At 33.0% G+C, this 139,329-nt stretch overlaps 1 protein-coding gene across 1 annotated transcript; it reads left to right on the forward strand.

Annotated features, from left to right (window-relative positions):
- The first annotated feature begins 53,236 nt into the window (after window positions 1-53,236).
- On the forward strand, window positions 53,237-118,373 carry LOC129223081 (neurogenic locus Notch protein-like). The gene is made up of 32 exons (XM_054857647.1): window positions 53,237-53,253; window positions 55,157-55,288; window positions 90,338-90,612; window positions 91,090-91,285; window positions 91,366-91,499; window positions 91,616-91,738; window positions 92,117-92,350; window positions 92,693-92,848; window positions 92,968-93,150; window positions 95,713-95,940; window positions 97,078-97,425; window positions 97,980-98,198; window positions 99,231-99,587; window positions 99,703-99,858; window positions 100,436-100,664; window positions 101,270-101,471; window positions 102,206-102,359; window positions 103,162-103,365; window positions 104,569-104,803; window positions 105,478-105,697; window positions 106,238-106,442; window positions 107,971-108,210; window positions 108,746-108,884; window positions 108,991-109,150; window positions 109,843-110,000; window positions 110,272-110,350; window positions 110,709-111,013; window positions 112,813-113,135; window positions 114,102-114,248; window positions 115,249-115,400; window positions 115,607-115,754; window positions 116,373-118,373. The coding sequence occupies exons 1-32, from the start codon at window positions 53,237-53,239 to the stop codon at window positions 117,761-117,763; spliced, it is 7,449 nt and encodes a 2,482-aa protein (XP_054713622.1). The 3' UTR covers window positions 117,764-118,373.
- The last annotated feature ends 20,956 nt before the right edge of the window (window positions 118,374-139,329 follow it).

Raw genomic sequence — 139,329 nt, forward strand, 5'->3', positions numbered from 1 at the left:
AAAACTCAGATGGATTTCAGCTGAGAAAAAACGTTGCTAGGTACTGTACTTTCTTATCATTTGGTTAGGAAAACCTAAAGCACCGATCCGGTCACATGGTTCAATTACGAAGACAGAGCACACGTTTTGCGTGAACTTTCTAGTACTTTATATACTTTAAAATATATCACGAGACCTAAAATCGTTTATTTCAAGAAATGAAGGCTTCGCTCTCTCCCAATCTCTACGTTTTATCTATTCGCAACTCCAACGAACTATAGGGGGCACTGTAACCACTTTCTAATGGCGGACGAAAATGGTAAAACAAACGCACATGGTAACGAAGAAAATGCTAATAAGTCTAGTAAATTTTGTTCGTATGCATGATTTTTTTCGCTTTATTCCTTTTAAATTAATTTCCAAAGTCTTGTTGATATTCTGGCCCACGTAGAAAGAAATGAGAATTCAAGAAGCATTACTAAACGTCAGAAATGAATGCAAACTACGTAGTTCGTAGTTCTAAGCAGTCATTTCCACGACGTTGAATTCGATATTTATCAATTCTTGGTAAAACTAAATAATAATTGTGGCCTGACAAGAATAACAATTAATGCTAGAAAATTTAATATGACATTACGAATTATTATCAAAAGAAGATGATACTTCTTTGCCTTGCTTGGCTAGCGCTTATTGTTTTGCATTTGTAGCTGAGTTATTTTTCTCAAATTGCCGAATCGGTTAATTTTAAATTTTTCTGTTTCAATGTTTCTAATTTCTGAGTTATGATTTAATTATGTCATGCTATGCAAACCATTAACAAAATTCTCACGGATATATGGTGGTAGTTTTCTTTTCAGTTGATCTACCATTATTTCTTTTTACTTATCGAATTCTGTTAATCTTTCTACCATTTTATTCCACTCATGATAAAAATTAAAAATGGTTTGACCAACATGCGGAATCTCGCTAAGGCTACTTTGCTCGCACAATACTAAAACTATAACCCTAAACAAATTTGGCGAAACCTTTCAGCTGAGAATAAAAGCAATAAAGTAAATTCTTTCTCGGATAAAAATTTTTCATTTTGTTCTACGATAGTATATTCAAGAAAATATTTTGCATACTGTCCATTCCAACTAAATGCTGCTGTAAAATATGGATAGTTAAATTTATTTAAGATTAAAAAAAAAAACCCGTATTCTTACAAATTCACACAAAACAATTTTTTTTACCTGGTATAAAGTTATCCAAGTTTGTTAATCCAGAGTTTTCTTCTGTTTAAACTTTCACCATTTCTCAATCAACTATCGTTTTAGAAGGAAATAAGGAAGACTAACATTATTTTGAGGAGCTCGAGAATACTATTAAGGGGCGAAACAATTTTTGTACCTGAAAGCAATCAAAGACACATCGATTGCGTTAAAAAATACTCAAAACAAACTGCCTGTGTTTACGTCACAAGTGGAACGCAGTGTGGCAATGTTTTAGTTTTTTCGGCAGTTTTGTAAATCACCGCAAGGTAGCGTATTCGAGCTCTGGAGTTGCGAATTCTCAATCGACACATCACAGTAGGAAAATTCATTACAAAAAACAGAGCTGGCTTTCCTTTGTCCTTTGGCAACGAGTTAAATAGTTCAGTTCTCTCTCAACAATAGGTTAAAATAAATGTACATTTGGGAGATATAACCATCCAATGTTTAAATTAATTAATTAATTAACAAAAACTTTTCCGATTCGATCCATCGCGCTTCGAAACCATGCTTGCCACAACTTAATTACACACAAAAAATTTGATCAAAATCGGTCCAGCCGTTTAAAAGCCTTTTGGTGATAAAAATCCGCACAAAAGATTTTTATATCTTAAGATTGTTTTCACTCTTTCTGTTTAGGAAGCATCCCTTTACCCTTTTTAGTAAAGAATGGTAACGAGCTCAAATTATAGTTTCTTAATAAATTAATAAAAAAAATAAATAAATAAACTAATAACATTAATAGGTTTTCAAGCTACGTGCGTATGAAAATAATAATAATAATAATAATAATAATGATAATAATAAAGAAAAGAAAAAGAAAGAAAGAAAAAAAATGTTGAGCTCTGAAGGATTTTTGTTATGGCTATTTTCGCTCTCTTGATACTATCAACATCAAATTAGGCAATTATTACTGCGGCTTCATTTAAAATACTTCTAATGATGTATATAACCATTTAGGGGCCATTCATTAATTGCGTACGGATGATTTTAGCAATTTTTGAGCCCGCCCCCTCTTTCCAAGTAAGGAGGGTACGTAAGATTTTTCAAACCCTTCCCCCCTATTCTTACGTAAGATTGCATTTCGTTTTTCAAAATAATAAAAGAACTAATCTTATGTACATCACTGGAACTAGAATTTACTAAATTCACTATTATTAAATTAAACCTTTTTATGTAAAGAAATATTTATTAAAAAGTTGGAATCTATACTGAATGTTTTTTCGACATTTTTTCGGTATATGATGCGATACTAATTAAAAATAAAACATGCCATACAAACTGCGATTCTTTTGTAATATTTTACACTATTCATTTTTTGTAAAACAAATAAAAAAACAGCTCATCCTAATATGTTTTTTACCTTCAAGACGCAAATGACATATGATCTCTGTCAAATAACTTGACCGCGCGATTTCTGATATAAAACATCAACTTGGAAAATATTACGTAAGAGTGGGTTCCCCCCCCCCCCCAAATTAAAGACATGTAAAGATTTTTCCACCCCTCTCCCCCTTGGGACCCTTACGTAATTAATGAATGGACCCTAACCACTTACACACAAATATTTTGTTACAGCAAAATGATAATCGATTCAGAAACTTTAAATCAAAAATTATATTGTATTAAATCGTTAACGATAGTTTTTCTTCGTAAATATCAGGAAGGAGAAGAAAAAAAAAAAGTTTTTTTTTTCTTTTTGGTCTGATATATAATGCTAATACATTTCATTACTTGTATAGCAAACAATCTACTTTCAAACTTGTAGCAACACACATTTACTTGGAGCTAGGGGAGAGAGTTAATTAACTTTACGCTAGAGAGATTTCAGAGAGACCTATGCATCAAACGAGCATGCCTTAAATTGCTAATTTCCTTTTCAATGCATTTTCATTTGACACTTACTGAAATTGAGACCCGTCATGCATTTTCTTTACAACAATAGAAAAATTTCTTGACTTGTGTTCATAAAACAATAAGCATTCATGCGCTAAAGTTAAATTGTGTTATTTGTGCCAAATATTGGAAAGAATTTATCTGAAGAAATGTTAAAGCATAGCCAGAATTGAGCTTCGGGAGGTGGCAGGGGGGGGGGAGAGGTTGCTCAAAACATTCTGTAAATGGAAAAATGGAAAAACCAATCGTACTAGGATTGGCAATATACGAGCATGTCAATATATATGAAAACTAAGAAATCTTGGGGAGTGATTTTGGGAGTCCCCCTCCTCCCCATCTCCACCTGTATCATTGAAGAGGAGCGAACCATTTTGTTTTCTCAACTTCATATCAAGCTATGAAACGGTTTCAAACTGCCTAAAACAAATAAAATCCAATTTCCAACTCACAATTTTGTCATTTTAAGGTATCCCCCCGCCACTCAAATTAATATTATAGCATTTTCATTCTTTTCAACGGGTCAAACTAAACAAATCACATCAAATCAACCAAAAATATTCGTATAAGCACGTTTTTTCTGAACTTTTAAGATGCTACTTTATTTTCTCGTAAAATTTTTCTCAGCTGGTTTTATTTACAGTCAAGCATTGAATTCCCCCAAATACAGTTCTTAAAAGTTTCAAAAGATATTGCTGTTAATCGCAAAACGTAACTGTTTCTCAATCTCAATTAATTTATGCTTAATCCACAAAAAGGTGTGGAGATATCATTTCAGAAGCGTGAAAAAGCGAAGGGTGGAAAAGCTCAAAAGTGCGGTTTCTGCAGCACTGCGAACCAGTGCAGGAAAGATGGTTTTACAGAGAGAGCCAGAGATCGAATGGTTGGGATCTTCACGAAATGATGTTTAGTTCACACAACGTCTCTTAACTTCTTTGATAAATAAAACCCGTTTTAATGTCCCTTTTTTTCACGGAGTCTCGTGATTTTCAACAATATTAGGGGAGTGTGAGGCAAAGTGAGGGAGTTAAGATAAGTTGCTTTTTTTAAAACGAACAAATTGAAAATTTGCTCTGAAACATATGATACATAAAAAAAGAACAAAAATTTTTAAAATAAAACTTGTAATAAAACATTATTTTTTATTTTTGGCAGTAAATTTGTACCTTCAAGAAAAAGGTGGAAGTTTTTCACTTCCTTTTTTACAGGCAAAGTGAAAAATAAAATATTTTTCTAATGAAATATTTTATATTCATTTGTCAAAGATATTTTTGATCAAATAAATGATTAAGTACAGGAATGAACTAATGAATGAAAATGAAATGAAACAATAAATAAATAAATAAATAAGTTAATGCATGAGAAAAATAAAGGAGTAAACAAAATAGTGAATGAATAAGAAAATAAGTGAATGAACAAATAAAAAAGGGAATTATTAAATGAAGGAATGTAAATGAGAAAAAAATAATAAATGAATACGTAAGTGATTTGATAAAGGATTGAATAAGGAAATTGACCCCAGAATATTTATTTAGTTTGGCAGTACAGATTTTTTTTTCTTTTTCTTTTATGTTTTCATCCTCCCCCCCCCCTCCTTGCGAGGAGGATTTTTTGACCATTTTGTTATATTCACTTTTTTTATATCTGCTCTGCGATCCCAGTACTTGGCGTTTCTGGTCATTTTCCCAAGTCTAAAAAGACTATGCCTGAAGAAAATAAAACGAAGGAAGAAATTTCTTGCCCTTGACCACAGAATGACATACCACGTGTTTTCAGCTCCTTGAAAAAAATTTTTTATCACTTATCTAAAAATTCTCATCGCTGAAATTTCACGATTTCCGTACATTGGCATTAATACATCAGTCACAAAGCACACTTTCCAGCTTTCCATCATGTCGCCCACGCTGTTAAAGCGCAAACGATCTCCGCTGCCCCACCCCTTCCTGGTGTTCTCACGCGCCAACACCTGTCTCGTTTTCCCATGGCCGCGGTATCGAGAGCCACTGATGATCGTCCCCGAGGAATTTAGCCGAAGCACTTCCCACGCAATATTCCTGCATCGAATCGAAAGTTGCTTTCAAATGCGATTTGTGGTTGAAAAGGATCACAGAGGCACGTGCCGTTGAAGAGTATGAATGGAGCGAACTACCAGAGTCCCAGCCAATTAAATATGGTAGAAACAAAAAAAAAATATCTTGTTCTGGAAACGGACTAATACGATACATCAAACAGAACAATTTTTTTTTTGTTGTTTTTCTAATATTTAATTTTCTAACAAACTTTTTAAAAGAAGAATTAAAATATGTTTCTGTCTAATAATAGTTGTAAAATTACTAGAAACCGGTTTCCATGGCATCAAGCACCGTCTGTACTTTGCTGAACGAGCTTTTCTCGTAAACGACAAGCAGTATTTCAAGCTAATTTTTTTATCCCGATCTCAAAAAACACCATCGAAATAAAACCTTTCTTTGAAGGGAAAAAAAATCTATTCTTTCATTAATTAACGAAAAGAAGCTGCAAGGTGAGCACTTGAGCTACCGCGCTTTGAAAATAGGGTATTTTTTACTTGAAAGATTTTGATAGCCACTTTGGATAACAATATCTTTTAGAAAATCAATAATAACGCTCTGCAACTGTAACCCATTGAAATCAAGTATTTTGACAATGGAACCATGAAGTACGATCTTTTGAATTATTTTCGTTCAGATTTTATGGCGACAACTAAAATCCAGGAAAAAATGTCCCCACCGCGCTTTTTCACGTGTTTAGATGCGTGCTACACAAAATCTAATGAACTCTAACTCACAAAATACTTGAATGTATTAACAGCCAAACGCACTTTAAGCTCCAAAAATTTTTTGTTCTCAATGTGATAAATTGTCTGCAAAATTGGCAATTTGTCACAAAAAGTTAATCCGCCGTTTTGAATCACTTTTTTCGGAGATCCTAGATTCTCAGGATTTGGATCTTGGAAACAGAGAATTTACATAGGTTAGTTTCAAAGGCATCTCTACACCTTTACAAAATTTCCTCCAATTGAGAGATGGTCGAGCGGGGACGACTTGAAGGAAAAATTAGGTCATTTGACGTGGAATGACTCTTATATGTAAAAATGGATGGATGCATTCTTGTATGTTTTTTCGCTATACAAATCCAGTTTGCTTCGGATTTCTGCCAAATTCGGCACAGAGGTCTTTGAGCGTCAAAAATTCACATAGGAGGAGTTTTCCTTACGCAAATCCACATTTTCCGTCAAATTTTTGCTAGGACCGACGAGAGGTCATGTCAGTCGGTTCTTTTTGGTTTCGACTTTTAAAGTGAGGCATGGTTAAATTTCGGACGGGGATACGGTTAGTTTTAATGCTTTCTATGGTCAAAAGGGACATTTTTTTTTTTTTTTTTTGAGTATCGTGGCGAGATAAATCCCATCTCTTGGCCGGGGCCTGGTCAAGCCAAGGTGATGCCCAGGTATAGAAAACGTTTGATGCCACTCTGACAAGAAAATCCACACATTTTCCGCAGTAGTAGTTTCAGAAAAAGGAGGGAAAATAGAGAAATTTACCCCATTTCGGTGTTCTTGAAATTGTGGTGCCCAGTTGCATGGACCTGTAGGACCGTGCGTTAATCTAACTTGTCCTTGGCTACGCCCATGCAGAGATTTGCCAAGGGGAAAAGCTCATTATAGCAACGCTTTCTAAATACTAAATGCCTATCACATTTGCCGCAAAAAGTGATCTTCCGCCGGTACATCTTTCAACGCTACCTGGCAGCAATACAAGGATGTCGTGGCTATTGCAATGGATCCAAACAATTCAAATCAAATTGTTAATTGGTTAATTTCTAAGTTTAAATTTAGAAGTTAACCAATTGTGTTCTCCGCAATTAACTTCTAATACGTTCGACCTTCGACAGATGGCAGTAGCAGGTGTACCGAAATTTACTTATGAGATAACTTTTGCTCTGGGGCCGTGGTATCCCGATCGGTAGAGTGTCGGATTCGGGGTCGGAGGGTCCTGGGTTCGAACCTCGATGGTCGAAGACCCACCGTCGTCATTAAAGGGGACTGGGCGAAGTTAAAAATGCTCGTGGTCTCAATGTCCTCCAAGTGAAACGATACCTCTGGGGGTGCTAGCACTAGGTAGCTATTAGCTCCTGGACTAGTTCTAAATTCTCATGAACTGTTCGATCCAGTGATGGTGCTGCCATCTATCGGTATATAAAATAATGGAAGCAAGGCACTTAGTATGCAGTCCTCGACATAAATACAGTTGTAGTCAGTTGTGACTCTGAATAGGAATGACTTTTGCTCTATGTTAAAAAGCGAGAAATCGACAGACATCCTGATATAAATAATAGCCGATGATCGAGTAACCCACGTGTTTCAACAATAAAACTCACGCCACGGCATGGTAATTTAATAATATGTTTTTATAATGTTTAACATGCAGGGAAAGGCTTTATTACGACAAGGCTGAACTCGATCCGGTAACTTTACTGTTTTACTGGTAAGACTGTGTCATTTCAGGGGAGTGAAAAAACGAAAAAGCGGTTAACAATTACCGCTATCAACTGGAGTTTTGGGTTAATCCACTGGAGTTAGGGTTAAAATTTCAACAACCAAAATATCACCAAACAGGCAATTGCTTCGTTAAAATGTAGAAGAAGAGAAGCAATTTTTCACCCGTCATACTGCGACGGGCGACTTTCTAGTATAGTATTAAGGAGGTGTTGGTTATTGTCAAGCACTGGGTAGTGGATATCCAAATCAGGGCGTGGTGGTTCGATCGGTAAGGCATCGGACACGTAACCTAGCCAGGTTCGATCATTGCCGGTCGAAGATCCACCGTCTTCATTTATAGTGACTGGGGGACGTTAAATATGCTCGTGGTCCCGAAGACCTCCAAATGAAACGATACCTCTGGGGGTGCTGGACAAGGGATTGCTGGGCTTCTGGTCTAGATCAAAAAATCAGAGCTGTCTTCAGGGTCTCATTCTACTGGTTAAACCACAAATAGTGGTACGTACCACGGTAGGTACGGGTACCCTGGAGTGAAAAGTTCAAATCAAAACAAAATTAACTTTCTACCTATCAATCAAGGTTTGAAGAGACTCTTTTCGATTTCATGAAACAATCCCAAATCTGAGATTAAACGTTAAGGATTCGCTACGATTGTGCTTGGAGATGTTTCCTTTTTAAACCAGTTTGTGTCTACTTGAGCGCTTTTGCCGATCAACAAGGACACGCCGTGAGAAAAGGCGAACGTGGGAAAAGAGACAGCGACAAGGGTAAGAAAGTAAAGAAGATGTTCGGCTCAACCTTCCGTGATTTTTATCTGCGAAGGACAACACAATTTAATGTCCAGGCTTATAAATAGACAACTACGGGCTAGTGTGTCGTTATGGGCCAAGGAACAGTGGGCAGAGGACTCATAAAACAATCGAGTTTTGCTTTCCAAAACGGAAATTCGATGAACATTGTCATGCATTTTGAGCAACGGAAATTCAAAACATTAGAAAAGATTGAAAGCATTTAAACCCGGTTATCTACGCTTCTTTTTGGAATTCAGCTAGTGACAGGTCCGACGAGAGGCTGTGTCAGCCTAGTCGAAAACTAGGGGCCCGGCCGTTGAGGGGGAGGGGCGGCGACACTAACGCAAAAAGAAAAAAAGGAAGAATTTAAAAAGGGGGGGGGGATAAATGAAAACCTTTTAAACTTATTGTTATGGCATAGAAAATAGAGTGAACTGTTTTTTAGTCAGCCAGTTTTAAACTTTTTTTTCTTTTTTTGGGGGGGGGAGGGGGAGGGGGGCGGCAACATATCTGACAAAGGGCTTGCCTTGGCTCTCGGCGACCCTGGCTAGTGATCGGCATACTGAATTCCAATATTTCGAGCTATTTGCAATTTCGTAATACCAGCATTAGTTAAGGTAAAATTCCGGTATTTTCGGTATGAGTTGCAAATAAGAAATAGTTTTTAATTTAAGAGTTTTCAGATACTTAACTTATGAAATACGGGTACATACTGCCATTTTAAATGTAATTTCTTTTCAATGAGATAGTACCAAAATCAATCTATTGGTGTAAAAATTTAGCTTCAAAGACCCCAATTAGTTGAATATCAATGAACAAAAGTAGCGGAAAAAATACAAAATGATATTTTCATCACTATATGGTATGATGAATTGTATTTTCGTACGTTTATATGCACGCATAATTTTTATTTTCTTGCAAGACAGTTATTTTATTTCTAGAAATGAGTTCTAAAAGTTTAAAGGGTGCATTAGAAATTATACGCAACCTTAGCTAATTGAGAGAATATTCTTCTGATTCATGAAAGTCGATGTTGATATACGATTAAGTAGGCTCGTTTAGTTCTGGACAGAACGTCTTGTTATTTCATACTATATTTCAGGATTTTTGTAATTTTGTTACATTGCATAGAATATTACTAGTGATTGCAATACCGGTATACCGAATACCGGTATTTCGAGCTGTTTTGCAATTTCAGAATTCCCGTATTAGCTGAGGTTAAATATCGGTATTTTCGGTATTAGCTGAAAATATTAAATTTCTTCAAATTAAAGATTGTTCAATTTAACTTATGTGGTATTTAACATTATTTTAAAGATACATATATTTTTCAATGAGACAGTATGAAAATCAATCTATTGATGTAAAAATGTGGCTTCACACAAGCACAAATTAATAAAATATCAATGAATAAAAGTGTTTCGTGCGTTTACGCGCACCATGTTTTTATTTTTTAAACATACATGATTGCAAACTTGCCGTTTTGTGAAAGTTAATTTCAAGTGCAATGACGAATGTATATGTGCCATGAAATATGTGTTCCAACCAGTACTTGGAAAAACTACATTTTTTTTTTTTTTTGTAGCGAACTACTCCTACAACTACTTTGTTACAAATGTAGTTAACTACAACTAGAACTACCTTTTTTTTTAAATGTAGCAACTACAAACTACTTTTAAAATGTAATTCCTACTTCGCTACTTTTCAAAAAATAAATAAATATTGAGCATACATACTAGGGTTTCCCACAAAAAATGAAAGTCGTTTTTCAAGTCGCATAACCTCTTATATTTTTCCTCTAGTCAAAACAATTGTGAAAAAAAGTTTCATATAATTTGAACAATGGTAACTCATGCCGACTTGCTTCTAAAAGTGTAAACCAGCACTTGTATGCTAGGCAATATCGAAAAATCCCCCCTTTTTTTTAAACTCGAAGTTTTTGCTGATAAAACGTTGCCCCTATACCCACAAAAATATTTATTCAAATTTAAAAAAAAAAAACATTTAAGTATCCCACACTTGGCATAAAAATTATAATTTTCTTCAAAAAATTGATTTTTTTTCCTATTTATTTTTAAAAAAACTACGTATAAATTTACAACAATTCAATATCATCCACTTCTATAACATTTACAGTAGCTTCTTTATTTGGTATGGTGAATACTGTAAAAGCAGTTATTTTCGCGATACTTTAATTTTCGCGTGCCCGTCATAATCACGAAAACTTAAGCCTCGCGAAATATTTTTGTTTTTCAACTTTCGGACTGTTTATATAAAAGTTACGAAATTTTCAATTCGCGAAATCTCCGATATCTTTATTTTCGCGAAAATAAGTGCTTTTACCGAATTGGAACAATAATCTGTTTGAAATCTAAAACGTTCATCCACGGGACATTCTCGGCAGCCAGAAGAAAACAAGAAGTAGCTAAATTGGCGGTTTTTGTTAATTCATGTACTTTTCTTTTTAAGTTAAGTTCTATTCAATACAAACATTGGCAAAATATGAAAATTACGATGGCAAACAAACTAACGGAGTCAAACAGATATGCAGGCCCGGATCTACGTACTCACAGACCCCGCAGTGCAGGAGGGCCCACGCCCCCACGGTCTTAAGGGGTCCAACGGTCCAAGAAATTTAAAAAAAAAAAAATTGAGGGGAAAAAAAACCTAGCACTAAGACCCATTAACGGTGCAAATATACACTGATGGCTTCTGGGGAGGGACCCTACAGATTATCAAATCATACAGCATATTTTCAAATATTTCCATTATTGTAAAGAAATTTGAAAAGAAAACGATAAAGAGAAACTAACAAAAAAGATCAAATTTAGTTAAGTTCATTATGAATTTCAAACCAAAGGGTTAATAAAACACAAACACAAGTCTATCCTGATCAAGAGAAAATTATTGAAGATGATGTCAATATTTGAAAAAAAAAAAAAAAATGCACAAATAGAAAAAAAAAACACAAGCGACGAAATGCGATTTATCTAGCGACAAGTAGACGAAATGCGATTTATCTAGCGCGAATTCAGAAGGAGTATTTTCAAAGGAAACTGCCACACGAAAACGAGATCCAGACTTAGTTACAATTCCATATATGTATTATGTTTCTTATTATCATTGATTTCTTATTATAACATTTGTTCCTCCATTTTATACTTGTTCAAAAAAATGTTCTTAAATAATGCACTTTTTGCCAGGGTTGGCAGGTTTCTGCCGAGGCGATAAAAACCGCTGGTAGAAACCGGTTAAAACCGGCATGGCAAAAACCCCTTTCTGCCACATTTATGGCAGAAACTGGCAGAAACTCGAAAAATGACATAAATGCAACTCCTGATATACAATAGAAAATGTATAAGAAATTGTTTTCCCACTGCAGCAGCCTGTAACAAAATAAAAGTTTTGACGCTGTTTCTAAATCTAACCAATTTCCCTATTTGTCGTGCACAAAGGAGAAATTTGAGAAGATTCTTTCAATCCCAGTAGAACTAGCTGGCATTATCCTCAAAGAACAAGCAAGATTCACTTAACTTTCATCTATAGCACATTTTTTCAAACTGGACCACCATGCGGTAGCTGGCGTAGTTGTTATAACTTGATTGGAAAAATAGGTTTCAGGAAAAGGGGCCAATTTGTTTTGTAATACTATGGTATAAGATACATAATCAGGGTTAATATTTGTGAGTAAAGTTCGGGCACATTCTTCTTGATTACATGATAAATTTACTCCCAAATACTTTGGATGGAGCATATAGGCGAGTAAATGATTATCAGTAACTGCTTGATTAAGCTCTTTGAGAATAGCTTTGTTCAGTTATATTAAGTGTAAAATGAGAAGTTCTTGAATTTTAGAGTTTAATGAAATAAAACAAATCTTTATTTATTTAAATATTTGATATATATACATTACACTTTATATTAAATGCAAACAAAATAATTATAAACAACAAACTGAAAAATTTGTTACTTTACAACATTACAAGGCTAAAATTTCTAACTCATAGCAATTTCAACTATGATAAATTTTACTTTGCTTTGGAAATGTCAGTCTTGTTATTTAACATATTTTTACACTAATTATTAAATAACTATTTTATTAAGTTTTTGCAATCACGAAATGGAGTTATATTTTTTATTTTACTTAATTGCCTGTCATTAAGTAATTACTAGAGCTATTAATAACGTTTTCTAGTTTTTGCCAGTTTCTACCAGTTTCTGCCGGTTTTTACCGGTTATAACCAGTTTCTGCCACTGGCAGGGCAAAAACCAGTTTCTGCCGGCAAAAAGCCAATCCTGCTTTTTGCACAAAATTATGAAATATGGCAAGGAAGCAATATTCTTTTGCTCATTTATTGAGAAATTCCAAATACCTGTATTAACACCGGTATTCCGGTATCACGTTTTAAAAATACTTAATACCGGTATTGCATGTTTGATCCGGTATTGCAATCTCTAAGTATTAAAGTGTAGGAACCGAGAGATTTCAACGAATTCAAAGCAGCATCCAAGTGTAGCTTTTAAACCGTAATTTCAGAATTATTGGATTATACGTGAACAAAATGATTATTATTTACTATTTTTTCATTTATGTATTTATTATTTTCTAGTTTTGATAGTACACCTTTCTCTAAACTAACTATAATCTATAGGTTTAAGAATGTTTTATTAGAATTAAGAAAAAAAAAACATCAATAAGCTAATGCATTTAAGAAGAATAACTTCTAACGCTCTCTCTCTATTTTTTTTTTTTTTTTGGTAATTCAAAAATATAGATTACATAAAATATGCGATGCGTTGATGAGTATTAGGAAGTTTAGTAGTGTGCGTCAGATGTTTTAAATTTTTATTCAAGAATGTAATGAGTTTTATTTCAGGTTCAGCTTCAGCTGTTATGCATAATCTCTCTCGGGATCTCAGACGAAAACATTCCGGAGATAAGACCGAATGGTAGATACAATTATGTAGTTAAAATTCTTTAGATATTCGTAGGATAGCTAATAAAATAAATCCAAGCACTACTCACTCCCTTCTCTTTCAAAACTTTCGTGACTGGCGCCACATAGATAACTATTTTAACTTACTGGGCGCCATAGATAAATGTTTAACTTTCCTCAATGTAGGCAATATCTTTAGACGTAAACAACTTCGCGGAACTGATTTTGGTCAGTCATTCCATTTGACCATTCGTACATTGAATGTTATCGGCACTTGTGCCGGAACACACATCTCAAACAAGAGTACAGGATTCCAAAGCGCTGTGCTGTACGAATTCATGTTCGTATTTAAATCTGACACTCTGACAGATTGCCTAAGTTTCAGGGGTGCCCACGGGGGGATTTTGGCGCAAGTTTCGCCGTCTAAATTTTTGGGGAGGATTTTTTAAAATTGTTTTATTTATTTATTTAAATTGATTTATTGATTTATTTTTAATTTAAATTGATTTATTGATTTAGTTTTAATTTAAATTATTTATTTTATTTTATCACAGTTCATTCTGTTTGTATTTTATTTTATTTTATTTCAGTTTATTCTGTTTGTATTTAATTTCCTTTATTTTTTTAGTTTGTGTGTGTGTTATTGGCGTAGCACAGAACTTTTCGAATAAAATATCAATAATAACAATACTTAAAAATAAATAAATAAATAAATAAATAATATTTTTAAAGAAATAAAAATATATTAATTTTTTTTAATATTAAAAAAAACATATTTAAAAAATAAAATTAAAAAAGCGAGCTGAAAATAAAAAATAAAAGGTGGGGGAGATTTTTGAGGGGAGATTTGCGCGACTGAACTTGGGGGGGGGGGATAGGCACCCCTGCTTAGTTTTACAGTGTAATGTGTAACTTTTTATGCGGTTGCTTTGAGGTTTTGATCCGCAAGCTTTTTGTGTGACGGAAGTGACGTAGTTGATTTTTAACTGTTGCCAAAATACAGTAAGCAAATTCTGCAATTCGGTAAGCAAGAGCATCTAAGTGGTAAATTAGTAGGGTAGCAGCAATTTTTAATCATATACTACAAATTAAAACATAAAACATAAAACAATATCTAACAGTGGTTTATACAAGGGGAGGCGTTTTAGGACATATCCCCTTCCAAAACTCAGAAGCTTTCCTTTTTCATCATGGAAAATGACTAAATAAAACTAACTAATCCCCCTCCGAAATGTAACCATATCTACTTCTATTTTTTTTTCTTGCTACGCCACTGATACTAAGTAATAAGTTGATAATAACATTTCACAAACTCCTTCAATACGTGCGTTACTATTCTAAGTTTCTGAAATATGTGATTTTAAAAACATATCTCATGTATTAATTGAGATTCTAAAATTTGGGGCTCGGACCAGTGGCGTAGCTACACTTTTTGCTGTCCAGGGCGATTCCTCAATTTGCCGCCTTTTTGATCGTAATACATTAAAGAGTCAAAAGTATTTAAAGTAATAATAAGATTTTAACTAAAAACTTTTTTTTTTCCTTCATATTTTTCTTGCAGAAGAAAAAAAAAATAGAATTCAGAGCCCCGCCGAAAAATTCCAAAAGTTTACGAACAATTCGGAATTTTAGTCATTCTTTAGTAACGCTAATAGAAAAGAGGCGTGGAGCTCCCTCCATTTTTTTTTTAAATTAAAATCGGTATTATGCATTTTTGTTCACGTTAACTAGCGGTACTTCTCAAGGAAATTTTCCAAAATTGAAGTGTTAAAATAGCAATTTTAGGCTATCTTTGAATGCGTGAAGAGATTGGGGAAGCTTCGGGGGCACTGTCGGATAGTTTTTTAACTAAACTGAAAAACACGCGTATGTAGGCTGTATCTAGTGGTGTAAAGGCTTCTCCTAACTCCAACAAAGACTGGATTTTCCTCCCGAAACATTTTCAAACTTGAAATCAGTTTTAGGCTATCTTGGATGACGTTAAAGAGAATAGGGAACTTTCGGAAACTCTCTGGAAATTTCGATGCCGAAGTTTCAAAAACGGAATTGTAGGCTATCTTTGGTGGCGTAAACGTGTGGCCAAATGTTTCCAAAAATGTTGAGAAGTTAGACGACTCTGCCGTCTGCTTTGGAATGTTTTTGAAAATGATGTTGATTGACGGACAACGTTATGAGAGAAAGAGTTCGGAGGGGGATTTCCCACCAGAAATTTTTTTCGAAACTGTTGCTCATTTTAAGCTCTTCATCATTGAGACAAAAAGACTTTGCGGGCTTCCCTCAAAAATGTCTAAAAACGAAATTTGGAGCCAACTGTGATGACATTAGGTGATTTCGTGGACATTTGAAGTCCTTTCCTTACAATTTTTCTGAAATTGAAGTTTCAAAAGCCCAATTTGAAGCTCTTTTCGGAGACATTGGATGAGATGGAAACTTTGAAGTTCGAAGTTGATGTCCTAAATAAACATTTTAGAATATCTTTAATCACATTACAGGAAGGGTCAGGGTCTGACTGCTCTCATGAATTTGTTAGTATTGAAGTTTTACAAGCCCAATATTATGCTAAAAGATGAGATGTGAAGGATTTTTTTTTTTTTTTTTTTTTTTTTGCCTCCTGTAATATATCAAAAGTGCGATTTTCTTATTGAGGAAATGCGTTGAATTATTTCTCATCAAAAGTGTCAAATTGCCGTCCCCCCCCCTCCAATAAGTGCCGCCCGGGTCAGATCGCCCCCTCCGCCGCACCCACGCTACGCCACTGTTCTAAAGTTCACAGAGCTCAAAACTTACGCAATAATTAGGCCATAAACATTACAAATTGCAATGTGAAGATTGCAATTATTGCTAGAGCTTTCCTACAGGGGCGCTCCGAATTAAAATTTTTGGCAGAGAGAAAAATCTTTATTTGCCACCAATTTTAATTTTACCGAATGATAAAATACAAACGTGCAAACATATCATACATACGTAACATCAAAGGAGAAGGAACATTAGACATAGTTAAAAAACAATTTTAAAAAACTTAAAAAAGGAAAATAATAACGATGTTGAAACATTGTTCCCAAATTCGCCGAATCAGTGGCAAAAGTTTTCCGAATAAGGAAATTTTTGGGAAGTCACAGTGACTTCCCATCTCTAAAATACATTGTTATAATTCCAAAAGAAAAATCAATGCACATTGAAATTACTTAAAAAATTAAAGTAAAGAAGGTAGGAATACATAGACGCCCATATAGGGGCAGGGGGAGAGAAGTGGGGGCTCAAGCCCACCTTAGAAATTAGAACTTCCGTGCTCTTAGTACTTTTTCCTTTGCAAAAATGTAAAAACATTTCTTCTCCAACCATTAATGAGTAAGTTATTTAAAATGTCAACTTTTAATAACTCTAATCCGAATTGAAATCGGTTTCCATGGGGAAAATATCCAGCTAAACCATGTGGAAAAATATCTGAGCCTCCTCTAAAATTTTGCATATCGGCGGCCATGTAGGAATATGTATATTAGTATTGTTTAAGGAAAAGGATTCTGGGGGTGCTGATTCTGTTGATCGCCATCATGTTTGATTCATAAACAAAAACCTCCCAACGGGGCGCCCCTGTTTCCCTTGCTATATATTTCCAGGAACGGATAAAGGATTTTGTTGAGCTGTTGTGACTGATTTGCTGGAGAGAAGTTGTGATTTTATTTATCTTCCTGAAAACACATTCTAAAGTTAAAAAGTAAAATTAATAATCTATCGTTTGTTATTAAAGGTTATAAGAATAACGAACTAAAACTTGATAACTGCTTTTAAAGGCAACTGTCTCCCAATGCCTGGCTGCTGTAACCATGCGTGTGCCTGTCTGTTTTTTCTCTAAATGGTGAAGACTTTTTTGCGCTAAAAAATTAATGAAATAAATAGAACCATTCCGTTGGTTAATTATTTATAGTTTTCTTAGTATAACATATCTAGACGAATACGGTCTACAGAGGTCTTAAAAATCAATTTTAAAATTTTGCTCAAATTATTTCAAAGTACAGTAAGAAGCCAACATATATAGCCAGGTATCTTTTCCAAGGCATGAGAATGCGCCTTTACATTTTTTTAGAGGAGTGAAATTCGTTTTTGAGGAGTAAAGTATCCGAAAACTGGAGATCAGACTAATAGGGATTAATCTCCACTCCAACTAACTTTCTAATAATGAAATGGAAGACGACAAAGAAAAAAGAGCTGGGTACTATTTCAACTTTTGATTAAAATATAGAATGTTTGACAGTTTAAATAAGAAGTTCCATCTAGAACTAAACGTACCTAAATAATGAATAAATACCTTTGTGCTGAAAATTAAATGAATCAATTAACTAACGTTTTGATGCAATTTTTGTGCTTCAAAGCGTTGGCTAATTGATTCATTTAAACGTACCTACTTTCCTGTATACCAACATCGGTTTTCCAGCATCAGAGCAGTATGTTTTTAACTAGTTAAAATTGCAAATTATGTCAAGCGTGCCTTTTTAACATTTAAAACTGATTTTAAACACTAACATATGCCTTTCTTGCGCAAAAAAATAAAATGAAACAAAATAATGATGTAGAATTCATTTCAAAGTCAGTTTCTCAAACTGTTAGGGTTTGTTTTCCGGTAAATTTCAACTGTTTATGAGTTTTCTATCAGGAACACATTAAATTAAGCTCTTTTGTTTAATATTGAAGCGCATAGTTTAATGATAGGTGAATTGAAAAACAGAATTACAAGAACAATATTTATCCCAACATATAATTTTGAATCTGAATATGTAAAACATTTATAAATACACAAATTACAGTGACAGAACTTTTATACAATACAAAGGCAGCTAATATATTAGTTTTTTTAATAAAAAAATTTTTGGTTCTCTGCAAAACGAAACAGAAAAAAACGAAAAATTAAATGAACAGCAAAGTAAATAATTTTAATCAAAAACAAAGTCGTTTGTAGATTATCGTTTTGAGTTTAAGAAAAATAAATAAATTAATTAGTTAAAAAAATATACATTGACACAGATTTTTTCCCGTTATACCAAAACTTAATTATAATAATATTAACAACAACAACAACAATTAAAATAATGATAATACTAATAATCAAAACTTTAGAAAAAATAAATTACAAAATAAACAGTTTTTGTTAATAGTACATCTAAATAAACAATTTTTATCAAAAATACAACCGTTAGCAGCTCTTCCTTTATCGGATAAAAAAGCGCTACAAATTTTTGTCAAGAGCTTTTTCCAACAAAGTTTGTTTCAAACAAAAGTTTGGGATCTAGATTTGCCTTTAATTTCCCCGTTGGCGTTAATGTTAATTTTGTTTCTTAATTTTTAATTTTGAACTTTCGTATTGGAGCACATTCTGTGTCGAGATTTTTTTCCAACAAAGTTTATTTCAAGTTAAATACACTTTTCTATATAAAAGTTCGAGATCTATGTTTTTCTTAGATTTCCTGTGGGTGCTAAAGTTAAGTTTGTTTTACAATTGGACGAAAAATTGTTCATATCAAAAAATAAAATGTGGAAATAAGGTGTGTTTCCGTCGAACATTTTCGATCGAAAAAAACTTCAGGGTCATTCCATGTCAAGTGATCCAAAATTTGGGAAATTTTTTCCCTCACCCTTTTGTATTTCTTTGAAATTTGGCTCATCGATTGTACCCTTCGAGGTAATCAAAAGTCCAAATTTTTAGATTTTTATCTCTATTATTTTTTTATTTATGACACTTTGATTTTTCGAAAAACCCTCTTTTTTTCATGGATGTTTGAACATAAAATGAACGATAACTCAGCACCAAATATAGATAGAAAGATTTGGTAAAAAGCATTTTAAAGTACATTAGTTGCTGTTTAATTGGGTATGCAACATGACTAATTTCAAAAAAATTTTAATTTTTAAAAAATGAAATTTAAATTTTAAATTTAAATTTCTCAGAAAAGGTATAATGAATTTTTTTAAAAAAATTCTTTAAAATGTGTGTGTGTATTTTATCTTCATTTGTGCAAAGTTTCAAGTTGGGATCTCAATGGGATCATATTTTTATGAATTTTTAAATAAAATTTGATTTATGAAATAATGACATTTTTCAGATTCTAACTAGTTAAATATGGGGTTTTCTTACTGGAGATGGTCAAGTAAGTAGTAAATGATCATGATTGTGCTTGAAATGAGCTGACATGAATTTGTAGATTGGTAAGCCCCCCCCCCCCACCACTTTTAATTTTTTTTTCAAAACATTTCGAAAATTAAAATTAAATAAATAAATAAATAAAACAAAATAAATAGCAAACTTATTAAAAGTTGGTAAATAATCTTCTTTAAAGCAAAAAAAAAAGCCCCCCCCCCCCCAGAACCACCACTTTTTTTTTTCAAAACTATTTTCGAAACACAAAAAATAAATTAATAAAATAAAACAAAATGAATAGAAAGCATATAAAAAGCTGGTAAATGTTCTTCTTTAAAGCAAGACGAAGTACATTCCCCCCCCCCCCCACCCACACATACGATTAACACTATAATAGTATCACGCCTCACCTGACGCTTTTTTTTTTCGGACCAAGTGTTTCTTTTTCAATCCGAACTTCACAAAATTTACTTGATTAATTCACTATATGATAAGGAAAGTTATGATTCATTTCATCCCCTACCCCTGCGCCAACTTTCAATTTTGGAGGGAGGAAAGAAATAGTTTGCCCCAAGATCATAGCAAAATAGGAGTGTTTCCCTCCATTTTGTTTCATTCTTTTCACACTAAACTAAAAATCAATCTAAGTATCAGATCATATGTATCTCCGCATAAAACTGTCTTTCTACAACATTTGGAGTGCGGCGGTCTTCTTTTCTTTAATGCTAGTTTTCTTTTTAGTTTCAGTTGTAAAGGAGAGCAATGCAGCGAGATCTATTTATGCATATATTAAAAGCAGTTATAGATCAAACGAATTTTGCTAGTTTGAGCATAACCTTCCATGTTGTTAAATTTCATTCCAGATTGCTCTTCCCCCTTCCTTTCCCCCTCCCCCTATCGTCCCACTTTTCAAAAGAAAAAAAAAAAGCTGCAAATGAGTGGTTCTATTTGTCTGTTAAAGTTTTTCTGACTTTTAGTTTTTATGACCCCCCCCCCCCATTTATAAGCCTTAGTCACTGCTGATGTTTAGCAGCGTGCATCCCAGTTTATTATGATTATAACTCTTACGTGCCAGCTTTTTTTTTTTTTTTTAAATACAGTTTTGAAAAAAAAAAAAAAAAAGATAAAAAGTGGTTGTGTGGCAGGGGGGGGGGTACCAATCTACAAATTCATGTCAGCTCATTTCAAGCATAGTCATGATCAATTACTACTTACTAACCATCCTTAGTAAGAGAACCCTATATTTAACTAGTTAGAATCTGAAAAATGTCATTATTTCATAAGTCAAATTTTTTTAAAAAATTCATAAAAATATGATCCCATTGAGATCCCAACTTGAAACTTTGCACAAATGAAGATAACATACACACAAATTTTTGAGAATTTTTTAAAAAAAAATTCATTATACCTTTTCTGAAAAATTTAAATTTAAAACTTTAATTTCATTTTTTAAAAATTAAAAATTTTCTGAAATTAGTCATGTTGCATATCCAATTAAACAGCAACTAATGTACTTTAAAATGCTTTTTACCAAATCTTTCTATCTATATTTGGTGCTGAGTTATTGTCCATTTTATGTTCAAACATCCATGAAAAAAAAGAGGATTTTTCGAATAGTCAAAGTGTCATAAATAAAAAAATAATAGAGATAAAAATCTAAAAATTTGGACTTTTGATTACCTTAAAGGGTACATACAATTGATGAGCCAAATTTCAAAGAAATACAAAAAGGTGAGGGAAAAAACTTTGGATCACTTGACATGGAATGACCCTTCATTCGAATTGAACTATTCGCTCAAAAGCTATTTCGGACGGACCGACAGACAGTGGCGGATACAACCGGCGGGCAACCGGGCATTTGCCCGGTGGGCCGGTCATGTTTCGGGCCCCGATCGGGCCCTGTCTACAAATAGTAAAATGTAAATACCGCTACGTAAATTCTCTAGCTTCAATCCCTCGTTACGCATGGGCTCAAGCCCGCGGATGGAGAGTGCAAGACCGTCGCTAAGGGGGCCGTGGGGGGTGCTACACCAGCCCAGTTTTTCAGAAATGGGGCCGCCAATTTTATTCTAATAATGTAATAAAAAACAGAAAAACAAGGGCAGTATTTAAAAGTTAAAATACTTTTGTCTGTTTTTCAATTTCATCTATGAATTGCAATTCACATTTACTTTACTTATGAATGGTAATTTACAATTGTTATGAATTGTAGTTCATAACAATTGCAATAAAAGTGACAAAAAGTATTTTTTCAATAAAGCTTTAACAGAAAATGCAATCTTAAAACACAATTTGGAGCTATCCAAAATTCTGTATTATGAAGATTATTCAAGTAAAGACCTCCTAAATGTGTGCGTTTCTAAAAAATTTTTGCGAAAAATAAAATATTCAGTTTCTTTCACTCAATATCCCTCAAAGGGTTCAACCCACGGTTGAAGACCCTTCAGTTTAAAAATGATTATGTAAAAAAAAAATATGATTCTCAGGGGCCGCTGGCACACCGACCTTTTCTACCATTTACCTTTCCTATTTTTTAAAAATGAAAAATAACATCCTGAAAATCAGAGTTATGTACACAAAAAAAATACACAGGTCCCAGAAATATGGTTTATCTAGGAGAAAAATTAAAGCATAGCGAGAGAGACTGAAAATATATTGAAATTAATAGTCACACCAGTAGTTCTAAATGTTTGAATGAAAAAAATCATGTATGAATCAAAAATTTATAAACTTTATCAAGAGGTGAAGAAGGAATGATATTTAAAATAAAATCGAGTAAAAAAAAAGGTCAAAGATCATTAAGGTTATTTAAGGTCACCAAAGCACCAGATCAGTTCAAGAATTTTTTTTTTTTTACCTGAGACCGCAGATGGGTTGTATTTCAAGCAAATAAAAACACTGGGCTGTAAATTGAAAATTTTATTATAGAAAATGTAAATGTAAATGGTTTTGAAGGAGAACACTGTTAGAGGGTGTTTCATATTTTTTATCAATAAAATAAATAAAAGAAGATTGGGACGTAGCCAAAAGGGATGAAGAGAGGGAACCAAAAGCTTATATCTTCCTTTTTAGTCACTAAAGCTTGCCCAAAGTGCGTTTTTGAAACTTAGCTTTTAAAGGAATTCCTGGGAAAAACTCCGGAACCCCATTCCTTAGTTTAACGTCATTAAAGAAGGCCTACAATAGCGTATTTGGGATTTCAGTTTCGAAAAACTTCGAGGAGAGTATTTCCGCCGCAATTCACCTAGAAACGTCCCCACCCCATTATTAAAGAGCGTCATAAATCAGTGTCGAAAAAATTTCGGAGGCCCCTTAAGCATCTCCTTCCCATAATATCATAGAAGATTGTCTAAAATTACCTTTTTAGGGCTTCAATCTCAAAAAAGGGAATAAAAACCCCCAAATCCCCACTTTTCTCATTACATCATGACAGAAGATTTTTTTTACCTATTCCCAAAAATTTAATTAAAACCACAAATTTAAATCTAAACACCACACACCAAGCAATTTTTGTAACTGGCCATAGTCCTTTACTTATCAATCTACTGCGTTTCCGAATCTATAGCATCGAAAAATTTCAAAGAAAGTCTCCCCCCCCCCCTCCCTCCTCCTTCGTCATCAACAGTAAAGCACGTCAGAAATCCCGTTTTTAATGCTTTAATTTTGAAAAAATTCCAAGGAGAACCTCGCAATAACTCCTCCTCCTAAAATCATAGAAGGTCGGTAAAAGTTTCGTTTTTGGAACGTAACTTTTGAATAACTGTCGATGTCCTAGTTTTTATCAAAAAAAAAAAAAAAAGCTTACAGTTACCTTTTTACGATTTCAATTCAAAAAAAAACTCTTGGTGGATGTTGCTCGAATCTCTCCTTTCCCTAGCATCACCCAAAATCTTTTAAAACTGCGCTTTCAGAGCTAATATTTTAAACTCTTCCCGGACCCCATCTTCCTAACATAATTGAAGATAATATATCAATGCAAGTTCGGAGTTTCACTTCCAAAAAATTGCCGGAAGAGGACTCTAGAACCTCCGCTCCACCTAACATCACCAGAGATCATCTAAAATTGCGTTTTTTAGGACTACAACTTGAAAAAAATTCCGGGGGAGAGACCCTAGCACCTTATATTTCTGACTCAATGTTAAACTTACAATTAGGTTTTTAATGCTAATGTTTAATAACTTCCATATGCAAGAAAATCAATCTACTCCCTATCTCTCTCTGTATTGGTACATGTGTTTGAAAAAAATTAAGGGTTCGCACACACCCCTCGCCTCCCTAATAACCTCCCTATTCTAACTGAAGTAATGTTAGAAGATATTATTACGGAAATAATCAATACAGCACCAGGCAACTTAAAAGTACTTGAATAGATTATTACAATCACCTTTCTTTTTACACACAAAGGTTTAGCTTACACTGTTAAAAATTCCGGAAAATTTACGGTAATTGTTACTGGCATCCATGTTGCCAGTAACTATTACCGTAAAAATCAAATGTTACTGTAAAATTTTACGGTTTCCTCGGTAGGCCACAGCAACCAGTTGGCGCTGGGATCGCTTATTTCTCCGGTATAAATTACCGTAAAAATCAGCGATGCGTCGGCGATGCAATTTTACAGTAACAATTACCAGAAAATCTTCCTGAATTTTTAACAGTGTATTGTGTATCAATTGTTCACCATTAAAACACAGAAAAGAATCTCATCTGTTAAATTTGTTTAAAGGAAAGTAGTTATTTTTTTTTTGAATAATTTCCTCATATTTAAGTGATTTCGTATCCCAATCATTTTTGTAAAAATTAGTATCTATAGAAGCTACGGGGCCGCGACATCCCTTTATGCCTGGGCCGATTTCTTTAACCAATCCGCCACTGCCGACAGACGCAAATTTTCAACGTCTCAAAACTCTATTTTCCAATTTTAATTTTATGAATATTTATTTGTTTTTGTTGTTGTTGTTAGTTTGTTCTAAACCAGTTGTGCCCAACTTGCATACAACTTACATATGTCGCCCGCGAAGCTGATCCACGAGACCCGTTGTTAGTTCAATATTACAAATCAAAAAAATACTTTAAAACCTTTCGAAACACTCAATAATCTTAATCCGGTTATCCGGTATCATGAAAAGTAGTCGCAAATTTGACGCTAAATTTTGAATGGTCAGAAATTCGTTTGAAAGAAAAATTTGCTTGCCTTTTCGACTTTTTTTTCTATCGTTGTCTAAAAAGATTTAAATATATTTAAATTGTGGATGTGTTCAGGCGATCCCGTGAGATTCATTTTAGTGGCCCGTGAGCAAAAAAGTTTAGGCAGCACTATTCTAAGCGATATTTTTACTAATTCAAGGATCAATTTTGGGCCCACTGTTATTTATCATTTTTCTAAACGACATTTTCTCTATTTCAAATAACTCATTAATACAGTCTTTTGCTGATGACACATCTTTTTTTATTGGAGAAAAAGATGTACTTTCCTTATATAATAAATGTCAGGTAATTTTAGAGCAAGTCATATATATATGACATGGTTTATCACTAATAAATTATTTATTAATTACGAAAAAAGTAACTTTACTGTTTTTCATTGTAAAAATAAAAAAAATGATGATTTTGAACTAAAATTGATTGGAAAAACTTATCAACATGTTGAGAATTATTATTTTTTTTGGGGGGGGGGGATAAATCTTCAAAATAACTGACGTTGGGACAATCACATTGAGTTTGTCTCAAAAAAGATTTCTCGTAATTTAGGTTTAATTAATTTTGTGTCTAATTTCCTTCTTGCTGATGTTCTGTTTATTTTATATTTTTCTTTGATATATTCAGTTCTTAACTATGGTGTTCTTGCTTGGGACCAAACAACTTAAACTAATCTAAACAGAATAAGTATTTGATTAAAAAGATTTCACAGAATAATTAATAGAGATAATATTGTGTGTAACAGTAATAGACGCTTTTTGAAGACCGTGGAACAAATTTATAAATATAATGTTGGTATTTTTATGCATGATTTAGTAATAAATGGTTTGAATTCGGAAATAGTAACAATCCGTGAAATGGTTCACAATTACCCCACTGGAAACCGTGAAAATATTTTACCTATTAACGCAAGAATAAATATATTGTTTAATGGCATTAACTCTTATGGACCAAGATTGTGGAACACCTTACCCAATTGTTTTTAAAAACCATTAATAGTCGAAATTTGTTTAAGAAAAAGCTAAAAAAAATTTATACTCAACTCTACTGTAGTTAATTTAGGATAAAGTAGCATATTTGTAATAGTATACCATGATTTTGATATAAAATTCTACATACTTTATTGCATTACTTGTGTTGTGTTTATGTGTTCTTTGTATGATTATGCATTTACTTTTGTTATTACTATCTTATGTTATGAACTGGCCCTAAATTAAGTTCTTTTCTGAGGGGTGGGAGCTACACTGTAAAAAATCTCGGAAAACTCTCTGAATATACAAAAAAGTTTTCCGTAATACACAGATTCGTACGCCCTCCGCAGTTTTCTGCTATAATCAAAAACGTTTCCCGTTTAGCAAGAAAGTAAGAGTCGACGCATGCGCAGCTCTCACGGCAATTTTATAGTCCAGCAGCAAAACTAAACTGAAACTTTCGAAAGCACGCAATGAAAACAAGTGCTGACTCATGTATGCGAAGTAACACTCATCAAGGGGATTAGTAGAAGTTTTGTTCCTCGCATGAATTCACTGAAGATAATTTTAAAGTCTTATATTTTCTTGCATATGTATCGTCATGAGATTGAATTTGAAGCTATGTCACTTATTTTTAAGTACGAAGTGCAAATTCTCGACGCATGCTCGCGGAAGGAATACAAACTGAAATTAAAAACCAAATAACTGCCGAGGAGGACGCCATCTAAATTCATTGCGTCGCATAACTTGTGTGGGTAATTCACTTTTTTCTTGGATACTTTTCTTCTTTCTACACCAAATGGGTAATTTTTGTTGACAGAATTTTATTCTGTCATAAAAATCACCTTTTTGGTGACCAAAGCCTGCAAAAGACCACCACCGACGAATAGGTAAGTCGCTTTGCAACTCTATTACTTTAAAGAGATTTAGTTCATATAAATCTCGTTAAAAAAAAAAAACTATTTTCTTCAGTATTATTTTTTTGTTGTGAACTATTGCAATTTGAAAATATTTTACATTATATAGAACACATATTTAAAGTGCAAGTGTGTCTAGTTTTATTCTGTAAAATTTCTGAATTGAAGATTATAAAAAAATTTAAATAAGTGTTATTGTGTACTTTGTTTTTATGTGTCAATCTCAGTTAATAGTTGGCTGAACATTTATGTATCAAGCATTATGAATTAAATGTTATAATATGCAAATTGTCAGGTTTGATAGTTCGCCTTTAAGGTTGCATGTTTTCCTTCTCTTGTAAACAGTGTAGCTAGATTGTATGAGGGGCATTCCATGGTATTTTGGACATTATGTAGAGTCCGTAACGTGACCTTTTTTTGCCATAACTTTTTAATTTACCGTTAGATTTGCAAATTATTTTAATTTGAGCTGGTGTGTTGGTAGGAAAAGATCAAAATAAAATAATATACTAATCAAACAGTAAATTAAAACGTTATGGCAAAAAAGGTCACGTTACGGACTCTATATAAATGTCAAAAATACCTTGGAGTGCCCCATGAAGTAAAAAAAAAAAACTATCTCTTGTAATTAGGAACATAGTGCTTCAGTATTATCTAAATGACGATATCTCTTTAAATATTTGCATTAGCGAAACGCTTTAAATTAGTTAAATGTGTATTAATTTATTTAACAAATAGATAAATATATGTATTTAAAAGTGTCTTCATTTTTTTCGTTTTACGAGCCTCAATTTTACCAAAAGCAAAAAAAAAAAAAAAAAGACTGAATAAAATAATTTTGTATTTTTACACCATATTAAAATATTTGACTTATAATTTATATGATACTTTGATTTATAATGTATATGATACTTTGATTTATAATGTATATGATGTTGCTTTTTCAAGGGGGGGGGCGCTTCATAGCATTTTATGGGTGCACCATCACTCTTATGGTGGGGGGGGGGGGGTATTCTTGTATATATGAAATGGAATAATCATGTAATAGAGTTCAATGTTTTAATAAATAAAATATATAATGCATTTTGCGCACACTAAAAATAAAATCAGTAACCTATTTTGAATAAGTATTTATATTTGTGATGAGATGGAAAAGGGCAAGAACAGAAGAATCAACCCGAATGGTTCCAGCCGGGGGACTTGGTGTCATATTTAAATTCATCAATTTCTCTGTTGGTACTTTTCGGTACACTTTGTTCGTCAGAGAAATTGACTTGAGGTGAACGAATTTAGGAACGCGAAGGGTAGGTAAGTCCTGTCAAATTTTATCCGAAGATAAAAGCTATCAAGTTTGATACAAGATATGTTTTTAAGTTCTGCATTAAAAATACAATATGTTGATAGTTTTGTCTTGAAAATATTGAGAGAAAAACTGAAGTTTAAGATTGTTTAACAAACAATCCCCACTTTTCAGAAGGTACCCCCACTCCAATTCCCCGACGATTTTGTGATTAGGAATGAAACTACTAGATTATTTCATAATTTTTCAAAAATTTATAACTGTGCATACGTTATGCTGTTAACCATGCTATTTGTCATTAGAAATTCCAAAAAAAAAAAATCCACGAATGATTCTAAAATTGCTTGTATTATTGCTCTTAGATATGAAAGAATTGAAACTGATATGGTATGCAATACTATAATAAAGAATTATATTTTAGAAAAAATAACGGAAAAAGGATTCCGAAATTCTCGGAAACGTTTTTGAAAATTGTTTGGAGAATTCCGAAATACTCGGAAACGTTTTCGAAACTTTCATGAACCACAGCTGCACAGAATACTCAGAAACATTTCTGGAAATTACGGAAAGAGGATTCCGAAATACTCAGAAACGTTTCTGAAAATTACAGAAAGAGGATTCCGAAATACTCAGACACGTTCTGGACATTACAGAAAGAGGATTCCGAAATACTCAGAAACGTTTCTGAAAATTACAGAAAGAGGATTCCGAAATACTCAGACACGTTTCTGGACATTACAGAAAGAGGATTCCGAAATACTCAGAAACGTTTTTGAAACTTTCATGAACCACAGCTGCACGATATACTCAGAAACGTTTCCGGATTTTTTTTACAGTGTAGTCAGGCTATTGTTATAGTCTTTACTCCCACCTAATCAATCAGGGATTTGGGTGAAATATATTTCTGTAATTTCTTTTTCTTTTATTTATATGTGAAATGCATATTTGTAAAAAAAATATTACCCTGATTGAAATAAAACGAATTGAACTGAATTAAAGCCTTCATTCATGTTTTTCTTCATCTTTTTTTATATTAAAAAAGAACAAACAAACAAACAAAAACGAAAGTAGGCTGAATAAGGAAAGACATTTAAATATAATTTTGAAGAGTTCCAATTGCTCCCCCCCCCCTTCCATGCTACAAGATGCTTATTATAATTATTATTTTCCAAATACAAAACGTCAAAATATACTTAACTAAGTTTTAGTGGGTATTTCGGATTTGCAATGTACTTGAAATGAGTTCGCATGGGCTTTAAAAATGTCTCTGAAGTTAGCTGCAGGGCGAAGTTCGATATAATAAAAAAAAGAAGAAAAAGAAGAGAAGAAGATGAAGGGAAGACAAGAGTGCATTAAAAAAAATTTCTTTTGCATCCTTTTGTATTCTATTTTTCAAAGAACTTCCGAGGGCTAATCCTGTTCCGAGAGGTCATCAGTAACCTAGTACATAATTAACCCAGTGTCACATAAGCTACTGTTTAGTAAACAACCCTATCTAATCAGGTTTAGTGTTAAGCGGCTGAGTAATCAAGTCAGACGTTTGGGCAACTCAAGATTTCTCTGTGAGAAAAAAGCTTCTTTATGAAAACCACATGTATGAAATCATATTAGTGCCTTGGGTAGTTTTGGGTAGTTTTTCCCCTTTTGGTTAACAATTGGGGAAAAAAAAACAGGAAGTCTTCCATCAAGTAGATAGTTGTCATTTACCTGCTAAAAAAGACTCAAGGTGTCGATTTCCGTTCAAAATTTGAGAAGTCCAGATAAATACCACGTGTTGTTTAATTTCCCTAATTGGCTTGTGAGCGCAAATTTGCGAGTGATTAACTTTTTCCTTAGAGTCTATTGAAGGGCTATCGGAAAGTAGGGGAAAAGATTGAAATTTCCCCTCGGCATAGGAGTCAAGTCAAAAAGCTAAAAAAAAAAAGTTTTTATATCTGAACTAATTGCGGAATAGAATTAGTATGCAAAATATATTAAGTTAATTGCTGGTTAAAATGAGAATTTAATTAAACCAATTAGAAGTTCTTTTTGTCGAGTACAGGCCTTCAGAAGTATTTTAGATTTATAGAGAATCGTATTTGTCATGTCAGTTAGTATCACACTTATGTAACGTTACGCTTTTCCATATATATATGTATATATATATTAAAAACGTTTAATGAAAAGCTTGTTTCATGTTTTTTTCAGAGAAGCATTTATTCCAAACTCTTATTGATAAAAATGATTTTATTTTCGGGCAAATAACTATTGCGTAGAATTTTTTTAACAATGAACTTTATAATTACTACTAGTGGTACCCGCACGGCTTTGCCCATAGTAGAAAATTAAAAGGTCATTTGGTTCTCCTTCATATTTATAAATATTGGATGACGATTTTCTCGCCAATTTGCTATATTCCTTTGCTTGCCCGTGTTACGGTTTCATGTTATGATAATTTTGTAATTTAGTCGGCCACGTTGTGATAATTTGCTCGGTAAATGTTCTTAAAATTTGAATAAAAAAAGAACAAAATCGAATTTTTGAAAAATTACTTCGAGGTGCACACACCCATGCTACAAACTAACTTTGTACCAAATTTCACGAAAATGGACCGAACGGTCAAGGCGCTATGCGCGTCACAAACATCCAGACAGAGATCCAGATATCCAGACAGAGAGACTTTCAGCTTTATTATTAGTAATGATTACTTTTTTCTGCGTTTTGGCAACGATTGAAAAGCTTTTCCCAAATCGCCAGAACAGAGCAAGTATAGCAAAAGCCTTAAAAATATAATTTAAAATTTAACAAAGATTTAATTAAAAAGGAAATCTCTTCCGATTACCTCTTTTGAGAGAAAACAAAAAGTACACAAGTGATTCCAATCAGTCATTTATTTTCGTCAAAATAAAGTTAAAGGTGAATTTTCTTTTTTTACTAATTTTTCCTATCCTTTCCTATCAAAGAAAAAGAGAGAGAGAGAGAGAAATTAAAAGAAAAACAAGATTTTTTATTTGTTCGGTGCAAAAATATAATTTTTGGATTTTTGGACTGTCTTTAAATTTTTTCCTAGCACTATTTTTTTTTATTTTAATTTACTTATTTTTTTTTTCATTGTTCAACTTAGTGTAAAACTTATAAAATATTTATTTATTTGAATACATTTTATGCATAAAGATTTAAATTTCTGTGACGAGCCTTTCTAGACGATTTGAGACCCTCTTCATAATTAAACGAAAAACTGCATGTCAGTCAGAATTATTGAAAATTAATAAACATTGAAAACTGATTTTTATTCTATTATTGTTTGTTATTTAGCAAATTTAAGTTGTTTTATCATTGATAAAACCCTTTAAAATTTCTGTTGGAAAAGTATTGATTTTTCCATGCGATCCGCAGTTGAAGTTAGAGCCATAACAATGAAAGGGATGATTGGTCGAAAGGAACGTCTGCGGAGCGATATCTACTTGATACGAGCAAAACCGATTCACACAGTTTCCATTTTCATTTAAATATCCTTTTGAAGAAAGATTTTAAACTTGAGTAAGATATTTCACTTTTGAGAGAAAGTTCCAATGCTGTGAATGCTAAAACTAGATCAAAAAATAAGTTTATCAAACGAACTACTTTCTGCTCAGAGGGCGGAGCTAAACTTTCTCTTCTCCTCTCCATTCACTCATAACCGGAACTAGGACTTTTGTTTTATCGCCAGCTTGGCGAGTAGCGCAGTTCCAATTTTCGCGAGCAAACTCCTTTTAGAAATGCAGTTTACATTTATCAATTAAAACTAATTATACGAGATAACAAGATATTTATGTTTCTTCCATTTTCTTCCACTAAAAAAAAGTGTCTTGTACTGAATTGCAGTTTTAAACACTGTTGTAAGCATTAAGTTTTAAGATGTGTAAAACAAAATTTCGATTTTAAATTAATTTGAGCAGGCAAGAGTAAAAAAATCATCTCTAAAATATCACTTAATATTGTGCAGCACTTTCAAGCTGCAGTGTAAATTGGAAATCAGGTAAGAGTAAATTTGTGATTAGATGGGGAAAAAAAAAATGTTTCAAACATTCTACGCGCTTTTAGCCGTTTGAGAATCATAAACATAACTGCATAAGTAAAAAAAAATTAATCAAAAAGAAATTGAAATAAATAAATTAATTAATCGATTGATAGATAAAAGAAAGAGTGGGAAACCCGCCTCCCTCCCCTCCCCCAAATAAATTTTTTCGGACAATGACTTTTTTTGAGCAATCACGAGTTGCTTATTGTTTTCATTTGACTCTTTAATGATGTCTTTTGATTTTTTCCCCGTATTCCTCTGCAGCACCAACGTCGATCGGCCCTCCCGATGCTGCTCCTCTAGCGAACAAAGTCTCCAGGTTGCGTCCACATCCTACACACACACACACACACAAGCCTTTATACACACACAGGCCTGCGCCACACGAGCATACGCACATGCTCGCGCGTACATACATACAAACGTGCGCGTTAACCCACACACACACGCTCGTGATTGTGAAAAATATTATTTGAATTCAAGATGCCAAAAATTCTAATTTATTTTTATTTTATTTATTTATTTATTTATTTATTTATTTTTGGTAATACGTAACATATTGTCTTCAACAAATATTTAATGTTGAAATGCTTCTCAACTCCACAAATTAAAAAAGGGGACACTTTATTAATCACCACTAACTTTTGTTGACTTCAGAGTGTCGAAGGAATTTTTCTGAGAAAGGATAAGCTGAGCTGGAAGTCAGCCTATCCTTTCGAGAAACTAATTTATCGATCTCAATTTTAAATCACAAAAATATTGCTCGTTTTAAAGGGATTTGCTCCTTAAAAGCGAGTTATGCTCCCATAGATTTAACATTGAACATTGAACCAACCAAAGTTTTCGGATTTTCTCGCTAAATCCGGGTCCTTGTTAAATCAGGACTTTTTATGTATTAAGAGTTCGATATCTCAATAACGCAAATTATTTGTTTTCGATAATTCTGAACTAAATTTTGAATTTACGCAGCACTTGTGTCCCATAAAGGACCATTTTAAAAATAAAGGAATCATTAGCGGCCCAACCAGAATTTTTTGCTCTCTATTACATCTATTATACTGAAGAAAGGTATGGATCAGAGATGCCCACGGGAGGAGGGGGGGGGGGAATTATGGCGCAAATTGGTGACATCAAAATTGTTGGTGGGGCCATCAAAGTTGCTGGGGGGGGGGGGTAATTTTTTTAATTTGGTTATTGATTTATTTTTAATTTGAATTATTTATTTTATTTTATTGTGTTTATACAGTGATCTCTCGCTTATTTGCGACCTCTGTTATAAGCGTTTTTCACTTATGCGCGTTTTTCTCACGGGCCCGGCCAGCGATATAGGAAAACAATGTTAACTCGTGTTCATTTATACGCGAAACCTAAAATGCACTTTTCACTTATGCGCGATAATTTTTTTTCAATTTTAGTTAAATCGCCTAATTCACGCTTTGCTTATCGGAGGATTTGTACCCTTCTTGTTCTTTCTCTTGAAATACATTCACACGACGTTATTCCATTGTTCGGATTCTTCAAAAAACGTGTTTTTTTTTTTTTTTTTTTTTTTGCATAAGTGTGCAATAGGGGTGTAATTAGTCTTGTGATTGACTTCGAGAGGGGAGAAGAGGTTACATACAAAAAGGTTGACGTCACTAAAAATCGTGCTCAAGCGGTACGCGTTGACATAGCCTATCGAAAATCTTTTGCATCCTCGTAGACTATAGCACTGATCACGCGACATTTTTTTAGGTTTTGGGGAAATCACTTGCGTACTGTACAGTGCATAAAAAATGACAAAACGTACAACTTCAAATTTGGCTTTTTTATTAAATCACAATGTATAAATGGAAGTTATGTGCGAATTTATTCATTAGTATTAGTAGTATACTATTAGTATTACTATAACTGATGTTAATGCATTTAAGCTAATTTTTGGGTTTTTCACTTATACGCGAATTTTACTTGTGCGCGAAAACTTCGTTGTCCCGGTTGGTCGCGTATAAGTGAGAGATCACTGTAGTTTATTTCATTTATTTATTTAGTTTGTGTGTGTGTGTGTCATTGGCGTTGCACACAGAACTTTTCTGATAAAATAATAATAACAATAATAAGAATAAATGAATGAGTAAATGAATAAATAAAAGTATTTAAAAAAAATGAAACAGAAAAGAGAGCTAAAAAAATAAAAAGGGAAGCAGGGTCGAAAAAATGAGGGGGAGGGGGGAATTTCGGCATTAAACTTGGGGGGGGGGGAGCACCCCTGATATGGATTCATGAAAATTTTCGAATTTTGGCGTATTTACAATTTCATAGTGAGTTGAATCCATTTTGACCTTTTTTTGAAAATTCTGCTGTCTTCTGTCAGTATGTACGAAGGTGAGTGAGTGATTATTTTCCTTTGACTTTTTTCACTAAAAAACGTAATAAATGGAATCGAAAAAATTTGGTGACATTATGCACTCCATCAAAATTGGCGTTAATTGATTATTTGACACCAATCACTCCGTTGGAGAAGAAGAAATCGAACATTTTTTTCGTTCAATATTATTGATTACCTATATCTCATGAAATAATTCGAGGATTCAGACAGCGATATGCCTCCTAGGTTTAGTATATACAAGATGTAGGAAGATCAAATGGAAAACATCTGCTGTTGTCAACCGATGGGGGCGGGGCGCGAGGAGGGGGTTGCAAATAAACATTTCTTTCGGTAACCACGACTTCTACACCACGTCTCATTTAAAGTAAATCGAATTGAAACAGAGGTTTTTACTCTTTTATAGGCCAGTCATTTAAAGGGGCCAGGGGAGCAGTTACTCTGACCCCCCTCTTTGAGATTTTAATGTTCTTACATGTAAGTGGGCGTGGTTTTTGCTGCTTTTTGGTATAACTTGCATTGGAGTATATACCTTTTCCCCCCACCCCCACCCTCTCTGTAACAATTCGAAGTGGCGAACCTGCTTTTTTATTGTTTAATCTGTTGAAAATACACTAAGTTTCATTTATTTATTCATCTATTTTGTCCATTTGTGTCGTTCGTTCTTTATCCATTATGACCCAAATTCCTTTTATTTTGAAAAAACTTTTTTTTTTTAACTTTTTTTTCTTTTTTACATATTTTTATTCGTTAGAAACACTTCACTAATTTTTTTATTAAAAAACGGGAGATGAGACATAAATTTAAGGTGAGGTTATCAGGACATGAAAAAGTCTTGATTACTGAAAATTAAAGTATTTTTTTATGGGACATTTGAGTCTCGTCGCGGTCACAAAGGGTAAACAAGCCGATACATATATATATATATATATATATATATATATTTATTTATTTATTTATTTATTTATTTATTTCTGAAATCGTGCCAAGACAATGTTAGGCAATTTTTATAGCTAAATTCTTTGAAACAATTTCGATCAATATCTCTCCATCGTAATCCACATGTCACAAATCATCTCTGTTTTTCAGCAGTTTTTAATCCTAATCATTTGTTATTTAGGCGTCATGTGATGTTCTGATTACAGTTTTATCGCCCAAGATCGCAACAATTTTCTTTTCAGCATTAAATGCGGTTTTCCTTTCGAATTGCCCGAAATTTCCTCGTTTCATTCAGGGTTTGTTTCCTCTTTTTCCTTTGATCGCTCAGAATTGAAACACGTTTCTTTATGCGGTTTTCTTTAGAGATAGAGCCTGTGAAGGACATGACATTATTGATACCAATACCGTGTATTTCGAAACAGATATAAAACTGTTAAAACTTTTGAGATAGACTATATTGACAGCATTCACTATTGAAATTGCTTTGATATTCATATCTTTAAGAAAAGCAGAAAAGCTGACGCGTATTTATATTTTGAGCTTTGACCAACTAACCTTTCGCGCCCACCATTTATGTATTTTTCTAAGTTCCAAATTTTTTATTTCAAACTCCTGTATTTTTTACATCCCTTGCTTTGACCCTTGAAAGGGAAGGTGAAAGATTTTTCACATTTTTAATTGTGTGAGTTTCTGTTATTTTAGTTGTCAAATTTCAAGCTCAGTATCTACCATTTTTCATATTCCCCCTTCACCCCCCCCCACAAATACATTAAAAAAAAAGGTATTTGAAAATAGAAAAAGTGCAGAAACAGAGATAACAATAAAAAAATTCATTTCTGGGGTCAAAATGGAAAAACTAGGGCCTGTTCCTTGAAATTTAGTACGTTTGGTTACCTTAGTACATCAGACGTTCTTTAGACATATTTCCGACAAAATACTATGTTCACAATAGTTATTATGGGCGATATCACTTTTAACTATTTTACCGAACGTACTTTTTTGGATGGGCAGACATTCTCAATTTGCCGATTGGAACTCTAAATTCTGTCGAATGATAATATACGTATATGCACTCATAAGTACATCTAATGAAAGTTTACTTTGGCATTTAAAAATTGCAATTATGTCTCCGAATTCGCCGAATCGTCGGACAAAATTTGCCAAATTAGGAAAGTTTTTTGGGAGGTCACGGTGACCTACCATCCCGCACTAGTGGCATTAATATCGTAATAATATTCCATTAATGTTGTATTTTAAACATCTATGTATTTTTGATTATTTTTTTGTGATTTTTTTAAAATGAAGTAAAACTATCAATGCTCTCAATATACACTATAGTAAAAATAATGTAACAAAATATATTTTGGTGCATACAAACTATATAAAATGTTACATTCAGGTTATCACAAAAATTTAAAAAAGGAGGGGCCACACACACACACACACAAAAAAAGAATTTTTGTGGGAAAAAAAGGGGTCTTAAGTTAAGAAACCACTGCTTTTTCGCATACTAACGATAGAAGCGCTCAGATCTTTGAAAAGTAAAAACTAGGATTGAGAGAGAGTGATATATTTTACATTTTCTTGCTTCAAATTTATTTGCTGAGATAATAAAAAAAAAAAAAGAAAGAAAGAAAGAAAAAGGGGGGGGGGAACAGAATACACATTTACATGCTTAACGTAAGTTTTCAACGTTGATCTGAGGATAGATTCATTTGGAATGAAAACAATTTAATATTTGCATCGAAAACTTGCTCCCTGAATTCTACTGATTATTAAATTCGCTTCACATGACCAGGTCCTTCAAATCGAATTTTTCCGAACGGGGGGGGGGGCAAAGGGTTTATACTCAACTCCAATTTTATCCGAAAACAGCAAAAATCACGCCCATATCTGTGTAAAAACATTAATTTTTTAAATCCAGAGGAGAATATAGCCCCCCTGAACCCATTAAAAATTTGGCGAGTATAGGACTTCTCTATGAACGGGAGCGACTGCATTTGTTTTTTCAATTCCTCGAAGTGTGATGCACATGTAGGCTTGCCAGATTTTTGAAATGTTCAACCGGGACCCCCCCTCCCGCCAACTTTGCCAATATTCAAAAGGGAAAAGTACCCTGTCTGGTTTGTAGGGTGTTTTATACGGGCAGTTCATTCTTAATGCTATGAATAAATTGTTAGTAATTATGAACCTAAAACAAGGGTACTTCGAAATGACAAAAGCAGATACATTTCTTATATTTTAATATTTGGGTCATTCCGACGAAAATGGTACATTTCATGTCCGGAACTTTTGGATTTTTTACAGAAAATTTGATAGTTAATATGAATTAATCATATTTATTTCTTTATTCTTCATGCAATTCTGTATCATGAGGTATTTTTTGTTTTTAATATTTTGATTTAGGAATTTTTTAAAAAATAATTATGTTAGTCAAAAAGGCAAAATCTTGATGTCCCAGCTTCAAAACAGTGACAGTTAAAAAGTGATTTAAGTAATTGTTTAGATGCAATAACAAAAAAAAAAAAAAATCCAGTTATATTGCAACACCTTTACTGTAACAATTTAAACAATAGTTTTTTTTTTTTAGAAAAATATTTTTTCAATGAAAATGCAGGGAATTTACAATTGTCCCTACAGTTTACAAATTTTGAAATGTCCACTGTGTTACAGTCATTAAAGAATAAAAAAATATTTTTACAAAAAAACTAGCATTACTTTTGAGATGACCAGATGGTAAAAACTCCATGTTTAGCTAACCCTAGTGGATTCAACAATCAACAAGCAAGGAAAGACTCATTCTTTGTCTCTCATAGTAAATTTGAGCAACAAAATGTCCACTATGTTACATTAATTTTGCTAGTTAAAATTTAAAAATAAAATCTAAATTACATATAAAATATTAATTTTATAGTTACTCTTTGCTTTTGTATTACTATTTTAACTGTTACTTTATGTTTAGGTTTAGAAAAAAAATTTTAACTAATTATTTTTCCACTCTGTTACATGTCCACTCTGTTACACTTTTTGTCTAACAGAGTGGTCAATATTTATGGAAATAGTAAACAAGTTCCATATGCTATTGATGTTTGAAAAATTGAATTAAATACAAAATTTTACAAAATGAAACATTGTCTATTTTCTCTGCTTAAACATAGAGATTACTTCTATCTTGAATAATAGTGTCCACTCTGTTACAGGAATACTTGAACTAATTTGATTGCAATTTTTTTTTCAATATTTAATTTAAAGGTTAATTTGCATAGAACTACACAAATACTAACTAGAATAATCCAACTTAAATCTTTTTTCAAGTTTGTTTCATATAATAAGCTAACTTTTGCAAATTGTTTTTTAAATTTTTGTATTTTTGTGTAAGATAATTAGCAATAAAACTTAAATGTGCCTTTTACAATGACATTTTAAGCGTTTGTGTGAAAAATATGTTCCATTTGTTTATATTAAACAAAAAAAAAAAAAATTCAAAAAATAATTGAAAAGTTTGAATTTGTTGTTGTTTTTAAATGTGTAACAGAGTGGACAAACTCTTTCATTTCTGATGAAAGAACTGAGAAAATTAGATATTAATACCAAGTTGAGCCAATTAAGTTTTATAGTTCAGATAAATTAAACCCTTTTGCCATTATTGAGCAATCACGATTGTTTATTGTTCTCATTTGACCGTTTTTGATGTTCCGTGCCTTTTTCAGCTTGAACCAGGGGCCTCTACAGCACCACCGCCCACCGGCCTCTGCAGGCGGCGCGGCGGGGCTGCTCCGGCCCTGAGCTATCCGCTTCTCCTGCTCGGAGGCGTCCATGTCCTACACACACGCACACTCACACACATACACAAGCCTACGTGCATACACACAGGTCTACACACGCACACGAACGCCTACACACACACATGCGCATACACACACAGCACTGCATACACAACACACATACACACGCACCCACACACAAGCTCCTACACAAACACACACGCGCATTTATACAAACACACGCTCGTGATTGCGAAAAACATAATTTGAATTCAAGATGCCAAAAATTCAAATCAATATAATTTTTTTGACATTAATTTTTGTTGGATTAGATGACTTTGAAAAAAAAAGTTTTGAAAACTGAAATGTACCATGTTCACCGGAATGACCCATTTGCAAGTTATTTTAGTAAAAAGAAACGCTGAACGAGGAAAAAAATGTTGAACAACATTTACATATACTTTTTACTGACTAGAACGTTTTTTAGAAAGTCTTTTTTGGTTTTAATCTTGTTGAAAAAAATCTTTACAAGCTAGTCCGATATCAATTTTAATTATCAATGTTCAAATGAGAAAGTAGTTATCATAAATATTTCTTCACAGTTAATTACTTTTAGATTTGTTTTTTTCTTTTTGTTCTTCTATAATCAAATTTCTCTTTTCCGGGACGCGAAGTAAAAGGCCGGGACACCGGGATTTTGTTTGAAAACCGGACGTCTGGTAAGCCTATATACGTCGCCAAGTTTTCCCCAGCTTTCAATGATATTTGGCGCTACTATCTCTACTCCCTACAACTTCTTTTCCGAAGCAACCCTATATTGTGAAGAGGGGAGGGAAACCAATGGGGGACGTCGCCGCAAAATCGGCTCCACAACAGGTCACTGAATCAACGGCATAGCCACGGCGAGAATGTGAGAGGAAGGTTGTGTGTGTGTGTATTGCGAAAACGGTAATAATAGTTATGAGTGCCTGACACTAAAACCGAAAAAGAAAAGGGTAAAATTTTCAATTTTTACTCAGTGCTCTTCTACAGAAAACTCATTGGATTACCTCGTGAATTCGGATTATCGGATTAAAAAATATCGTCTCCTATCTTTATCCATGTGCTCTCGGACTTGAATCCAACCGGTGTTTCGTGCCTATTTTTGGGACACAAAATGCGGTATCGCTTGGTGTGCGGTATGATGCTTTGGATGTTTTCAGTTTTGGTGTTTTTACCAGTGAATGTTGAAAGTGAGTCATTCTTATTTATTTTTAATTTTTTAATCACTCCCCCCCCCTCCCAATGTTGTGATCGTAGAATAAAAAAAAAGGTTTTAAAATTATCTGTTAATGGGGATGAAAAAGCCTTGCAATTTGAAGCCTCAATTTTTAAAATTTAAAATTGTGCGAAAGAAAAAAAGTTTCATTGTAGGGCTCTCTCTAACAAAAATAATTAACTACATACCGTCATTTTTAAAATCAATTTGTTAATGTATATGAACTGTATTGCGCACTGTGCACTGTATTGCAGCAAGCAATAAAAAGTGTCCCTCTTCGAAAAAATAGATAAATAAACTAGGAAGGATAGAAATGATTAGAAATCGTGAGCTGAAAATTTTAAATTAGACATAATAAATCTTCGCTCATTTTAATTACTTGTGATGCCCTTTGTCAGGAAATTAATGGTCTTATTTTTATGTTGGATGACTTAAATAGGTGCCATTTAAATTTGCCCACATCAAGATCAGGACTTCCTCTGCACAAAGGGGGGGGGGGGGGGGTACTTTCACTTGTTTTCCATTAAAAATAGTATTGATACTCTTCTACCCTTCGGAAAAAAAATGATAAAGGCCTAAAAGATGTCACTATAAAGATGTCAAAGAATTTGTTTTCAAAACATCATACCTAGTTTTAAATTGATTTTTGATTTTAGTGTAGGATTAAAATTAAATAAATAAGACATACTAAAACTAAATACCAAAAGGATAAAGAAAAATACAAAGAAACAAATTAGCTTTCGATTGTGTAACTCAGAAGTGCTCCCCCCCCTAAGGTCAAGGGCGCATCCCCTCTAAATATCGCGAGACCCCGTCAGAAGCAAGACCCCCCTACAAAGGAGTAAAATACCTCTCAACCCCCCCCCCCCCCCCCCATTTCAATGGCGCAGTTTGCGCCGTGACCCCCCCCCCCCCCAGATGAGCACCCCTGTGTAACTCCTAGCGTATTTACATTTTGTAGAAGTAGTTTTAGTTGTTTTTGACATAATAAGCATTGAGTTAAACTTTTGCTCCTTCCTCCCGAAAAAATTTTAAATGACGGGGCCTTAGCTCCTGTTTAGTATTCAAAACTAAAATTGGATCATGTTGAAAACATAATTCTTTTTGACCTAGAAAGAATTTTAAGAAATTTATTTGCTTTACTAATTATTATTACTGTATTTTGATCATTACGTAATTAGCATGTACTGAGATTGGAAACAAATTTTCCAAGATTATTTGTTATGCACAAATAAATTTTGTTTTGATCATGTTGCCGAGTAAAAGATATCACTGGTAAGGTCTGTTGTGTAAAATACTTTAACATTAAATTTCAACATTTCATTACTTGCACATGATCGGTATGATCGGTAAAATTTAACTCTAATTTACTATCGCAATGTTGTAGTATTCATAATATGCTATGCTTTTTAAAATATGAGCTTTCTCCGTTTGTCTTAAAATTTTATACTGATTAAAATATTTCCTGACCATTTGTTATAAAAATGGTTAATTCTTTTTAATAAATCTTCCGAAATGAAAAATAAAATGTCTTTTAAAAATGCATTGTAAATATATTTACAACAAATTTTACCATAGGTAATGGTAGCATCCTGTAACAGAGAAGTTGCGTACCTCTTACCTCCTGTTGTCAGTTGACAAAGCGTTTTCTGAAACTAAGTTACCATTTTACATCCTTAAAAAACTTACCATGAAATTAATACTGTATCATAAAAACGCACAACATCAAGGGCGCCCATATGCAACATTTTAATGGGGGGGGGGGGGGCTCAGATATTTTCTCCATGGTTTAGCAGGATATTTTCCCCATAGAAACCGATTTCCGTACAGATTCGAGTTATTAAAATTTGACATTTTTAATAACTTATTCATTAATTGCTGGAGAAGAAATGTTTTTATATTTTTGCTAAAAGCAAGGAAGTTCTAATTTTAAAGGGAGGGGGGGGGGAGCTTGAGCCCCCACTTGCCCCTCCCATTTGGGCGCCTTTGCATAACATCTTTGTTTATTGATTTTTAGGACACTTTTTTCTAGAATACAGAAAAAAAGGGGGTGAGAGGGGGGGAATGTTAAAACTATAAAGAAGAGTATGTGCCATTGTAGCACCTCCCATATTTTCCGACGAAGGAAGATGCATTGTTTTCATCAATACTACTTCAAAATTCATACTAATTGTAATTTGGAAATGTTTTGTAAATTTCAATTAATTTTAAAGCTTTTTTTGTTAACTCATAACGCAATTTAAAGAACACGCAATATGGATGCTTGCTATTTTTTTTATTTATTTATTTTTTTGGTCGAACCCATTTTGCACCAAACTTACTGCATCGCAATTCATTTTAACTTCATCCAAACATTAATTACAATTTCAGCAGCACAAATTTGAAGATCGTTTCGTAATTTGTTGGAAACGAAGGAAAAGCTCGGACTTCAACAGTAGGTAAAAAGCATTTCTAGTACGAACCAGCAGAGCGGGAAATAAATTATATTTAAATTGTTACTAAGAGTGAGAAATTTTTCTGATTGCCAGCCGTTAGTTGTTTATTGGTTGCAAATCTTTTTTTTTTAGTCCCCACTTTTTTACTAAGCAAAAACAAGGGTGCCCCCCCCCCCCCACCCCCAGAGGACGATGGCTTGCCCTGTCCTTAGATTCTTTCAGAGCACCCGCCAAGAACGCGACCGCCCTAATAAGTTCAAAAATCCTTTAAAACGCCTCCCCCCTCCCTTTCGTGAGCATTTTTATAAAAAGGTAATTAAACAACAACTCAGTTTTTCAATTGCTTTTAAAAATATAAAAAATATCAGTTGAAATCAAAATCAAATTTTTACTAATTAGGGGCGTTGACGTTAGTGGAAAACTCTGGTGAGGGTTGAGGAAAATGACTTTGGTAGTCGCCGCTTCTTTTTGTTTAGTCGCATGTGGCGGCGTGGTGACCGCTAGTCTGGTTTTTTAATTGTTATAAAAATCGTTAGGAACCAGAATTTCTGATTTTGCTTGTTTTAATTGTTAGTACTAGATATACAGGTAATTAATTATGTAGTACTTGTAAAAAGTAAGTACCTACTTCAAGAGGGCAAATATAATCGCAAGATAAAATTTTTTATGGAAAACTGCTGACAATGACGCAAGTAAAATTTTCTCCTGTCGGGGTGGGGGGGGGGGGGGGGGTCAAAGCAAATATCTCTTTACAAAAGTAAGCGGATATTGGGGGCGGGGGGGGGGGGCAAGAGAGGGCCGTGACCCTCCTAAAGAGGACAAAAATAAATCAACCTAATTACATATTTAACGATTTTTTAATTTATTTCTCTTGCTGTAAGAGACAGTGATGTTCCCATGAATTTTTCTGATTCCGTTATCCACAATATGTGTATGCGCTAATAAGGAGATCAAAATCGTTGATTTATTAAGTGTTAAAAATAAAGAAATAAGGTTACGTGTGAGAATATGTATTTAACATAAATACATTATTTTTGCTTTAGAAAAATTAAAAAATGCCATGATAGCATCTGAATTATAAATAAACATTTTTGAAGCTTGAGGGTATAACGCCATAATTCTAAAAAATGTTTGAGAGCACACGGCGTATAAATATTGCAATCGGCGGTCAGATTGAAAAAGTACATAAAGCTCAGCAGTTTCGAATTCAAGGGTACACAATATCGCGATTTGCTCACTAATTCTTTGACAGAAAAAAAGTAGGTGTTTATTCTGTTTTATTAACCTCGTTTTAATCATTAAGACAATGTTTCTAAGTAATACGTGCATTATTGTACGATTTTGGCGAAATTATATAAGGTTTAGTTGTTTCTTGGATTAAAATGTTAAAAATAATATTTTACAACCATATTAGAAATAAATTAGTAGGTATATGATATTTCTGTATTAGTAGATTAATTTGCTTTGAGGGTTCTTTAAAAGCATTTCAAAGAACTCTCATAAGTACTACTTCACCTTAAATCCTCACCTTTGCTAGAGACCTAACTGGCGTACACTAGTTGCAGAATTACTATAAACCTCAAGTTTAATGCCAGGAATTGAGCAATGCTATAAAAATAACTAAATGGAAGCCAAAAATATATATCCTAAATATCATCAAATAATAATTGGATCCACGTAAAAATGATCACAATGTGTGCTACTACTATTGTTAGGAACGTTTTTTATTATTTTTATTTTCTTCAAAATTTTCCATTGTTATAAAAAGTCAGCATGATTTATTGCATTTATGTATTTGTTGCTAAAAACGATCAAAGCAGAAGTAAATGTGTAAATAATAATAAAAAAATAATAATAATAACATTCTTAAAAAAATTAAATATATAACCATTTCTTCATTTTAATTTTAAGAGATATGCTTGCATAATCTATGTATTCTTTTCGGAAACTTTTGCCCCGATCAAGAAAAAAAATTTGCGGACACTCATTGCGGGTTCATTCATTCGCTTTAGTTGATTTTCGTTTTTAGCAGCTTTTCTCAGTCACTTGCAACTTTCAATGCTACAGATTGTTTCGCGTAAAATTCATTTTACTCAAATATTTTTTGAGTTCATTTTTAACTTAGACTGCAGGTTGGATTTTTCAAAGCTCCTTTTACAAGTTTTATGCTACTAGGCTTAATTTGCTCGGGTACTCAGCTCCAGTCTTTTGTCAATGTCATGTGAATTTTTACATCTTAACCGAGCTTAGGTTATTAACGTGTGAACAAAGTTTTGAAGACTAAGGGACTCATGAACCTTTGTTACAAATTAAATTCTGGCTAACAATTAAAAAGAGAGAGAGAGAGAAAAATAAAAAGGGGCGTTTCGAGATGCGTTTAAGTCGATAAATAAAATTGAGGTTTAAAAATTTAACATGCTTTCAGTCGTATCCTGGAACGATATCATTTTCTTTGTGAATGATCAGCAAATGGTGGGCTTGGTTATGAAGTGCTTGCTCGTGTGGGCAACTATTATATTTAATGTCGGTTGATGATAGTAGAGTATTTGCGAGGCCGACTTAATTCTCATTGCAATTAATTCAATCACGTGATCTCGTTAACGCGCTTCCACCAGGCCGGTGGTCTTCAATGTGTGATTGGTGTAGAGGTTTTTCCCTTCCTGCTTCACAAAATAGTTTTGAAATTCTTTCACTGTGCCTGAAATTGAATAAGCATTCTCTAAAGCAGATTTTAAGATATATTCTTGATAAATTTTTAATTCAAAATATTTGCGTCATCAAAATTCCTTTTCCCACAGAGATATTAAAAAATTTCATGTTGATTAGTGCGTTAAAAGTGGCAACCGAGTATCGCTTCCTACGAGAATGAGAAATTGTTTTGTACAAGTCATAAATATTTTTTTAACATAAGAATGGGGTTGTTTCCTTCAGTAAAAAGTACTACTTTTAGTCACTGAAGTTGATAGAATGAGTAAAAAAAAAAAAAAATGGACCCAGAAAATACTTTTATTTTCCCAACATTTAATTTTTTTTAAATGTCCGATTTTTCAAACAAGGCGTGGTCTTTATGGCGTCACAAGCAGCGCTGTGGAGTCGGAGTCGAAGAGTCGGAGTCGGACTGATTTTGGGGTAAAAGAGTCGGAGTCGGAGTCGTTATAAAACATGCCGACTCCGACTCCCGACTCCGGGCTTCTTTTTTTCTTTCATTTTCACTGACTCTCCTTGCATTTTTTAAAAACTGACTACCAATTGAAATGTTAGGCAATAAAATATGTATAAAAAGCTACTAATGAGAAAATAACTGCCATTATGGCAATCATCTAGCTTGAACTTTCTGTAGCCGTCCCTCAGTTTGCTTGCTTCCACTCTGAAATTAACTTTTGGTGTCACCTACCAGATGAGTATCACACGGACCAAACCACTCCCTCTCAAGAACTTGAACTTTGAAAAAAAGCTTTTTTTCTCTCAAGTTACAGCTTTCAAAAATTGAAAGCACAAGATATGATCAATATATTTTTGTTAAACATTAAAGGGGGGGGGGAGGCAAATTATAGCTAATCCTTTTCAATTTTTTTAAAGGGATTTTTAAGTCATCTCACATTTAAACTCGTAACTATTGGAAAATTTGATTTTTGAATTGAATTTATAACGTTGGGTTTACAATAAAAAACAAAATGCGAAATTTTCTTAAAAAAGAAATGATATTTCAATCTCTGTTTAAAGGTTTTCCCCCTTCCCCTGAAGGGAGAGAGAGAAATGAAAAAATACAATTAAAAAAATATTTTTTAATCTGGAGTCGGAGTCGGAGTTGGAGTCGGAGTCGGGCGTTTCAAAAATCCAGGAGTCGGAGTCGGTCATTTTCCTTCCGACTCCGCAGCCCTGGTCACAAGTGATGTACTTCGACGCTCACTCCACTGGCGCGTTGGATGTTTACGCTTGTTGTTTAACGCGTTTCCAGGTTATGATAATACAGAAGCGAATTAAATATTGTGCTCAGCCCTAATGGCATTAATGAATGGCATTAGGGAACATCTCTTGTGATGTCATGTGCAGAAGCGTAAAAAATGACACTGAATCTGCGCACCAATTTAAGTAATTGTCAAAAAATACTGAACTTTGTCAATTAAAAAAAAAAAAAAAAAAATCAAATCCTATGTTTTTAAGTATGCCTTTTCAGAAAAAAAAAAAAAAAAACTTTTAACATTTCAGAAACGACCTCTTTACTAATCAGTAAGTTACTTGAGGCGTGTATTTATCAGTACGCACGTATTAAAAATCGAACTGCAGAAAAATAAGTTTTGTTATTACAACAATGCTAAAAAGATAGATAACACATTTTACCCCTGAAGCACTGTATACATCATCTAATAATTACATGAGGTATCAAGTAAAATTTATAGTTGAAGTTTTTACTTTTCCACTTTCAACTCTTAATTACGTCCATAACACATTCTTTCTATAAATGGGGGGGTAGGGAGTAGTTCGTCACAAAATAAACTCCATCTTCCACTACCATGTGCATGTCTTAACTACTGCAACAAATGTTTTTCGCATAGATCACATCTATTAATTAACAATAAGAAAATCAACTATTTTCATTGCGAGGCTATTTGAAAGACTTTTCAAACACTACATTAACATTTCTTTATGTTTGATTCTTTCACTAGGAACAGATAGTTTCTTAAAAATACTTGACTAAATAAAAAGTACGATTTATTAATATTGTGCAGGATGAGACACTTTTTAAAAAACTCATAGAAAAGCAAGAAATTGTCAGATCATTTTGTGATTAGCGTCATAATGCTTCAGTTCAAGAATTTTATAAAAGAAAAAAAAATCATATACAGTGGCTCCCAAAAGTGTTCGCACACTTTGAAATTTTTTAGTAAAACCAAAATAACTCGAAACTGAATTCGAATATAAAGTCCAATATTTTTTCACATCATTCCTATGTCATTCTAAATACAACCCGTTGGTTTTTTTCAAAATATTGACGAATCTTCTTTTTGAAATGGGTCAGAAAACGAAGAGACAAAGAAATAACACGCCACAGAAGTCATCGTACACTCAAATATTTTCGAATAAATTCATGATTAAAATTATCATATGCCGTTTTATTAATATTTTTGCACTGTGTTGACCCTTATAAGTCATTTGGCTTTAATTTTTCGTTTATTTATTCTTCAATATTGTGCTTATTACTGTAAAACGACTGGTATTCGTAAAAAACCGCAAAAACCATTCAAAATTTGAATTTTTTTTTCTCACAGTAGTGGTAAATTGGTTTGAAATGTCTCTAAATTAGTTAATTTATTTGTTTGTATAGTAAAGTGCTTGATAAAATGCTTTAAAGAAAGGAATCGGGCCGAAAACAAGGTAAGAAAAGGTCAACCAGCAAAGTTGACAATACGTGATCGTAGATTTAAAGTTAAAAAAATTATGAAAAATACACATTTGAGTACTGTAAAAGTTTCTGCAGAGTTAAATGAAACATTTTACATTTAATTTTCACCTAAAACTGTTCGCCAAGTTCTCTGATTAGCTGGATTAAATGAGCCCTCTTCCTGCAGAAATTTTCTTGGACGTGCGAAAAACAGAAAACTTACGCTTTTCGTCGCAAAATCAATGATAAATAAGCTAAAAACGTTTTAGAATCACGTCTAAATTACAGATAAAAATTAATTCTACATTTTTGGTTAAATTGCCGTATAACTGTAAGTAGAAAAAAAAATTAGGAACTTAATCTTAGGAACTTAGTTGGATCAGTTAATCAGGACGGTGGAGGTGTTTTAGTGTGAGGGTGCATATCAGCATCAGAACTTAGTAGTTTGTAATTTTTTGATGAAATAATGAATCATGCTGTTCCTTTAAATATTTTAAAAACCAAGTTTGAACTCTTAGCCAAAAATTTGGTTATTGGAAACAACTTTGTTTTTTATCAAGATAACGATAAGATGCACACGGTTTTCAACGTTTGCGTCTAGTGCCTCGAAAATTGTCCTAAAGTTTAGAAAATACCCCCTCAATCTCCAGATTTGAACTTAATGTAACATATTTAGAGATATCTGGAGGCTAGATTACGAAAATACTGCTTTGAAACGAAAATAGAGCTAGAAACAGTAACACTCGAAGTGTGGTTGAACACTTACTCAGAAATTACGCTAAAAAAAGAAAGAAAAAGAATGAAATCTATTCCCAGACGTTTAAAAGGTGTTATGAATACTCTATGACATTCTACTAATTAATAACTTAATCAAAAGTTAGATTATACAATAATATGTAGACATTTTACAAAGTGTACGAAGACTTTTGTGAGATAAAATTTCCGGCACTTTTCAGTTTTTCATTTTTAAAAAATTAAATTTTAATATTTTTTAAAACTTTTCATGCAGTTTTGCTAAAAAATGATCATAAATCTTATAATTAAATACCTATTCCGAAATATTAAATCTAACCAATGGATTGGGGCCTATTTCGATGAAAGTCGTAGGTGTACGAAGACTTTTGAGAGCCACTGTATAAGTAATCGCTGTATCATCGTCACGGTAAGAATTTATTTTTCTTATTGTGACGATACAACCGCCAATGTTAATTAAACAATTATAAAAAAAAAATGAACACCGTGTTTATAGTTATGTGAAAAAAGGCAGACGATAATATAAAATTCTAGCGATCGAATTTCATTGATTTTTTTACAGTATAAAATAATACATATGACTATTTTATATTATAAAAATTTTTCTAAAATTTTTTATACTGTCTACTTTTTTTTTTTTTTTGCATAAAATCCTATCTGATCAGAAAATTTCTGAATAGGACTACAATGATCAAAGTGAAAAACCAACGAAAATAAAACACAAATTTTGAAGAAAATACATCATATAGCTATTTCAAGTCTACAATGGAGCCTCTTCATCAGTGAGACTAAAATATTGAATATTATCATGTTCATTCTGTTGAAGTAAAAAATAGAGTTTTTAGGTAAAACATGGGTAAACCTTAACAGGATGTACGTAAATCCTTGTGCGGAAAAGAAGAAAATTAGGAATAGGGAGCACATGATATTCAACTTGATATAACCCCTTGTCTATTCAAAAAGGTCACCCTCCCTATACCTGTACACTTCTCAAAAAATGTAGGAGAAATCCCTATCGTTATCAAAGACTTCAGAAGAATCGAACCACGAAAAAAATGCGTGCATGCTTTGGGGGGGGGGATCGGGGGATTAAAAATCTTTACGAAACGTTTCCCACGGTTCCCCCAGTCATGCAATGTTCTGCCTTTTTGCTCTGCTCCGCTGGGTCGTTTCTGGCGCGAATGCCCTCCCTCCCTTCTCTTCGTTTCCGCTCGGCACCCCTCGAAGTAAGTTCCACGATCTTATGAAATGTACCTTGGTTTGCCCCTGCACAGCCTTGATCGAATTCGGAAAAATGATAAATCTATATTCCGGATTTGATTCTTACTTTTTATTCTCTCCGAAAATGACCGACAATATGAATGTTAAAATAGTTTCCCTTTGAAAAAACTAGGTAGAAAGCGACTAAATCGATTTTGACTCAAAAATATTTGCTGTAATTTTTTTTTTCCATTTTTTAAAATAACCTGTTAAATTATAAGTTATCAATATTAATTATATAATACCATATGCGGAGCATCATTTAAAGATTTAAACTAGGATTTCTGTATGGTAGCCACTGGCAACCACCGACCAGAGTCACAAAATATGGTAGCCACTTTAACACTTTTGGTAGCTATTTTTTAACGCAAAAAGTGAACAACTTATTGGTTTATTCAGTAAATTATTTCATGAACTTATTGGTTGTTTGTAATATTAACAACAAAAAATTCGTTGATAATAGAATTTGCGGCTCGGTAAGTCTTGATTTTAAATGAAAATAAAAGTGGGGACATCTTAGCAGTAGAATAAACTAATGTGACGTGGCTTTTTAAAATTTTTTGAAAAAGTACGTTCATGAAAGTCCCCCCCCCCCCTTAAAAATAGTCTGCAGGTCCCCCCCCCCTTATTTTCAAAAAAAGTTACTAAAAGAATTGATTATATTTTTTTCATTACGAAACTTTTATAAGAACCGGTTTTTTTTTTTTTTTTTTGTTAGGATGCTTAAAAAAAAAAATATATCTGATTTTTCAAACAAGGCGTGATCATAGTCATAATTTTAACATAACCCATAACAGTAATTTGTATTTATAACTCGGCAAACTTCATGCTCTCTCAAAATACTCGAAAAAGATCTTGAAAAGTGTTTGAAAAACAGGATTACCATTTGCAGCTCTATTTCTTAGAAATTGGTTCACAACAATTACATTGAAATTTTTTCCTTTGCGCCTTTTTTTTTATTGCAACCTTCAAATCTCATCTGTCAAGACAAAAGATTCGGCTTCTGTTCATCTTTTTTCTCAGTTGAACCCCGTTTTGTTTTCTTTTCTTTTTTTTTTTTAACTTTTGCTTATATAGTGTAATTTTTAGTAAATTATTTATTTTTCATGCCATCAAACGGGTCTGTAATTTTAGTTTACCATGAAAATTTGCCTTTACCCGTTGTTCTTCTCAAATTTCCTATTTCTTTAATCATTTTATCATTCTGAAAAGGATTTCAATATTATTGTTGCAAAGATTTATTGTATTAGATTTTGTTCAACATAATATTAAATACCAAGGGTCTGGCCAGAGGAAATGGAAGTCCTTTTAAAGACCCTTCATAAAAATCTAATTCGTTAAGAAAGGACCCTTCAAAAAATTATAATTAGTTTAAAAGGACCCTTCACAAAATTCTGATTAACCAAAAGGACCCTTTACAAAATCTCGGCTGACCAAATCGAATTCATTATGGACTCATTTTTTAATAAATGAGTACGCACATCAGAAATCTAATCTATATTGATAGATAACTTTTGGTTTACATTTTGAAACTTCAGAAAAAGATCTTATTTTTCACAATATTTTTTTTAATTCACAAAAATAGGACCCTGTGAAAAATCCTGGATAGACCTCTGAATACAAATAGGAATTCCCTATATTTTTAGCAAACATGCTAAGGAACTTGCTGTAAAAATCCAGTAGAAATTTACCACTCAAAGAATTCATCCCTAATACCATACCACAATCAAGAAAATGCAATTATCCACACTAACTTCATCCGTCACTGTCTGTTCTGTGGTGTGGCCAAACAGAATCCGCCAATACTTCAGAAAGGATCTGTAGAAAGAGGGGACGAAACAGGAAAATGAAGATGAAATTACCTCCCACTAAAATCATGATGAGCCTCACTCTTCACAACTCTCGTATTTCTTTTAAAAAATATAATAAAAAATGGCAACGCGAGTATGAACGGGTGGGAAAATGTCAGTGGAAGCTCTCTTTTTTTACACTATTATTTTTTTTACAAGGCGAGGATGGAATTCTGCTTTCAGATTATTTACCGTTCCGTTAAGTTTTATCTATTTCCTTCTTTGTTTTTAATATTTTTTTTTTCCGCATTTCATCCCCTTGTGGGGGTGGAGGAGCGAGAAGAAGTATCACAGCTGTTAACTTTTATCAACACATTCGGATGGGTCGGGTCTGTCTGAAGGGAAGGGAAAGTTCTTCGGCTCGGAATGTCAGCACAGGTCGCGAAATCTGGAGAACAGATGTGTTGGAAATGTGGTTTTAATTTTTAGTGGCGTGAAAAAATATGTATGGAGGAAAAAGCCACTTACTCAAAGATAATGTTTCTTCTTGACATCGGTTCGATGTTATGAGGAAAATTTTTCGTAATCAACTTGTATCTCAAATTTAATTATTATTATTGTTTGTCACGTGAAGATGCTGCGTTTAAAAGTTAAGCGACCCGTGTTTTAGTTTTAGTAGTATGAGAAGTGGTTTGTTCAAATTCTCTGTAAACGGGTTCTCAAGACGGACAATTTTATAAAAATAACACAGAAAGTGTTTTATTTCTTTAACATATCATTCATGGTGTTCTAACATTTCCTCAATACTTATTGTTAAAACTAATCACATTTTCACAAAAATAATCACAATTTACAAAACACAGACCATGGAAAATGTTCGAGCATGGGTGGATAAAAGTATTTAGCGTCAGTGAAGTTTTTTGACTGCTTGCACCAGAGAAGTTTACATTACTCGATCAATGCGTATTTTTATTATTGTACATGCTTTTAAACGTTAGTATATTTAAATTTGGGGAAAAAGTTAAATAAAATAATTAGTACAGTAAAACCCCTCTAAACGGACACCCCTCTTATGCGGACTATTTTTAATTCCCCGGTTCCAAGGCAAATAACATTATTAAATCCCTCTCCTGCGGACATCCCTCTATTGCGGACAAAAAAAAAAAAAAAAAAAAATTCCCGCTAGTGTCCGCATTAGAGGGATTTTACTGTATTTTAATTTTAAAGCATCACATATAAAAAATGTAATACGAAGTAAAATAAGTTTTAAAAGAAAAAGGAAAAAGCTATCTCTACCATAGAAAAATCAAGTCTTTTCAAAGTTAAAGTAAGATTAAAAAGGTTTCCAAAATGGCATCGCATCTAGATAAATGGCTTTGATCTTCCCGTAATGATGTAAAATATACAGATGAAGGGCGTTAATGACCGACAGAACGCTCATTGTCCAAGAGAATATACTTAAATCTTGAAGAACTCCATTCAGCATCTACATTTAATTATTGGGGCATGTTTAGAATAGCGTTCAACTTTCAATAAATGAATTTTGCTTGCACTATTTTACAATGCTTTTAAAATGCAAAATATTGTTCAAAAAATTCATTGAAAGATCAAAAGTTAGTTACTAAAACATCTTTAAAACGTAACAACCTAAAAATGAACGTTTAAGAAAATTTAAGAAAAACTCTTAAGAAGGGGGGGGGGGGGTAGGGCAAAAATGCAAACACACATACGTACAAAATCATCCTGGATCACATAGGTACTTTGTTATCTCCAACTTTGCGGTGCTTAATTTTCCAGCAAACTGGTTGATAATAAAGGACAAATCAAGAAATGTGTTTGGTTTGGGCATTTCTTTTACGTTTTTTGCAAGTAATGTTCCTTTTGAACCCAAGATGTATCCTGCTCAATTTTGCCGATAATTTTCTTTTCATTTGCGAAATAATTGTAGTATGCAAATTAATGTAAATCAGTTAAAGCACTTTAACTAAACTTTGCATTGGGACGTTGCTAATAAAAACAACCCTGGAACTATCCATGTTTCGTGTTCAAAGAATATCATGTCAATCTTAAATCTAGATTGCAAAGCAAAAAAAAAAAAAAAAAAAGTTCTCTGTTTCTTGTTTCAACTACTTGTTACTTTGTTCTGAAACGCTGTTACAGAATGTATAAATAGAATCTTTTCCTTCTCCTTCGCTTCTTTTCCCAGGCGGACTACCTGTTGATTACGACAACAGGAAAACTTCCTCGCCAAAATAATATGAGCTTATGAACGAAGTTCCTTTGCGGCTTGTCGTTCCATGCAGTTGAAAATTGGTCATTAGCACAATTATTTTCATCAAATTAAATGCTGTTAGCCTTCAATTGAATCTTTCTTTGAAGAATCACGCGAGGCTCGCTTTGTTCAAATAATTAAAATAGGGTTCACTTATTTATTAATATAACAATTTGTTATTAAAGGAAGTAGTTCTACAGTCATGGTTATGCATTTGTTATGTTAAATAGCATATTTGTACACGATATTCTTGGTCAGTTCGTTGGCCGTGAACCTTTTTTTTTCTCTTCGCTTCATTTCACGATAAGTAATTTTTATTTCAATGTAAGACAAAGTATACGTATACTCACTATGCATAAGTTTTATTTTCTAGCATTTGTTTTAGTTTTCAAACAAGATTTTTGATTTGGTGCTATTACGTTCTTAAAACTAAAATACAATTTATGGTCTATCTACCGGAATCAATTACCAATTAATTTAAACCATGTTGGTTTATTAAAGCTTTGCAAGAGGAAATTAAAACTAAAATATGAATTTATTTTTGCTTGTTCTAGAAGAACAAAAATTTTCAGTCATAAAATAAATGATTTTTGTTTATAGTAAATATCTTTTGAGTTCATAATAAAACTTCATATTATCTAATTTTTCCACGTTGTCTTTTGAACTTAAAAATCTTAACCTTTACTCTTCACATGCATGGCTAAATTATGCATTCATTTAACATTTGAAGCTTTTCTTAATTTCTATACATAACTATAGTCATAATTTAAATTACATACTACTTACCAAATAGTAAAATTTTCACAACTACGCGGCATAGGCCGAGTACATAGTCAAAATCTGGCTGAGGCGCAAACAGTTTAACCGCAACTACAATTGACACATGCCAGTTCAGACAAGTGACACATTGATCACTTAAACTGGCTTTTACTGCACTTAAATCAATGTTTTGCTGAAGTATTCAAGATATATATTTACTGAGGTTCATATTTACAGTGTACAAGCACTTGTTTCACAGGCGTGAGGGAAATGCATTATATTTAATAATTTGGTTTGTTTCTATATTTGCAGGCCTCGTATCTTGTTCTCCAAACCCTTGCAAAAATGGCGCATCTTGTGTTTCCAATCCTAGAGGTGAACCATATTGCAAGTAAGTGCTTGTTTTATTTTTTCATGTAGTTCTTCGCAATGATTGACGATTTAATTATTATGTTGTACTACTAATGTTTTCAAATGATACTATACGATCTGCAAAACAGGAAAAACGATGAATCACCGTGGAAACTTATTGTAAAGTAGAAAATCAGAGAAAAATTGATTTCAGTGTCTGCGTTCACTGATGGAAGGTCACTGTGACCTCCCAAAACATTTTTTTTTATTCGGCAAGTTTTATGTAACGATTCGGAAAAATTGAAGGAACTATTGCAAATCAAATTGCTAACTTTTTCTTTTCCTTTCTTTTTTTCCTCTTTTATTTTCTTCATCTTTTTTTGATCTGTTTTTTTCTCCCCTCATGAACTGTATATTTAGGCGTATTACATATGCATACTCATTTATCTGGGTGAAATTCGGAGTTTCATTCAGTAAGTTTTATTTAGAATGTAAAATATCAGGGCATTCAGGGGAATCCTTTTCAGCTAGAAACCGCGGAGAAGGCAGATTAAAAATGGCAATAAATTAATTAAAATTGTACGATACCTCGTGTGTAAAGAAGTACAACAAACTTAAAGAAAAAAAGAATTGAAAAGCCGTGTTAGAAATAAGTAGACGAATTCAAAAAATGAATTGTATTTAACCTTGCTAATTAGTAAAAAGAAACAATAATGTGAAAAAGTAGTTAATCATTAAATTAAAATTAAAAAAAAAAAGTATATACTACTGCTTAAAACGAATCTACCTACCTAGTGAATATTAAACGAACGTAGATCAAAGAGAAATATTGTATTATCTATCTGTGGCATATTGTTACAATTAAGTCACACAAGAGACGCGTAATTCAAAACAAGTTGAACGATTGTTTTACATTGAATGATGATCAATTGAAGTTGCAGAAAAATCCCATTAACTTATTTGAACGCATTAAAACTGAATTGTTTTGTATGGCAAATGTGTATTCGCTAGCTCTCAGTTATAAATACATGTTGCATTTTTTAAGATACAAATTAAGAAATCTATAGTATTTGAATGACTAGAAAGGGAAACGAATAAACCTATAGTTTTACATAATGATAAATACATTAAAAATTCCACAGATATTCTGTGAAAACTTAGAATTCGAAACATTATCATCAATTTGGATATTGAGGATAAAGTCCTATTATTTTAAGTGGAATTTAATTAAATTCGGCACATTTTGTCAATAGTAATGGTGATAGAATTAAAGAATTAAAGAATGCACAAACGATTTGAAAAGTTGAAAAGTTAAAAATAGAAATGTCTTCTTTATAAATTGCTTTACGAAGAGACGCCTTACTCATTTATTTTCCTTTATTATTTGTCGCAAATATATTGAATTGCAAACCTCAAACTCTGTGAGAAATGTCTTGAAAAACCAAGCGATCAGTGTAATATTTAAAGGGACTTCTATGGATCTTTAAAAGCCACTGTAGCTGGGGGTCTGTTGTGGGTGGAAATTGATTAGACTGCTGGGCTCTAGTCGCTTCTCATGCGGGGCTGTTAGCATAGGCTTTTGAACACATCTGCCTGCATCGACTGAAAACGGTTCCGTTGCAGATCACGTGATTGGGTTTACTATTGTTGGAAGTCTAACGGTTTTTCTTGTGGTAACGTCATCTGGATGACGTCTCCTCTCTGCCACTACTAGCTCTGCAGATGAGAGACATTTAATAACCCCCTGGACAATTTTTTAAACATTTGCTCAATAACTTTTCGATTAAACGATATTGATTTTTTTAAATTTAATTCTTAGTATTTATTGATGAACAAACAATATGAAAATTAATGGTTAGCTTAGAAAATGTACTTCAGTGTTTATTAAGCTGAAATATTTGTTATTTCAATCATAGGCGTTTTTTGAACAAGCAGTCGACGTTTTTCATTCACTACGTTGATTCTATGTCTTTTGTCGTCTTTCACTCTCTTCTCTCTCTAAGTACTTATATAGGTTTTTTGCGGGATTTCGTCTGGAGTAGCAAAATGTTTTTCTTTTGCTCTACTTTTTGAAATATTCCCAACAGTTTGCTAAGCAACTTAAAAACACATTTTTTACATGTTTTCCATGTGAATGTTCAGCATAGCAGAAAAAAAGTTCTTTCGGCGTACTAATTTTGTAGTAAAATTTAATTACTTGTCAAGCAAATAAAAAGTAGATATTTTTCTAATGTTTTCAATGCGATTTAATGAACAAAATTTTGTTAATTGCGCACGATTTTCGCCATTGCCTTAATTACTTATCAGGCCAAAAAAAAAAAAAAAGATAATTTTTTTACTAATGTTTTTTTCATGCATTCATTTTTGCAACACACGTTAAGTACCTGTAAACATGGTGCGAAAATATCCGATATTTTGATATATATCGGATATCCGATATTTTCAATTAGCACAAACTAAAGTCTTCGAAATAGTAAATGCATCCTCAAATCACTCTTTATTTTCTTATATTAGAATTACAATATGTAGACTTAAAATTAATGTTTCTTTCATTATTTAAATCTAATATTTCATTTTTCAATTCTATCAATTTTAATGGAGTTAATTTAGCATTAGCTGTTTTACTCATTTTTCTTCTGTTAGCTACTTTTACAATTATATGATTCAGACATAAATAATATGCATCAGTCGGTGCACATTGATAAGATATTTTCTTTTTTTTTGAGCAATGTTTTATATTTAATTAGGCACTTTTAAAATGCATTAAAATAGTTACATTACTATTAATTTTATGAATATAAAATACAAGAAAAGAAGGAATTATATTACTTTGGTATATTAATGATGTATTATACATCATAGAAATACAGTACATTACTTTTTGGTTATTTTTAATAATATATGGACAATATTACTATGATTAATATACTTTTTATATCGAAAATACCATAGTTGAAAAAATAAATATCGAAAATATCAAAATATCATGATATTTTCAAAATAAATATCGTCATATATATATCATGATATATATTGACTGATATATATCCGCGAACGCTGCCTGTAAAGCAAATGAAAAAATAGAAAGTAAAAAGTCATATGATCGAGTATTAACAAATTATCATTAGTTATGAATTTAATTGGTGGTAAATTTTTTTTAACGTCTCATGCGATTTGACAATCTCAAAATAGAATCAACCCTGTTTACATAATGCGGTTATAATTCAGTTTTCATTTTAATTCCTCAATCACAATTACTATAGTTTTTTTTCTTTTTCGAAAGGAGTTAATTAGGACAAATGATTATTTTAGTTACATGTTAAACATAACAATTAAGAAGCCAAATAATCAGCCGTGTTTACATAATATTACCCACTTCCCAATACACTTCACAACCCTTATCAAAATTACTGTAGTTTTTTTTTCTTCAAAAGTGGAGATAATAAGGAAAAAAGAGTAATTTAGTTACATGTTAAACATAAACAATTAAAAAGAAAGAGAATATTTATCCACCATGTTTATATAATATGAGTTTCAATCTGCATTAAAATCCTCAATCGTAATTGCTGTACTCCCCTTGCCCCAATAAGGTGAAATGATTGCTTTAATTACATGGTAAACATAAACAAATGAAAAGTTTCATAGTATTTTCCCTCCGCGTTCATATAATACGAACTCAATTCTCTTTATTCGTTTTCAATCCTAAATTACAATTGCTAAAGATTTCTGTATTTTAACAAGACATCATTCATTATTTTTCTTCGAAAGAAGAGTTAATAAGGACAAATGATTTCCCAGGATTCTCCCTTTACTCAGCTTCCTCGCATCATTTTTTTTTTTTTTTTTCATTGGAGCAGAGGGATGCGCGACCTGTTTGAACAGGTGACGAACTGGAGAAAGAAAGTCGATCCCTTCTTCTTTCGAGGAATAAACTTAACACCTGTGCTATTTGTTTCCCATCTGCCAAATCAGGTTGGTTTTTAATGCTAGGGAAAAAGCTAGTACAGTAAAACCTGTAAAGTTGACCACCCTTGTAAGTTGACCACCTGTCTATGTTGACCACTTTTGTCAGGAACGGAATTTGTCCTATCTCATATAATGAAGGAAAACCTCTGTAACTTGACCACCTCTCTATCTTGACCACCTGTCTATCTTGACCACTAATGTACGCCGAATTTGGTTTGAAGTATTGTAAAAAAACCCTTTGTAAGTTGACCACTTGGTTTATTTTTTAAAACTTTCTTCAGCAAATTATTTTATTTTATTATTTATTAATTATTATTATTATTATTTGATAGCTTTCCAAGAATGTTTTTAATGCTTTGATGACGGACTAGCATTTTACTAACTAAACAGCAGCATAAAGCTTAAGCTGCTCTTTATTCTCTAAACTTGTTTTTCATTTGTTGTTCTATTTGAGATAGCTTTTTGTTCTTTGTTCAATGAAAATAGGTGTCAGTAGAAAAGTTCAAAATCTTTTCTTTCAGTTGCAATATGTTATGGCAACATAGGAATTGTGCAAAAAGAGCTGGCACGGATCTAGATATTTTGGGCCTCCCTGCAACAAAATGTGTTGGGCCCCTCCCTAGTGGCCAGCAGTGTCTATTTGTAAAATGCATAAGTCTTAGTGCTAGTTTTTTTCTATTTTATCTTCAATTTCTAGGGTCAGTAGCCACTTTAAGGACGCGGGCCCCTCGCACTGCGGTTACACAGATCTGGGCTGCTAATGAGTAAAGTTACATGTTTCTGGTGCAGGGGATTAAGAGATAGGACATTTTAGTTTTGCCTTTATGAACTGGGAGAGTCGATCTTGTTACTCTTTGTGCTATACATAAAAAGGCTTCAAAAAGAAAGTTAGTTGAACTTGAGATGAATAAAAAGTATCAAATATTAAAATTAATTGAAAATGGAGAAATCCAGAGGAAATTAGCTGGCATATATGGAATTTCTAAACCTACAGTGTCTAATATAGTTAAAAACAAGGAAAAAATAACGAAATTATTTTTTGCTTTTTATTAAAAATACTGATAGGTATTTTTAATTATTGTTTCACTTTCAATAATGTTAAACACTGAAAGTGAGTTTAACAGAAAGAGTAAGGGTGAACTCCTCAAAAAATGAATACATGATGCAAGAAATGCCAAAAAAAAAACATTACCGCCCTTTATAAGTTGACCACCTGTCTAAGTTGACCGCCAAAGTGCTGAACCGCAAGTGGTCAACTTACACAGGTTTCACTGTACTACTATTCTTATTTTCATCCGTGAAATGTTAGTTAGAAGTTATCATTTAGAAAGCAATTGTAGTTATTTAAAAATTTTCTAGGTTTCTTCAACAACTGGGCTTTACCTTTATTTCATTTTTATTTGAATTATATTTAATTTTATATGAATTGTTACATGTTTTTAAATAGTTATTTTTAAAAATTATAAATTGTTACGACGCAACTTATTGTTCATGGATAGTGCTCACATTTTGAAAATTCAAGCACTTCAGTGTTTTATACCTTACTCATCCACTATCCGAAATACATAAATAAATTAATTAACTAAAAGAATCTTCTGTTTCTTACCTGATAAACTTTGCGTACGTATGATGGAAATAAATACACGTATGATGGAATGATACCTGTCAAAAGGTTGATTTTTGACTAGTAAATCTAAATTTTGTCAGACTGAGTATAATTAAAACTGAACTACGTTGAATTCCCTCATAAAATTATTTAAAAAAGAATCGAAAACTTCATCGCAATTACTTTACCTTCTGTACTTTAATCAAATTGTCCCTTATGTTTACTCCGAAGTTTCTAAACCAATAGCGTCAAACGGATGCATTTATTCCTTTGAAGTGCAAGTAATTCTTCTAAAAAAACCTTTAAAATAATTTGCTTACAAAGTTCTTAAATGTTTTAGTCTATGACTTCTTTAATTCAAGTTAATTTTGTATGTTTTTAATTATTGCGTTAAAAGTAATTCGTTACTTTATTAAAAATAGAGTTTTTCAATTTATTCTGATAAGTACTGTTTGATTTGTCTTCAGTTCAGTTTAAAACTGACAAAATAATTTTTTCGCTCCCGTTCAGTCCGTTAAAGATTACAAACACAGAATTCGGCCTTAAAAGCTTTTATAAACACAGAAATTCTTTAAATAAATTTCAGGACCTCTAGAAAGTAATCCAAAATGGGCAAAAATAATTTCTTGAACTATCTCCCATACGTTTTTCTAGATTATTTTAATAAGTAATTGCGATATGTTAAGGATTATTAACATTTAAAAGGATTATTTTTTTACTGATCTTTATCCTGAAATAATTTTTATGTAGTATAAAATTATGCTATGATAAAAAATGACTTATTAGTTTCGTTTTATTTCTAACCAAAAAAAAAAAAAGTGCGGAAGTCCTACCGTCCTCAGAAAATATTTTCGTTCGTAAATAGTCTGAATTTTGTCTAAAATTGACATAAAATTGAAAAGCTATCGTTAGCTCCCATGCAAATTAAAGCCTCCGTATTAGGATATTAAAAGCTTCGGGGATAATGAGGAATTTCTCCGTTGCTTCGACAAGTGGAAGCATTTTTGTTGAAAAATGTGCCATTTCTTTTTCCCATATTAATTGTTAAAAAGACATTAATTTAGCAATTACTGCCAGAGTAGCTCCCAGTTTCGTATATAATACTCGTTAATTGAATTACTAATAATCATCTTTCGACTGTAAAAAACATAAAATGAATAAAAAATAGCGCAAGGTCTCTTCCCGGAAAGATTGAACTCATCTCTTCTTACTGGCTATAAAGTTCTAATTGCGGTTTTTGTTTTTGTTAGGAGATCCCAGAAGATAACTAGGAGCATCTATTCATAGCTGCTCTTGGCCAATCAGGTTTTTAAAAATCGGACTTCGTTGGCCCCTCCTACCATCGCTACCGCTTCGGGGTCTGTTCCTGCTACAGCTGCTAACATAACTCAGACATAGTTTTTATCTTTTTTTTCTCCTTCGTATTTCTGTAGCCGCTGTCTCAGGGAACAATTACTAATTAATTTAGAGATAAACTGATTTTTTTCTCTCTTATATAAAGTAGCTTCATATAGCAACAAGTTTCAATATTAATTTTGGAGTGGCAAAGTTTTTTTTCTTTCAAATGTAAGGAAAAAAAAATTAATGTTTTAAAATTGTTTATATTTTACGGTTTGGTTCTGGTTCCTTCGGCTAAGTATCGATTGCCATTCTAGTCAACGACTACATCATCTTTATATAACTAATAATAATAAAGCTGAAACTCTCACTGTCTGGATCTCTGTGACGCGCATAGCGCCTAGACCGTTCGGCCGATTTTCATGAAATTTGGCACAAAATTAGTTTGTAGCATGGGAGTGTGCACCTCGAAGCGATTTTTCGAAAATTCGATTTTGTTCTTTTTCTATTCCAATTTTAAGAACATTTACCCGAGCAAATTATCATAACGTGGACGATTAAAATACCAAATTATCATAACGTGTAAAATGGGCGAGCAAATTGGCGAGAAATTCACCATCCATTATTTGTAAATATACAGGAGAACCAAATGATCTTTTAATTTTCTACTACGGGCAAAGCCATGCGGGTACCACTAGTATTTTAATATTTTGAATGATAGCTAATACGTATAACACATCAGAATCGATAAATATCTCCATCGGTAGCTGCTAAAAAGTCTAGGTCAGTGTTTCCCAAAGTGGGAGGCATGCTCTACTGGGGGACATTTCCTTTATTTTTTCAGGGGACAATCCTAGAATAATATATTAATTGTTTTAATTTAGAATGATCTCCTTTTTTTGCATCACCAGCCGTTGTTTCTTCGTTCTTTTAAGTCACATGTTCGAAAGCTTGTTTGAACCAAGTTAACGGTATTTTAGAGCTTTTCAAACTGAAAAACAAGTATGTTTTCTGCAACATGAATTATATATATCAACAGGGGCATCGGCATAATAGATGGAAGGTACAGGCAAAAAAAAAAAAAAAAAAATGTTGGGAAACACTCGTCTGGATGAAACTGATATTTTTATTTTGACTTCGACCGCAGTAAATAGCTTTGAAGACCGCAATTTTTGAGCTGTTTCTTTCTTAATAAAACAGTGCATTCTTGTTTTTTTTTTTTTGTTTCCATTGAATGGTTGTTATTTAATGCATAAAAGTGTTCATTATGTACAAGAGCTGAACTTGTACATAGGTTTTCTATTGTGTATGTTAGCTTCACTACAGTCGTTTTTTTTTAACTACAGGATTTCCACTTTAAAGAGCTCCCACGCTCCTTAAGAGTTCTTTTTTTTAAATTAAGAGTACTTAATTTCTGTTCGAGACCCTTAAAAGTCCCTAATTTCTGTTCAAGGCTCTAAAAATCTCAATTTCTGCAGGCGACAAGACATATGTATAATACTTTCACTTTCTCCTGTGAATTTTTAGTTTTGTGGAATTCCTCATGGCATTGTGTGTGGTTGAATGCCTACAATTTTCACATTGTTTGTCTTTCCATCAACCAGTATCTCAAAAACAGCCGACCCACCCTTTATTTAGTGCGATATTAATGATATTTCTAAGCAATATTGTTATGTGGTCATATTGGCTTGATAAGGTTCTCAATTTTTCTTAAAGAACCCCTTAAAAACTTTTAACAAGTCCATAATTTGTGGATTGGAAAAAGAGCTGAGGAACTATGAAAATTACATTTGAAAGAAACAATCACATTTAAATGACTTTGAATAAAGTGAAACGGAAAGTTTGCTGTAAACACCTGCGCAGAACGTGCTGGAAACACCTAAGAGTCGTGCAATTCTCTTACTGATTGAGCTTTTGAAGAGTTGAAGATCAGATTTGTTTTCACCTTGAGATATTTGTGAAGCTCTGCGATTAAAGTTTTCGTGACTCGGTACTTAGTGTTTCGCGTGACTGTGTGGCTTTCTGTTCATTCTTGAGTTTCGTAAGAAAATCACATCTCGTGATCGAAGGCAAAGCCGAGAGGGTGTGTTCTAAACGTGTTTCCTAATGCAAAGTTCACTATTTCGCGATAAGGTGAGATAGTATTTTTGTAATAAATTAAGACGCTTTTGATAGTTTCATGTGTCACTTGAAATTGTTGAATTAATTTCAGGAATTCAGATTTTTTTTTTTTTTTGGATAACGAGTTATTCTGTAAAACAATTAATAAATAAAATAAAATAAATAAGTTAAAAATGAACAAAGAAAAAGTGTTGTTGTTACTAATACTCCTCGAAGAACCGAGCCCAAGTAGCAAATTCTAGTTCATTTAAGGCAGAGAGGGATAACTTCCGTTTAAAAAAAAAAAATGAAAATTAGTAAATTAAATAGAATAAAAATAAATAAAAAAAAATATTACAATAATATCAAAATAACTAACAAAAAATAAATAAAGTGAAACCTATAATGATAAAAAATAATATCAATTGTTGCATTATTAAATGTAATTCCAATCTGACCTAAGACCCGATGAGATTCCCCCAGAGCTCATGACCCCTGGAGGAATTTAGCCTCCCCTGTTGTTCCGCCTTTGTTGCTACATCCTCCCACTTTTCGTGAGATCTTCGTTGATGAAATTCATTTGTAACAATGGAAGGTGTTATTAAAAACCGCATAAGGAACAATAAATTATTACTTGGAGTCTAAACTTCAACCAATTGTCTTATTTTTTTTTCTGATTTAAATTAATAAAATCAAGGTTGGTAGTTCCAAGAACGAAAAGGAGAGAGAGAGAGAGTGTGTGTGCTGAACATATGCGGAAATTGAGAAACTAACATTGGACTATATCCAGTAATCGACGGCTCTATAACATCATAGTTGTTTATGTAAGATAAATTCCTATAAATTTATATATTAAATACGGTTCGGGGCTTGTTTGGAGGTTAATCGGAGATATGTCTGTAATAAGTTTTCTGCGAATGTCATTGAGATTTAGAAAAACAATTAAATAAAAACAATAAACTTTTCAAAAGTAAAACGCTTTCAATGTTTGCATTGTTGCTATTTTAGATTAATTGTTTAGTTTTTTTTTTTCAATTGTAAAGTTATTCATTGCAAGTAATATACAAAAAATAAAGTCCGAAAATTGACCAAAACAGGATATACAGTCGGACCTCCATATATCGAAGTAGTAAATTGTCGCGGAAAAATTCGATATGTAGAAATTTCGATATATAGAAACGATCTTTTTTTTTCCTAAAAGTCTCCTAAACATTAAAATTAAAGCTAATTTACGTGTATGAAACCCAATTTCTAATTGATACCAGCATCGGATTAAATTAAAAGTTAATCAAGGGAATTAAAAAAATAACAGAAATTACATATTTTTGCACCATTATATATCTTCATTCTTCTTCAATTCAACTTGATCCGCAACATTAGGGGATTTTTATTTTGACAATATAATCGAGAGAAAAGTAAAAAATCGATCTTTTAACTTGAATGATTTTTACTGCAGCTAAAAAGACTAGGAATGATAATCAACAGACAAAAGGGATAGTTTGAAACTGATTTTAGTGTAACTGGTTACAACTAAGATTTGAAATAGCTTGAGGGAATTTAAGAACTCCAGAGCGAAACAACGACCTACCTACACACCCCTCAACCCCAGATTTCTTATGAGTTTCGTAGCAACCTTAAATAAACATAATTTTCTCCCCGCACCTTCATTTTTCATGAGACAAACAGTCGAAAATGGAAAAAATCTACGAATGCCTCGAAAAAAAAAAAAAAAATCGATATGTAGAGATTTTTTCGATATATAGAAACAATATTTCTATGTAAAGAACATAGAAATTCGCTGGGATTTCGATACATAGAAAATTTCGATATGTGGAAGTTCAATATATGGAGGTTTGACTGTAATTTCGGAAAGGGGTCAAAAACCTCCCTCCGGTCATTCGATAGCCCACTGCCATGCCCAATATTATAGGTTTGTATCCGACCCCTTCAAAAAACCCCGCCTCGACGAAAGAGAGAATCCTAGAGCACGAGACGAAAGAAAAAAAAAACATCTTTTCCAACCAGGGGCCGTAGCTAGCGTGACTGGCTTTCCGAGCGTACGCGAGTCAATCCGCCGCAGAAAAACCACCGTGGGAAAGCAAGCCAGCAAACAAAGACGCTGCCCCGCCAGCCATCTGGCCTCTCCTTCTCCAGAATTCCCCCCCCCCCCCCTTCTCCCTCCTTTTTCTTTCCTCGCGCCCCGAGGGGAGTTTCAGATAAGAAAAGGGCTACCTTCTTTCTCTCTCCCGCTCACTTGCTTCTTTTTTTCTTTCTTTCTCTTTTTCTGGTTCTGGTTCTTGCTTTTGCTTTACGTGGTGTTTGGATAAGTTGGAGAAGTTGTTTGTTATGTTGGAAAATAGTCCTCATTTGGATTAGCGCAGTAGCATTATTATTGTTACTTATTTATTTTTTTTATTTGTGTATTGTATCGAGCTTGTTTGTCACAATTTCTTTCTTTCTTTCTTTTTTTTTTTTTGAGCAATTTGAAACGAAAATATTTATAAGTCAAACAAATTACATAATTGGATGCCTCGGTTGCCAAATCGATTGACTCCTCTTAAAAAAAAATAATTTCTGACCATGTGATGGCAGAAAATTGTAACACGAGGTCCTATTTACTCCTATGGAAAATATCATCTTCTTCATAACTTTTCTCTACTTTTTCTTTTATGTAGTTAATCGATTTGGCAAGTGAAGCTACCAATTATCAGGTAAAACGGTAGTATTTTCAAGGTATCATGGCAAGAAGTGCACTCCAAAATTTCTGCAAAAAAAAAAAAAAAAAAAAGCATATTAATTTGAAATTAACCTAAGAAAAATTAATAATACTATTTTCGACTTGGGGGGGGGGGGTGGATATTGGTACCGAAGTTCTTTCAACAATAGTGGAACAAATTCATCATGTACATTTAATTTTGAAAATATAAACAAGGCAGGTTTGCGTATTAACGAGAAAGACAACTTTTGAGGCTTGTAGATTTTTCAATTTTTCAACTTGTTGTAAGTTTTTTTTTTTAATATAATTTTTTTTAATGGTTTTTTTTATTGCTTACATTTTGGATGACGTATGTGATGAACCCTAAAACTCTCCGTTGCTTAATTTGGCTTTAGAGAAGGTTAGTATGTGTATAGGAACTGTGCGTGCGTTTATTAATATAGGCTTCGTTAATATAATTCATTCTTTCTTTTCTCATGTCTTAATGTTTTAGAAGTGGTACAAAACTTTTTTATTACTTGTCTTGCTATTAAACATTTGATTAAAAAAAAGTATTATTACTGAAGAAACTTGGAATAAGTACAGAACGTAAAAACTACTTATCAATAAAAATATATATAGATATTTTTTTGTTCATTTCAAGGTTATGTGATCATATATTATACCTAATGTAAACCATAATAAAATAATCATACATTGTTACAAACTTTCAGAAACATTGCGTAAGCCAAAGTTTACCTTAAAAAACCTTTTTCGGGGAACTAATCTGAAACTGCATATTGGAACGAAGTATAACAACAAGCTATGCATTGTAAAAAAGCAGTCGGAAAACTATGCATGTTTGGGGAACAAGAAGTATTGAACATGGATGAATTCGAAACGAGAAATTTTTTTGTTTTTCTAACGTGGACTATGACAGACCTTTATTAATCTTTTAAAATTGAAAACGCAAGGAAAACAACATTTTGACACTCTAGCTCAATTTTGTTAGTGTATTCAATATGAAATTTCAAAACGGGACAGTTTGTTATAATAAAAGATAAACTTAATCCTACTTTTGCACATTATAAGCAAACGAAATATAAAGCATGAAGTTTCATACAAGAATGGTTATTATCTGAAACACAACGAAAAATTACCTTTTCTTGCATCGGAATGTTCGAAATTTCATCTGAAAGGCAAATCAATGTTACTTTTAAATTTGACTGTTAATTACGGTTTGGAAGCTAATTTATTGCATCATCTACACCCAAAGTAATTTTTCACTACTCGTTCTAGGACATCACGAATTCTTTCATTACTGTTTAAAAGATCCACATCCTCCTTCAGACAACTAAACTCGAGTCGCACGTTTGGCTCGTGATCAGACGATAGAAAATAAACAAACATTGAAGAAGAATCGCTAAGGAAAATTGAAGAAAAAGTTTTTTTTTTCAAGTGGAAGAGGTGAGGGAAAAGTCCTGTTTTTCCACACGCGTGAGCACGCCCTACAGTGGTAGTTATCTTACTTCCTCAACCCCCCCCCCTCCCCTTTTTGCTAAGAGAATGGGTGTTTCTTCAGACAGGGGGAAAGGTCGAATAGTAATTTTTCGGCAGCTGCTTTTTGAGCTACCTATTTCTAATTTTTATTTCATCATCATTATTTTTATGTGCTAAATAGCGTTTATAACGGTTTTTCGTTCTCACAAGCCCCTCTCCATTATTTTTAAAATGAGAAATAGCATAAGATAATAATCTATCTTTGCTATGTAGAGTTTTAAATAATTTCTGTCTTTCGAATAAAATTTTCGGATTGTTCTTTATTCGGAACGATGTTAAATTTTCTTTCTATATTTTTATTGAACACTTTTCGCCCCTTTTTTTCGATACTTGCTGAGAAGTTGCCACGTTTTTGACTGTTTCCTATTACGTTTTAATTTAGGAATTGATTACGAATTCGAAGCATGCATACAATTAGTTGGACTAGTGCGTATTTTAGGGAAAAAGTGCTGATTCATTGTTGTTCTCTATGAGGGAATTAAACTAGTTTATTTTCCATTAAAAATTCTTTCTTATTTGCGATTAATCTAAGAATAGAATTTTTCGAAATTTTGAATTTACATTCTATATAATTGTTGACATTGTTTTGTCAAAATTATTTCGGCTTAGAACTATCTATTGCTCATTTGATCAAATATTTGTAAGTCCAAAATAAAAAAAAACTAGTACAAAGAAGTAATATTTAACTTTAATTTCATTCAATATATTTTGTTCAAAAATTCGGTAACCTGCCGCCTCTCCTTTATATTTATTTATGCTGAGTGTAGCGGAAGGAGCAAGACAGGAAAGTTTAAAAAATTCCTGAAACAGACAACATAAACTGCAAGAGAAAGATATGGCGATTGCCTTTTGTTCTCTATGAATGAATGTCGCTTTGAGAAGATCTTGTCACATGACCCAGTGTGGGTGGATTATTGTGAATGGATGCTAGTCGTAGTAGTAACCTCGAAAGGAAGTGAAACGCAGACGAACCGGAAGTGGCCCCCGTGTTACTTTGTTTACACTTTTTTTTCCGAACTAGCTTGATTCTGCATAGCTGTAGTTTTAATGTCCTTGCTTTTTCAATGAATGATGCGATTCCCCAGCTTCCTGAATTTTTGTGTTGTTATTCTCTGTGATACTTTTGCACATCAATGCGTTTTATGCGCTCTATTTTTTTCATATCATTCGAAAAAGGATTTTTAATACCTGTCGACACAAACTCTTTGATGGTCGAAATACAATAGAATAACAATAACTCAATCCTCACATAAAGTCGTAATTCGTAATAATAAAATATTTCTGGCATAATTTTAACACCTACTGTACTGTTTTATATTATTATAACAATTATTATTTTTAAAATAGCTGTGAGAAATGATATTATCAAAGAGGGAAGAAAAATTATAACCAAGCATTAAGTCCTTGAACTGTCATTTCATTTCTTGAATACTATGACTGATTATCTGATTGAGTATGAAGGTTATGAACAAAAGTTAAACAAAAATCTTTTTTTCTTTTATTATCAGAAATACTTTTCTGTTAAAGCATGTGAATCGATTGTTTCAGAAAGGGCGTTAGTCCTACGGAAATCCATTGAACTTATGCCCTTTCTGAAATAATCAATTCATGTATTGTTGGCACTAAATATTAGAATGCGAGTTCTCTGTACTTTGAACGTATTTGAATGCACGTTACTTCCGAAAATTCACGGATATTATGACTGTAGAATTGGTAAGAAAATGACCGACTGTAAAAAAATGGAAAATTACTGAACGTTTTTTTTCTCTCTCCTGAAAACAACCATAAATTTTCCTGGGAAAGTCTATAAACCGAATAACAATTCCAAATGTGTATGGTTGAATAAAACAGTTGTCAGGAAAAGGAACATAAAAGATCTGCTTTCTGAATATTACGAAAATTTTCCGAAAACTTACAGAAAATAACGTTTCGTAAAAATTAGGAAATTGCACTGACAAGCCAATTGTTAGAATTATTTTTGTATTGTAATGGAATTTTTTAAGTTTCAGTGAAAACACTGAAAATAATTATGAGTAATTTCTAAGAATAAGAAAATACGTTAAAGATTTATTAATGTTTATAAACAAATCCGTAGCTAAAAATTCTAATTCTCTCTCTCTCTCTCCCAGTTTGTAGATTTAAAGTTATTATTTTCATTTCAATTCACTCTATTCTTATTTGCCTAGTCTCTATACAAAAGTTGAGTCGTTGGCCTTTTTTTTTTTTTCATTGCAACTCGTACTTCGATTTATCTGAAAATCAGCCAAACAACGTAGAAGCCAAAACCACCCAAACGCCAAAAGAATTGCCCTTGTGGAAAGCCGCCGTGAACAGCCTTATATTAGAGAAAATACGGCTAAATGATTACATTTCTGAGACAGGTTCTTTAGCAATGAATATCAAAATGTTATACTCCAGTAGTCGGTAACAATTTTGACGTTCAGAAAGAGCCATCCGCAAGCGATTACCGAAAAATTGTCAAATGATATCATTGAATGTGTCATAGTAGCCTTAATAGAACCCCATAAAAAAGTCGAACCCATTTTCTGCGATATTTTTTTGTGCTTTGATTACTACTTACATGAAACCGAGGCAGCATTCCAGGGCTATTAAGCTACCTATTGCTATTAAGAGACTCAAGTGCTCGGAAAATCATACTGCCACGGGCGTTTTCTTTCCTTTTATCCTTGGTAAAAAAGAGCCCCGGGCTTTTTGACAACAGCACAATCTGACCGATTGTTGCATTTTTTTCTGTTTCAAGTGCAATGCCATCTTCGCTTGGACACGGTCGGGCATGATGTAGCTCCTGATTAGAGGGAGAGGGATGAGCTGAAAATGATATTTAAACTGACAGGGAACTCTTCGGGCTAATCCGCGATTCGGTCAGTTAAGTAACTTGACGATCCTGGCACAGAACGAGATCCTTCCTTAATGTCTTTGTATTTGCTTATTGATGAAGAACATTTTTCGCCCCTGGCTTTCGCGAAATCATCCTTTTCAAGTTCATTGCCAAAGGCTAAAACGAAATTTAACATGAGGGTAGTTACTTTGTCGTGGGAAAACTGGAACCTGAAAGATCGTTTAACGAAATTTCATTTCGTTTTGGACCTTGAAAAAGCAGCAATTTTCCGCATTCATTATCATAACTCTTTGTCACGTATGACCCGCTAGTAGTTTAAATTCAGGTTAACTCTTATTTACTTAAAAACTACAAAGCGTATCAAAGTTATAATATACGAACCCGTAAATATTGTAGTTGTAGTGTTAATTGCGTCAACCTTTCTTCCCTGTCTTTCGCTTAGCGTCCAGACGCACAAAACATTTTATGAACTGAAAGAGAGATACTCACTATACTCAAAGGACATTATAAGCGGTGGTCTTGCAAATTTGTGCTTTTGTAACGTGTCTTTAAAATTCAGTGAAGACAACGTTAAATGTTGGGAATATGATTTAGATTTAGAAAAGGCCTCTTAAAATGAAACAAATTTAATTTTATTGCTAAATTATGGCAATTTATTTAGGAACAAGATATTACCTTTTTTTCATCGGGGAAAGTTCTACCACACGTTTTCGCAGTTTTCTGTTTCGAGATTCCTGTTGCAAAATATCGACATGTAGTGACAATAAATCGGTGCTTTCACAAATTAGTCAATACTATTTTTTCGTTTTTAATTCTTTTCAAACTAAACTTTGCATGACAAACCATTCTGTATATTTTTTAAAGTAACTTTTCTCTTTTTTTTTTCAACAATTGATAATCTGTTGTTGTACTTTTTCTGTACTAACATGTGCATTTAAAACACTGACACTTTCAATTATAGCAAGTGATTATTTCTATAATCAGTTACTAATTTAAATCTCCTTTAAAAAATAAACAAAGTACCTTCTATAAACTGATGAATACTTGCGTTAAATATTAACCTCATACGTAAGCATAATTCTTTACTTGTTAAGACAGAGTACAACCATCTAAAGTTCCAATAATCGTTCCATCTGCAAGAACAACCCGGTTCTTAAAGAAAGTCATTGTCTCAAGCGCATTGAAGCGATACTTGTTGTGATCATTGGCTATTCCAGAAAGTCTTTAAGTCCTTTTTTTTTCTTCTTTTGCTTTAGTATTGGTTGCCATGTTGTATTCTTCCCCAAAATGATCCTTATCTTCTTCGGTTTTATCTTTGTCATATATTCAGCAATTATTCGATTCTCGTTGTTATTCTGCCTTATGAGTCACTCATGAGGACCAGAGATTCCGGCAGTGGAGACTTAAGGATACTTTGCAATATTTGTGGTATTTTAAAACCTCATTATTCTACTTTTTAATCGTATCGTAATTATGTTCGTATTCGAAGATCAGTATTTGATGCCAACAAATATATTTCTTCATTAAATATAGAAAAATAAGACAAAACCTAACTCCCTTATAGGTTAAACTAAAGTGTTCAAACTTGGCTGTTTTCATTGAAGTCTTCAGTACTTGATTACTCAACTTCGCACAAAATAAGATACTATAACAGCAGCAATGCAAGAGTAGAAGATTTAAATAAAATAAATAAATAAAAAATCAGTACATGTCAATTTTCTTTTTGGTATGCTGAATTCTTAAGTATGTCGAAGAAGTTCTTCTGGTTTTAGTTATGGTAATAATTGATGATTTTTTTTACATATAAATTAATTCGCAAACCATTACCCAAAAGACATAAATAATTCTTCAAGCAAATATAACCATAAATTAAATGAGCCAAGATGAAAAATGAAACAATGAATTAGGAAGTCATTTTTTTCTAGCTTCTTGAAAGACGCCTCTAGAACATGCATTTTGAATCAGAAAATCATTATAGGAGAATTGAAACCCTTAGAACCATCATTCATCAAGGTGCCATTAAATAGAGTAGTTTTTATGCGCCAAATTCTTTTCTTTCTAAAACCTTTATAATGGCGCTGATAGAAAAATTTGAACCTTGTCTGCCTTCGGCAATCATTCATGAAAATTGTTTTCTCTGCTTGTTTTTTTTCAACAAGCGTAACAGGTCATCTACTTATGTTGGTGTGCAGAAGAAAATGATTTTAAGTGGACGAAAAATTTACTCTACAACCATTTGTCATTTATTCGTGTTTTCGCAAGTTTGAAATTTGTCTGCATTTTGAAAGTAAAGGCAAAATGCCTGTGTTCCTTCTTAAAATGTTCTGACCAGAGATTGGCAGCTTACTTAATTTGTTGTAAAAGTTCGAATTTTAAAGTTACTTTATTTTATTTTTATTTGTTGATTTTCATTTTCAGAGATTCAATTTAAATTTTCATGATTTATATTTCGCGATTTTGGTGTCATAAGTTATGCTTTTGTCCACTTGAAAAACCCATGTCGTTTTTTTCTTTTTTTTTGGGGGGGGGGGGGGGACTTTGAAATACCTCCTTTTGGACTAAACATAAGCATTATCAGAGTAATAAAGATATTTTGTAAATAAATGAATAATAAATGTACAATTAATAATGCTTAAGCTATGTATTCACCTGACTTTAATTAATTACTGAGGAGATCAGTTAAGGCAATGTAGTGTAGGTCTCATCTTGTTTTAAGGTTGCTTAATTAGTATTATTATTTTGAGCAGATCGCTGAAATATGCGTATTATGTATTAGCTCAAGACATATCTGATATTCAAATTATAAAACAATCGGTTGAGTAAGCTTCTTTAGCAAGCAAGTAACAATTAATTAAATAAATTCTTGCAATAACTAATTTCTATTAAAACAAAAGAGTGGAAAATAGCGACCACCTAAGCTTAGTAATTTTTATTAGTTAATCATACGAAAATATTGTTAAATATTACAGAAACGGGATATTACCTTTTCAATAGTAAGTTTTCTGAACCCCTTTTGCACAAGTTTTAGAGCAAGTTTTGCCCGAGTTTTAAAAATACATCTCTTTACAAAGATAAAGATTATAAAATTTTTCTGGTCGCCCATTGGCAAGTAGAAGTCAATTTATTAGTTGCCACTCCTTTTTTTTCTAATCAAAATAAATAAATAAATAAAAACTTTTAAATTGCTACTGAAACACTCCCAACGTAAAGCTTAATATTAGATAACTTGTTAAAGGTAACTTTAGCCAATTACTCAAGTAAAATTGGGGAAAGTGTTAGTTTGGAAAATTTTCCGTTGCCACTTTTAAAAAAAATTTAGTCACCTTGTGACGAGTGGTGACTGCTAATCTCGATCTTTTTACATGTATGTCATTCCTAAAATTCATGAATTGAACCACCGAGATAGTATATTTTATTTTCGTGATTGAAATCCCTGTCAAGTTGGATGAGCTCTAAACCAGCAAAGTTATGAGGCACAGACTTTTAATTGAAACATATTGCTAATATAAGGAGAGTAATCACTTACATTGACAAACTGAATTGAATCTTTACTTATTTTAATGACTTCGAATTTTTATGAAATTAACAAAAAGAGATTAAGCTGTTATCCCGCGTCAAATTCTTTTTCCGTTTAAATGCTGGGTAGCAGCCGTGATTACAAGTGTCTGGAACAACCTTTCATAAATAATTTCGTCTTCTTTTTTTGCTGTATTGTTAATGTTTAATCGGAACCACATTTCAAAGAAAGTAAACGACCTCTGCTTGCTCTTGGGTCATGAGAAAAAAATTGATCGCTCTTGTCATCTTGATGAGGTTAAAGATATGAATGGGGAAAATGGCGACTTCTGAAGACTTGATTAGAGCTTGTATAGAACGGTTGATGACTCCAGTTTGATGAATGTATGAATAGAGGTATCAGTCTTTAAGTCTGGCCCTGTTGCAACCAAAACAACTTTCGGAGGCCGTTTATTAATTTTCAAAATTCGTTGTGGTTTATCCACTACTTATGTAACGCAAGAAAAGCTGCACCAGTAGTAATAATAATTTTAAAAAAAGAAGATGATGATGAATTGGAGAAAAGGGATTAGAGATCAGGCGGAAGCTATCCAAAAAATTAAACTTATCAATAATAATAATAATAATTATTTTTTCAATGCAAATAGATGTCATTAAAAAAATGTTTAAAAATAGTTTCCTTTTTTGTAGTACTATTTATTTATTTTCCAAGAATTACTTGAGTTTTTAACTGCATTTAGAATGTTGAATTGAAGTCATAGTATTAAAAATGGTTATAATAATTAGATAATAGAAATTATGTGTATTATTCATCTTTTCTGAGGAAAATTAATCATATAACGTGTCCTATATTTTTTGCGGACAATCTATATGTTCCAGATTGATCATGTCTGTTACTACCTAATATTTAAATACCTAAATTATGAAAGATTTCGCTTTAATATGTTTGACAACAATTTAAACGACTTCTAATATCGAAATTCAGAATATCATATTATTTTTGCAAAAGATCATTCATTCCAGAAAAATATTCTTTGAGGATTTTATTCAAAAATTGTTATGATGATGATAGCACTTTTTGGAAATACCAAATTAGATCGATGAAGCAATTTGAACGAATCAAAAATGTCAAAAATCAAATGTAAAAACAAAAGACATATTTTAACCAAAAGTCAAAAAAAAAAAAAAAAAGGAAAACTGACCCCTTTTGTTTTGTTTGAAACTTGCAAATACTTTTTAAATAATAATAATTGGAAAATAGATGGAATAATCAATATATAAGTAAAAATAAATAAATAAATACATGCTCATTCACTGAATTCAATTGTCTGCTTTAAGTTATCTTTGTTAGAAATTGATTAATGTTTTTTGTTTTATGAAAGAAATACTCATTCTAATTTATTTTGGAACATTGGTTATGCTTAAAACATTTGTTTTGTGAAAGAAATACTCGTTCTAAATTATTTTATAAAATTATTAAGCTTATAATATTTTGTGTGTTATATTTATATTTTTATACACATATATATTTTAGGGCATTTTACCTTAATTTCTCCCATTATCTTACTATACTTATCTTACTCTGAAACCGTTGTTTTAACTAACTAATATTCCCAAAAAATTAAGAAGCTCCAATTTAGAAATAAAGGAACAATGTTTTATTGTTATTTCTCCCTCGATCCACCCATTGTGTTATCGTTCGGAAATTGAAATTGATTGCATCCGTTTGTAAATCCTAATAATTGTGTCACCGTCTGAAGGGTGTAGAAAATGACAAGATCGAGGCGAGATGTTCTGACGCTGGCCGTGGGAATTAAGAGGATATAAAATACAGTCAGAATCCCCCTTTTGTCACTTAACTAGCTCATCTGCTACAGCTGTTGCGATCGTACCCGGCAGGTGGTTATGAAAGATCTCTTCCAGTTATGCTTTAGAGAATGATGCTCTCGTGGTTGACTTATTTAAATTCTGCGTACTTTCAATGCAAATGAAATTTCATTTGTGTTCTATTGGTTTAATTGCAATCGATCCAGTCGTATTGTTTTCACATTATGCAATGTTGAATGCCGAAATTCGTGTGTAAAATAGATCATTATTTTTGTCATTAACCCTTAGAAATGTATCATCATGACAGCCATCAATGGAGTGTCAGAATTGCTCTTAATCGACTGTCCAAATTCGAATTATTTTTATTGATGCTATAACTTTTTTTTACTTATTTATTTATTTATTTATTTATTTATTTATTTATTTTTTGCTGTTTGGGAAGATGATAATGACTTTCTTATGAGAAAATTATTTGTAACGACCTTCTTGAGTTATCCTTTCACTACTTGTTTCATGGGTAATAAGAACTGATGACCATCTAATGTATAAGTTGATATTTAAAAATTTTCAATCCATGTAATCGTTTAGATCTGTTAAATTGTTTTCAAGAAACTCAATTACATCATAAGGAAAATATGATATAAAATATTTAATATTTAACGTAGATAAATTTTTCTTATGTTTTGCTAGAATTTTCTGTTTATCTCGGAATCTTCAAAGAACTGCTAAAGCCCGAGGCATTGTATAACAATTTGAAAACCGCTGCCTTTTTTTTGGCAGAGAAGAGAGGGGGGGGGGGCTAATTCTATGAACAGAGTAATTGCTGTTCTTTGAGGCCATAATGAATTCTGTTCTTCGTGCGTTATCCTTGCACTGCTTTTTTTTTAAGTCTAATTAATCAAATTTTGACATTCCAAACCTTTCTCTACATTCCATCAAACGATTCAACATATTTAAGTGATTAGAATTCATTAAAATTAAGAAAGTTTCTGCTTCAAAGCAAAATGTATTATTTGTTTTCAATTGGAAGCTTATTAAACTGATATAAAGAAGAGTCTAGTCATGATTTAACCTTTTCTTTCGTCAAGCAATTAAACTGCCACTGTTTTACGTTGTAATAAGTACTCCGCGCATTTTAAATTTGTTGTGTACATCATCTACCTGGTTGAGCCAGTTCAACTGGCTTAGATAAAGTATCAGTCAGTGTAATTACTCGCCGTGCTAAAATAAAGTAATTAGCTAAAAAAACTAAAATTCAGGTTAGAAACCTAATTTCAGGACTAAAACAAGACAGTTTTAAGGATCTAGACAATTTTCTTAAACGCAGGATAATCCTGAGAAGTGAGGGTATTTCGCCACCCTATTCTTTAAAGCATAAATCTGCATGCATCTTTCTTCATACTTCATTACATATTTAATGTTAACTCGTGAAATATTGAGCTTTAGCAAATGAGCAGCCCGGTAGAACCTCTGTTAGCACCTGCACTCAACACCTCAGAGGAACAGTATCCATCTCCGGAGCCTTGGAAGAAGGTCGTGAGGATCGACTTGCAGCTGCCGCTCTCCGCACCTGGCGTCTGTCTGCGTTCAACTTGTTGTGTTTGGCTCTTGAATTTTTTCTTTTTTTTTTTTCGCAGACTGTTGCTTCGCATCTGCGAAGCCTCCATACACCACATACCATTAGTCAGCCAGGTTTATGGATATCGCTGATACATTTGCCATTCGCTGAGTTTAATTTTCTTGAGCAAGCGAATCATGTTGGTCAATCATTCTGTAGAACTTAAAAATCGACAAGTGAATAAACCATATTAGTGAGTTATTCTATAAAAACCAACAAGCCAACTTTTGAGCAAGTGAACCAATATTAGCGAATCTTTCTGAACAATTAACTTAAAGCAAAAGGAACCAAATCTGTGAATCATTCTGAAAAACTTAACAGTCAACTAATTTATTTATTTATTTTTTTTTTTTTTGTGAAACGTTCAATTAAGCTGAGCTTTCTTGAGCAAGTGAACCGTATTTGAGATCAATTCTTCGAAACTCAACAATCATTTATTGACAGTCTGATAGAGAAAAATATAAAACAACTCCACATGACGCATCGCAACATGCTATCACTGAGTCTTCCATCTGCGCAAATGTAATCTTTATTCTATACTTGATAAGAAAAATAAAATAATAAAATGACATCATTCCCCGGTATATTGTGATGTTTCTTTAAAAAATGAGTAAATTGATAGTTCAAAGTGTTCCGTTCTTTAATGGTCAAGTTGTAGTGGCTTTCTTCAGTTGTATCATGTCAAATAATGGAGAGCTCTGCATTAATATATGCTGCACTTGCTAGCCTATGACTCATGATCCACACGAGAGACCCATTTCATTAATTCTGGTTACCAACTAGAGTTTCAAAAATGAATTATAATTGTAAAATAAATTTTAAGGCGTAGATATGAAAAGAACTCTTGGAAGAGCACGTAAAAAGATTGAATGCCACATTGGGAGATCGCGCTAGGTCAGCAAAAGGCTTAGGCGCCTGACACAGTACCATTAGAAAGGAAAAGAACGAAAGGAAAAAAGAAAAGATTTAGTTTTAAATTTTCAAATACAATAGCTCTCTGGCCAACCGAAATTCCCCCCCCCCTTACAAATTAACGATCTGTCGATTTCATGTATGTAAATTAATGTCGTTTCTTTCAGAGACGTCAAGAGCCACATTTTTCAAAATTTGCACCAGACACAAAACAAATGTTTGTGTGGTAAACCTTTTTCTTAAATAAACGTGTTTCATAACAATAACATTAGTTAGAAAGATGCCTCTTAAAACAACATTGCGGTTACGCCAGCGAAAAATATATATATTTATTAAAAACATTAATTTCCTAAAATGTATAAAAAATGTGTTTTGTGGCCTTTCTAAACTAAATGCTTCAATATTCAAAACAAAAATAATCTACATAAAAAAAAAAGCTTTTGTCTTCAAAGGCCCAAATCTTCAAAATCATAAGCACAAATCACGGCTAACTTAAAATCAGAAACTACAGTGAAGCACCGTTTATACGTTTTTGAAGGGACTGTACGAAAAAAGCGTACAAAGGAAAAAGCGTATAATAGGTATAGGTTAATGTGTATTAGACTTTGCAGGGACCAATTTTAAAAACGTATAATTGATAAAAACACATAAAAGAGAAACGTATAAACGGTGTTTCACTATATTTGTTCATCATCTGCCAAATAAGAAGTCAGATAAATAACTTGTCGGTGAATACCAAATACGGGTTGCCTCTTTTTACCGATAAATGGCTCGTTTCTTGAACAACTCTCGTCTGCAGGGCCTGAAACAAGCCGTTTAATTGTAATGCCAAGTGTAGGGGTGGTCTACAAGCAAACGAGAAGTAAATGACCTCCTCCGGGCACCATATAACTGTCTTGCAAGAAAAAAGGGGTCCCCCTGAGCTTTTCCTTTCAACTGAAATTATTGCTCCCTCTCCGAACCATTAACAATAAAAACGAAGTTAAGCTTTTGTAGACACGCTTTTTCTCTAGGCAACCCCGCAAACAGAATAGGGGTGGTTACCTGAGGTTCTTCTGAAGGACGTTTCCGGACAAAAAGGGGATGGACACTATCAACGTGTCCATTCAGTTGCTATTGAAATGTCTTTTGGTGGGTTTCGTTGGAACAATTTTATGGTCAGAAGAGGAATTGATTTCAAATTCGATTTTGTGAAGGAAATGTCTTTGAATAGATATAATCGTTCTTTCAGTACAAGTATTCGTTGCAATAAAATCTGTAGATAAAATTTTATTGTTCAGTGTAATTTATATATATTGACCACTTTAAACGAATGTATTGCGTACTTGAAAGTTGAACTGTGGAGGCTTGATGATTGATGATATGGTATCCCTCAGCTAAAAATATTTTTTTAAAAAAAGGGCGGGGATATTCATCGCCTAAAATTTTGATTTCATTAGAATGAATCGAACCTTTTCAACTTGTTTACATAAATTCTGTTTAAAATGAATTGTATTAAATTTATCTAAATATTTTGACTCTCTAAGTTGATCGTGGCAAATAATATTTCAGCCTACAAATTCAACAGATTCTTTAAGATTTAGAAAATTACTGGAGTCAAAAAATAGCAGTAATATCTGGGGCGAAACGATTTTAACTTTTGTTTTGCCCCACCCCCTGTTCAACAGAGTCAAACTCCTACCCTTCCATTAAAAAAAAAATCTATTGACTCTACTGTGTTATTTATTATTATTATTTTTTTTAAATTATGAATCTTTTGAGTGGATATAAAAGCTTAAGTTGAAATTACGCTTCGCAGTACTACTGGATTTTGAGTAAAATGATGTGCTTGAGTTGCATTTCTCTTAATAAAAATTTAGGGACATTAGTTTTCCTAAACCGTTCACGAGTTTTTGATAACAGTTTTGTATTTCGACACAAACAAGGCACATTTTTTTTATTAGAGGCTGTTCACACAAATGATGTCACACTTTTTTTCAACGGATTTGACCTCCATCTCCCTCTCTCACAAAGTGTCCCATTCACCTTCCTCCCTCCGCTCCTCTTGACACATGTCAGGCTAATTTTCATAAACATACTGCTGTCAAAAATGTGATGTCACACTTTTTGTTACCTCCTCCCTCCCCTAGTCACCAACTGTCTCAATTTCACTGACCGCCCTCCCCAACCAAAGCGTGACATTATTTGTAGACGCCGCCCAGAAAAAAAATTTTTTGTTCAATTAAATAAAATTTATTCGAGAAAATTTAGAAATGGCCCTCCAACGTTCGTTATTCTACAAAGGGGGGAAAAAAAGTTTACCTCCGAGGGCAGTTTTGCCTTACGGTACGGGTCATTTCAGTTGAAGACACCTTTCACCTTTTATGACTTATCAATCATTTGCTACCTTGCAGGCGAGAGGAGACAGTTCTCACAGGTTTCACTGTACCGCTAATCACCTTTTCATCCTGTTCTGAGAACTTTCTTCTGTCCTCGGTTCTGTAGGGACCCAAGAGCTTTTAAGGGGTGAAATGTAATAATGCTTTTTGTTTTGCATTGACAGAATTAGTTTGATCGACCTCCTTCTGAAAAAGATCATTAAAAAGAAATTTTTACCACAGGTAAATGTTGAATAGGGAGAGCATAAAATTGGACCTTATTAAATCCTTTTTGCTCTGCTTGAATTTTCATGTCATTAGTTTAACAAAAGAGTTTTTTGTTGGAATCATTATTCCTCTAAATTTTATCTAAGTCTTACTAATGCTTGCTATTTAATTGATTATTGATTCAACTCGATGTTGAAATTCATCATTTAGTTGCTGTTTTAATCATATAGATGTTGGTGGTGGCTTTTTCATGGCTTTCTAAAGCTTGGTAGGGAATTCTATTTTTGAGTTTTTAAACGGTATACGTAATACGTTAAATTGGTTGCTGTTCAAATGAATTATTTATTACCCCAGTATACAAACTATGAGCTCTGAAGTTTTTTGGGGGGGGGAGGGGGTGTAGAATGTGAAACGTTGCTTCCTGTCATCATGCTATTTATTTTCTAAACATCTGCTGACTCATTTTCTCTCAAGTGTACCTTTCGGCATTATTGCAACCACAAGAAATTTCAGCTCTCACTGGATAATTTGCAATCAATATTCAGGTATTTCTACTAGTGGGAGAGGTCATAAGGAAAATTGCGACAGTGGCGCTGTTGAAAGGGGGCCACTAAGGGATTGTGCGGCTACCGGATGCTTCTTGAAAGCTGTCTTGAGAATTTGGTAATAGGTTGTCTAAACCCCAGGGGTGATGGGGAGTTGAGGTGGGGTCGTCAAGTTCGTCCCTGCTGTCGTTAGGACCCCCCGGGGCTCAACAGCAGACACGTGGGCGATGAAAGTGAGGGTCCCGCTTGAACTTGGAGGCCAGTTTCTTATTATTACTTTTTAGGGGAAAAGACTAATCGGAATGACAATCGTAATTGATGTTTGTTGTTTTGTTTGGACACGATTTGATTGGTTGCTTTTTTCTAAAATAAACTTTATGTAAGAATTTTCGTTTGTTGGCCTGTTTTGTGAATACAATCTAAAAGATGTCCGAGTCAGATGCAAGTTTCTTGTAGCTTTTATTATATGAACTAAACCTAGATAATCGGAGAGCGGTTTCTTTCTTCCAGACGAATGAAATCTACTAATCGGTAAATGATAACCATGATTTGATTGGTTGCCTAATCGAAGAAATATTTATTTATTTATTTATTTTTATTTTATTATTATTTTTTTTTGTTTCGTTGTGAAGATTTTTGCGCCAGATTCAAAAATGTAATGTATACTTCGTGTTTCATGACGTATGACTACTTTGTTTTCTGATGTAAAGAGATCATGGTAATGAAGGGGAGTGGAGGGGGGAGTTTACGTTCGTCATATTGCTTAGATGTGTATTCCCTTTTTGCATTCATGCACTCTAAAGAACACTAAGTTCTACTAAAAAAGGAAGGTTTTCAGTCATATCAAAAATTGAAATACCTTTATTTTGAAGCGAATAACTCTTTTTTTTTCCCCTTCGTAAACCTTCACAAAAGATCAATGTTTGTTTTGACAGAAATAAATTAATCATAATTATTGGTGCTGCGCTGATGAACTGATCATTTTACTTGTGGAATTTTCAAATATATATTAGCAAAAGCAGTATACTTTCATTACATACAGATGAATGTGTGTGTGTGTGCAGTGGCGCACACAGGAATTTTGCAAGGGGAGGGTCCAAGTTCCAAAGTCCCATTCTCATATCATACCACAATACGCCGCCAAGCATATTGACTTGATTTTATACATTTTCAAGCACGAAAAACAGTAAAAAATAAACTATTAAGTAGCCAATTAGTATTATTTAATGAAAAATATTAATAACAAGTACTGAACTAAATTATCATAAAGCAAAAAATTGTCACATTTACTTTTCTCAAAATTCAAAAAAGGATCCAACAAAGCAAATTCATCTTTGTAGAAATACCATGTGGTTATAAAAGATCACAGAATTTCATTTTAATCTGTTCATCTACAAAACTAAAAACATGGTTATCACAGTGCATTCATTAAAAATCAACATTCTGCTTCTTATCTAGGCAATTCGTTATGGAAAATTGCACAATATTTTTGAAATTATTTTTACATGAGAATTTTATTTTTTCACTTGTTAGAACTGAAATTTTTGTTACCTTTGTTTGAAGTTAATTTACGTAAAAACTACACATAGAATCTTGATCAGTTGGGGAAAATAAATGCAAGACCTATGAGAGGGGTCCGGACCCCTTGGACCCCACCCTTGTGTGCGCCACTGTGTATGTGTTTTGCTTTAAGAAAAATAGCATTTCATTTTGATTGAACTGTTGATTATAGATATCAAGAACTTTCGTTATTAATTTCTTCGAGAATATTGTGTTTAGATTTGATTCTTCTAAGAACAGGATAACAATTGAACGAATCTTCGATTCCACCATCCTTTCTATCACCTCTCGCTTGCTCTATTCGAGCCCTTATTATTATCGTCCGTGAACTTCACGAAAACGAAAAAATAATCATCTTCCACGGCTGTAACGATGATTACGGGGTGCTCGGTCCCCCCACCATGAGAACGTGAGTATGCCGAAACATTTTCCGATTCTTTTCGGCTCACGAGCCGCACATTCCACGAGCCTTTTTCTTTTTTCCTCTGCTTATTTTTTAAGTCTTTTGTTACTGGCTGTAATTACTCTCTCACTCTGCCAGCTGTGCTTCTGGACAGGAATGAATTTGTTTCCAGGTTGGGAAATCTTACATTGCAGAGAATGTCCTTAGGTTGAAGAAGGTGTTCGGAAAGATGTTAAAATGGCACACTTATATTCATTTTCCTAAGTTAGCAAAAAATACTATTTGTACTTCAGTTAACTTAATGAAGTTGCGAGATAATTAACTGTATCCTACGTTGGTTTCAAGGAACTAACATACCATTTCGGGTTAGTTTTTAAAACGAACAATTCGGTATGATTAACTTTCGTATTATTCCTGAGTGTTTGTGGTCCGAAATTTTCGAAAATTTTGCATAACGTTTCCGAAAATTTTGGGTAACCGTTTCCGAAAATTTTGGGCTGACAACACATTCAAAAACTGAAAAATTATTTTTTTTAAAAAAAAAAGAAAAAAAAGAAAAAAACTTTAAAAAAAAAAAAAGTTTTTTTTTTTTTTTTTTTTAAATGATTTTTGTGTGCCTAATTGAAGAGTTTTTGCGGAGGAGGTGGGTGGGTGGAGGAGATTTGAGCTTTCTCATAGTTTCGAAAAATTCAGTCTTCATATAATTTTGCTTGTTGTTGAGTTCATCATCACCTCTGACGTTATTCTGAATTGGGAAAGTCCGAAAGTAACTATATTTTCTTGTATGCGCAGTAAATATTATTCGCTGGTGTGCTAAATCATTTTAAGCCACCACTTTGAAGGTAATCTCAGTTACGATGAGAAGACATCTACCCCTAGCTCGATTATTGACTATTCCAGACTGATGGACTTAGCAAGGACGAAACTGCAGTCTCTAGATGTCTTAGCCGGGCTATTGCATGTATCGTTTCTCATACTTTCACTAAATATTGAGGCATTTAATATAGTTTATGCGTGTTGGAAAATGTGTCGAGTTCCTTTAAAAATTATTTTTAATGAAGTACGCAAACTGCGATTCTCTCTCCTCCCTCCCCACCTAAAAAAGAGAAAACCTCATCCGTTCTTCTTATTTTTATAAAAAGTTATAATAATTGATTGCGTCGGAGAGTAGTTTAACAATAAGTAGTGACCAATGACATAATTCATAAATGAATCATACCTTGCGTTGTTTACTACGAACGAATTGTAATATTTAAGAAAGAAAATGAATCATGAAAATGTTTTTCTGCAAACGAAACTTTAAATTTTTCTTCTGTTTAGTAGAAATATCGCAAGAGAACTGAAAGCATGTTAGTAAATGCATTTTAAAGCCCTCAGGTTGTTTTTGGGACAATTTGAACTAGCTGTTTACTAAATAATGAATAAATACTTTTGTGCTGAAAATTAGAACAGTTAGTAATCCAATACTAACTGTTCTAGCTGTTTACTATTCCTTCAAGTTTCATACGATGTTTAAGAAAATGAAAAAGGCTTTGTAATTAATCTGTTTAAGACATTTAATTTTGCCATCTATACTATGTGATAAACATTTTATTTCATTTCATTTTTAAACATTTGAGTGTTTCATTCTACTCAAGACGTTTTGGAAAAGATTTTTTTTTTTTCATCAAATGATAAAAAAATTGCAGGTACGATTTTTTTTTCTCTGTTCGTTGCATTTTTAAACTTTTGAATGTTTTATTCTGACGCAAGACTGTTTTAGAATTTCGTTCAATTGAAATAAGTAAGTAAATTTCAATATGTGCTGTAAATTCACGACATTCATTTTACTTTGTATAAACTTTTTTTTTTTTTTTTTTCAAAATAATAATTCCTCGAAAACGGCAACCCTTTGTCCCGCACGTGACGGTTCATATATTACATTAAAAAGTATTAATTTTAAAAGGTAGTGACGAAATTTTTTGCTGAAGAAATCACACGTAAGTTTGTAATTTGTCAAGCAGAAAAAAATTACTCATTGATATTTTAAAGTATTATTTTTAAATAAATACATGGGCGTCACTTGCGGACTAAATGACTGTTTTCCGTTTAATGGCCATAACATTTCTTGAGACTTATCTTGAACAAAAGCAGTATGGAAAATAATATTCAAGTACATATAACTTTCAAGGGAAAAAAAAAGTTAGTATCCACTGCTGTACTTAATTTTAGAATCCAGTTATTTGAAGCAATTCTCAAATGGAATACTTTCAAATTTAGGACTTAGAAAATGTTTCTCGTTCGCCTCGATCATTTGTTGCAACTGTCCGTAAAACCTATTTCTCCGCAAGGCTCTCTCGTTGCGTCCGTGTCGTGCAAAAAAGCCCCATCCTCTAAAGATGTGGTGATGTGAGCAGGTGCAGGTAGCGAGAAGCGAGGGTTCCCAAGAGAAAACTTCGACAGGAAGTCATCTACGTACTGGTATGTGACCTCCCGCCAGAGCCAGTGATGTGCGCCCACAGAGACATCTATCGGCGAAACTGGGAGTTAAGCCTTTTGCAATAAAGACCGAATATTACGAACTCGGCTATTGAAGTGACTGTCTATATCAGGTTAAGAGAAAGCGTTGGTTAATTTGTACAAGGGTGCATCCGAGGGGGAAAACTATCCTTACTGCGCTCCTGATCTAATACAATAGTGCGAATACAGGGGTGCCTACCTAGGGGGGAGGGGCATGGCGCAGACTGCGCCATTGAAATTTTTAGAGGGGGTGTTCTGAAAAGTATTTTTCTCATTGGAGGAGGGGCTCTTGCTTTTTTTGGGAGGGAGGTCTTTGCGATATTTAGGGGGTGCGCCCTTGCTTTTAGGAGGGGCACCTCTGGCGAATAATATAAATTCCTTTTCTGGAGAAAAGAAAACATATTTAAAAATTAACTAAATAAAAGAGAAAATACAGGAAACAAAACTTTTTAACGGGCCAAATTAAATTACGTAAAAAATACTATAAAAGAATTGAATTAAAAATAAAAAAAAACTACTGAGTAATAAAACAACGGGTTATCTATACCATGAGTTGCAATTTGGTTCATAACTTTTCTAACGAAACATCAATTACTAATAAATTACATTTATTTTTATTGATGTTTCTTTTTCATTGATAAATAAGATAAAAGTGAATATTTACTTTATTTATGGATAAATGAGATAAATATACATGATAGAGTAAAAACAAATTTACTAACAGCACGGTGGAAAACGAAGAAGGGGGAGGAAAGGGGGGTATTTATCAAAAACGTAACATCTGTTGCAATTACTATAGAAATGTCTCACGGGGATTTTTGTAAAACTGACCATTCAAAACAAATTCCTCTTTTGTTAAAATACTTAATGTTTCCGCTTCCAGATCCGTAGCGCAAATTTCAAAAGAGGGCGGAGGTGGTGAAAAAGTCGCACATGATAACGGTCACAGTTGCCTCTTGCCTCTTTCACATGCTGTGTTGATATTCGTTCAGCTTTTAATTTTTGTCAAGCTCCAGGGAGGCAGGTGGCTGTCACGGTTGGACGGTTCGTTTGTTGAATGGCAAATGATCGTTTGAAAAAAAAAAAAAAAAAGGATTACTTCTTAAAATTCTATTTAATATTCTAAGTTCTTAGGAAAGTAATTCCGCAAATGGAATAATGTATTATACAGGTAAAATGATTTTTCTGTAGATTAAATATAAAGATGAAAGTTTTCCATATGTTGCGTACATTAGCGCAGACGGAAAACCTTTCTGGAGGGTTTTTTTTTTTGATTAAAAATACTTTCGGTGTGGGGGGGGGGGCGGTCTTGATCAAAAATACCTTCTGGAGAGGGTTTCTTGACCAAAAAGTCCTTTTATATGTTTCAATGTTTATGAATGTTTTATATGTTTATGAATATTCATTTATGTTAAAACCAATTCCTCTCTGAGGGGTGCTTTTACTCCAAAAACCCCTCTTCGCTGCGCCATTGTGTTGCGACGTTAATCCTTAGAAAAACATATATTTATGAACTCATTTATTATTTTTCGACACGCAGCACACCGCTCGCATTTACATTTTTATTTATTCCTTAAAAATAAATTTAGATTCTGTATCGATTTCTCGAAATACGTAATTTAGCGGTTCCAATTGCTGCTTCTGAACTCTGTGGTAAAGTGGGGGGGGGGGGGGGGGGATTGCTGTGACTAACTGGATCGAAGTGTAGCCAAAATAGACAAGGTAGTCACCTCGTGTATAATTAAAAATACCATCTTTAATCTTTCCAGGAAATCACCGATAATGTATTTGGTAGCGAAAAAGTTAGTATTATAAATATTGACGACTGAAAGTTTAAAACTAGCTTGTTTAACAAAAGCATCTCCAGCTACAAAAGAGAAGGTTTTATCAAAATTAGCTATGGTTCCCAAATTTTGCATGCAATTAACAAATCTCAAAAGTCGAAGAAAAGAAAAGAAAAAACCCAACAAGTAATTGGAAAACGGAAAGTAAAGCAATAAAATAAATTCTCAAATGTGACAAAGAAAAAAACTACCGTTAAAACAACTTGTTTTATTAGTATTTGGAGAAGAGATCTTGCTTTGGGAACATGTTCGATCAGTCTTAAGTAATCATCTATTCTTGAGTGTTTGTCTACCGTTATTTGACGCTTCGCTGCTTCAATCAATGGATTTCTCTAGAGTTTCAAGGTCTTTCATTTTAGTCTTTTCTCCTGCGTTGTTCATACTGACAATAAAGTGTCTTTTAAGTTTTTATTTTAAGATTTAAAGGTTTTTTTTTTTGAGCTAAAATGAATGTGAAGTACGAATTCATCAACATGATTACATGGTCAATTGATGATTTGGACAGTTACATCAACTGTCCAAATCATCAATTAATTATGGATAGGTTGTCCATTTTTAAAAAAACTGATTAATTAGACTTTCACGAAAAAGTTTGGAACTGCCATTTCTAAAGTTCTTTTCCGAAGTTTCGTGGTTTGAAGTGATCTTGTTTTCCTCTTCCTTTTCGGATAGGATGTGTTCAAATTCTTAAATATTTCCAAAGTATCCTCTGCTATCGATCTCATTTTCTCCGAAATTACCCAATTGCTCTAAAACAGTTCTCTACAATTCGAATTTTGCATTTCGCCGAATCCCTTACATTTAAAAACAATTAATTTTTATTCAAACTAACATCTTTAGAATTGCCATATGTTGCTTGAAATATGAAATGTGCCCAGATGGGTGACACTCATCAAAATAGGGGGCTCCGTGAGCACCTGTGGCAGAGCTCTCTGCTCTTCGTAGCAAATCCAAAATCGAGTGGGATATGTAACAATGGCGTATTCGTAGCGGTTTCCCGCGCTCTCATGCGTATCAGTCTCTGATGCTATTGTTGGCGGTTATAGTTTCCAGATCGGTATTGACTTCATGCTGCCAGATTGAGACCCTGCTATTTTTTCTTTTGATATTTTTGTTTCATGAAGCGTAAGCACCTGTTCCTGCTGTTCCACTTGTGGAAGAACACTATTAACTAGTTTGGAGGACTACATAATGCTTGAATTATAACTTCGGTGGGGTTTATATAATGAGTTATCGATAGTACGAAGAGAGTGGGGAGAAAATTCGAATTTCACTGTGCCTCAATGCGTACAAGAACTATGGACTTCTCATCGTTTCGTAACAATACCCGAATTAGATTTGATCGGATTAATATTCAATCACGTCGACAGGTGATAGTTTTGTCACCATTTGGTCTCAAAGGTTGTGTAGGGTACGTTTTTAAGGTATCCGACGACATAGAACAGATGACTACCATTTTTAATTTTAAAATTGAGCAGGAATTTAGTTTCTTGGAAAGCTTCTGCATAAATTAAAATCACTCAAAATTATCTTTGAAAATGCTGTTTGCTTAGAACTTTTAACCCCCAAAAAATTTTTAATTTTTTTTCTATAAAAAAATGTTACGCACATTAAACAAGAGACTAAAAGAACAATGCATTATTTTTTGCTTTCAGCTGTCCAGCCTTATACGTCGGCGAGTACTGTCAACACATGAACCCATGCCGTACTGGCCCTGGGCCTCGATGCCAGAATGGTGGCACGTGTAAAGTTGGACTGTCACCGAAGAATGCACCTACTTTCTCATGTGCTTGTCCTGTAGGTTACTCGGCTTCCTTGTGCGAGATTGCTGTGCCCAACAGCTGCAACAGTAGTCCATGTCTGAATAGTGGCACCTGCAACCTTGTTACCTTAGACAACTACACCTGTTCTTGTTCTGGAGGATTCAGAGGTTGGTTTTTTCTCTCTTTTTTATCAAGTAGTTGATGAATTCAGCGAGTTGTTCAATTGGTAGAAATAATGACTAGAGTCATTGGTTTTCTGAATATTCCCGTTTGAATGACACTTCCTGGAACATTTAAGTACTTGTTGGCAACATTATTCAAAATTATCTCGTAAAACTTATGAATCTGTTCAATATGCTTTGTTTAATTAAAGCGATTTTCCTACAATTACGAAGAGGGAAAGCTGAATATAAATGATTTTTGTCTCATGGTCATTTTACAAGTCTACCGAGCAATTCATTTTACAAGTCTATCATACGAAAAAAGCTTTCTTTTAAATTTAAAAAAATCAAATGATCTATAAAGAATTAAAATGTATATTATGACTTTAGTCAGTTGTAACTTGTACTAAAGGTTAAGTGCAATTTCAAAATTCATTTTTAGAAATTATTACAAGTTTAATGCCAACGTTCTTGATTATCTAGGTCGACACTGTGAAGAAATTGACCACTGTTCTAATCGACCATGTCGAAATGATGCTACCTGCGAATCTCGTGAAGATGGCTATAAATGCATTTGTGCGGAGGGATTTACTGGAAGTACGTGCACCAATGATATCGATGAGTGCAGCAAGGATCCTTGCATTCATGGCAGATGTGTTAACACAGTTGGATCCTATCGGTAAGCTACTTCCTAATTCGGATTGAAATTAAACTTTGGAGTTAAATTCGATTTTCATTCAATTGTTCTTTCTTTCGCAGATGCACGTGCGAAACTGGATATACGGGACAAAATTGCGAATCTCAATACATTCCTTGTGAACCCAGTCCTTGTGAAAACGGTGGAACTTGCAAAGCTTTAGATTCTCTAAATTATCAGTGTACTTGCCCAGAAGGTAATTTTCTTCTCATATAAGTCTTCTTATTTGTCTGTAAGTTTTTGCCAAGTTAAAAAACATCTCATATTGGATCCCATCGAATCTGACGAAGAAAATTTTAACATAATTTTTAGGTTTTACTGGTACAAATTGTGAAACGAATATTGATGATTGTCCTGGACATATGTGCCAAAATGGAGCTCTGTGCATTGATGGAATTAACAGCTACACCTGCCAATGTCCTCCCACCTATACAGGTTAGTGTTCGGGAAAAAAAAGTTTTCTGTTTGGAATATTTATTAAAGAATAAAAGTGACGTTTCATATGATCAAACTTCAGTAAACCACTCAATAAACTTCTGCCGCCTTCTAATCAAAAAAGCACTTTTTCTTTAGAATAAATATACTGTAACAAATGTTGCATGAAGACAAATGACTCAATTAAACTTTTGCAAGTACTCAGAATGTAAGTATTTGTACCGTTGAAAGATTAAAAAAGTACTTCTCGATACTTACAGATAGCCCCCCTCCCCACCCCTGCAACTTTAACTGAAACACTTCTCAATACTGGGTGAAATATTTTCTTTAATTGAATCCCCAATTTTGTCTTGAGTGAAATCGAATCTTTTACCCTAGGTTCCTACTGCAGCAAAGACGTGGATGAATGCTCAGTCAGACCCAGTGTATGCCAAAATGGAGCAACCTGCATCAATTCAGTCGGTGGTTATTCTTGTATTTGTGTTAATGGATGGTCTGGCGACGATTGCAGTGAAAACATTGATGATTGCGCTGGTGCTGCTTGTTTTAATGGTGCTACTTGTCATGATCGTGTTGGATCCTTCTATTGCCAGTGTGCACCTGGAAAAACAGGTAATACGTTCGTTCAAGTTGTATTGTTAAGTATTTTAGCATATATCTTTATACCTTTTATCAGTGCTTTCTGAATATTTGACAAGAATGCCTCTAAGACTCTTTTCTTCCTTTTATTTTCTTCTTCTCTCTTTTTTTTTTTTACACTGATTAACTCGACTGATGTCTCAAAAATCAGATAAACCGCTGTTCTATGGTGTAAATTTATGAAAATACCTTTAAAACTCCAACTTTTTTGCAAGAACATCTTCTTTTCGCTCGGGGCTCAATTTGATAAATTAGAGGTCAAAGTCATTTGTTTTAAGCAAAGCAAAAAAATATATATGTATGTACAAATTTAAGGTCTGTTATGTCATCTGGATGACGCCTGTGCCAGCAATCCATGCCATGCGGGAGCTATTTGTGATACTAGCCCAATTGATGGAACATATATTTGTTCGTGCCCAAGTGGTTTCAAAGGAGTGGATTGTACGCAGGACATCGACGAATGTGAGGAAGGTAAGTGTGGTAGACTATTTTGAGCTAGTTTTCAGCACAGATATATTTTTTGCAGTAAAACTAGTTTTTCGAATGAGTCATTAGATAGATTGCGAACAATTTCTTATCCTTTGATATAGGTTCTCCTTGTGAACATGGTGGGACGTGCGTCAACACCCCCGGTTCATTCCATTGCAATTGCACCAAAGGTTTCACTGGTCCCCGTTGTGAAATCAACATCAACGAGTGTGATTCCAATCCATGTAAAAATGAGGGAACTTGCTTGGACGAAAGAGGTGGCTTCCGATGCGTCTGTATGCCCGGTAAGTTTAACATTTTAAAGTAACGATACAACTTGAAATGAATAAGTGCAAGGAACAGTTTTCCCCCTCTAACTTTTGCAAAAAAAAAAAAAAAAAAATGCATACTTACGTTTGATTCGAATCTATGCAAAAATGAGAGATCTTGCTTGAACGGAAAGAGGTGACTTCCGATGAGTCTGTATATCCGGTAAGTTTAAAAGAACGTTTTAGAGTTACGATACGACTTAAATGAATGAGTGCAATAAATAGTCCCTCCCCTCAACTTTTGTAAAAAACTAATAATTGCACACTAACGCTAATTCTATCTTTCTAAATTAACGTCACGTGTGCTTGAACTTTCGCATTCTGACTGTTGAGAATTACCGTAATTTACCAATTAACGAGCTTTCACTTAGCATTCGTCATAATTAAATGAAACGCTTGAGTAGCTTTCAAAAATTCCTAGTTATAAGTTGCCACCTTAAATGTAGTATTAGAAGCTATTTTACTTGAAAACTTAGTTACATTAATGTTACTGCAGTCATTAAGTGGTTTAAAGAATGTATTTCGATCTTCTACGAGGTAGCTAGGCCGGTTTGTTACCAAAACAACAGATGGCCGTGATACCTGTCTACTGCGTGCCAAAGGTTCTGTCCGAAACCTGTCTGAGGGCCCTCATATTTTAACGACCCCTCCTTCATTCCTTCCCGCTGAGAAAGTTATTCTTTGATGGCTTCCATATTAAACAAGCAGTCTCAGCAAGTTGCCGCTTTTGGCTTGTGATCGCCATTTCTTTCCGCGAAGCTTTTTTAAAATAGTTTGTAGTACGAAAAAATAAGGATGCTGTCCTTTTAATTTTATTTGCATCATAACAATGACTATTATAGTTATTAATAATTTGTATTAAATACGTTATGTTCATCTACGACGTTCATATAGTAAATAACCCGGACTACTCTGATCGATTATTGCCGTTTTAATTAAAAAGAATTAAAGCATTTCTGTGGGAAAAAAGTAAGCCACGTTTTAAGTAACAGCCAAACAATTTTGAGCGAATTTTCTTTATCTTTGTGGGAATAAATTGTGGGGAAAAAAAAAAAAACATCTCACATAATATTTTATATATGCAAGGATGGCACATATATACTTTCTTATACAATATGACCTGACGCCCGCCATTGTCTTGCAAATAATTGGTATATTTACTATAACTACTTCTGAAATTTCAAGATGGGAAAGAATTTTACCCCCCCCCCCCCTTTTATGCAGTCCCCATCCCCGAGCACAAAAGGAAAAAAAAAGTTCATTTCAAGGAGCGAAGAATTATTTTTCATTTATCCAAATTTTTCTTCGTTGATTTCCAAAAGCAAATTTTAATTCGTTATATGAAGAAATAATAAGAATAACAATATAGTTTCAACTGAAATTCAAATATTAAATATTTTCGTTAACGAAACCATCGCTAAAAAGATAAGTTTGCAATCAAATTTAGAGCGAAAGTTTCACAAAATAAAGGAGCTATTGAATTGAGGAACTTATCATTTCTTAAATTGATGGGTTAAAAAAATAAGTAACGCGCTTATTTGGAATTGAATGATTTTCTAAAAATCAAGTCTTTTTAAGAGTTTGGGTAGTTGAAGGGGAAACGTTATGCGCGATTTAAAAAACTTTTTTGGCGTCATCCTCCTCACCACACCTTATATCTTTTTCATGGCAAACCTTAAAAGTGCGGTGTCGACTCCAAAAGGAACTGGTAGCGGGGGTTCAACTTAGGGTCATACAAGTCTGGAACCACCTAGATTTTTCAGCTACTGCTTTTTTATTTTTATTTATGTAGCGTTTTTTATTCGGTTTTACAGACTTGTTGTATGAGCTCCCGTAGTATCTTCATCGTGTGTGTGTGTGTGGGGTCGGGGGGGGGGGGTGGAGGAGACTTAGGAGAAAAATAACTTAGATTTGAAAATTTTATTTTGAAACTCAACAAGAAGTTATTTTGCTTTAAAATAATGCAACATAACTGAATTTAAATAATTATTCATTTTCATTTCATTGTCTTTGATTATTTTCCATATTTTTTTTGGGGGAAATGTTTAAACTTGTGAATTTTTTGTATAGCCCCCCTCCCTCTTTTTGCGACATCTGTGCCAAGAAGTTCCTTTCCCCTGATTTCTTCTAATTAAAAACAAAAATAAATGATTACCAGGAAAATTTTTGCATTAAAACGTTTTTTGTTTAAAAGTATCTCAATGATTTTTTTTTAACCACTCAACTTAGAATTTCTTTTCTGAAATAAACTCAAATCAGTCTATAATTTGAAATAAAATAAAATAAAATAAAAAATCAGGGGTAAAGAGGCAAAAACTCAATACTCAATGCATATGTATTTATAGTTGCATTATATTTCTAAAAGCTTGGGGAAAGGGGTAAGTACCCTCATTTGATCTTCTCAATGACAAACCTGACTTAAATTACAGACATAATGTAATTTCTGTGAATATTTGTAACTTATCTTCCTGTATTGCATGATCAATATAATATTATGCTAAAGGCAATTATTTACAAGTTGTTCTTACTTTGCAACAGGCTATAAAGGCTCAAACTGTGAAGAGGATATTGATGAATGTACACCAAATCCATGTCTCAATGGTGGTATTTGCAGTGATAGAATCAATGGCTTTAAGTGCCTGTGCCCTATAGGATTTTCTGGGAAGAAATGTGAAGTCAATGAAGATGACTGTGTTTCCCTTCCTTGTCAAAATGGAGGAAATTGTACTGATGGAATAGCCAGTTTTACCTGTCATTGTTATCCAGGTGGGTTGCATTTTCCAGATAGAATAATTAATCTTTTCAAGTTTAAAAATTTCAGCCTTATTTTTATGTCCAATCCTATTTGTTCTAAAACTATTTGAGTTGTAAATTTTTTCCTTTTTTTTGTGTGTGGAGGGAGGGGGGATAGCAATTTCCTCTTTCAGTGCAATGATAAATTATTTTCCATGCCATACTTGAACATTATTGCACATTAAGCAAAATAATATGAGCTTATCATTAGTTGGTGCTATTGAGATAAAAGCCAGAAAACTTGAATGACTCATGAACTTTGTACAGCTTGATATTATATGATGGATTAAAAAAAGTTAAAAAATGTATGTGGGATCAGTTATTAATGATTCTGTTTTCATTTATTTGCTGATCCCTTTTAATGAAAACAAAAGAAAAAGAAATGAATACTACTAGGTATAAGCTAAAATAGCTCCTAAACATTGCAGATAAATCTGTCAATGTCAATTTGTTAGCTATTAAACTTGCTTTCATTTCCTGTACTAAATATATTTTTATCACTGAATGAATAATTTTATTTAAATCCATTCAAAGTCATTGCTGATTCTCTTGAGTTTAATTTCTTCTATCAATTGAGATGTATTTTTAGTATTCATAATTAAACAAAGCTACACAAATATCACTATAATGGAATCAATTTAAATGTGACAATTTGAATTTGCTTGCTACAGAACCTGATTACATTTTGTAAATTTATAGATTTGTTTGTTTATTCATTTATTTTAAAAAATTTCGGTCAGCTTGAAAAATTTGCTTTAGAAATTCACTTCATCAATTTATTTACCTTGATTTTAAGTTAGTTTGCTAGCTGAGATGAATTTTGAGTTCCACATGTATGCCCCCCCCCCCCCCCCAAATGACTTCCACATTCATTCTGGAGCCCCTTTGCCAGATCATGCAACAACCCCCTTCCCTTTTTGCTAAGCTTAAAAATAGGTAGATGCATGTAACTTTTACCATTTGTAGTTTTCATCCCGAGCCCCATTACTGTGGTATCCCTTGTTAACCCCATGCCCTTTCCTATGTTTATTGTCCTCAATAAATGTGTCGACAAGATCACTAAATCAGCTTCAGCTGTCGCTAATCCGTCAAATGCTTTTTATTTTATAGGTTTCACTGGAACACATTGTGAAACTAACATTAATGACTGCCAATCATCTCCTTGTCACCATGGACAATGCATTGATGGAACCAATTCTTTCAAGTGTTTGTGTAATCCGGGCTACAAGGGACACTTGTGCCAAACCCAGATTAATGAATGTTTGAGCAGCCCTTGCCAACATGATGGATTTTGCCAAGATCTTGTCAATGGATATCAATGTCGTTGCAGAGCTGGTACCTCTGGGAAGAACTGTGAATATAATATCAATGAGTGTTCAAGTAATCCATGCAGAAATGGTGCTAAGTGCATTGACGGAATCAATTCTTATACATGTCAGTGTATCCCCGGATTTACTGGTGAGAATTGGGAATAAATATATTAATAAAGTTTTAGCATTAATTAAGCAAATAATTATATCCTTATATCAATCCTTTTTTTTTGTTAGTACCCGTAAAAAGATTTCCAAAAATAAATTTATCAGTAGAAACGTTAAACGTGCATTGTGCAAAAATGTTTCAGTCATATATTTGCTACTTTTCATTTATATATTTCTAAAATATTATTACAACTTGAAACTTTTACTTTTGGTATGAAAATGTTTTTAAACTACTTTATAGATACAGGGTCTAAATCAGAGTAGATGGTCAAATTAGGATTTTCTTCTCAACCACAGGTTGCAGTACAATACATAGGGTTTTGCTTATTTATTTTTGTTTATAGATAGTGAAAATTAGGGTCAGAAATCTTGAGCATTTCATTCATCTATCATGGACATACACATATTTCGATGAAAGGACTTCTGATAAAGCAAACAATCATGTTAAAAAAGTTTTTTTCTTTGAGAAATTTATTACTTAGATATAACTTGGAAACTGACTGAGAGGATTAATGCAATTTGTTTCCTTTGTAGGCTTATATTGTGAAACTAATATCAATGAATGTGCCAGCAATCCATGTGCAAATGGAGGTATCTGTACTGATTTAGTTAATGGCTTCAAGTGTGAGTGTCCACGTGGCTATTTTGATGCACGCTGTTTATCTGATGTAAATGAATGTGCCAGCAGCCCTTGTGTTAATGGTGGAACTTGTGAAGATGAAGTCAACAAGTTTATTTGCCATTGCAGAGAAGGTAATTGAAAGTTGCATTTTACATTATTTTCATGTTATTCTAGTTTTATTGTGCAATCAATTCATAGGTGTCTGGTGCACCAAAAAAAAGTGGGAGGTCAAAGGAGATGCAAGGTGGGAAGGTGAAGGGGGGGGGGGGCGGAGTCTTTAATACTGACGCTTTATAAAAAATGGGCAGTTGAATTATTTTTTTTAAATGACTTTCTCCAAAAAATTCAAAACATGGCCTCAAAAATTTGGACAGATAGACACAGTTGACTTTCTTTTTCAAAGCTCCATTTCAATGTTTTTGAAATAATAACAAGAGCAAAATATAAATCTCACATTTATTAAATTAATTCTTCATTCTTTCAGCACGTAAATTGATCAATTTTATCATATTTTGTCGACTGTTAATTTTAAACTTGTAGAAGTGGAGGGACAAAGCTCTTTTGCTGTGATAGGGAGGGAGCAGTTGCCCCCCCCCCCCCTCTTTATAGAAGCCGCCTATGACTCAATTAAAAGGTTTCAGTTAATGCAATCCTTCTTGTGTAATTCTAATTTTTAGAACTATTAGTTCAAAATTAAATCATATGCTTTCGAGTAATAAAAATATTATTGTTTGTTTGTTCAACTCTCCGCATTTTTCCTCCTGCAGGTCATTACTTACATTTTAATTTTTGTATTTATATAGTGCTATCTTAAAATCAGTGCTTCAAAAAGTTCTTTGATTGCAAAATGTTTCAAAACTCCTCTTATTGTTTCCTCCTATTTAGCATATTGTTGCTGAATATCTTATAGCATTACAAAACAGCTAAAGTTATTATCACACACAACACACATTCAGTATTAATCCATTTCATGGAAAATAAAAGTACATTATTTTAAAATCTTTATGCAATAACTTCTTTTCCGGTAGAACATTTTAAGTTTTTAAAACAAATATTTATGCTTATTTCTTCAAATAGTGTTTTAGTTTAAAATTGGAAAGCAATAATTATAATTTAGATGAATGTAGTTAATGCATCTAATAATTGACTGATTCATTTTTTAGGTTACGGTGGTCATCGATGTGAAGTTGAAATTGATGAGTGCCAATCAAATCCTTGCCAACATGGTGGTAGCTGTAAAGATAGTCTGGCATCTTATGAATGCTCTTGTTTGCCAGGATATAGTGGACTGAACTGTGAGACCAATATAGATGATTGTTCAAGCAATCCATGTTTAAATGGTGGTTCCTGTATAGATTTAGTAAATGCTTACCAATGTGTCTGCGAGGTTCCATTTACTGGAATAAGATGTGACACAGAACTAAATCCATGTTCACCAAATAAATGCAAGAACAGTGCCAAGTGCACACCATCTTCAAACTATTTGGACTTTGCATGCTCCTGTGAGTTAGGGTACACTGGTAAGTTTTTATTTCTACATATAAAGCATGAAAGTATGTTAATGTATTCATAAGCTAAGTGTAATTTCTTAATTGCTTGACACAGTTATTGATTTATACATACGTCTATTTAAAGGTCATTTATGTGATGAAGATATTGACGAATGTGCCATCTCTTCTCCTTGTCGAAATGGAGCCACATGTGCCAATACTAATGGGTCATATAGCTGCTTATGTACTAAAGGTTATGAAGGCAGGGATTGTTTAATCAATACTGATGATTGTGCTTCTTGTAAGTAGAGCTTTTTTCTACTTATCTATTTATGCATGTGTGTATATGGGTGTGTGTTTTCCATTCACCTCTATATTTTATGACTTATTGTGTTTTCTATGGTAAAGGAAATTTATAAGCTTTTAAGCTTAGGTGAATTCAGATGCTGCTTTGCACTAGATTTAAATGATTCATTATGTACTTGTTTAAACAAAAGTTGCTATGTATTAAGTTTTTTAAATAACTTCCATTTAGCAGATTTGTTTAAAATAGTTATTTGTTATCATTATGTTTTCTTACATAATGATGTATTTTGGTGTTTTGGAAGATATTGAAATCTGTATTATACTGAGACAGAGACATAGAGTAATGTGCTGTTATAAATTTTGGTTTGGTATAAATGGTTAAAATTTACATCTTTTGTTTCATGTGATCCATTTGTCTATTGCTAAGTTAGCATTTAAAATCGAATTTTGTTGATAATTTTGTATTAAAAAATACATATTTTTAAAATTTAAAACTTTGAAATTTGTAACTTTCTTTTAATAGTAAAATGCTAGAATGCATTTTTAAAAATATGTGTGACTTTTCATTGCAGTTCCATGTCAAAATGGTGGTACCTGTCTTGATGGAATTGGAGAATACAATTGTCTTTGTGTTGAAGGCTTTGGCGGAAAACATTGTGAGATGGATGTCAATGAGTGTGCTAGTAACCCATGCCTTAATGGAGCCACCTGTAATGACTATGTCAACAGCTATACATGTACATGTCCTCTTGGATTCAGCGGAACTAACTGTCAGACTAATGATGAGGATTGTACAACAAGGTTAGTTTTTTTTTTCTTTTAATTCTTAGAACCTGTGTGAAGTTGTGTTTTGTCTAAAGCAATTCTGTGTCAAAACTTTTGAACATTTGTTTTGTTAAATCAATTGTAAAATTAATTCTATCAAAATTACTTTTGAGTTCTTTTTAAGTACTTTAAGATTGAATTTGAAATTCAGTTGCATTAATTGGAAGATGAATCGATGATTAAATATCTTCTAACTCAATTAACTTATGTTGGTCAGTGTATGGATATAGTAATAAACTTAAAATTTTAAACTCTACTTACTAACTTGAAAAAAATTATTGTTCTTATTTTTAAATACATATACAGTGAAGCACCATTTATACGTTTTTAAAGGGATTGCTTGAAAAAAGTGTATGAATGAAAAAACGTATCATAGGTATACATTAATGTGTTAGCAGGGACCAATTTAAAAGACGTATTGATGAAAATTAATAAAAGAGAAACTTATAAATGGTGCTTCATTGTATGTACCAAAATTTCCAATCCTCTAAATAAACAATATTTTCTTTTCAAGTAATCAAAGTTTTTAGCCTCATTTTTTCTAACAATATTTCTTCTAATTATTTCTTCTTACTTCATAGTTCATGCATGAATGGTGGCACCTGCCTGGATGGAATTAACAGCTATGTGTGCCAGTGCACACCAGGTTACACTGGTTCAAACTGTCAGTTTCACATTAATGAATGCGATTCCCAGCCTTGCCAAAGTGGAGGAACTTGCATTGACCATGTTGGGTACTACACATGCCATTGTCCATTTGGCTACACTGGACTTCATTGTGATGTGAGTTTAGTAATTCATTATTACAAGTTCATTTTATACTTATTTTAATACCAAATGTTTGAGGTATCTCTAATATTACTTTTTACTCTAATGTACCAAGCTAAGTAATATTGGCTTTAGAGACATTAGTGTATTGCACGTAAGATATGTTTATTGTGCTTCATTTTTAAAGTATGCATCCCTTACCTGATCTAAGTTTTCAGGGAAAAAAGATGGAATTTAATGCTTCTCCCACCTAAATCAAATTAACTGCATATTATTATCTTTTTTTGAGAAATCACATTGCTTATTGTTCTCACTTGACAGTTTTGATGTTCCTATGATTTTGTCCCCCCCCTCCCTTTGCAGCACCGATGCTGCTCCTACCTACACACATGCACACACATACCCACAACACTCATGCTTGCATACAGACACAAACACACACGCCTACATACACATACTTGTGATTGCGAAAAATATAATTTGAATTCCAGATGTCAAAATTCAATTTTTTTTTGGGATACTGTTTTGTGAGAATGAATGGTATGGACATTGTTTTTGGATCCATATAAAGTTTGAGTAATAAAATAACCACTATGGTATTAATAGATTGACAAAATTTTAAAATTTCTTCATTAAATAAAATGAAAACATCATTGTTTTATTAATTGTATTCATCTATTCTATTTGCAGAATAATAATAAATTAAAAATACAGTGTTTTAATGTTATCATGCATTTTTATTCCTTCAGACATTTGTTGACTGGTGTAGTACAAAACCTTGCATGAATGGTGCTACTTGTATGCAGCTGAACAACACTTATGGTTGCACTTGTCTGCCTGGATGGACTGGAATGCTTTGTGATGTTTCAATGGTTTCTTGCTCTGATGCAGCTACTCAGAAAGGTATGTATTTGAAAATATGCTGCTTAAGTGAGAAAATCTTTCATACATGCTGATAGTCCAAACCAAAAATATCCGAGTAAAATCATACTTGATGCTTTGTCATGCACTGAGCACTGCTGGTTCATATATAGCTCTCAAATTCATGTATCTCATAAATTTTTATTATGTATCAAAATGTCCTTCCTCTGATTTAAAATAAATAAGTTCAAAAATAAAATAAATAAATAAAACAAGTTATATGCAAGCTAGCTAAAAGTTCCTTTTCAAAAAACATATTTTAAATGCTGAGTTGTAAGTGTTGACTGATGTTTTGCATAATTTTTAAATTATGCACTTAGGAAAACTGAGTAAACATGTGAAGTATTTTTCATCATAGTTGTTTTTAAGTCATTGATGTTAATTAATATGTCTAATTTATTCAGTATGTTTCACTGTTAAATTTATTTTGTTGCTGATACATGATAAACACAATTTATCTTTAAATTCCCTCTGTACATCTCGTATTTAAGGGGTAATTTTTGACCATACCCTTGTATTAAACTATGGGAAGAGATTATTATGTGTCATACAAGATTATTGCAGTTCAATTGAACATAATAATTAAACGTGTTCATTAAAAAAAAAAATTCCCCTAAGATATATTTTTTATCTGCTTTAAGTTTAACTAAAAATAAAAAAATAATATTTTTAAAATAAAAGAAAAAATGATCAGTTTTTGTTTAAAAACAAAACAGGTATGCATTTGAATTATTACTATTATTTCTGTGTCAAATAGTTTTTTAAAAATTATATATTTTTAAAGGTATTGATGTACAAGATCTTTGTAAAAATGGAGGTTCCTGTGAAAATATTGGAAACAGTCACAGATGTACTTGTGCTGCTGGATATGATGGAAGTTATTGTCAGCATGAAATAAATGAATGTAATTCTCAACCATGTCAAAATGGAGCTACATGTTCTGACCTTATTGGTCAGTATTCTTGTGAATGTCCTCCTGGATTCCAAGGTAAGGATTTGAACACATTCATTTCCAAATTATGATAAACATTTCCAAATTATTTCATCAAATTCTTTTCATCTAACAATCCAATTTAATGGTTTTAGTCTTATGATTGTTAATTAGATTATTACTTAGAGAACTAATGTTAAGTTTTACTACAAAAGATTATGTATCAAATATCAGCCTTGTCAATTCTTTATAATGGAAAGTTGCATTACATTTCTGAATTTAGAATTTATTTATGAGGTATTCATTTAGGTACTACAGAGGTACTACAAACCAAATAACAGTTTTGAAATTCTATTTATTAAAAAATATTTTTTTGTGAATTTCTTTAGAGCTAATATCAATTTCATAGCTTGAAGCTTTCCTCTTTCTGTAAAATCCAGTTTTAGTTTCTTCACTCTTCATAAACCCATGGGTAGATTAATGGGTATTTTCAAGTATACATTATTATGATCGTTTTTGAAGTCATTCCCAAATTGCCTCTAGTTATTTTGGGGTTGCTGTAAAGATAATAATAATAGTAACAGTTAAAATTACTTCCAGTTAAAAATATGTCTTTCTTTCTGCCCCAAGAGCCTTTCTTCTGACATGTGTCTGTTGTTTAGTTATAGCTCTAGCTTGATGAATGCTGTATTACAAGAAAACAAAAATTAATATTTTGCTCTCTTTACTGTTAAAAACTAATATTTAAATTAGAACTGTTAAAATATTTTGTCTTTAAAATATGTCAATTCTTGATGCTCTCTAATTTTGTTCTATCTTTAAAAAATAAATAAATAAATAAAAATTATAATAATAATGAAAAAAAAAATGTTATGTATGTAGTGGCAGGCAACTAATTATTGTATAAATATGCGCTATTGTTACAGTATAAATATTGTAACAATAGCGCATGATTAAAAATAATAGATTTAATCCCTAGCTTGATATCCTTACAGTAAAAAATTTTTGAGCTTAAAATTTTTCAAAGAATAAAATTTATATATGATATAATCTGATTTTTTTAAAAAAAAAGTTTGTTGTGAGTTACAAACTTTGGTTACAGTCAAACAACTTTGATTTGGGAAGATACATTTGAATGTTTTTACCACAAAAGTTTCCAAACTTCTCAAGAAATAAATGCCCTCATAAGTCTCTTGAAATGTAATTTAATGTTCTGTTTAAAAAAAAAAAAAAAAGAATATATAAAATTTTATCTTGTAGGCTTGAACTGTGAGTACAATATCAATGACTGTGATCCAAATCCTTGTCGCAATGGAGGAACTTGTCATGACTTGGTTAACAAATTTGTCTGCTCTTGCCCTCATGGAACTCTTGGAATCCTTTGCGAAATCAATGTGAATGAATGTTTTGAAGGAGCATGTCACCATGATGGTACATGTATTGACAAAATTGGAGGCTATGAATGTCAGTGCCAACCAGGATATGTTGGTCCAAGGTAAAATATTTTCTACTTTTAAAAACATATCAGAAATTAAAAAAACTATTTTAAAACTATTTTAGAGATTTATATAAAAACTTGAGGTAATGTTCTTCATCTTCATGAGTCCAAGGGAGAATGACATTTGTCTGAAAGGCTTTTGTCCTCAGAAGATGGATTAAAATAAATTCTGACCTCAATTGAAAGCCCTTTGAATTCTGACCAGCTGAATAGACAGTTTCTCAAGAAATTTAGCCATATATAATTTCTAGACAAATCTCTGGCTTCCGAGGCCAACAAGAAAGTTTGAAAAATGTCCGAGAAGAGCTGTTTCTGAATTTCTTTTTGTACATCCTTTAAACAAGAGACCATAAACTACAAAATAAAAAACATTCACCCAACCTGTCTTTTCCCCCCTATAAATTGCATGATTCTGATTACAACCCTTACAATTTTAACCATTAACTAAAACAGTTTAGGGCATTTGAGGCCCCTAAAATTGGAGGCCCTAGGCCACGGCCTAGTTATCCTATTCAGTAACAAGGTCCTGCTTGACTGTCCAAGTTTTTATCTTGCCATGCACCTATCTTCATTTATGATCTAGCGTTACTTTTAAATTAAAAATTTTGGTGCAATAACTTCCTGCTGTTAAGTGACCTCTTCCTCAACAACTGTTGTTTTTTACTTTGCAGATGTGAAGGAGATGTTAATGAATGCCTTTCGGATCCATGTAAGCGACCAGGTACTCAAGATTGTGTGCAGTTAGTGAATGATTATCGTTGTGACTGTAAACCAGGATATATGGGAAGACATTGCGAAATGAAAGTCAACTTTTGTGCCAGCAATTTGTGCATGAATGGAGGGGTCTGTAGCAGCAGTTCTAATGGATCACCTACTTGCATATGTGCTGAGGTACAGAGCTTTATTTCATTTTTGTATAATAGTTATTTGTGTTAAAATATGGCATACCTTTCTTTTTAAATAACTAGAACACATTTACAATATTTATTTGTTATTATTAAGATTGCCTCCAAATAAGTTTTTAAAAAAAGTTTAATTTTTTACTTATGCTTATGCTTAAAAAAAATGTAAATAAGCTCAAATTCATCTAACTTTAACTATTAAAACAATTACCAAAACTTAATGCTCTGAGATGTATATACATAATGTATTTATAATGTATAAAATTTTAGATAATATTTGACAGTTATCGATTCAAAGCCTTTATGTTGCAAATCATTTAAATCTGCCGTAACATGTTGGTGAAAGTTATTTTGTTATGTCATGCTAATTTTAAGTTTTTCAATCTTAGTCCAAATTTCTTTCTAAGTTAATTATTCAATATTTAAATTTAATCTCAATTCTGCTTTTTTAAACTGTGAAATTATTGTAAGCAATGCAAATAATTTTTCACACATACTTAAAATATACTTTTTAAAAAATAAATTTTAGGGTTTTTGGGGTGATACATGTTCTATGACCAACACTACATGTGGCAGCCATCCATGCAGAAATGGTGGACAGTGCAAGCCAAAACATAATGGCTACACTTGCATATGCCCTCAAGGAATAGGAGGCCAGCATTGTGAGAAAGATATTTTGGATGAATGCATGTCTTCTCCTTGCCTCCATGATGGAGAATGCATTGACCGACTAGGTAAGACACAACAATATCTTCATTTTCAATTATTATACTGCTTACGAAAGCTATTTATATCATTAATTTTGAAGGCAATCATATTTTGATAAATGTAGTCAGTATAGCATACAGTAGAACCTCATTAATCCAAACTGATTAGGATTCAGGTCGTCCGAAGTAATGAAAATATAAATTAAACAATTTAACCTATAAATTGAGCCATGGTGCATAAACAAACTACTGTACACAGTAAAAATTCTCTTTTGAGTTCAAGAGAATGAAATATAAAACTGCAATAGAGAAAACTAAGTATAGTATGAACATAAATTTTTTTCCTTGCAATAAACATAAGATGAAAAACTGCTTTGATCATGATGCTCAAGGTTCATCTTTAGTAACCCCTAACTATAGATAACACACTTGCTGGTTGAAAGAAACTGCTGAGCTTATGTTGTCTTACTTTTGTGGTCATTTCTTGAAAAAATAACTGATTAAGATATCTCAAATGTCCTACAAAAATACTTTTTTTTGCTAACTTGCCTTTTATTTATATAGTATGTGCATTTAAATGGCTGTCCAGATTAAGCAAAGTCCAGTTTTATAGGGTTCGGATTGATGGTTTATTGTATTTATTTTTTCAGCATCATTTAAATTCTCACTTTACTTTAAGAAAGTAAGGTAAAGTTCTTAAATTTGAGAAACCTTAGAATGTTATTTCGGATGTAAAGAAGTTGTTTTTAAAATGTTGTGTAGTTTGTATTTGTAGAAAGTGTAAACACTGTTCGACTTTAGCAGTATTTGACCCTCAGATTAGGGCTTTCCTTAACCGTATCAGAGTATCTTGTCTTGACTAATGGTTGATTGTGCCAATTTATTTATTATTTATTTACTTTTTACAGATATTACTAAATTTAAAAACATTTAGAATTTTTGATAAACATTTAACATTGCTTTTAAATTCATTAAAAAAAAGTTTAGTTGCACTAGTAATGCTTTTTGAGCCCCTTCCGAATAACTGACTGGAGCCCAGATCCTGTGCAATAGTCGGATCCTGAATGCAAATTTTTTATTTAATACTAGTGGTACCTGCACGGCTTTTCCCATAGTAGAAAATTAAAAGGTTTTTGGTTCCCCTCTATATTCACAAATAATGTATGGTGAATTTCTCGCCAATTGGCTTGCCCACATTACGGTTCCACACTTGGTAATTTACTTGTCCATCTTATGATAATTTTGCTCGGGAAAATGTTCTCAAAATTGAAATAGAAAAAGAACAAAATCAAAATTTTCAAAAATCTCTTCGAGATGCACACTTCCATGCTACGAACTAATTTTGTACCAAATTTCATAAAAATCGGCCGAACGATCTAAGCGCTATGCGCATCACATAGATCCAGATACAGAGAGAGATCCAGACGTCAAGACTTTCAGCTTTATTATTAGTAAAGAAGAAAACATTACACTATTAATGCTATGAGCCAGATGTTTGCTGCAAATAAATACATAAACTAAAATAGCCAATTCTGAATTTATAATCTCATTGCAGGAAAATTTGAATGTGATTGCCCACCGGAGTGGAATGGCTACCATTGTGATTTTTACGATCCATCTTTTGGTGGTGGTATTGTTAATGTTGTGCCTTCTCAGAATCCCCCGCAAAAGTCTTTAGAGGAGGAAAAGAAAATGTGTGTGATAAATGCTTGCGACCAGAAAGCTAGGAACAATGTTTGTGATGAAGAGTGCAACAGCTATGCCTGCAATTTTGATGGTGGTGATTGTTCTTTAGGTATGACTTTTCTGTCTATTTTTTCTTTCAAAGAAACTATTTTTAAGCTTTTCAAAAAAATAAAAAAAGTATTTTCTGCTGTTAAATTTAAAGTTGTTTTTAATGTTGTTGACTAGTTCATACTTAAGTATTTTTGAAGCTTATAATACAAGTTGCTAAACTTTGTATGACACTAGCTGTTTGCCCGGCGTTACAGGATCTCCCTCGAAACTAAAAGTTGTGTCAAGTGACGCATGTTGAACAATCAGGCTTAAATAATAATAATAATTTTAAATAAAAGTATAACTTATTGTCAACTTGTTGAACAGAACAGTTTTAGGACTTCAAATTTAAATTTAGAACCCTTTAGATTTTTTTTAAAATTCCAAAAAACCTCTATGTGAATTCCTAAATACAGTGCTAAGTTTAAACCTAGAACCTTCATTGCGTTAAATTAAGTATACAATTGTTGCCTATTGAAAAATTAGAAATAATAGAAAGATTAATATTACTTTTTCAATATATCAGCTAATTAATTAAAATTTAATATTTTTAGGCATTAATCCATGGAAAAATTGTAAGGCTGGTATCAAATGTTGGGATGTTTTCCGTGATGGCCAATGCAATGTGGAATGCAATAACATTGATTGCTTATATGATGGATTTGACTGTGACCAAATGTTGATGCCTTGCAAGTAGGTTCAATTCCAAATTTTGAAATTATGATATAAAGCCTTTCTTTTTGCACTCTTCTCGAAAGAATAAAGTATGAAATGTTCTAATTTCCATTTGTTTCAACAGTGAACACTACGACACATATTGCTTGAGGAATTATGGAAACGGCTATTGTGATAATGGATGCAACAACTTAGAATGTAACTGGGATGGTTTGGATTGTGAGCCTGACCCTCCAGTATTAGCATCAGGGTCGTTGGTTCTGGTTGTCCTAATGGAACCAGAAGTAAGTTTTCCTTTTTTCTTTGCATTTGCTAGATTTTTAACTTCTTAAAGCAAAACTAAATTTGATTATCACTTTCAAAAACTTTACATCATTTTTCTTGCAAAATTTATATTGTAAATGGAATGCTGAAATATGTGTGTGAGTGTTTGTTAAAAGATATGATTTTTGCATGCATTATATATGTGTGTGTGTATGCAAGAAAGAAAATTAAAATTTTACTTTCAAATAGTTCTCGGAATATTCTGCATAAACTAACCAAAGCCTGATGAACATATGTGTGGACATTTGTTAAAAGAGATAATTTTTGCATTCATATTATATTAAGAATAATGTATGTATATAGTATGTGAATGCATACATATGAAGGAGAATTACATTTTTTTTCTCAAATAGTTCTCACATATTTTTGGAATAATCTGCATAAATTAACTAATGCCTGCACATTTAAATCTCTGTAGGTCCTTTTAAATGTTATTATGTTCTTGAGAAAAAATAAATGTTCATATATACATGTTTACTTATTTTTTCGATATGTAAACTGAATCCATCATGATGACAAGGATGATGATTTTTGAGTGAAATTCAGTGTAAAATTAAAAGGACAGAAAATTACTATTATTAATTACATTAGTGTCTTAAAAGAAAAAAAAATATGCAAACCAACTAAAGCATGAACAATAAAACCTTTCCAGGTCTTTCTGAATAACAGCATTCTGTTCTTGAGAGAAATTGGACATGCATTAAGAACAAATGTAAGGCTTAAAATGGATGAAAATAATCGACCACTGGTTCTACCTTGGCGAGCACCAGATATTGAATCTTCAGTCATGAGACCTTTCAGAAGCTCTGGGTAAGTGCAGTTATGCAAAAAATGTGGGTTTTTGAGACTGATAAATTTAAGAAATAACTTATTAGACTATTGCTTAAAATTTTGAATCAAAGGGATTCTTTTTTCTTTTAGTAACTTGATAAATAATATTTGTTTTGACAATGCTATTTTAAAAGTAAACTTTGCTTTGCTGATAATTTTGTTGTTTTAATTCAGAACTAAGTGCATTTCACTTTTTCCTTGACTTCATTATAGACTTGTATTTTTAATTTTTAATCTTTTCACTTTATAGTACACAAGTGCATCTTGAAATTGACAATAGACGGTGCTCTAGGATGATGAATGGGGAATGCTTTGATACAGCTAAAAAGGTACTTTTGATTTATTTACTTCCTGTAATGTTAGCAAAACAGAAAAGGAATATGAGCAATGCAATAATTTGTTTGTTGTATCCTTTATCTGGTCCAATTTGCTTTTAAAGTACTTTTTGAGGTAACTAGCAAAATATTATTAAAACTGTTACTTATTATATTAAATATAATCTAGTTTTGCTCTTTGCTCACAGCAAAGTTCAGGTAACAACAAAAATAAAAATTTGCTTAAAGTCTTGACAAAACAGATTTCATACCCCCTCCCCCACTCTAAACAGTCATTGAAATATCTATTGATTTGTAACTACTCTAATGCTTTCCTCAAATATGTTTTTAATTTTTTTTCTTCAATTTGTAGGCTGCCCAGTTTCTTGCTGCTGCTCATTCTCGCCATGCTTTATCAACTGCATTTCCGATTCGAGAGATTCAGGAGGCGGAAATTGACGAGAGAGATGGATTTGGTGGAGGTACTTATTCCAATATTGTCTACATGGCTATTGGAGCTACAATAGTTATTCTGGTTGTGTTGGTGTTTGGTGTCTTGCTCAATTCACAACGTAAAAGAGCCAGAGGAATTACTTGGTTCCCCGAAGGATTTCTACGGAACAACAGTGGACAGCATAGACGATCAAGAAGAAGGGGACCTGATGGTCAGGAAATGAGGTTGGTTATATATTCAATTTTTATTGTTATCTTGGTTAATTTATAAATCAACATGAATATATTAATTTTCTCATTTAGTTTAAATGGTAAAATTTTAAGTTAACTTGCAGTAAAAAGAAATCCAAATTAAGTTGGTACTATGAAGAAATGTGTAGCTAGCTAACTTACTTTAATAGAAATTATAAAACTTTATACTTTCATTTAAAATTAAGAAAAAAAAAACCAAGCTTAATTTAAAAAATATTTTAAAGGCTATATACCAATCAAATGCAGAAGTGTGTGGCAAAACTAAAAAAAAAATGATATTTTAAAGTTTATTATAAATACAAATTACAAAACATTTTAATTTTCATTTTATGGTTCACATGAACATATGTTGTACAGTAAAACCTGTAAAGTTGACCACCCTTGTAAGTTGACCACCTGTCTATGTTGAGCACTTTTTTCGGGAACGGAATTTGTCCTATCTCATATAATGAAGGAAAACCTCTGTAACTTGACCACCTCTCTATCTTGACCACTAATGTAACACAAATTTGGTTTGGAGAATAGTAAAAAACCCTTTGTAAGTTGACCACTTAGTTAATTTTTTTAAACTTTCTTCAGAAAATTATTTTATTTCATTATTTATTTACTTATTTATTAATTATTATTATTATTTGATAGTTTTCCAAGAATGTTTTTAATGCTTTGATGACAGACTAGCATTTTACTAACTAAACAGCAGCATAAAGCTTATGCTGCTCTTTATTCTCCAAACTTGTTTTTCATTTGTTGTTCTATTTGAGATAGCTTTTTGTACTCTGTTCAATGAAAATAGGTGTTAGTAGAAAAGTTCAAAATCTTTTCTTTCAATTGCAATATGTTGTGGCAACACATGAACTGTGCAAAAAGAGCTGGCCCGGATCTATATATCCCCCCCCCCCTGCAACAAAATATGTAGGGCCCCTCCCTAGTGGCCAGCAGTGTCTTTTTGTAAAGTGCATAAGTCTTAGTGCTAGTTTTTTTCTATTTTTTCTTCAATTTCTAGGGCCGTTAGCCCCTTTAAGGATGCGGGCCCCTCGCACTGCAGGTACACAGATCTGGGCCTGCTAATGAGTAAAGTTACATGTTTCTGGTGCAAGGGATTAAGAGATAGGACATTTTAATTTTGCCTTTATGAACTGAGAGAGTCGAGCTTGTTACTCTTTGTGCTATACATAAAAAGGCTTCAAAAAGAAAGTTAGTTGAACTTGAGATTAATAAAAAGTATGAAATGTTAAAATTAATTGAAAATGGAGAAAGCCAGAGAAAATTAGCTGGCATATATGGAATTTCTAAACCTACAGTGTCTATTATACTTAAAAACAAGGAAAAAATAACAAAATTATTTGAATAGTATTTTTAATTATTGTTTCACTTTCAATAATGTTAAATACTGAAAGGGAGTTGAACAGAAAGAGTAAGGGTGAATTCCTCAAAAAATCACTACATGGTGCAAGAAATGACGGGAAAAAAAAAATACCGCCCTTTATAAGTTGACCACTTGTCTAAGTTGACCGCCAAAGTGCTGCACCGTGAGTGGTCAACTTACACAGGTTTCACTGTAATTGGAGTGTTTTGAAAAAAGTTCCGGGTCATGGAGTGAAAGAGATATCTTTGCAACTAAAATATTAGTGGAACTAAAACAACTTTTCTTGTTTTCTCCCTTTACAGTAACTGAACTTTTTAAAAATTACTTACAGCAAACTTGAAACTAAATGGAAGCTATTTCTTTAAACTGTTCTGCATTGAATTTAATTGCTATCCATTTCTTGCAGAAATCTTCATAAGCAATGTTCAATAAATCATTTGGAAGTGATGGATGGCTCTATGCCTCCTGATAGCAGCCAGTGGAGTGACGACGACATGGATCATCCACCGATGAAACGAATGAAGAATGACCGGTCACCTAATCCCAGCTACGGAGATACCCACACTGTCATGACCACTGATGAATATGATGATAATGATCCTCGTCCCTGGACTCAACAGCATTTAGATGCAGCAGATATCAGGAATCCAGACATCTTGGCTCTTACCCCACCTCAAGGGGACAATGACATGGATCCCAACAGTGTTGATGTAGACGTCAGAGGACCAGGTAAGAGTCAAATTGATTGTGGAAATTTTCATTTTTTCAACTCTTTTTTTTTTTAGTTTGATTAGTAACTATATTGAAGCGAAAACATCATAGGATACCTCGTAAAATTCTGTGGAAACACCTCTTTTTGACAAGCAATAAATAAATAAATTAATTAAAATAAAATTGAAGATGCAATGAGCCTACAAGTTGTCAGAAGTCCCCCCTGTCCCTTCAGCCATTCGGTGTCTTATAATTTTTTAAGTGTTGCTGGAAGAAGATTTTGTGCAAACTGGAAACTAATGATTTTTTGAACTTTCTCAATGAATTACTTGAACCCAAATTAAATCCTTTACAATGCACTCCCGATTTATGCACTTTGTATGAGATTCTAATGATATCTAAATACTTGGATATTGCTTACCCAACCGACTTTTGGCAGTTCATCGAATATTATTGTGCAGTTCCATTTGATAATAGCAAAACTGCAATTGACTGCAAAGAAAAACTTGTCAGGGTTTTGATGTAGTTAATCAAAACTTAAATAGCCAAACCTCAATTTAAATTTTACTGTTCATAATTACTGTTTGTTGTTTTTCTGATAAGACTTGACTGTGATTAAGACAAATTCATTGTTAGAAGTCCCTTCTCCTCCTCCTTTAAGTTTGTTTTAACAAGGTTTATAGTACAAAAATTAATGATTTCCACAACAGGTGTGAAAAATTCCTCATCTAATTCTACTTACATAATCATCTAAATTAGTATTACTTAACCAAGAACTAGAGTTTGTGATTTATGATTAATTTTATTATTTGTTACCAAAGCAATTTTAATTTTATTTAGATTCCCAATCTTAAGGGAAGCAAATATTTCATTGCTTTATTTAAATTTCATTTTTTTCTATTCTGAAGTGGTTTCAAGGCACATTTATCTAATTTTTTTCTACAAATAGATGCTTTATACTTATTAAATACTTTCATTTTATAGGTGGATTGACTCCATTAATGTTAGCATCATTTAGAAGTGGAGGGTTTGATATTGGAGATGAAGTTGAAGATGATGATGGCTCAGTCAGTATGATACAAGATCTACTAATGCAAGGAGCTCAAATTAACATGACTACAGAACGTACAGGTATGTGTTAGTGAACATGCCTCCCTTTTCTTTAAGATTCTTTTTTTCATGCATAGTTGCAATTAAATTGAATTTTTAAAGCCTCATTGTGAATTAATTACCAAGGTTCAAAATAAAGTTAATCTATTTCACAACTAAAACAAATTTAAACTTCACACTCACTTATATTTTCCCCTAAGTCTATATGTTAGTTATGTTAGATTGAGATTACAAATGTAAATTTATTTTTCTTTCCTCTCTTCCTTACTTTTTTACAATACCGCGATTTTTGTAGCAGTTCAAAGTTGAAAGCTCTGCTTAAGGTACATTAGAAGTCCAACTATCTAAATTTCTGATTCTCCGAATCACGTTCAGAATTTCGGAATAAAAAATTAAGATGATTTAAAAACTAATGATTCTGTCAACTCGCTATTCTCTCTAAAACTAGTCAAACAGTTTTCTTTGACTGAGACATTCAGCAAGCAATGACTTTTATTTACTGATACATACATACTGTACTACTGTACAGCACTTGTAAGTACGCTTAACAAGTTTGATTAATAAAAAACTCTCTTCCTTTAAAATAGAACCTTTTTGGGAAGAAAATTCAATTATCCAAATTTTTGATTATCTGAATGGGGTCCGGTTCCAAATGATTCAGATTGTTGGTTTTCTACTGTATTTGAATTATTTTAAAATTATGTCCAAGCATGACATTTTAGCAACTGAAAAAAAGCTAGATGTCAACAACACATAACTTTTATGTCCTAATTTCAGACCCTAGAAATAACAAAATATAATATACTGCATCAAAACATTTTAAAACGTCATTATACCTCCTATTCGATACTTTTCTTTCTTTATTTTCCCCCCCTTTAACATTGTCCATGTAAAACCAAGACATTATGATTGGGATATAATTTCTAATCATAATAGCTTAATAGCTTTATACGATTACTGATGCCACTTGTATTCCAAATATTTGTTATAAAGCTCAAAAATCCTTTCTTCATTACTTTAGGAGAAACATCATTACATCTAGCTGCTCGTTATGCAAGAGCTGATGCAGCTAAGAGATTGCTGGATGCTGGTGCAGATGCTAATGCTCAGGACAATACGGGACGTACACCACTACATGCTGCCGTTGCTGCTGATGCACAAGGAGTGTTTCAGGTAATCGTCTTTTTTCATTTATAAAAATTTCCAGAATGCAACATTTTTTCTTCCTTACCTTAACTTGGAAACTTATTTTTCTGAACTCTAAAACTCTCGAAGCTTCTATTTACTTCTCTTTAGTTAACAGTTTTAATATTTGCCTTTCGAATGCATGTTTTTATTTTGAATGATTACTTATCTTCTGTGTTTTTGCTTCATTTCAGATTCTACTTCGCAATCGTGCCACTAATCTCAATGCCCGGATGCATGATGGAACAACGCCACTGGTTCTTGCTGCCCGACTTGCTATTGAAGGAATGGTTGAAGTTCTTATAAATGCTGATGCTGATATTAATTCTGCTGATGATCATGGTATGTCTATAATTTTAGTAGTATAATCATATACTTTTCAGTGAATAACATGTTCTATGTTGGATTTAATATGAAGTAACAATTAAAAGACTTGAGGGAGATTTTTATATGTCAAGTAAGTGAAGTGAAGGAAATTAAAAGTAAATAAAAAAAAACTTTTCAGCTTGTTATTCTTCTTCTCTACTTTGTCAGCATTTTATATGCACAATCACTGTCAAAGGAGATTCTCATCCAAAATGTCATGAAAATTTTGGCTGTCAGTTGTTAGTGGAAAGGCTAATTAAGGAAATGCTAGCATGAGGTTGCTTTAATGCTCTAGGCTCTCTTGCATATTGCAAGAAGAAATTTGCATGAATAAAAGGTGAAACATCTAAAAATTTATAAGAGTCTGTCATCTGTAAATTTGTGGATAGCCTAAAATGCTTTAAATACTGCAGGTCAAAATTCAAGTGCTGTTCAGTTTAATTACAAAATTTAATCACAAGACTGTTGTATAACAAATCATAAGTAAATGGCTGAAAAATGCATGCAATTATCTTTTTGAACTTGTTCAAACACACCACTTATACATTTTTTAAATAAAGTATATAAACTCAAATTCTCCTTTTCTATTTGTAGGTAAAACTGCATTACATTGGGCTGCAGCTGTGAATAATGTTGAAGCTGTGCAAGTTCTTCTTGCACATGGTGCTAACAGAGATGCCCAAGATGTCAAAGAAGAGACACCACTATTCTTAGCTGCCCGGGAAGGAAGTTACGCTGCTGCTAAAGTTCTTCTGGAACATTTTGCCAACCGGGACATAACTGATCACATGGACAGGTTGCCCAGAGATGTTGCGTTTGAAAGAATGCATCATGACATAGTGAGATTACTGGATGAATATGTGCCTCCAAGTCCACAAATGAATATGCAATCAAACGGTCCGATGGGCTCTCCTGGCTTGATGCAACCAGGTAACATGCTTGGATCAACCAAATCTATTAAACCAAAGAAAAGGCCTAAGTTGAACACTATTGCTGGTCTACCTATAAAAGATGGAGATTTACTTTGTGCTGATGTCAGTGTACGAAGAAAATCTTCAATTAAGAAAAGGAAAGAGCCGCCACCAATGCTTATTCAAGGAATTGATGGTTCTGTCACACTTTCCCCGGTGAATTCTTTGGAATCGCCTCGCACTACAAGCTATCTAGAGGGAACTCCGCCTCCTCTGGATGTTTTATATAATGGACAAAATATGGGAATGTCCCATCCAAATTTATTGAGTGTTGATGGAAACTGTGGGATGTCGAATAAGCAACCACCATCGTACGAAGATTGCATAAATGCAGTTACCCAAATATATGGTGTAATGGGCATGGATGCTTTAAATGCTGGGCTCACTGGCCATAATTTTAGCAATGGCATGATAAATAACCAATCCTCGCAACATCAAAGTATGAAAGGGAACCACCCACGACAAAATTCCATGCCAAGTAGCATGTCCCAAAACATGACTGTGCCTACCTCACATTCATATACAACATCCACTCTTAATAAACAGAGGCCATCTCTTCCAACATCACCAACTCATATGGCTGCAATGAGAGCAGCTCACCATCAGAAAACTGCACATATGCAATCGCAACAAACTGCCAATAGTGCTTATGATTATCCCCCAATGACTGACTTGCATCACTTGCTCAATACCTCAAAGAACTCTAATTCTTCAAACAATATGCAAGTTTCTTATTCTCAGGCTTACCATTTTCCTACGCCACCATCACAGCACAGTCAACCTGAAGCTACACCCCAGCATTATCTTTTAGGACCTGAGACTTATCTCACGCCTTCACCAGAATCACCTGGACAGTGGTCGAGTTCCTCTCCCCACTCTGCTCAATCGGACTGGTCGGAAGGTATTTCGAGTCCAATGGGACCTACGAACTTGCATCCGCAAATGTCAGTCAGTGAACAACAAAAGTCACAAGTACAACAATCTCACTTAACTCCAGAGGCAGTTTTCATTTGATAGGGACTTAAAAACTATCAAAAACATAAGTCATCTTTGTATAATTCATCATTGAAAAGTGTGAGTGAGATATTTTTAATTATTGTAAATACATTCATTTGATAATTTCTTGATAAATTTGTACAATATTGAATATTATGTCAAGAAATGTTGTAAAATCTTTTGCTTATATCTATCTTCTGTCTCATCCATAAAAGTCATTGTATTATATTCATATTTTAGATGGATGCTAAATTAAATATTAATCATAGATTTTAAGTCTATGTATTTATTTCTATGTATGTTCTATTGTCAATCATGTGTTTTCAAATCAATGTACAAGTACAGAATCCATATCATTAAATTGTATAGAAAAGAACATTTAATATACAAGCTACAAATTAATCTTTGTAAACAATACATTCATTATGATGAATATTTTAAAAAATAAGAATAAATATTTGAGATTTAGTTTTTAATCATATTTAACCTGAGGCAATTGATTTTAATAAATGTAAATAGTATTTTAGATTGTATATTTGCTAACTGCAGTAAAACTGCATAAATATAGCATTTGTATATGTTGTATATTTTGATACTATTAAAAACTTGTGCTTTTAGGATTTTAAAAAAAAAAGGCTTTAGAAATATTTATTTTTTGGACAAAGTTTAATGCATTGTAAGTTGACATATGTTTCTAAAAAAAAAAGCACATTGGGCTTCCATTCAGTAAAGGAAATAATGTGAATATTCTATTTTATAATCTAACCAATTTAAATTATAATGACCTCAAAAACTCAGACTTTCAGAACAACTTACATGCATTTTTTGTATTTACATATTGTCGAAACTACTTTGTATTATATGACAAATTCAATAAATAATGTCATGCATTTTACTTATCTTTGGTGTTATTATTTAGCTCATTTTACATCATAAGTATTTATGTAATAAAATATTTTCATACATTTAAAATTTACTAACTCTTATCACAGCAGGGCTTTCTTTACTCAAGGACCACGTTGTAATCCTTGGGAGGCGAGGCGGAGCAACAACAATCTCAGTTCAGATGGTCCAGCTGATGCTAGTCCCCCCCCCCCCCACACCTGCATTTTTTTTTTTTTAATTTTCAGCGGAGATTTTTGAGATTTTCTGTATTTGGTTTTCTAAGTTGCTATATTTGTGCCATTGTTGTTAGCTAACTTATTATTATTATTATTATTTTGTGTTTGTTAAAAACAAAGTGAACAAAATACTATAGATAAGAAAGTTTTTTATAGATGTTTTGTTATTTTCTTATTCAATACTTAATTTGAGAGGCTGTATGTATTCATGTCATAAACTTCTAATTTTACATTAGGTAAACATAAAACTAGAATAATTCAGAAAACTAAATTAAAATCATTCTTTGCAACAAAGGATTTTTTTTTCTCTAAAAGAAGTTTGCAAAAGTCGTAAAAACATCAAAAAATGCTCTAATAATAAAACAAAAATAAAATATTTCTTTCTAAATTTTCAATTATATTGAAATTGATACGATACATAAGGTACAATTATTAAGGTTGAATTAAATATTGAGTGCTAAGACAAAAACTAAAGGAGAAAAAATTTTAAACAAATCCTTATAAGTTAATCTTTTCTTTGAAAAATATTCTTCAAAACTTTTATTTCATGAAAATACCTACCAGAGAATAGAAATACATTGAATTATTAAATGCTTTTGACTTTCAAGTGTGGCAAAATGTCTTTTCTGGAAGAATTTCTTTCCATAGCTATAAAGCTGCATTTTTAATTGGTGCATGTTTGAAGGACCCCCACACCCAAGTCTGAAAATGAAGCAGGGTGCTTTCAGACAAAAAGGCATTTTAACTCGATTAAAAGGACACTTTTTGATAGAAGTTGTGTAACACAAAAGGGGTGCATTTTTTATTCTTCAGTGAACTATATGCATACAAAATGCAAGTATTTTTTGATATGTAGTATTTTAAAATAATTTATAAATATGCCAAAAACCTCTAAATAATGAAAATCTTTTCAATGGTGAGTTTTAAAAAAGTTTGCTAAAGACATTCAGATCTATATTCTACGCAGATTCTTGAGGATAAGTGTAAGAAGAGTTACGTTTCAAGGCTAGGCTTGTGCAAATCCACAGCTCTTTCTTAAAAGAGTCTGTGGTAAACATTACATGAGGATCTCATCAAAGAGAACTGGTTGATTCATCATTTCTGGTGTTTGTCACTTCAAGTGAAGTGGCACAGTCAAACTCTTCTGTTGCTTAAAAAATGAATAAATACCTTTGTGCGAAAAAATAAATGGTAATCAAACATGTTACAAAATTAACAGATTACTGCATACAAGTGTTTCGAGGTTTCAGAGAACTTCTTTTTCAATAAAAATTGTGAGCTTGAAAACCAATGCAAATTCTGAGCTTGAAAGATGAAAAAATATCCGGTAAAAGCCAAAAAGTTGTTTAGCTCAACTGTTATATTTAAAAACACATCTCAAGTATTAAAAGAAAAACTCACATTCAGAGTACAGAGGAACCCTTCCCCCCACCCTCTCCCAAACATGTACAAATGCTGATCAAATTTTGGTCTAGCATGAATTTCAGGGACAGGCAACATGCCAGCTGTAAATGAATTGATAAGTTAGATGTTTTCTAAAAAAGTGTAAATAAACTGACTTTTATATGAAGACATCATGGTTCCTTTTGATGTAGTTCTTTGGCCCTCCGAGTCCATTGGTTTCTGTCCCCAAACTAAGTCATCCTGGCTTAGATCTGTGTATGTGTGTGTTCCTCGTTTTGGTATCATTCTCTCTGAGTCCAAGGCTGTAGCCAGGGTTGTTATTTTGTTCGACTTTTTGTAAAAAGTCCTGGACGCCAGAAAAAATTGGACAAATGACAATCTATTTGATATCCATACGTTTAAAACGTACAATTTTATACATAATTCAATTAAATGATAATTACATTACAATATTTATCAATTTTAAAATATTTTTTAATGACTCATATAATTAAAATAGCATTATTGTATATTAATCATGATCAAAAAACGTACAAAGAAAATGTTCATTCTACTTTGGTACAACTAATTGTAGACGATTTTTTCCGTTAAAATAATCAAATTCAACAGAATGAAGCAGTTGAACATACTTGCATTACAATATTATTGCATAATACTAGAAAAAGGAAGGATTACTTTCTCATGGTAGAATACAAGGTGTTTAAAAATTAAAATAACATTAAATTTATAAATTAAAAACAAATAATTTCACTCTAGGTTTTGTGAAACATATTGCAAAATCTAATATATTATGTAAAAACCATAAATTTTTGACTCACTACTCTTCATTAATGAAAATATGTTAGACTTTAAAAATCTGGATTTATTTATTTGTTCCTTTAAAATTTATATTTACTTTGAAACAATCTTGGATTCTACAAGAAGTTATGATTAAGTTTGCTTTAGGCATAAACCAATAGTAAAAATTATTAGTATATAATTTTATATATACTTATAAAATTATTAGTCCGTGGAGTTTGTGACAAAAATACCCAAAACATTTCACTTCCGGATACCAGTCTGAAATTTTGCACAGTGCTTATGTACATATCTAAGAATAAAAATCCGCCGGGAGGCATTTGATCAGAGGTCATGAACCTCCTGTGATGTCGTCATCAAAATGGCCGCCTTATTAAGAGAAGTACGTTAGTTTAACAGCTTAAAACTTTATTATGGATCTTAATATTGCGATATTAAAGTATATCATTTAAAAGCGCTTTAAAAGAGCTATTTAATAGTGATTGGATTTTTTTCCTATCACTAATTGTTTAAGAGTTATTACAATTAACGTCATCAAAATGGCCGTCTGGAAAGGTGAGTACGTACGTTTGACTGCTTAGAACTACATTATAGATCTGTATATTGTGATATGAATGTGTATCATCTGAAAGAGCTTTAAAAGATCTATTTAACAGAGATTGATTTTTCCTCTTAAGACAAGTAGTTTTAGAGTTATTCGGTCATCAAAATGGTCGTCGTGAAAAAGTGAAAAGTTTCGTTTAACTGCTCAAAACGCCATTAGAAATCATTCTTCCGTAAAAAATAGGTACACTAAATAAAAACTCTAAAATAAACTATAAAAATATGCATTTGTTTCCCCCCCCCCCCCTTAGTAAATAGTTTTAAAAATTTCACTGCAAAAACGTAACTACATGAGGCGGGAGGGGGGTGCATTCTCATTGAACTGTTCCAACTGTTTCACCTCATCTGACCCGCTCTGAAACTTTTAATTAAAAATTCCTTATCGGATTAAATACATATATGTATTGTCACACAATAATTCACTTCTCCTGCAAGTGCGAACGTTTGCCGTCTAGCGGCATAAATCAGAACGACTACTCGATTTTTTTCCCGCCAACAAGCTGTAACTTTGGATTGTAGTCCGCCTAGCTCGTTTCTTTCCAGTTCTGCTGTTCTCAGCAATAATTAATTCCATAGTGATCAGCAATAATTAATTCCATAGTGATATGTTTATTATTCAGATATAATTTTCAATAACTGAATATTTGACTGGTTAATGCTGTAGCAAATAATATCAAATAAAGGTGAGTCATATAATTCTATTACACGGTTTGAAATCGATAACTTCAATTGTTGGTTCCATCTAGCATTAAAATTATTATTATTATATATATATATATATATATATATATATATATATATATATATATATATATATATATATATATATAGCTTGTATTCATTCCTTTAAAATAAACAAAACGTATTTAAAACTCGCAATATTTTTTAGAATAAATTTTTCTCCTTCATTTGGTCCATGTGACCTCAAAATACTAACATAGCTTGCAATCATTTCTTTCATGTGCTTTTGAAAAAGTAAAATATTTAATGAATAGAATGTTTGTAATCTAGATCCCATCTACCCCTGCTAAAATCTATTCAGTGGGCTATACTGAATGAGTATAGCGAAGATAAAATGTTGGTCATGTTAGGTGGTCTTCACATATAGAAATGGCCGTTTTATCTGCAATAGGTACATGAATTGAAGGAAGTGGATGAACTGAACTCCTAGTAGAAGCTCATGTTACAACATCAGGAAGAGCAGAAAGAACACAAAAAGTTTCGCATGTGAAGTGAAGTCGACACGCTCACGATTTTGCAGTAACCACTTTCCAAGTTCTGTTAGAGAAAGCGTTTCAAAATCGAAAAGATATAGACAAAACATATACAGACTGGGTTAAGCGAAGACCAGAAGAATCGCCTCAGTTTAAAGATCACCATGGAGATAGAATGTATACTTTTAAATCTCATGCGCACTATTCGTCAAGGAAATTTCTCAGATTTTACTGTCAATCTTGAGAACATATGTCTATATAGATGTTTGCTCTTGATCATACAAATTATGCCTGATGGCCTTCAGTATTTCTGTTCAATTGGAAGCAGTTACCAGAAATGCATTCAGCTATTTTCCAGGAGTTTCATAGGGGAAATACATAAAACTGAGAGGAAATTTTCCAGGATGACTCACGAATATTTGCATGAGCAAAACAACAAATCAATTTAAAAATCATCAACTAATCTATCCCATTTAAGTCCTGAGGCGTCATTAATACAATGGATGGTTGCTGGACCGGAAGTTGTGCGCCTGATTGGGGAGTTTGAAGAAAATCAGAGCCTAAAGTCTGACGTCACTACTGAAAAGCTAGATACTAGATACATGAAGATACTAGAAGCTTTTTTATTCGCTATGAAACTCATTTTTCCTGCCTAGTTGAAATATTTGAAGAACACAGGAATCCTTTCGAAGATGACGATTTAACTACAGTAAACAGCAACAAAATTATTCTCTCGGAAGAAAGTGCCATTGCTGTGATGTCAACGCAAGTCAATTCAATACATTTGTAGAAGATCGCTTAGTGTTAAGAAAATTATCCATACATGATGTTATTAAAAGAAACAATATCCTCTTGATGAGCAGAAAAATATTTCTGTTCAGTCCAAAGACAAGCAAAACATTGTTAATTTGAGGAGGGGCAGCACTCTTTTTGCTAAGCTATATGTTGCCTGCCAAGCAATTCAAAAGGATGTAAAAGAATTTTTTTTCTCATGAAAACAGCTCGTGTCTACCTTCTATATCCAATCTTGGCAAATTTAGGAAACCAAGAAAAAAGTCCGGCGTAGTTTCTTGTATCGTTCAATCAACTGGACTGGTTTTGACGGCTATTCCGGAACTAAATTGTTCATTGATGGTGCTGCACTGATTCACATGCTTGTTCCTCAGTCTGCTCGAACTGTCCAATAATACTGCGATCAGATTATGAAGCCGTACATATTAATGAGACGAAAAAGTGTTCATAGGGTAGATTTGGTTTTTGACGGGTATTCAAAAGGAAGTTTGAAAAGCGACACGAGACAATGGAGAGGATCTGGACCAAGAATAAGTATAGGGCAGTAGCAGACGACGTCATCCTGGTGGACAAACAAACTCCAAGTGCTGCTGACAACTAAACGTGCTGTTCGCTCGGCTGTCACTTTCGCTTCCATGTTTTTACATCGTAATGCTGCGTGTGATCTAATTTTTGTTGAATTAGGCACTGTTCAACTAATTTCTTGGCATTGATGAGCATTTATTTTAATACTAGATAAGTTGAAGTGACTAATACAACTAGTATTTTGTTAATTTTATGTACAGATTCTTTTTTAGAGTGAGATTAAATTTTTGTTTACTTCACTCACCCATCCACGATGTTTACGTTACGTTTGCGTTGCATCAAAAATTATTTGCATTCTCGACGAGTCAAAGTCACAACTTCGTTTGCCTGTAGTGTGGGTGTTATTTCTGCTTTTTTTTTCCATCCCTTCATCATATAACTTTTTTGCCTTGTCATAAATTTTGTCATTACATTTCGTGTTACGTTTAACCACAATACGCAATGTTTAGATTCTAAAATTTTTTTTTATAATCACTGAACCGACTTGCTCCGCATTGTGTTGCTATTCAATTTCATGCTAAACAAACTTGGTTACACTTTTTCCTCTCAGTAAAACTCATCACATTGAGATTAGATAAGTCAAAGTCACAAAATAAACAGTTTTCCACAAATTTTATGAACTCTCTCCCCCTCCTCCCTTTGTTTTTGGGAATTGTTTTTTTGACATTTGTTGCCTTCTATACTATTTCTTTTGCTGTGCAGTGTAGGTGTTATTTTCTGCTGCTATTAAGTTTTTCATAGTGTTTCTTAAGCAATAAATTTTGATCAGGTCTACGGAGCCGGAGTGGGACTGATTTTGGGGTAAAGGAGTCAGAGTCGAAGGCTCTAAATTGCCGGACTCTTTTATTTCCCCTCCAACTCTACAGACCATGTTGTCAAAAATTTCTCCTTGGATTTATGCTTAAATGTTCTTTATTAAAAATTTATTATTCTTGAACGTTTGTATAGTTATGACAATTCCCAAAAGAGGCAAAGGATATGTGCTTAATACATGTTCTATCGAAAAAGAATGTAATCCCGGGACAGTCTCGCAAATGTTTCGCCCCTGTAGCTCTACGGATGAGAAGTGCCAAAAAAGTTGTATCAGAAACACAAGGAAAATTCTCACTAGCTGGATCATTTGTTCAGAGACAGAGTTAGTCTTTAAAATTCTGCCCTGCGAATGATCTTGTTGGTATAAAAATTTGGAAGAACTATTTACACTTCATAAGGATGCGTTGAATTTGACAACAGAAATATGGACTCGTTTCTGCTACCAAGTACGGAACAACATAGTAGTATATTCTAAATATAAAGTTTCTCGCTAAATTAGACCATACGATTACCACATAATGTATTTTTACCACATGGACAGAAATAAAGTCAAACTTAATAGTTCATGGTTTGTGTTAAAATTTTTAAGTTCATTTTGCTTTATGTGTGTCAACTCTTTTAACTGGTTTGAAATTTAATTTGATCTAAAATGTGAATTCCGTTAATGAATGTGCCACTTATTTTTATTTTGATCCCATGTGCTGACATATAAGTCAGAGATAACTGTATTAAGTTTTTAGAATGAATAGAAAATTATCTTTTAGTGAAAACTTGATTTTACACTTTCTGTAGAACCAGTGATGAAAAACGTTCCAAGCGGGAAAACTTAAAATCAGGGCCTTGTTCAAAATCTGAGCACATTGTTTAAAAATAGACTCTTATTCAATGAAGTAGGGGGGAAATGTGTAACCTTTTTACTTGTTTTTTGATTGTTTTTTACTTGTGTCACCAACTGCTGGAAAAATTTCAAGAAGGGTACCAGCAGCTCTAGTCCTCAACTGCCATGAAGGAGGAATATTGGACGGTCAGAGGAAATCCTTCTCACAGACAAAGAAAAATTAGACAGTGCAAAAAGGATGCCAGAGCGGCTTCAAACAGCTATAAAACATTTATCTTTAAAAAAATTCTGTGAGTCTTGTAGCTGAAAAATTATTTTGATCTGTTTGTAGAAAAACAATCATGTGGACTTTCTGAAAAAGGGTAAAGTAAATCCGGAATATTTTAACGTATCAGTAGTCTTTTTCAGAGACCAGCAGAATGAAGTTCCACTGTATCTGCAATTTAACTGCCCATTGTGGGAGAAAATTTTTTTGATACTGTATCATTCAAGAATCATCGAAATCAATTAAATAATTTTACATGGAAGGCACAAAAAGAACACATTCAAATAAAAACTTTTATTTCCAACAAAATTTCTATTGCTCCTTTTTACATACATACATATTTATACTTACACACAATGCTGTAGTTGTAGTATAATTGTTTTGTTTTTTTACTGTAATAAATGCAAATGTGATGTCAATTGGTTTGAAACCACTTTTTCTTTTAATGAGTCCCCTCAAACATTTGTTCTTAATTGAAGCACTGCTGACGTGTATATGTTATAAGTGAAAATCACCCTCATATGAAAAATTTATGATTATGTCGAATTTTATGGGTTGTAAGCCCATAGCTATGATAACCTAAAAATTATCAAACAGTTGTTGGGGTAGGTAAAAAGAATGAGTTGGCACAGAAACCACCTCTTCTCCTTAGAACAGAGTACCCTACCTTTATAACTCTAACGGGTTTGATGACAGTCCGGCAATTGAGAGGGAGGACTTAACAGAATAAATTAACATCTGCTACCGGGCCTCTGCCCTTTGCATTTTTATCTATAAACTTTCTTCGTTATAAACCCCCCCCCCCCCCCCGAAATAAAATCCTGGCTACGGCCTTGCAATAATCAACCCCACCTTTATATGTCCGGCCTAGGCCCGGATCTATAATTCCTTCCCTCCCATAATCGCTATCGAATAATTGTCTTTAGTCGTAACATCATTGTTTTGTGAAATCCTTAGGTTTTTTTTTTAATGAAAAAAGGAGGAAAAAGTTTGTTTTTAAATTCTATCGATCCTTGCATTACATAAGTAAAAGAAATGCAGTGAAATACCATTACAACAAACTCCAAGGGACTGATAAAATATTTCATTGTAACGGAATCGTCTAAAAACTTACTTTATTTTTATAAAAGTGTCAATTTTACAAACCTACACCCTAATATACGTAAATATGCAACTTTTACAGTTACAAAAAACTAAAATATAATTAACACATTAATTATTCTGAAAAAAAAATTAAAATATTGAACACTGAACTTTTATTCACTGGTCGTCATCACAAAAAGTGTTGCTATTTTCTTTTATGAGAGACATTTGGTCCCAGTAGACATTATAAAAGATTCTAATTGATAATCATTATTATACTGACCACAAGAACCCTTTCCGAATTCGCAAGGTGCCTTGCGTTTTGGTGTGCAGAAATCGACAGCGCTTGGATAGACACTAGCTTTTGTTGTCACACATAAACCCATGTTTCAGTATGAGTGCATTTCCACCTTGAATGGCTCTGTTTTGAAAGTACAAATGGAGTTTTCACATAGCGACTTGTGAAAGTTGTTTTTTAGTTTCTGAAAACAGCATTAAGTACAAAATATTCGAACTGACGTTGAAAAAAATATTTCGTGGAACAAATTTTTGAAAAAAATTTCTTCGTTAAAATGAGATGTTTTATACATCATCTTAATACATTTTAAAATGGGTTCGTTGTATTTTTTTGTTCGAAAATTTCATTGTAATGGGATTTCACTGTATATGGAATAATTCTACGCACTCCAATTAGTTTTTTTTTTTTTTTTTTTGTGCTATGTAAGAAAACTACGTGTAAAAAATGGACATTTTCCATTTTTGAAGTTTCTTTCTCATTTTGGAGAGGGTTCTAACTCCCTGCACCCCCCCCCCCCCCACCTTTGGCTGTGCCATTGCTTGTGGTGAATATGTTGCATTATAATCTGTGCAATACATATTTTTCAGATTTTTAACTATCATTTGTGGTAATTAGGCTGCTTCATGTTATCATACATAAAAATATGGTAAGCACATTACATATTGGCAATTCCATGGTGTTGGACGTAAAAAATGAAGAAAAATTTCTCAGTTTTAATTCCATTTACCAAATATAAACTGTTCCAAAATGATCAAATTTATTTACAAGATACTTCCTACATCCCACTGAATAAAAAATCATGTTAGTTTTTCAAAATAGATTCCTAAAGTATAAACTTATTTTTGCAACATCACCAGCAACACTCTGTATCTTTAAATGGTTATTCATCTGAATTCATAATATTAGCATGTATTTTTTGGAAAAAACAGAATTTCTTCGAGAGTCTACAAATATGGTTTGAAAATATTCAAGATGCTGACCTTGGTTTAACCTGCTGTAACTTATTTATAACTGAAGTGATCAAATTTTAGACAGGCATTTCAAAATATACAACTCTTTACCTTTAAAATGACACCTCATTTGTTTACATATTTTAATTTTGAAAATTTGATCATCTGGTTGACTTTATCATGGAATTGCCCATATTATTTACTTGTGTGTAATATTTATATATTGTAATACTGTAGACAATAATTTGGTTAACCTTTTAGTTCCATAAAGTGACCACTTGACCAAAAATTAAAAACCTTGATTCTCCCTCTCCCCCACCGTTTTCTTCAACTATTTGGATATCACATTTAAAAAAATAGAGCTTTGCACAATGCATTTGTTTTAGATATTAAATTCAACGCCTTTTTAACGATTCCGTACCTAAGAATTATTTTGCAGGAAAAAAATTAAATTTCAGTTTTTGAGGTGAAATATCCTCTATATTATTGTGCTTCAATTTTGAAATATAGTCAGTATCCTGTTATGTTTTGATATTCATAAAAATTTGATTAATTATTCATCAGTTAAAGATAAGAGAGAAATTTAGAATGGCGTTAACTTCAGAATTAGAATACAGTAAAGAACCTGTTATGTTTTGACAGTCATAAAAGTTTGATTAATTATTCATCAGTTAAAGATTAGAGAGAAATTTAGAGTGGCATTAACTTCAGTATTAGAATACAGTAAAGCACGGTTTATACCTTTTTGAAGGGACTGTATGAAAAAAGCAAACAAATGAAAAAAAAATGTATTATAAGTATAGGTTAATGTGTATTAGACTCTGCAGGGACCAATTTAAAAAACATATAATTGATAAGAACATATAAAAAAGATAAGTATAAATGGTGCACTGTATTTTATTTTCCGGAAACGCATTAGCATTTCAGATGAGCTACTGAACTCGTGAGAACTTCGAGCAGCTATGAACCAAAACATACACCTAAATTTAACTGTATTTTTTCCTCGCTATATTTGTCGACAAAACCTCACTACAGGTGTTAACTAGATTTTCCTGAACGTCACAGCATAAAGGTGCCTAAAAGACACTTGCACAAGGGCACCGATCAGGCTTGGCACAAACCTACCCGCCTTGTTAAAACCAAGTATTTAAGAGATCAAAAACGAATTTTCTACAATAACTACAAAAAATAATCCCGCTCAAAATGGAATTACATATTGCTTTACGAATTGTAATTAATTTACCACAATAAATAACAGTTTATTTAGGACTGATGAAAAGATTCAAAAAACAAACCTGTCGTTTTGAATTTTTCGGGGAGGGGGCAAAGGGCTATATTTAATGCAAGTTTTTATTGAAAAACAACAAAACCTGCACTCTTTTATGAAAAAAACATTAATTTTACAAAGCTGGCCATTGAAAAATTAATGTTTTTACATGTAGAGGGGTTTTGCATTGCTTGCTCCTCCCTGGAAAACTCGAAATGACAAGCCTGAAGGGGGGGGGGGGGGGCAGTTGACCCTTAAATGACAGGTCTGTCTAAAAACTTCCAGGACTGAAAACTTACTACGCAAATTAGCAGATATACTCCACAATTCATGTTATAAATCTGAGTTGTACAAGAAGGATAACTTTTATCAATATTCAGAGGATTGAAAAGTTGGCAAAGGAAGTTTTTCTCAATATTTCAAAATCAGAATAATCATTTATCTTTGCAGATAATATACATACTCAATATCCAGCATGTATTTTAAACAGTAAAAACATTAATTATTTTATTATTTATGCTTTCTACTACTTTTATGTCAAGGCATGTTTAGTTTTTGAGAGCCAAAAATTTCTTCCATTCTTCCATTTGTTTAAAATGTTCACCAATAATTCAGTTTTATTAACAAGTGTGAAAACTGAATCTGCCTCTCGTGTGTTGTCTTTTTTTGCTCATGAAGTTCTAACAATTCAACAATTAATCTGATCTTGAAAAACTGCACTAAAAATTTTGTATTTCTTAGGAGACCAAGTTTAGCATAAATTCTGGGATCAATTTCATAGAAAATATGATATTCGAAACAAAAATCAATCCTTTAGAAAATGAATCGAATTTTATATTTATATAATTAAACGCGCACAAAACAAGGTCATTGCAAAAATATTTGGACAGACGCCGGTATGCTAAACATGATTTTTACTTATCGTTTCAGTCACCGCACATATATCGCCGAAATTTTACACATAAAAAATCCGAAATACATCCACAAGAGGAAAGGTAATAAGCTTTTAAACTTCAGTACGCTTTAAATTCTTCTAATGCATTGGCACTGAAGCCATAAATCGAATAATTCAGGATTCAAGTCCGTCAAGTCAGATGGCTTTGTTGAAAGCTCATTTTTACTCAATAAATATTGGTCCTTATTGTTGATTATCTTGATTTTTTCAGTTTTTCATCGTTATTATGGCTTTGACAATATTCAGAATGCATTTTATACAAAGAAAAAGCATAAAAGAATAACATCGCACTCGCAATAACATGCAGCTAATACGGCGAACTGGAGGTTGCTTGTCGAATTTTGGCAGAAAATCTCGTGAAGATGGATCTACCAGATGGGAAGCAGGTTGTATGCTCGTACAAAGACACTGCAATTGCTTCAGTCAAGAACAATTTTGAAACCATGTTTCCCGTATCCCACGAAGAAGCCGGTGCGAGGCTATTCCTCTATGTGCAGCATGCAATAGAATACTTGGGTCATGTAAAGATCACCGTGAAAACTGTTGACAGTGATGATGTAGTGATTGCTATGTTCCGAGTTCCGAAACTGCAAGAGCTATGGGTGGAGTGTGGAAGTGGAAAATATCTACGGTATCTTCCCATTCACGTTTTGCACCATAAAGTTCCACAAGGTGTTACAGATCTTCTACCCTTTTCCCATATCCCTTTATATGAGCACACGGTGTCTAGTTTTGCCAGCATTGGTAAAACTAGGTACTGCATGGAAAATGTGGATGGCAATTAGAGATGTTGACAAAGTTTTTTTTGTACTATACTAAAGTACCTGAGAGCATTAATGAAGAAGATGAGCATTTTCTACTTATTCAGCGCTTCGTAGTCTTGACGCATCATTCAACAAGCTCAATGGAAACCGTAAATGAGGCTAGGAGAATTTTCTTCACCCAGCAAAACAGACCAGTTGATTTTATTACAACATCTAGCAACGTTTTTCTGCATCACCTTAAGAGAACAATATTGCAGTGTTTACTATGGACAAAATGTCTTCAGCAAAATTTGCAGCTCTTGGATCCATATCAGTGGGGATGGAAAAAAATCGGTGAAGAGTTTGAACCTCTTTGGTATGCACACCCCAAAATAACAATGCAGAAATTACAGGAACTTATATCATGCAAGTGCAAAGAGATGTCTACACGCTGTCGATGCGTCAGATCAGGTCCGAATTGTACTCTTCTTTGTAGTTGTGAGGGTCAGTGCAATACGTAAAACGTTCCTTAAAAAAACTTATTACTGTTTTTGTTATAACAGCTACTTTTTCTTTGTTATTAAAACATGTAATTTTCGTCTATTTCTCTTATATGTTTAAAATGTAAGCATTTTAACAAAATTGTTTTATTATACGATAGCATTAATAATTAAGTTCTCGATCCATTTTCGGCGGTGACTTTGATTATTTCTGCATTTTAACCTTTCTTTCATTCAATATAAAAGTAAAATACTGACAAAAAGTGTTAAAACATGAAGTGCAAATTTAAATTTAATGAAACTGGAAAGGTTCTTTTATAATGCAGGTATAAAAGTAAAAGTTTTACTCCAATATTGCAGAACACAGGAAAGTCATTGTTTTCCTATCAATTTTCACATTGATACTGTAATAATGATTAAACTATTTGTCTTCTTTACTAATAATAAAGTTCAAAGTTTGTCTGGATATCTGTCGGGATATCTGTCCGCATGTCTCTCTGTGACGAGCATAGCACCTAAACCGTTCGGCCGATTTCCATGAAATTTGGCAGAGAATTTGTTTGTAGCATGCGGGTGTGCATCTCGAAGCGATTTTTCGAAAATTCGATTTTGTTCTTTTTCTTTTTCAATTTTAAGAACATTTTACCGAGCAAATTATCATATCGTGGACGAGTAAATTACAAAATTATCATAACGTGGAACGGTAACATAAAAAATGTTGAGAAGACCAGGGCCAACCCAGGGCTGTCGTGCAACTGAGGAAGGAAGGAACCGTAAAATGGCCGAGCAAATTAACATCGCAAATTGGGGAAAAATTCATCATCCATTGTTTGTAAATATACAGGCGAATGAAATGACCTTTTAATTTTTCTACTACGAGCAAAGCCGTGCGGGTACCGTTAGTAGAAAATAAAACTAAGCTCTGTTGAAGAGCTTTTTTTAAACGACTTTCAGATAATATATTTGAATTTTACAAAAATATGACCTATTATGGAGTTTTAAGCAGTTAAACCGACGTATTAACCGATACATGGCGGCCATTTTGATGACGTCACCACAGGGGGTCTTGACCTCCAATCGATTGCCTCCCGGCGTTTTTTTGCTCTCTTATATGAACATAAGTGCTGTACAAAATTCCATACTGGTATCCGGAAGTGAAATGTTTTTGCACAAACTCCACCGACTATATATATATACATTAAATTAAAACTTGAACAAAATAGCTCAGCTTCAAAATAAAGTTAATGTCCGAAGGTACAGGTTTAATTTTAATGTATTGCTTTTAAACATTGCTTTTTTCTTTCTTTCTTTTTTTGTTTTGGCGAGTGATTATATGACAAACTTTGTTCATCAATATATTTTCAGTTAAGAGCTTTAAAAAAAATCTCTTTCCTAGAAGTTTTGGGAAAAGTAAAGGTCTTTGTTTCGCTTATGATACTTGAGACTTTTCAAACTTAAAATTTTTGGGAGGGAGCGATTTTTTATTTTGCCAAATGATACTCTGATTTTTACCAAATGATAAAATACGAGCAGTGCAGTCACCAAACTTACGGAATCGTCAGAAAAATATTATCAATACTGTCAACAAAGAACATTTTTGGTAGATCACATTGACCTCCCATTAGGGTGCCCTTGCTTCGAGCATCTTATTGAAACAATTAAGAGATTAAACTGGCAACGATCGTAGACGGTCTGTACATCAGTCGGTGTACAAGTCATATCAGTGTCTGTACATCAGTGCTTGGATTTGTAGTCGGTGCGCTGTTGATGCATCAATTTAGAGAAAAATTCTAAACCAGTTTAACGATGTAGGATGTACACCGTTTTTTTGCGATGCATTGCCCAGTCTTAGTTAGTAGGAATGAATACAAACCTGAACATATAACTAATTCAAAATTTTCAAATATGTTTTGCTTTGTTGTCTCGTAGTAACATTTAATCCATTTTTGGAATGAAAAATTTTATTACATATGTTCTTCGAATGGACCTTGTTCTATGTCACTAGGGGTATTTACCAGCACCGATAGTAATTTAACAGATAAAAATCCGATTAACTTCATCATCGCATTAATTTTTTCGGATTAAAAACTTTTTACCATTAAAAAAAAGTTTTTAACTTAGGAATATTTTAAAGGGATGAAGAATAATTCTTTGGGTATGAAATACTTTCTTTTTGATAGTATTTTCCTGTTTTAAGGCTTTTCATCAGAAAATAGCTGAAGCTAGAAGTGGTTTTACCAAAGTGGTAAAGGGAGTAATTAACGCTCTGAGAGGAGTTTTTTTTTTTTTTTTAATTTTTAACTAATCAATAAGGTATTTTTTTAATCAGCATTTTAGCAAAAGGTTTTTTAAAAGAATGAAAGAAGGTTTGCTTTCTTTTAAACATATGGTTAAAAATTATTTATTTCAGTATATGCAAGATGAAAAATTCAAAGTCAACATTACCCCCTCCAGGGGCGGATACAGAAATGATTCTTGGAGGGGCCCCTTAAATTGAAAAGTTCAACCCCACCCCCATACAATGTTTTCAAAACGAGATATACACTTTGAATGTTGACATAAAATATCTTTAATGTTTCAAGTCATTTAAATACTAAACCCTGTATAATTCCATTGAGGGGCAAATACAACGGAAGGGTCATGACCCCAACCCCCGTAAACCGGCAATATGATTGAACCACATTGTATTCAAATACTTTATGAATAAAATGTAAACAATGACAGTAAGCATTTCAACCCATTATTTTTAAAATAAATATTTGAAATACTACTTATTTTCATTGCTTATGAAATTAATTAGTGACGTTTATGCTGTATTTGATACCTTATTCTTTCTCAATTTGAGGCTTCTCATTGACATTCAAGCAGTTTAAATTTTTCTTACCCAAAGTTTTATATTCTTCATCATGACCCCCTAAAATAGTAATATCTATTCCCCATGAACACAAAAGGGCAAGGTTATTAAAGACCCACGCCTCAGTTGAGGTTTTATAAATTAATTTAAATTCTAAGTATACAACATTATGTAATTAAGAAAATCATATCATCATAACATATAACTTTTGTTGAAGAACTCAGAAACTATTTCTTTGCAAATTTCAAAGCAGTTGATGATTTGTTTCTAAAGTAACAATCAGTTGAGATAACATTTTGATACTACATGCCGTTCCCATTAAAACTATGGTTTTGCCAACTTTGTGATTCCTTTTATTTTGAATATTTCATAAGCTGAAAAATAAATATATTATTTCATAAATGGGATCGAAATTATTCTTCTAGGTACGTCTAGACATTTTTTAAAAAAATGTCAACTATGATTCCGTCAAAGAAGAATGGATGGACGAATTGCGTTACTGTGTTCGCTAGAATGTTCTTTTTAAGTAACTAATTTTTTTTTATGTTATAGAGAAATAAAAAAAATAAATACAATAGTTCAATTAGTTTATTTCTTTTGGAACTGGCCCAGGCTTCTCTTTCCTAAAATCCATTGCTGCCCCCTTCTTGCATAATAACTTTTGAGAAAACAGTTCTGTATAAACTAAATTACTTTAACATTTGAAGAGTTCTGCTAGTAACTAACTACTCACTCTCATGTTCTATTCTTTGATGCAAACAACTTTTCGTTCAAGATTGTGAGCAATTTTAAAAACTTAAACATTAGAGTCCATGGCAAAATTTGAATCCTATATAAATTGTGGTTTGAATTGGTGGATTTGCTTTGAACATACCAACCCCATCATTTTATGTGGGTCAAATGCCACCATTGGCTTTGGAAAATTCATGTTTTTTCTTTTGCGTGTGAATGGGTGTGGTTTTTATGTTTTACGATTGCATTAATTTTCGCCACCCCCCCCCCCCTTCTCAAAAAAAGTTAAAATGACAGCTTAGAGAAACTTTAGCAGAAAGATATATACACACATTTATATATATATATATATTTGTAGGAAATGCACAAAAACGGTTTTCATGAATTTTATGAAAAGTTTTTTCGATTAAAATTAGCACATATTCCCATGTGGAATACAGTATCCAGAAATGTCTTTTTTGGGGGGAGGTTTGGTCCCGTATCGGACTGAAACTTTACATAAAATCCAGAACAGCCCTTGGAAAAAACTACTCTCTTCTTGTTGTCACTTTTCTCAGAATTTTTCGAGCAATCGGGTCTTTAATAAATCGAATTTTTTTTAATGCTATAAAAATCAAAACCAAAATACCCGCAGCGCAGATAAAATGTGAAATGGAGTGTTGCCACTTCTCTCAGATTCATTTATTCTACAAGATTAAGATTCTAAAGTCTCCTCCACATGGATGCTATTACTCCTTAGGTGACCGAACTGAAGTGAAAAACTGATATGTCTCTTTGTTTACATCGTGTTTCGTCGTTTCCGGGATGGTGTGGCTGCAACCTTAACTGTGCTCTTCCTCGTGGGTCGGTGGCAGCGGCAGATTAGTAGTAGCTCTCGCGTGTTGTGGTTGCTGCGTTGCAGCCGGGAGATGCACGGGCCGGGTGTTTGGCCCTTTTTCTTTTTGTTGTTTTTTTTCCTTTTTTAGGTTGCTTATGGCGTCTCCCTCTTGTTCCTGGGACTCCCTCCTCGTCTAGTTTTACTTTTTTGTGCGTGCGTTTCTTTTTTTTTCGGTTGTTGCTCCCGCAAGCGGCGGAGCCCTGGTTGTTGCCGTCTTTGGGTTTGGCGGGCGCTTCCATGCTCAGGTAAGGCAAATTTTTCTTTTTTCCTTTTGCGTCAGCACCATTTTCCTGCTTTCATTCTCATGGCAGGTATTGACGACCCCAACGTCTTTCAAAGTATTTCGGATTACCCGACCACCATTGATGCCATTGCGGGCAACGGTGGCTCTAATTTTTGTATTCTTTTCAAAGTTAAAGACCAGCCCTCAGCCGGTCTCCCCCGTAATAAACCTTTGCTTATTAAAAAAGACTTTGAGGAGTCGCTCATTAACCATAATCTAATTGAATCTATCGATTTTACTCGTACCAATCACATGATAGTGAAAACATACAACGCAGCATGTGCCAAAGAAATTTTGGCAAAAAAATCAATATTAAATATTCCTACAGAAAGTTCACTGTTGAACGACGGAACCACGACTCGGTTCCTTCTTCGTAACATCCCTATCGAAGTTAGCCTCAATGAATTAGCCACTGAATTATACGAACAAGGAGTATACAGCAAGGAACTTCGCAGATTTTCTTATATCAAAGAAGGAGTCAAACACCAAAGCGAGTCGGTTTTAGTAACCATTTACGGCACCAACCTTCCCTCCTCAATCAAATTGTGGTACACGAACTATAATGTGGAACTGTTCATAGATAGACCAAGGGCTTGCACTAAATGTCTTCAGTATAATCACAGCTCCAAAAATTGTAATTCAGAAGCAGTATGCGGCCGCTGTGCTGAACAGCACACTACAGCCTCTTGCGGGAGCAACACCATTAGGTGCGCACTCTGTCAGGGGGATCACTTGGCCTCAGATAAACTTTGCCCTAAGTACATCGAAGAAGCAAATTTTTTAAAATTTAAATGTATCAATTGTTTATCTTTTCCGGAGGCCAGGCGCAGATACCGCAAAGAAAAAAATCAGTCATTCGCCCAAGTTGTCAGGATAGAAGGTGTCCCTAACTCCCAGGAACAACTAAACCTTAAAGTCGAAAGTATCCTCACCGAGGCTCTAAAGAGGATGGAGGATAAGTTCAACCAAATTGTCGAAATTCAGTCAAAAATCTTTGAACAAGCAATGAACAGTACCCTCTCTAGCATTCAAAATATGGTCACCAATATTTTTTCCAAATTGCCTCTTAGCCCTGAGCGTCCCAGGAAAGTTCCTAACGCTTCTAACCCCACGTCCTCTAATGCTATGGATACCTCTGGCAACTCTCCTCAAGTCAGTCCTCCCAGCTCCTCCCTGCCCAACCAGACCCCCGCCCTTCCTCCCTCCTCTCTTGGTCCTCGGTGACAGTGGGCCTCCCTTTTTGGTCCCTCCCTCTTTTTGGCGCTTTTTCTTCCCTCGGTCCGGTGGGCCTTTTTTTTCTGTTTGTTCTTTGTTGTCGCTGAGGGTGTGTCTTTAGTCCAATGGAACTGCCGTAGTATCTCGAATAAGCGCCCGTACTTTAATCAGTCCCCTTTTTTTGATCACAACATTTACGCTTTTCAAGAGACTTTTCTCAAAAATGACCATTTTTCTTTTTCCAACTCCACCATATATCGCAAAGATCGAGGAGTGGGCGCGGGTGGCGGCCTTATGACCATCATTCCCAGAACCTTTCCTTCTGCCGAAATTAACCTCAACCGGTTTCATTCCCCTCATACCGAAATTCTTGGCGTCAGCATCTGGAACAATAACAAGCAAATTGACATCATCAATATTTATTCTCCCAAAGGCAAAATTCAAACAGATTGGCTTGAGAACTTAAAAAATTCCCTCTCCACGTCCTTCTTTATTCTCGGAGACTTCAACCTTCATCATAATTACTGGGGCAGCTCGTTCAACTCCCCCAACGCTGACTCTCTCGCCAACTTCATTATCAATAACAATATATGTATTATCAACAACTGCTCCCCTACTCATAGGGCCCCCTCCGGCGCTCACTCCCTTATTGATATTTCACTTTGTTCAATAGACCTCTTCCCCCTCTTAAATTTTTACGTCCACCCGGACCTCTTTGACTCTGACCATTACCCCATCATCATTGACCTCTCCCAAATTTTTACCTCCAATATCTCTACAATTCATCAGAAGAATAGCCATATTTGGAATCGCGTAATAAACCACATCAATAGCAACTTCCAGGACAATTCTGACTTTCAAGAGCTCCATAATCTTTTTATTACTGCACTCAACACCAACAAGAAGACTCACACAGATCAGAAATCTAAATTCCCTCCATGGTGGACCCAAAAATGTAGCTTCCTTCTTGGACAAAAACGAAAGTTCCTCCGAAAAGCAAAAAAAAAACGTCTCACGTGACGACTGGCTCAAATATAAAAATTTCTCCGCTAATCTTCGTAAAGAAATCAAAAAAGCTTCTCGCAACTACTGGGACAATATATGCAATAGTCTTGGTTCCAGCAAAAATGCCTATCGCATGATTAAAGCCATCGTCTCTAATAAATCCAAGGGGATCACCGAGTCAAACAACATCATCAATATTGGAACCACCTCTGTCTCCTCCGCCCTGGCTCAAGCCAATGCTTTCTGCTTCCATTATTGTTCCCGCTCGTCTCTTCCTGGCATCCCACTCGACTTTAACTTTAATCATAGCCACCATTTAGATAAAAACTTCACCATTCAAGAACTGAACATTGCTATCAACCATATGAAGAACACCTCCCCTGGCGAAG

This window comes from Uloborus diversus, chromosome 5 (assembly GCF_026930045.1).
Source record: "Uloborus diversus isolate 005 chromosome 5, Udiv.v.3.1, whole genome shotgun sequence".
NCBI lineage: Eukaryota > Metazoa > Arthropoda > Arachnida > Araneae > Uloboridae > Uloborus > Uloborus diversus.

Coding starts and splice junctions, on each gene's coding strand:
- LOC129223081 (XM_054857647.1), top strand. Junction 91,739..92,116: donor ATGTCCTCCCACCTATACAG/GTTAGTGTTCGG, acceptor CTTTTACCCTAG/GTTCCTACTGCAGCAAAGAC. Junction 98,199..99,230: donor TATTTGCCATTGCAGAGAAG/GTAATTGAAAGT, acceptor TTCATTTTTTAG/GTTACGGTGGTCATCGATGT.